At 35.4% G+C, this 144,179-nt stretch overlaps 1 protein-coding gene and 1 long non-coding RNA gene across 7 annotated transcripts; one reads left to right on the top strand and one right to left on the bottom strand.

Moving 5' to 3' along the window:
* The first annotated feature begins 73,765 nt into the window (after nucleotides 1-73,765).
* Nucleotides 73,766-138,289, top strand: LOC149534499 (uncharacterized). Of its 6 annotated transcripts, none has more exons than XM_089804646.1 (6): nucleotides 73,766-74,166; nucleotides 78,585-78,644; nucleotides 135,253-135,456; nucleotides 135,585-135,783; nucleotides 135,936-136,205; nucleotides 136,345-138,289. In XM_089804646.1, the coding sequence occupies exons 3-6, from the start codon at nucleotides 135,297-135,299 to the stop codon at nucleotides 138,107-138,109; spliced, it is 2,394 nt and encodes a 797-aa protein (XP_089660772.1). In that variant the 5' UTR covers nucleotides 73,766-74,166; nucleotides 78,585-78,644; nucleotides 135,253-135,296; the 3' UTR covers nucleotides 138,110-138,289. The 6 variants fall into 6 exon arrangements, with proteins under 6 accessions (XP_089660772.1, XP_089660774.1, XP_089660775.1 ...); XM_089804647.1 differs by lacking the exon at nucleotides 73,766-74,166 and adding an exon at nucleotides 74,930-75,240; XM_089804648.1 differs by lacking the exon at nucleotides 78,585-78,644.
* On the bottom strand, nucleotides 74,803-75,520 carry LOC149534500 (uncharacterized). The gene is made up of 2 exons (XR_016357037.1): nucleotides 75,330-75,520; nucleotides 74,803-75,099 (listed from the first exon to the last, which is right to left on the bottom strand). It is a non-coding gene; the product is annotated as an uncharacterized LOC149534500 (long non-coding RNA).
* Nucleotides 138,290-144,179: the final 5,890 nt, after the last annotated feature.

The raw sequence follows: 144,179 nt of genomic DNA, 5'->3' as shown, positions 1-144,179 counted from the left end.
ATTTTTTCATTCCTTCATACCTTCTTAAATAATCCTTTCACTCTTGCATTTACGGTCATGAATTTTCCAAACATGTTCTTTTCTCTTTGATTTATCTCCTTATTGTATTTTAATGGGGATAAGGATAGGATTTTATGAGGATTTATCATTTGGGTGCAAGTGATTCAAATAAAATATTATTAGTGTAGACACCCAAAAATTGGCAAAGACCTAAATCACGCAATTCTGATCAATCAATGCAAATTAAGGAGAAAAATTAGAAGAAACACAACAAACTTTCAAATCAAAAATCACATCAGGTCATTAATTATCTATCAAATTGACAAGACCTAAACCAATTTCAAAAGAGGAGAAAAACAATTCAAATTCATAAAATGAAATTCAAAAAGGGAGGAAGAAAAAGACAAAGTATTGAAAATAAATAAGACATTTATTAAATCAATAAAGTCATTTATCCTCACAAAAATGATGAAAATCTCCCTTTTTCATTTAAAAGAATTAGAAATATCCTCATTATCCTCAAAACCAAGTCTGTTGGACTCTTCCCCCTAGTCTCTTATGAGATATTTTCAATTTAACTTTCACCCACCAGTCAAAGGTGAAAAACCTGATTCCTACCCCAACCCCTTTCGAAATCCTATAAATAGTAGGGAAATTGAAAAGCCAAAGGACCCAAGTTTTAGGCATCTACACTATAGGCACATTTTGATTCATCATTTTAGCATTATCATTCTAGCAATTTCATAGCATTTTAGCATTGTTTTTATGTCATCTAGCATCATTTATTCTTGTTTAGCACATTGCATGTCCATTTTGATAGCATTCTAAGAGTTGTTTTCTACATACAATTTGTATTTTAGTCATAGATCTTGCATGCATTCTTGTAGATCTGCATTTTAAGCATACTCTCATTCTAAAACTATCACTAAGATGTTGGTCTAAGAGATTTCTTAGTAGTTGTAGTTAGGGAAACATGAGACACTTGTAGAGTTCACATTTTGACAATGATATCTTAGGTTTAGTCTAGTTCATTGTCAGTCTATCTGCATTCTACATTAAAGTTTCATAAATACACAATTACACCGTGTACAAATTGTTAGGATTAAACCACAGACAGAAATAACAATTACATGCAAATATAACCAATAAATAAAATAATAGATCACACAGAAAAGAACACAACGCACCAAGATTTAGCATGGTTCACCCAATCACTGGGCTATGTCCACCAAACAGCAAGTCCAATATTTTTATGATCTAGTGATTACAACTTGATTACAATCTGTAATCCCTTACAGCTCAATACCACCACAAGAACCAATTTTGTATCACACCTTATGAAACAATCCCTAACCCTAAGCCCTTTTATACAAGTATTTTAACTACTTTAGGGTTATAATTAATAATTACATGTCAGCCCAAAATCCTAATAAAATAGGGCCCAAAAACTCCAAAGAATTTATGAAGTATGTACAGTACTTTCCTAATCAGTCACCGCAATCTAACAATCTCCCACTTGGGGACTGATTAGGCTCCACACTAAACAACAATCTCCCACTTCAAGACTTATCTTATAGCTATGCCGCCACTCCATGAGGCTCCCACTAGATCAAACCACCCTGGACTCTGTTGTTCTTGTATTCATGTTCAGTCTAGAAGACCAACAGAAGCTGAAGAGGAGTGCAACTTCTCCCTTGTTACTACCTTGGTTAACATATCTATTGGATGTTCATTTGTATGTATCTTCTCTAGCTTTAACTGTCCATCCTCCAAAACTAACCAAATAAAATGGTACCGCAACTGTATGTGTTTGGTCTTTGAATGCAGAGCTAAATTCTTTACAAGATGAATGGAACTTTGGCTATCTATGAACAAATAATTCTCCTTTTGAGGATGTCACAATTCTTGCAAGAAGAACTAAATCCATATCATCTCCTTGGCTACCTCTGTAGTAGCTACATATTGTGCCTCTGTAGTGGATAAAGCATTAACCTTTTGTAACCTAGAAACCCAGCTCACGGCTACCCCACCAATAGTAAAGATGTAACCTGTAGTACTCCACTTGGTATCAATATCCCCTACCAAATCTAAGTCAACATAGCCCTATAAATCAGTAGTAGAGCCCCCAAAGTGTAGACACTTATTGGATGTTCCTCTCAAATATCTGAGAATCCATTTGCCTGCATTCCAATGCTCAATTTCTGGATGACTCATATACCTACTAACAACTCCCATTGCATGTGCAATATTTGGCCTAGTACATACCATAGCATACATCAAGCTTCTTACAGCTAAAGCATAGGGTACCTTGGACATATTATCCTCCTCTTCCTATGTCTTAGGAGACATCTCCTTAGTCAACTTCAAATGACCAGGTAAAGGTGTGCTGATAGCTATAGCATTCTCCATAGAGAAACGTTGCAACACCTTCTCTACATAATCAACCTAAGATAACGTCAATGTTCTATTCTTCCTATCTCTACAAATCTTCATACCAAGGATTTGTTTTGCTACCCCCAAATCCTTATAGAAAATGCATGTGCTAACTGGCATTTTGGCCCCTTAATGTGATCCATGTTAGACCCAGCTACAAGCATATCATCAACATATAAATATAAAATAATGTAGTTGTCATCATCCAACCTCTTAAAATAACCACAATAATATGAATGACACTTGATATAGCCATGCTCATGCATAAACCTGTCAAATTTTAGATACCATTGCCGAGGTGCTTGCTTCAAGCCATATAAACTTTTTTTCAATTTGCACACTAAGTTCTCCTTACCTTTGATCGCAAATCCCTATGGCTAAGCCATATATATCTCTTCATCCATATCACCATGAAGAAAGACTTTTTAACATCAAGCTTCTCTAAATGTAAATCTTCAGTAGCCACAAGACTTAAAACAGTATAGATAGAAGTCATCTTAACAACAGGAGAAAATATCTCATCAAAATCAATTCCTGTGCAAATCCTTTTACAACTAACCTGGCTTTAAATCTTTTCTTACCTCCTTCTTCTTCTTTTAACCTATAAACCCACTTATTCTGCAAAGCCTTTTTAGCTGCAGGCAACTTGCACAAATCCCATGTCTTATTCTTCAGTAAAGACGCCATTTCATCTTTCATTGCAGACTCCCACTGAATCTTAGTATCCACTTGCATAGCTTCATCATAACTTTCAGGTTCACTAGCATCAGTAAGTAAAATGGAATACAAAGAGGGAGAAAATCTTTCTAGAGGTCTAATTTGCCTGGTTGACCATCTAATATTCACTGGTGTGTGTGGTATTTTTTGTTTCAATTGTTGTACATCATGAGGAATGGTTGGAACATTAGCTTTTAGAATATCATTCAGCACTACATAATCATCTTCTTTCTTCTCATGTTGCTGCAACAGATCTTTGTACAACACTTTCTCATTAAATATGACATCCCTGCTTCTTACAATTTTATGATTTTCAAAATCCCAAATCCTATAACCAAACTCATTAATGCCATATCCAACAAATACACATTTCTTTGATTTAGCTTCTAGCTTGGTTCTATTTTCAGAATCTATGTGAGCAAATGCTTCACAACCGAAGGTTTTGAGAAATGAATAACTCACATTCTTACCAGTCCATGCTTCCTCTAGAATACCACAGCCCAAAGGAGTAGAGGGACCTCTATTAATCAAATATATAGTAGTATTAATATCCTTTACCAACATGTGTAAGGGAAACCCAGCATGCAACCTTCATTCTCCTTGCACGTTCCATTATAGTACTGTTCATGTGTTCAGCCACTCCATTTTCTTGTGGAGTCCTTGGAAATTTTTTTTATCTATGAATACCATTAGTGGAGCAATAATCTTCAAATTCATGACTACAATACTCACCACCATTATCAGATCTGAGACATTTTAATTTTTTACTAGTCTCATTTTCAACCAAGCATTTCCATTTCTTAAAAGTTTGAAATACATCAGATTTTCGTCTAAGGAAATAAACCCATACCTTTCTAGTTGTGTCATCAATAAATGTAACATAGTAATGAGTGCCTCCAAGGGAAGATACCTAAGCCAGTTCCCATACATCAGTATGCACAACCTCTAATTTTTCCTTTTTATTTTCGTTCTCAGTCTTTGCAAAACTCACTCTCTTTTGTTTTCCATAAACACAACTTTCATAGAAATCCATATTAACACATTTCATACCTAGTAAAACTTTCTTTGAATGAAGTAATTTCATACTTTCTCACTCATGTGCCCAAGTCTGTCGTGCCACAACATTGTATCAGAATCTACGGTAGCTATTTGTTCTCCCTGCTCAACTACAACAATTGTTCCTAAACATTCATTTTTCTCTGAAACAATTAAAGTAGAAGGAACAATATGACCTCTACAAAGATATAAGGTGCCTAATTTCACACCTTTTGCTACTACAAGGGAACCTTTTGAAACCTGCCAATTTTTATCATTAAAAGTAACTACACAACCCTCATCACCGAGTTGCCTTGCTGAAATTAAATTCCTACTTAGTCTTGGAACATGTCTTACCTCATGTAGTAGCCAATGATTTTCATTCTGCAACTTAATCTAAATTTTGCCCTTTCCAACAATCTAACAGGGTTCATTATCCCCCAAATAAACAAGCCCAAAATCCCCTTCGACATAATCAAAGAAATAACCTCTATGAGGTGTAGCATGAAATGAAGCACTGGAATCTAAAACCCATGAATCATCAACACTTTCTAAAGATAGAAGGAAAGCATCCTCTTCGAATTTGTTACTTACCACATTTTCCTCCTTGTCTCCATCTGATTTATCTCCTTCATTTGTCTTTCGATTCCATCAATCTTTCTTTTTGTGCCCTAGTTTCTCACAATACTAGCAGTCATTCGGTCCTCTCGATTGAGACCTCCTCCCCTTTGATTTTTCATGATTTATAGAATTACTTCCTCTCTTGGTCATTCTACCCTTGCTTTGTGCATTCAAAGCACTTCTTGATGTAGATCCACCTGAGGTTTTTCTACGAGTTTTCTCACTCAAAATAACACCGATCACATCATCATATTTTAGGGTACTAGATCTAAGAACAAAGTTACTCACAGTGATTACCAAGCCATTCCAGCTTTCAGGCAAAGAACACAAAGTCAAGAGAGCCCTAATTTCTGCTTCAAAATTGATACCCACAGAAGATAACTGACTAGTAATAATATTAAACTCATTTAAATGATCTGTAATAGATCCACCTTCTGCTATTTTCATATTAAATAAATGCTTCATGAGAAATACCTTGTTTGAAGCGAAGGGCTTTCCATATAGTGTCACTAGGGTTTTCATCAATTCTTCAGTCATCTTTTCTTTTTTAATATTAAATGCCACCGATGGTGCTAGGCATAATCGAATGCTTCCAAGTGTCTTTCTATCCAAAAGATCTTAGTCATCATTTGACATTGATCCTTGATTCTTGGCTTTGCCTTCCAACAGCTTCCATAAATCCTTCTGATATAGATAGTCTTCCATTTGCATCTTCCATAACTAGAAGTTCTGCCCATTAAACCTATCAACCCTTAGCTTGCCCTCATCTACTATTGCTCCCACTCAACCGTGAAACTTTCTTGCAAAGGATAATTAAAAATAATTAGGCTTTGATACCACTTGTTAGGATTAAACTACAAACACAAATAACAATTACATGCAAATATAATCAATAACAGAAAATAATAGATCACACAGAAAAGAACACAAGGAATCAAAATTTAACATGGTTCACCCAATCCCTGGGCTACGTCCACCAAACAACAAGTCCAATATTTTTATGATCCAATGGTTACAACCTTATTACAATCTGTAATCCCTTACAGCTCAATACTGCCGCAAGAAGCAATTTCGCATCACACCTTATGAAACAATCCCTCACCCTAAGCCCTTTTATACAAGTATTTTAACTGCTTTAGGGTTATAATTAATAATTACATGTCAGCCAAAAATCCTGATAAAATAAAGCCCAAAATTATTTTTTCGAACCCTAAAGAATTTATGAAGTATGTATAGTACTTTCCTGATCAGTCACCACAATCTAACAATCTCCCACTTGGGGACTGATCAAGCTCTACACTAAACAACACAAATTGGCACCTACCATGGGACTTGAGCTCAAAGCCTCTCTATTTTCAAATATTTCAGTATAATCTTTCAGTTTTTAGTATAGATTTGTGTTTCTTGTTATTTTCTTGTGTAGATCTAATCGATTACAGGTTCTACAATGTCTTGGAGGCTTTGTAATAACAAGAGTAACTCGTAAAGTCTTCCTCAAACACACAAGGGTTGGATCTAACTCTTTTGACACTCCTGAGCTCTGTTTTAATGCTTCAAGAGATATTCTAACACTTTTGAACTCTATTTTAATGCATTTAACCTTTCTAAAGTGCTTTTAAATAGTTTTATAACACATTTACATCTTTCTACAACACTTTTGAAGAGTTCTATGCATCTCATCATTTATGAAGCACATATAAAGTGTTTTACAATGCATTTGATTTTACTATAACACATTTAATAGATTAAATAGTGCATAGAAAGCTTTCTATAACACATATGAGTATTTCTGTAATGCATTTGGTAAAAATTATAGTTTCTTGAAACTAACTTCCAGATTCAAATATTGTTTGCTTACAGGTCCATTCTAAGTTAACAAAAAGCTTTCAAATTGTAGACATCCCATGATAGGAATGAAGACCCTCATAAATGTGCCTAGCCTTTGCTAGGTTTGAATTAGGTAAGTGGACCTTGGCTCTTGATGATTTAAAGTGTGGCATTTCTAAGTTCCAAGATCCAAGCATAGCTTAATAGAAATGTTCGATCTCACTGATCTGAAATAGAAGCAGGCCTATGCTCTCAACTCCTTCGAGTTGATCAGAATGCTTGACCTTCTATAAATATTGGTCATAGTTGAACGAGGAAAGAATCCACACATAGCCTAACTAGGAGCCCCTCTATCTCCAATAGTATAAGGGTTGGTGATTAAAAATATGTGTCTGTTGTATTTCAGAAGCCAAGATAGTAGGGATATGCTCTCACTCTCCTCAAGTGATCAAACTCCCAAACCTATTTGTGATTTCCATTTGCTTCATTCCACTAGGTAGGATTATCTAGCCATAGAAAGGCCACCTCCCAAGTTGCCTTAGCAGGGCCAATGAGAGGGATTGCCTCCCAATCTTGCATTCCCAATCAAATGTAAACCACCTGTGTCCGAAATATAACCTTCCTCTAGTAGTCCCATAAGGAATTATGCAAAACCTCCTTAGCATTGGTGGGAAGCTCTCTGTCACAAGAGAGGTAAATCCGAACATAGTTAGTTAAACACTAAAACCACTAGTCATTGGCTTTAGATAACCTTGTTAGGAAGCTCTTTCCTTTCATTTTCTAGGTGTGTTTGGTTTTATGTTTTACTTTGGTTTATATTGATATTTTACTTGAATGCATTAAATAAAAACTTAATAAGAAACACTAGTGTGGATCATTGTCCTTCCGAAAAATGCAACTTCAAACTGGCATGGAGAAACCAAGTCCAAAATGAGAAAATTGCTGAACAACCCTAAAGTAGCATATATACTACATAAAACTGCACTTTTAAATATTCTTGTAACACTTTTGATCTCTATTATAATGCATATTCCTATAAAATAGTGCATCTGAGCCTTTAAACAGTGCATTTGCCTAGCAAAATAATCCATCCGAATCAATGAACAATGCATATTACAATTAGAATAGTGCATCTGAACATTTAAAAAGTGCATATGATCAGTTAAACAATGCATTTGATCACTCTTGTGATGCATCTGAGCAAAAAAATAAAACAAAGGCCATCTACATGCATGATAATTACAAACAAATGACAAATTTGGATACCCTTTTCCTCACTGGTATTTAACAAGTCTGAGAGATTCCATAATTGACCGAAAAAATCTTTTTGAAACAAGCAAGGCTACAAACATCATTATCAACCCAACAGTTATCATTGCTTCATTTATACATCAAGCTAAAGATGTTCAGAGATACACATCCATCCCTTACCTAACTTTGCAAAAGTGAAACTCATCCTATCAACATTATCAAACACCTTGTCCAACCTAGTTTGTTACTCTAGATGAATTAGGGTCAACTGGAAACCCTCACATTTCAAAAATGCATAAGAGTTAAAGGAATCCAACTCATATTTCATGCCACCACATAAAAATAGTATAGAAACCAAACCAAAATGATTTCCTATACAAGTGAGTGCTAGAATAGTCAGCAGAACCATCAAACACTCAAAACCTCTAAACCTCCTTGAACCTACTTCGATAACAAATTGCTTATAGAATGCAATTATTCACAAATCACCCTTGTTCAATCAAAATTCAAAATCCTTAGCCACAATGGGTTCATCTAACATATGAGATGACAGGAGTATTGAAACTAAAATTGAAGATTTTAAACAAAATCTTGAACTTGTCGACATCATGGACAAGATACTTGAGAAACATAAAGAATGTTATTTATTAGCATTAGCACAACATGTGCAAAATTACCCTCTGATTTTGATGTGACCAACTTGAAATAAGACGAAGAAGAGTCACCCCTAGGTGTTGTCACGCAAAAATTACAAGACCTACAAATGGAAATGGGAAGAATGAAGAGAGGAAAAACACAACCCACAAAATTCAACCTCGAAAAGGTGTGTCCTCTCCCCTTTGATAAGAAAATTACCTTCACGCCTTTCCCACAAAATGTTCAAATACCAAAATACAATAAATATTTTGGTACATCAGATCCACAAGATCACCTCAGACAATTCTTTACCCTAAGTATGGAATTTGTCCATGATATGACATACCTAATGTGTTTGTTTCCTAGGAGCCTTAGAGGGAAAGCCATGGAGCGGTTCTCCAAACTACGCTCCAATATCAAAACCTTTGACTAATTGGCTTCCATGTTCATCTCCCAATATTCCTACAATATAAAAAGGGAAGTTATAATGATTGACTTATGCAACACAAAATAACTTCCCAATGAGTCATTCAAGACCTTCTTACAATGGTGGAGACACACGTTTGCCAGGTATCATAGAGACATAGCCAACAAAGAGAAGACTAACATGTTCATTTATAGTCTCTTCAAATCAATGAATAACTAGCTCCAACTCCAAGGGCCTAAAGATTTCAAAACTACCTTAAAAAATGCCACTAAGGCAGAAGAGACCTTACTAAATAATGACATTATTAAACTATCAAAATATGGTAAGGGATTTTTAAAGAACTCCAGGTAGACTCATAATTCCTCTGATCAGGCCACCATAAACAAAAGTCATGGTGGAGAAACAACAACAAGAACACTGTTAATGATGGGATGGTCAAAGTCAACCATGATAAACCTCAAACCCAATCCCATCTAAACCAATTGTATCCCATTGTCAACAACACCAACCCAAATGCACCTCGGCAATACAATGCCCATCCATTCTATCAATGTAATGCGAAAAATCCCCCAATGTCCAACCAACAAGTCTCTTACAATCAAGCTCCTCCTCCTTGCAGATGCCAATGTTTCAACATACACAAAGAGTATACTTCTATTAGGGTGTCTTACAAAAGTGTTTTGCAAACCCTCTTGGCTAGTGAACTCATTGTACTTCTTGAGGCCAAACCCTATGAACCCCAAGTCAAGCCAAAATGGTGGAATGACAAGCACATTTGTGCCTGCCATCAAAACATGGGGCACTTGACAAATAATTGTTTTGCCCTTAAGGGGGCAATACAAAATTTAATCAATGATGGGACCATCAAAGTAAACAACCTTAGCAATAATGAAGACCATACAACCTTCAAGAACCCCTTCATGAATCATGAAAATGGTGAATCCTCCAGAGCCAATTAGAACACGCCCTTTCATAATAAGGTCAATTACGCACATCATTATGGCAATACCATCGACATGATTTTTGGCTTTGATGACACTATAAATGTCATCATAGTCAAAGATAAAAACAAAAAACAATCCTCAAATGCCATTACCTGAGGCCAAGCCTCTAAATTATCTTACCAGGACCTGTGACAAATCTCAGTCATACAGTTGCAAATTCCTCCTTGCCCAAGTACAACCAGGTCAACCAATTACTTAAGACTCCAACCCATGTCTCCATTTTTGAACTATTACACATCTCCCCAAAGCATAAAGAAATACTCACCAAAGCCTTAGTGTCAAATGACCTGGATGTGAGTAGATTTTAGAACATGGTTAGCAATCTAGTTGCCCCTCACTGTGTATCTTTTTTAGCCCAAGATGACATGTCTATCATCTAGCCACAAAACTCTCCTTTGCATATTGAAGACTTTATCGATAGAAATAGAGTTAAGAGAGCATTGGTCGATGGTGGAGCAAGTCTCAATATTTGCACACTCAATTTAGTAAAATCCCTAAGATATATCGAGGATGTTGTTGACCCAAGAAAGAAAATCACCATCAAATCTTATGATGACGAAGAAAGATCCTCCAAAGGCATGGTTATTCTACCAATCAGGGTAGGACCAGTTGTGAAAGAAACTATTTGTCAAGTCTTAGATCTATAATTTACTTATAACATCCTATTAGGAAGACCATGAATTCATGACATGTAGGCCATTCCCTCCACTTATCATCAGTGTCTTAAATTTCCTTAAATGGGTCAAGAGGTGACTATACCCGAAGATCAACACTTTTCTCAGTATTGCAATTCCCTTGTCCCTCATAATAGGGAAGAATTGGGCACACTGACAGATGACATCAGCCAGTCCACATCTATAGACACTTCATGCTGTATTGGACAAAACAAAAACCACTAATGGTAAAGAGAAATTTTATTGTTCAAGTTCTTCCCTTCCTCCACCATCATCATCCAAAGACCCTAAATAGTCACACTATGAAGAAATGGATAGATTGATGAAAGAATTTGATAGAAAGTGTAAATTGCAATGCAAAGTGGTGGGCGAGTACTCAGTCTCCTTATTTGATCCCCTACTTTCTTTTAGATCTTATGGAAAACAGTCATCCACCACTAATCCCTATCACGCACATTTTATTAAAGCAATTGGAGCACCTCCAAGTTCGGTAGAAGAGATCAGTCAACAAAACATTGAGATATCCCCTCACCTACATGAAAAAGGTTTTGATCTAATGAAAAAGATGGGATATACAAGAGATGGTCCCATAGGAAAAGGGATAGGCATCGTTGAACCTCTAGTGGTACAATTCAGGTCCAACAAGTCCAAAATAGGGGTAGGGTATGGTGAACAAGACAAGACACAAACCTCTTCTAAAGTTCATCCTAATCATAGTGATTTCTCCTCTTCTAGCTTGGTGTGGGTACCTAAACAAAGGGATGGTAATAGACAACTAACATCATAAATGTAAATCTATCTCTCTTAGGTTCACATCCTATGGAAGAACCACCCATAAATACCTCTAATAATGAAGACAATGATGATTCCACTAAATGGGAATTTGAATCATTATCCAAGGAGTCTCTTCACAATAAAGAATGTGATATTGTTCACATACCCACATTTAATAGTTTGGCTACACAAGGAACAACCTCTAGTCTAGGACCCACTTCACTAAGAATCAAGGTAAAATAGAGTAGCTTAGAAGATGATGAACATGTTGAAGGGTTTCAATTTCAAATCCTATTTCTTGACCTTTTTTCCAATAGAAGTTGAAGATGACTACTACAAGCCTCTCGCAAGCTCTACTTTTCCTAATACTCTATATGAATTTCATGTCATAGATCTAACAGATACAATGTATGAGCCCTCCAATGAAATCATGTCTTTAAACCCCACTAAACCCTTTCCATATTATGAATCACTCTCCCTAGTCCATCCCGAACTCATTGACTGGGATACAACTGAGTCTCACCACATCCCTCATTTTTACACTAACCATGAAATCTTTATCTACCTTAATGTAGTTGAACCATCTCATCAAAAAAGAATAGAAGAAAGGTATGTAGTCAGGTCAGGTATCAATTACCTCAGTCACACTAGAACATGTCAAGCATTCCACAACCTTAATGATCACTACCAAGTTGTAGCTGTTCTTGAGAACAAAATAGAAAAAAATAGAAGTGACACATCCCAAGGTGAAAACCCAATTATGGAACCCATGGATGGGGCGATTGATACATTACCTGAACACTCCAAGGAAAGATCTTCTATCTTGATTGAACCAACAAAACCAATCAACATTGTCATAGAGCAAGAACCAAGGGTCATTTATTTGGCATAGTCCTTAAGCGTAGAGGAAAGGATGGCATTCATTCACTTCTTTGAAGAAAGACAGATAAACTTTGCATGGTCATACACAAACATGCCTAGCTTAGACTCAACTTTAATCCTCCATCATCTCAGCATTTTTCTAAAGGTCAACGAGTAAAACAAAATCTTAGAAAGATGCATCCCCATATAGCTCTACTAGTCAAAGCATAGTTAGAGAAGTTAATCAACACCAATTTCATCCAACCCTTGGCATATGCATCATGGATATCCAACATTGTTCCCATATCAAAGAAGAATGGTAGTATATGCATCTGCATTGATTTCCAAGATTTAAACAAAGCATGTCCCAAAGATGATTCCCCTCTTCCCAACATTGACACCATTGTATACCTGATAGCATGTCATTCCATGTTTTCACTTATGGACAAGTTTTCAAGGTATAATTAGATCAGGATAGCACTAGAAGATCAAGAGAAAACAACCTTTACTTGTGCTTGGGGCATTTTTTGTTGGAATGTGATGCCCTTTGGGCTAAAGAATGCTAGGGCTACCTATCAATAGGCCATGAACACTATCTTTCATGATATGATACACATCTTTATGGAAGATTATGTGGATGACATCCTCGCCAAATCCCATAGTCAAGAAGAACATCTCCTGATATTGGCCAAGATATTCACCAGCCTAGAAGCGTTCAAAGTGAGGCTCAATCCTAAGAAATGCACTTTTGGTGTCAAATCAAGTAAGCTTCTAGGATACATTTTCTCAGCAAAAGGGATAGAAGTTGACCCTAAAAAGGTACAAGCCATAATCAACATGCAACCTCTGAGGAACCTAAGTCAGTTATGCTCTCTTCAAGGTAGGCTTCAATTAGTTTGTTGTTTCATTTCTCAGTTGGTAGAAAAGTGTGTACCTTTCACCCATTTACTACATAAAGATGTAATTTTTTAGTGGGATGATCAATTTTAGAAGGCTTTTGACTTACTCAAAACCTACTTGATGAATCTACCCATGTTGGTACCTCTAGTATCACAAAAACCTTTGCTACTATACATTTCTCCAATGGATAAATCAATTAGAGACCTCCTAGCACAAAAAAATGACCAAGGAAAAGAATAGGCCCTCTATTACATCAGTCGTACCCTGGTCAACTATGAACTCAATTACTCTTTTACTGAAAAGGCTTGTTTAGCCAGAGTTTTTTCTTCCCAAAAGCTACATCATTATCTTCTAACAAACAAGGTCAAGCTCATCTCCAAAATTGATCCCTTCAAATATATTCTTGGCAAAACAACATTAATAGACAGATTAGCCAAATGGGTGATGATCCTAAGTGAGTTTGACATTGAGTATGTTGATAGGAAGGCAATAAAAGGACAAGCCTTTTCCAATCAATTGGTAGATGCACCTATAGAAAGTTCAAATCCTATCCTAGCTGATTTCCCAGATATGCTCATTATTCAAAGAGAGCCAGTAATGTGGAAATTATATTTCAATGGTTCCTACACACATCATGGATCAAGTGCAAGTATTTTGTTCATCACACCACTAGGTGTTACCATCCCTAAATCTTACAAATTACTTTTCCCCTACACCAAAAACATGGTAGAATATGAAGCTTTGGTCTTGGTCTCAAACTAGCTTTCGAGTGGAAACTAACAACACTAGAGGTTTATGGAGGCTCCCAGTTGATCATCAATCAAGTCACCGACACTTATCAAACCAAAGATGAAAAGTTATTGCCTTACAAACATATGGTTGACACACTCAAGGCATGTTTTTTTCATATTAATTTCGAACAAATTCCTATAGAGAAGATGCTATGGCCACCCTAGCCTCCTTGCTCTAGCTACTAGAGCAACATGAGTGGTATGAGTTCTTAGTAGAAGAGGTGGTTCAACCCATGTTTACTCAATCTGATTCCCTCATCATTTTCCACTTAGAAACTCCTGATTCATCATCACTTAACTCCATTATTATACCATTTTGTCTAACCTCTCACATAACCAAAAATGAAATTTCATTCAACAAACCTCACGTTACACTTTGATGGCTGATACGTTGTATAGGAAGGGTCTTGATGGTACTTTGTTTAGATGTCTTGGAAAGGATGAGTCTAGAGTGGCTCTATAGGAAGTCCATGTAGTGGGTTCACACTAGCAAAGAAGATTCTTAGGATGGGCTATTTTTGGCTAACCATGGAAAAGGATTCTATTGGCTATGTCAAAACTTGCAAAAAATGTCAAATCCATGGTAACCTTGTTCATGCACTAGCCTAAGAGCTCAACCCTTTGGCCACACCATGGCCTTTTTATTAGTGGGGCTTTGAATTAATTGAACCCATCCATCCACCTTCCTCCGGTGGACATAAATGGATTATCATTGCCATAAAATACTTGACCAAGTGGGTCGAAGCAGCACCACTTACTAACTCCACCGGAAAGAAAATCTCTTCCTTCATTCTAAACCATATCATTTGTCAGTTTGGCATACCCCATGTCATTATCATGAAAAATGCCTTGTACTTTAAAAATAAAATAATTGATGAATTATGTGAAAATTTTCACATTATACACCTCTCCTCATCAATTTATTATCCCCAAGGTAATGGCCAAGCAAAGGCAACCAACAAAACCATTATCAACATCCTCAAAAGAACCATCAATGGTATTGGTAGAGATTGACATTTATAGTTGAACCTTGCCCTCTAGGCCTATAGAATGAGTGTTAGGACACCTACAGGTGCGACACCCTTCTCCTTGGTTTATGGTTATGAAGCTATTCTTTCTTTAGAGGTTGAGATCCCATCCTTGAGAGTTACTCTTCGAGACGTCCTATCAGATGAAGATTACATAATGGCTCATCTAGAGTAGCTAGAGTTGTTAGAAGAACATCAACATGCAACACATGAACACCTCAAAGTGTATTAGAATAGATTATCAAGATATGACAACAAAAAGGTCAAACCTTGTGTTTTTCAGATTGGTGACCTAGTGCTCTGAGAAAATCCTAAAAACCAAGCGGCTAGGGAAAAGAAAGGAAAATGGGAGGCCAATTAGATTGGTCCTTACATTATCACAGAGTCCTTTGGGATTGGTACTTATAGAATTTTAGATTGTGATGGCATAGACCTAGTAGAACCCATCAATAGCATCCATCTCAAATGGTTTTATGTCTAGAACTTTGAGAAACACATCAAAAATACCAAAAAAAAATAAATTAAATTAAACTAAATTTGGTACAATACCACCTTTGGTTTGAAAAGGAGCGAGAGACAACACCTTTGGACTTCCCTAAACAACACAAGTCCTCCAATGCTGAAAAATAGTCAAGACAAGCCTCAAGCCGCATCCTTTGCGACAAATTTTGCTTGTTTGAGGCTCATCTAGCATAGTCAAGTTAATTTCATACATACCCAATTGAGAAACTCTTATGGGTTATACTTTAGTGGTTCTTTGGCATCAGATTTAGTTCACAACAACAGAGATAGTCATTATGACAATGACAAAGGGAAGAACAACGAACTGAGAGAAACAGGGAGTCAGATTATGTATTGAGATACCATAGACATGAATTGTAGGAAAATCAATGCACATATCAGCTATCCACCTTGACCAACAATCAATGATGTTTATTTTAGCCCTCATTCGACCCATTTGATGTCCCAAAACTCCTTTCAATTTCTCTGGAGTCCCAAATATAGCTATCCATGCCCACTTTTTCACCTTATTGCCTACTCTTGGTCTCCTTGCTTCTTTAGTGCCTCACATGGTCTTAGTTACCCCTGTATTCCAACAAATCTCACTCACATCCTCATTCCACTACCAACAATCCAAAAATTGCACAAAATTACCAAAAAAAATACAAAAATCATCTAAAATTATCAAAAAATTCATAAATTGCCAAAAATTACCAAAATAGTTCAAAAATCATTAAAAAAATCAGAAATTTCCCAAAGTTATCAAAAATAAATAAAAAATCATCTAAAATTATCACAAAAATTCAAAAATTGCCAAAATTTACCAAAATTTACCAAAAAATTTTTAGAAATTGTCCAAAATTATCAAAAAAAAATTCCAAAATTGTCAAAAATTGCTAAAAACATTCAAAAGAAGCTAATAATTCCCAAACATAGCCATGAAAGCCCAAAAAATAAAGAACACCTCAAAATTCCTGTCAAACGTGGGTCACTTTAGCTCAAATAGGCCATATAAAAGACCATCAAGAATTTGAATACAAAGTGCCTCAATGGTATTAAGAAGTAGCGTATTTATGTCCTAAAACATCTCGCTAGGCTTTGGAAAATCTAGCACAATGCGAATAATGCAAGAGGTGCCCCCTTTTCCTTCCTCTTGTCAAGAACAACAATTCCCAATGGATCATTAGTCTTATTTATGTACAATGACCATGATTAGTTTGGCACCCTTCAACAAATATATCAATGCTATCTCGAAAGCCTAGATATCTATTGGACTCTTTCATCCTCGCCTAACTAGGGGCACAAAATAAGTGTAAGTGTGAGAGCTTGGGCCCCCCTCTCTAGCGGCTTTTCAAGACCAAAATGCCTTTTCTAGGTCCCTCAAGCACCTTTTCTGGCCCAAATTCCTTTTTTAGGCCCCTCAAGTGCCTTTTTAGGCCCAAATGTCTTTTGCAAGCCCCTCAAGCACCTTTTTCAGGCCCCTCAAGTGCCTTTTTTTTTAGGCCCAAAACACCTTTTGTAGGACCCTCAAGTGCCTTTTTAGGCCCAAACACCTTTTTCAAGACCCCATTCCACCTTTTTCAAGGCCCAAGTGTCTTTTTTAGGCCCCCCAAACACCTTTTTGGGTCAAAGCGCCTTTTTCAAGGCCCCGTTTTGCCTTTTTCAAGGCCCAAGTGTCCTTTTTATGGGCCCCCAAATACCTTTTTTGGCCAAAGCATCCTTTTCAAGGCCCTATTTCACCTTCTCGAGGCTTAGGTGTCCCTTGTGGGCCCCCAAACTCCTTTTCATATACCTCGAGAGTGTATGCCTCGACACAGACCTAGAGAAACATCCGAACATTGGCCTTATAATCATCTGTAATGGCTATTAATATACACAAAATTATGCCTTACACATCATGGCTCCCCATATATTACATAAATATGTACTCATCTTTCATTAAGATCCCACACAGACATGCCCGCACACTAGCAAAGGTTACTTTTACTCTACAGATCATATTGTTCCCACTTTTACAAAGATTGGAACCTTTCCAACATTTGTCACAAAACACAAAAATATTCAAAAATCTATAAATCCCAAAAACATTCACATATTCTTCAAAATGCTAAAAAATCCAAATATATCGAAAACAAACATGACAATGCATTACAATCAACATTTGTTGTCCCTTGATTGCCACAACAACACGACACAAACTCTTATACTATTATGATGACAATGACAACATTACATTTAAATAGTGTTTGGTAGATTATTTATCCTAGCCTCCCTAGGGGAGGTGACAAGAAAGGGTGTCCAACCAATGGTGTTTCTTCTAACCCATCTCTAGAAGAAGAAGCCCCTAGTGTCAATCCTCTACATACCCACACCGCATCCATGGGAATTGGAAACCTCCCACTGCGTAATTGTGCATTTAGTAGCTATCTAATTCCCTATCCAAAAATTATGTCTCTTACTGATCCTCATTTGAGAATGCTTGATAATAACGTCCCATATAATAAGCAGCCTCCTAGTGTGCCTTCGTCATCTAGTGCATTTCCATGAACACATTCTTGGCCAACTTGTTACTCCCAATGCAGTGATCGCTTGTTGGGCCACATCCCACTCCTGCTGCATTTGATTAGTCACCATTTTCCAGTGCCCCACATTTTCTTTTTCCTCACCCAAACACTGCTATAATTGTCTCACCTTCCCCTCACTTAATGCTAACCAATCCTACAACTTCAACGACAGGGTGTTTGCTTTTGCAATCACCTCTCTAAATGACTTAAATTATGACTATAATAACACCAATTCATTCTGAGTGCTCTTTACACCCACTTGCACCATCTTCAGAGATTCCTACAACCTCTAAGCCCAAAACTACTCTACCTACATTCCCACATCATTTCCCTCTACCCATGAGTGCTCCACATATAGTTCCACTTCTAGTGATTGCACCTGTGCTCGCTCTGCATCCACTATCGCTTGCAGTCATCTTGCCTCCATTTGTGCTCCATCTTCCCACACCTTCTCCATTGATCCTAGCAAAAATGTGACCTCTTATTTTACATTCTCCACTCAGACTCTCTCTACAACTAACATTCTTCATAATTCCTCCACGTCTCGTGATGATTGATCTCTACCTCCCACCTCTAGCCATGGCTCCTCCACATTTACACCCCTCGCTTCCCCTTCTATTGACCCTTGTCCTAGTGTATTGAGGCTAATCAACCAACGCTTTCCATTTGTTACCTCACCCCCACCAATGCCTCCTACATCCTTTAGAGCTTCTCCCATAGACTTTTCAAGAGATTTCATCTCCCCTGCCTTCTCCTTTGCTCCTAACATACTATTCATTTTCCTAGGTGGACTAGTCTTCACCTACGTCATCAGCTCATCATCCAATACCACTTGTAATGCCTATTGCATTGCAGTCCTTGACAACAACATTAATGCTAACAAGGGTGTTTCTTCTACCCTAATCCCCACCTCTTCAGGTTGTGTTGACCCTCATTGTACATGACTTGCTTCACTTGGCTCTAGAATTAACACTTGTAGTTCTTACTGATCCACCAACTCCTTAGAGGTTTATTGAATGCGCTTTGCTCTTCACCCTTGCCTCATCTACCTTCCTTGGCTAGTGTCACCCTCCTACTATGACAAATCTAGTGAACCTGACATACTTTGATGTGCATGCTTCCTATAACTTTTCAATATATCTAATTGCCACATTCTACTCTTCACCTCACCTTGTTCCATTCCCATGCTAACCACTTACTTATAACCATCACTCACTTGAGACTTGTTCTTCACTAGTCCTACCACATGGTATCTGCTCTCTACATCACAGTGCACTAGTACAAGGTGCACTTGACCCTTGGCTCTGACACTCAGACACCCTAATTCCTATCGTGCACATCACTTGATAGAATCCACTGCTAGATCAATACTAACACATACCATTCTTTCTTATCCGCCTGGTACAATAGTTGCTCCTTGGTAGAACTAAACAAACTTGAAACTATTACACACAACTGGTCTGCAAATAATTGTTTTCTACACTATTATGTGCTTTTAGTGCCTTGATGATGTACTTGACTAGAGGTACTGAAATGAAGTCATGATATTTAATTGGTTTTTCACTATTTAACTCTAGTGATCCTTTGATTTTGTACATTATTGGTGTCCACTTGTAAGTACCTCCTCTCATTTGGAAATCCTTGTGTACCTCAACCAATTTTGTGTGCTATATTAGGTAAGGTCTTTTATCAGACATGTGACTATTTGCATGCCTATTTTTATTCTTTTGTGGCTATAGCTTCTATTTTCTAGTAGTTATCATATTTTCATGTACATTGTTCATCTTTGTTGGTACTTCTCAGTGTGACATAGTATTCATATCACTATATCACTATAGCTAAGCAAGTGGTCATTTTAATTAGTCACTTTTTATCACACACTCTATGATGACAATTAATTTGCATCTCTTTACAAAGTGATAGTTAGTTGCATTCATTTAGTTTGAATTTTCATCTTGGGTTCCTTGAAAATAGACAGTTGGCATATAAATCAGGATTGCACTAGACGATCTTCACAACATCATTTAGAAAATTCACAACTGGTTATCCAATAATAGGCAACAACATCAACATCAAGGTGAGCTTTTAGCACTCAACTATCATGGAATTTATCTCCTCACAATATTTCCACCAACATCACACTTCGTTGTTTCACATTTTCATTCCACTTATTGCATTATGTGGCTTTCGAATCTCAGATAATTCTAGTCACTATCAAATTTCACCACATCATCTACTACATTGCATGGCTTTCAAATCAAAAACCATCTCATTTCATCACACTTTCATTTCATCCCTTTTTCTTTCTTCCATCCTAACTCACCACATCACCTTTTATCACACTCCATCTCATTTCATTTCAACATATCATCTATTGCATTACATGGCTTTTGAATCTGAAATAATTTCATCTCTTCTCCATTTTCATTTATCACAAACTCATTTCCACAATTTTCATCACATCCCATTAAATTTCCTCACATATCCCAGTTCGTTTTGTTTTATTACATTCCACTTCCCCTATTTCACTCCATCCATGACTTGCATTCCATCTTTCTTCATCACATTAATTTCTCTCATAGATGTCATCTATTCATTTTGAGGCTCTTGAATCTCAAAATTTGGCATCCCATCACATACCTTTCAAATCTCAAACAATTGCATTTCCTTCCATTTTTTGCTTTCATTCACATTCCATTTGTCACATTACATTTTATCACATTTTATTTATCATTTCATATCACTACATCCCATCTTCACATTTTATTTTTATTCTCATTTTATCATGTTCCATTCCATGACACTTTGTCACATATTCATTCATTGACATTTTTATTTTTCATTTACACCTTCATTTCGTTTTACATTGCATAACATCACAAAAAAATTCATTTCATTACCTATCATTACATTAATTTTCATTCCATTACATTCAATACTATTTCATCATACCACATATCATATTTCCTCTCATCACCTCATATTAATTCCATTTTCTTGCCATTCATCACATTTCCAATTCACTTACCAATTTCATTTCATTTCATTACATGGCATCTTATAACATCACAAAATTTCACTTCATTACATATTATATCATTATGTCACATGTCATTTCATCACATTTCATTATTTCCATGTCATTTTATCTATTTTCATTCCATTTTATAACACTATTACAAAGTTCATACCATTATGATTCATCTGTTACAGTCCATTTTTCACGATTCATTTCATTACATTACATTATAATTCATTTTACTACATCACATTGCATCTCATATCATTGCATCTTGTTACATCACATTTCATTACAATTCATTTATTACCATCCATTATGTCTACTTTCATTACATCAAATTTTATTTTACCACATTTCATTTCATATCATTACATCATTATTGCCATGTCATTTATTTTAATCACATCACCTTTTGATTACATCATTATTGTCATGTCATTTGTTTTAATCATTATCCACATGTCATGCTACATTAATCATTCACACACACACACATCAACATCTACTACTACCATATCCATTAAATGAAACCATCACATGCATACATGAGTCCATGATATTACAAGTGCACACATCTAAACATCAATAAGCTCAGATATCTCATAAAGTAACCAAAAAAATGGGACAATACATCCATAGGCCAAAATCCACATGACTATAAGATAAACTACATCAACGAGAACATCCAATAGATCAAATAACATGAACATCAATAAATCACAACATCTATCCACATGAACATCCAAGGATCAATCAAGTACATCAGCATGAATATCAAATGAATATCAAAGAATAATAATACATCATGAGGAGTAAAGCCACAATACATAATGTACACTCATCCCTGTGTACGTGCTTGACCTGAAGATCCTTGCTCACTAGGGGCACTCATATCCTCTTAGGGTGCCTGCTTTGTTGCAGCTATTGTTGGTGCAACAAGTCCAACCATGATTGTTTGACTCGTCAACACCCCATCTATCCTTGGTGGCAGTGGTAGCGGTGGTGGCCTCAGTGTCATCATAGCTATAAATGCATGTAGGGTACTCATCAACTCACCCACTCGAGCCTCTATAGCACTCATCCTAGCCTCCAAATCAGTCGATCCCCCTAACCTCTCTAGTGGTGGTTGTGCATATGGTGGCACCTACTACTATACCTATGGTTGTGCCTCTGGTAACACCAAATGCAACCCCTGTAACTAGACATCCTGTAGATCTCTAATAGGTGCCTGTACCTATGGCCTCTATCACCAAACAAACTGAACATCCTTAGGAAACCTGGCCCTCACCTACTCTGCCCTACCCTACTCAACACCTCTATCCTACTGCCCAACTCCAACACCACCAACTATCCCTCCTCTCACCCTTGCACCACCATGGCCTTGGATCCCTCCAACCCTCCTTGCACCCACTAGTCTCTGTACCAGTCCTCATGCCACACCCCTTTGCAATAGTACCACAGCTACTCGATCTCACCTCCCCATGCTCTAACCACACCTCTCACTCTCCCTTTAGCCTACTATCTCTCGCTACCTCTCCCCAAACCACCCTCATCATCCTTATCCTCTCCCCCACTTGATGGCTCATCAATCCCAAGAATAGGCTCTGTAGGATCCATATATCTAGGAAAGGGGTGCTCCTAAAACCACCATGCATAGTCCCCCTCCATCCCTACATCTGCAACCCCATCTCGCAATGCCCATGGCTATGGTGTATCTATCATCTACAGAAAGGCCTCTAGGAAATCCTCATACTCCAAAGTTGGCCCCCACACTACTCTCTCTGACTACACCCAAGCATAATGTGCTGACCCTTGTAGCATGCCCTATCATTGTCCAAATTGTCTCACCACCTACCTGAAACAAAATTGTTCTATCATTGCAGGTACCCTAGCAAGAAAATACCTCAGACCAAAGAAATATACCATCTCATCATTGTTTTAAGCCCATGGCTCTATAAACCTATAAGGTCTCCACACAACCTGATCAATGTCGTCCAATATCTACAAAGAATACTCTGTCTTGGCCAAATGGGGCTACATGACCACACCAGAATAAGTATACATGTATGGCATACCTTGAGGCCACTGTCACATACACACTAGATGAATAATGGGAAAATTCTCCCTTGTCCATAGTTGTAACAAAATCACCCCCATTGATAACGACGAGGCTCCAAAATACACAACCTAATGTAAATCATGATATAAGTGGGCCAAAATGCAACTACCCCATGCAAATCTCTGTGGTTGATCAATCATATCCTATATCAATTGGCCCCATCCAACTAGATATCCTCACCCTCATTGGTCTAGAAACAAAAATCCTCTTATCAAACTAGCCAAAACTGTCAGCAATGTCTCATACTACAACATCTGAAACCATAATACACTATCATCCCCAAACAAGTCATGAAAAGCAGTGCCATCAATGGTCTAATCATAGTACACCAAATCCCCTGTTTTTGGGATCTAAAATATCTTATATACATCCTAGAGAGTCACTGTCATCTCCCCCATCGACAAATGAAAGGTGTTGTGGTCAGAGTGCCACCACTCGGCCACAACTATCAATAGCCCCTATTCACTCAGAACTGGGGCATCTGTAGCAAATAAGTAAACTAGCATCTATCAATCACATGCTGCTCCTTAACTGATAATCTGCTTGCTACTTCTAGAGGCCATGGATATAACCCCCATACCATGAGCTTTCACCCATGTACCTATTTTTTTCATCAAACAAAAAACAATGTTAGTTTTCATCCCAAGTGATCATCATGCATTAATCTACAATCTATATATAGCTACTCAGCTACTGGTTCTATCTTGGACTTGTCACTTATCCTTCTTTATCTTGAGTCGGACCTATTTGTTTTCCCTACTCTGTATCCTAAGTTGGGGCATCACTCTTTACCTATCTATCATCATACTGGTCCTACAACATCACTTCATGAATACCTGATTCCTAGTGTTTACTCATCATGATGGTCCTTGGCTGATACACCTAGAATCTAGCCTTTTGCATTATCTTACACTCAACTAAGGCCTTACACTTAGTTTTTGCTCTTCAATAATCATTTGCACTATTTCCTAGGACATACATGCTACCAAATCAATCAAATGCATTAAAAAAGGAAGATGCACTACTTTACCTTTCAAAAGCACTATTTCCTCCATCAAATGAGCTTAAATGTGGCTACGCACTATTATGATGCCTATATGTGCTATTCCACAGGGAAAAAGCACTATTAAAAACAAATGCATTGAAATATTACACATATGTGCTATAAGACTAATTGGATGTCCTAAATTGTACAAATGCGCTACTAAAACCACTAAATTTGCTATATTTTCCCTATATGTGTTGATTTGCCTAAAAACTAGGTTTTTTCAAGCACTATTCTGCCCCACGTATACGCTACAAAATTATTTGCATGCACTAAAATAAATTAGAAGTGCTAGAAGAAAAGCTAAATGCGGTAAAACATCTAAAAAGCCAATTTACCACAAAAAATCCATGTGAAATTCACCAAAAATCAAGGCAAAAATATAAAAAATTTAAACTGGAGGATCTCAATGACTTACTGGGGCACTGTAGTCCACTGGATGTTCATATCTATGACCCCTCTTGAATCTGTGCTCTCATAAAGGAACCACCATCCTCACTAGCTCAGAGCTCCCAAATGCCAAATGTCAAATGAGAGAGTGAAAATGACAAGGTTAAAAGGCCTTTTGACCTATTTAACCCTCTTTAGGGGCATTTATATCACTTTTCACCTTGTTGATCCAACATTGGAATCTTATACTCTCACTTTCACGAATGGAGTATTGCACTAAATCAAAGTGACCATCTTTATCTATCAATTATCCAACATTTTAGAAATAAAATTGGGACCTCCTTAATTTTTGCACTTTCAATTTTTTCCAATTTCATTTCTAAGGTGGTATTATATCCATATCAAACTAGGGCATCCAAATTGAGGCATTAAATTTTTTTGAAAATAAAAAAAAATGTTCTACCCTTGCCAAAATGCCAAACAACAAGTTAACCAAAACCAGGGTATCCAAGTAAAAACATCGCAACATCAATCAGCAAAATCAACGACAACCAAGACATAAAATCATCAAAGATCATAAATCAAGCCATCAACAATTAGACACTATGGCAACTGCAAAATGTCAAGACATCATTCAATCATCAAAATTTGACCTAAAATCAAAAAAATCAAGATAGTCTTTGAACTAATTTTCTTTGCATATTAGCTCAAAGAGGGGCATTTGTAGACACTAAAAAATTGGCAATTACCTAAATCATACAATTTTGATCAATCAATGCAAATTAAGGAGAAAATCAAAAGAAACACAATAGACTTTCAAATAAAAAATCACATTAGGTCATTAATTATCTATCAAATTGAGAAGACTTAGACCAACTTTAAAAGAGGAGAAAAATAATTCAAATTCATAAAATGAAATTCAAAAAGGAAGGAAGAAAAAGACAAAGTGTTGAAAATAAATAAGACATTTATTAAATCAATAAAGTCATTTATCCTCACAAAAATGAAAATCTTCCTTTTTCATTTAAAAGAATTAGAAATATCCTCATTTATCCTCAAAAGAAAGTCTATTGGGCTCTTTCCCTAGTATCTTATGAGATATTTTCAGTTTCACTTTCACCTACCAATCAAAGATGAAAAATTTGATTTTTACTCCAACCCCTTCTGAAATCCTATAAATAGGAGGAAAATCCAAGAGCTAAAGGACCCAAGTTTTAGGCATCTACACTATAGGCACATTCTAATTCATCATTTTAGCATTATCATTCTAGTAAGTTCATAGCATGTTAGCATTGTTATTATACCATTTAGCATCATTTATTACTTGTTTAGCTCATTGCATGTCCATTTTGATAGCATTCTAAGAGATTTTTTCTACATACAATCTGCATTTTAGTCATAGATCTTGCATGCATTTTTGTAGAACTACATTTTAAGCATACTCCCATTCTAAAATTGTCACTGAGATGCTGGTCTGAGATCTTTCTTAGTAGTTATAGTTAGGGAAACATGAGATGCTCATAGAGTTCACATCTTGACAATGATTTCTTGGGTTTAGTCTAGTTCATTGTCAATCTATCTGCATTCTACATTAAAGTTTCATGAATACGCAATTACACCATGTATAATTAGCATAATTGATGTTGTGATGACATGTGATGTTAGTAATGGCATGGTACAAATTTGATTGCATGATGATCATTTATTGTGTTGTAATGCCCCACCAAGGGATCCAAAATAATTAACCTAAAGTTTTACTAAGTTTGCCAAACATTTTTTTTTCAAATAAAGAATAGCATACACGTCAGACATAAAGTAGTGGAAGTAATAACATACAATCATATAAAAACAAACATAACATATTACATTCCTTAAGGAACCCAAGACATTGAATCACATTTAAATTTTAATTAATACTAAGTCTAACAAATACCACATCCACATAAAAGAATAATTATAAGTCCCAATCCATTTAAATAATTTACATTTGTTGTGAATGCCACTTAGAAATAAACTTTGGAATGCCCAATCATCCACTGTACATGTCACAGGGTATGAAAGGCTAAAAGAATGTACATTTATAAAAATAGACTATATCATCCCTCTTAGATCCATGAAAAAAAGTACAATACAATAAGTAAAATTATCCATCATAAATATATAACCATCCATCATAATACATAAGAATAGAATGAAAGGAAATGCAGACAAAGAACTCTAGCCACGACAACAACAAATGGATCTCAATGGTAAGAGTAAAAAGCACTACCACCCAACTGCGTGGTAACCCAAAAAGACCCACTTCCACCACACTAAGGACATAGTCTCAAGTCCCAAACAAGATATCAATCCAAAAATCAAAATTAATCTCTATGTCAAGGAAACCTTAAAAGTAATCTAACTCAAAGGTTCCAAGATAAATCGACATCTAGACCTAGCGGCACACAAAGACACGTAGGGAATCTACTATGTAAGCGGGCAAGTGTCATTGGATGAATAAAAGTTAGAGTTACCCTAGTAGTCTAACTTGACCCTGACCCCCTAGTGACTCTATGCAGCACTAGTATCCTTTCATACTGACAAGGCATACAAATGATGCATAGTTGCAACCAAGCATTCTCTATACTCCCATCCTAGTTTGTACTAGCACTCGAGGAATGGGAAAGAACATACAAAGACTCTTATTAGGTTCATTTTACTCTCATTTAGTGTAATTTTTTCACTTATAAAACAACTTACAATGGGTTACCCTGGTAGCCACTTAGGGCCTTGACCTTCATTACAAGCCACTTCCCAACATTACATATAGATAACCTACCCTAAGCTCATGAAATCACAAATCAAATAATCATAGTATATCACCTCAGTCCTATGCAAGTGACTGGAAAGTATCAAAGATAAATCACAATAACCCATCAGTTCTCTACAAGCAACTAGAAAGTATCCCAAAAATACTGATTGATGACTCAAAAAGGTTAAGTCAAGTATATCATAACATCCATCTCATTATCCCACAAGGACATTGAAAGAAATAACCAACAATATAATCAATCTCATCATAGAGCATACCAACACATTACCATGGTTGAGTTTAAAAGATCAAGATCAAATCAGCATAAAATCACAATCACAAAACTCTCAAGCCTCTAGTAGACATCCTAAAATTGGTCAACACTCTAGTCAACCCAAACCCAAAGCATAGACAACACACAAATAAAAGTGTAGTTTTGATAGTTTAGTTTGATTTTGAAAACACATGGTTGAGTTAATAGTAAGGTTTCAGTTTTCGTTCAATGTAAGTTTTTGAATAGCTATGATTTACAAATTAACCCTTACTATTTACCCCATTCTTATATTTGAATAATTGCATAGTTACTCTAATTTGATTTTAAGTTCATTATTCCAAATGACTTAAGGGTAATTATTTATTTAAAATATTAAAATAATATTCATTGATTTTAAATAAAATAATTTACAATTTCATTAAAAATCAGAATTATTAATAATAATTAAATAAAATTTTAAAACTTTATTGAACAACTTCCATTATTAATTAAACTTAATTAAATTAATTAATAATTATATAAAATAGTCATAATAATCTTTCATTAATTATTTATTAAAATAATATATATTAATAAAATTATTAAATAATTAAAATTTTTTAAAAAAATAATAAATAATTTTTAAAAATAAAAAAATTATATTAAAAAAAAACCACATATATAAAAATCGATGTGTTTTATAAAGGCTTGTCGGCCTTACCCTGCGGCAACAAGTTACACTGTTATTGTAGTCAGCAATATAACTGCTACTGCGAACATCAATGTACTTGTTGTTGTGACCTTAATAATGTTGACAACAAGTACACGAGGGGGGGATTTCCCCATCCCTTCCCTATATATATAATTTGTTTATTTTATTTTATAAAAATTTCATATAAATTTTTTTTAAAATAAAACCCTTCACTATTTTAATTTATTTTATTTTTATAACAGTTCTAACAATTCACTGATAGGGCAAATACAACCAATCAATCAAATTTTCAATTTTAAAATATCATTTTCAATTCTAAACCCTTCCCAGTTTAAATTCTAATTTGTAAAATTACTAAATGAGGATTCTAAGATATTTCAATCTTCATGTATACAAAACAATCAACATGCATACCAATAATTCACAATATTGAAATACTCATCACAAAGAATTTTAGAAAAACATTTCACAGTCACGAAGAAGATAGGAATAATAAATAACGTATTTAACTGTGCGAATCAAAATATAAGAATCTACTTGGATTCTGATGCTATAATCACAAAACATCCAAAAAAATTGTGAGATAAATTTCTTCTCTCAAAACCTTCTCTGAGGAAATTCCTTCTCCAAAATTCACGATCCCTCGAAAATGAACCTCAAATGTTGATAAGGAGTTCTCTCCTAAATTGGGGGCACTAATTGTGCGATCACCCGAGAGGACGCCTTGCTCACCACTCTTTAACTCTTTATTATCTTTCTTTTATGTTTTCATGCACATTTATTGAATATAAAATATCTTTATTTAAATTCACTTGACTTCTCTTTTAATTAATATATTAACTTTTAATCTCATGCATACTTTATGCAATCTTAAAACTTTTTAATAAATTAATATCTTTTCCATTCTTTAATTTATTTTTGAATCATTTAATTGAAAAAATATTTATTAACTTAATTAATAATAATATTTAGCATTTATTTAAAAATGATCTCCCAAATATATTATTATTAAATTAAATAGCTACTATTACACTTTAAAATTAAACTCATAATTTTATCTTTAAATTTAATTAATTTTTCAAATAATTAAATATAATTAAATATTAAAAGCATCATAATAGTTTTCCATTAAATTAATTCATGGAAATTCAGAAATGAAGCCAAATTTCAAGGCACTAATAGGATTCTTACTAGGTTTTTCTCACATGCTTTAAAATTGCTTCTCAGGTTTGTTGCATTACGAATCTGGAGCGAGATAAGCTACTAAGGTTCCTTAAAGACAGACATACTTCCATGTTTATATATGAAATGAAAGATGGCTTTGAATGGGCCAGCATTGTGGATAATAAAACTGCTTTTGACAAAGCTCTTGACAAGCTGATCAAAGACATCAGAGCTAACAATGCTCCTAGTTTTGATAAGTTGGATATGTATACCCAGATCTTGGAGAGAAAGAAGGTAGTATGGATGGAAGGCTCTCATGGGTGAACTACTTGGATCAAGAACCATGATGATATCTTACATTAGCTATTTCTTTGTCTTGTTGTATCTTTTTGTTTAGTCTTGCACCATTCTATGTAACTCTGTCATTTCTTTTGGACTCGTGGGCTAGCTATTTTGCAGCCCCCCCCCCCCCCCCCCCACTCTTGTTAATTTTGTATAAGATCTTTTGAACTCTTGATTTTTAATATTTAAAAAAAAAATTACCAAAGACTTATAGGACGAAATATGAAAACCCATTATAGAAAAACACATACAAGATCAAACTAAAGGGTTATAATCACAAATTTACATCATACGACACATCTAGAAGGTAATCAAATTAAGATACTTGTCCTAATTTTCTAAGACAAGGTTAGGATTTGGACTTAAGAATTTATCTCCCCTATCTTACCATTAAGATAATGCGATAGGGTACGCTCATCCTGGCAATTTAGGGAAGTCGATACCTGGTACCTGCAATCTATATAAAATCCAAACATGTACAAACACAAGTATACTAAACTAAAAAGGCAATGGCAAGAAGTGGTGCATCACGTAGATCCTAACTAGAAGTTGATTATGACTCTCTTCCTTAACCAAATCAGAAATGTCATACATAAAGAAAATATAAACGCACACCATACACATGCAGTATGGGGTAAGTATCCATAAGAAAACACGTATGATAATCAGTCTAACTAATCATCATCAATAATTGAAATCATTGTAATAATCATCATGCATACATGAAGTATAGAGTACCAAGTAGTCTCATCATAAAATCAATTGAATATAAAACAATATCTAATAATCTCAAAATAATGCTACTAATCATCAAGCATAAAATTGGCCTAAAAGAGTTTGACAATGATAACAAAATGTAAAATATGGGCAAGCACTACATGTGTTGTCATTGATCCCAACTATTGACCTAGTATTCCTAGTATGTTGTCTAGTATAAACATAAAGAGAAAATTGTTGCAGTCAATTGTTGATGCAGGAGCATCATGGGTTTTCTCGGTGACTACTTTAGAGTTTACAGAGGAATGCTCAGTAGTTACTTTGAAATGTTATTGGGTGTTCACCAAACATGCTCAGTCAATGTTTCTTGGTCATCTTTTCACAATTCTCAGTTTAAAGGTATGTGGCTTCACCAACAAACTCAGTGGTTGAATGGACTCGACAATCCTGGTGGTGCTTGGTCATCAAAGACACTTGACATACTTTGTGGCACTCGGTCACTGAGGGTACTCGGTGATGCTTATGGGAACTCAACATATACTTGGCATGCTTGGATCATATTGGTACTTGGCAGTGGTTGTGTGAGCCTAGATATGCTTGGTGGTTTTGCTGATACTCAAAAGTAGTTTTATGATGCTCAATCATGTCTTAGTTTCTATTTTGCCTAAGCTATCTATGATTGGTTTCTAGCTTGGGCCTACCTTGGCATTTAATTTGGTTTTATGTATTTAATTTCTATTGTAAGTTGACTTGTGGCTTAAATGTGCATTTAATGCAAGGGGTTATTTAATTTGTAACATACTAGTCCAACTTGTGGCTTAGCTGGGTATAAGTAGGGGGTCTTGTAGAGGCTTAACCCATAGTCATCCAACTTGGAGAAGTAGATGTGGAAAATGAGTGAAGTTTGAGAAGAGCTAGTAGCTGCAGCTTAGGAAATAAGGAGATTTCTTAGTGGCTTGTGAGCACAAGTTTATATTCTTCCTTGGAGATTTCTACCAGAGTATGAATCTACACTAGCTAGGGTTTGGGTTGGATCTTGAGGGATCTTCCAAAACTATTGTAGGATTTGAGCAAATATGAAAATCAAATCCACAAGCCCTTGAATCACCTACAAATAGAAAACATGTCACAAAGAAGAAAAAGACAAGAATAGGCAAGGGTTTGGTCTGAAAATAACAAAATTGTATTCTCAGATAAAATATAAATCCTTGTACAATATGATATATAAATACACTAGGAGAGCATGTTTATAAAGGCCTCTAGGAAGCTTCTAGAATGAGCTAGAAAGAGCTAGGATATAAGCATGACAACTAAGCATACGTCCACAAAAAGTGGATTATCCTCCATGTAGACAAGAGGATAAGTATGACAAGGTAGGTGCAAACTCCTGTGTTGTCAACACATAAAAGTATGCTAACTTTTAGGTATGAAACTAATAAATAATGCATTTATCCTAAGTAAACTTAAGTGTAAATAATAATAATTTACTCTAACACCCCCCCTTAAGTGCAACTTAGGGGAATGCACTTAAGCTCACAACAGCTATGATGAAATGCATAATGGGTCCCAACAACTAGGCCATGTTAGGTATCCAAGTACAATGCAAAGAAATGCAACCTCTAAAAATGGGGAAAGAGAGAAAACCACACGGGAAAAACCCTCCCCCAAAAAGAGGTAAGTACAAACATGCAAAAAAAACATGAAGGAAGGAAGGCCTCAACAAGACCCCCTAAGGACAACTTCTGTAATCCCAAGCATAAATTGAAAATGGCTCAAGAGACTCTCTCAAAACCATAAGTACAACCAACCCCCCGCCCCCCCCCCATGACAAGAGACAAGAAAGCCCCCCAAGAATAATGGAGCTCTTGTAGAAGTTATTGAACCAATGAAACTCCAATGTAGAAGAAACAAAGGCATAGAACAAGGAAACCCCTGAACAAAAGGTTAAAATGGAAGGCCAAACTGATGCTGAAAGGAGGAAACATGAGGATCCTGAATAGGAATCCCCAATGCAAGTGTGATGAAATTGTTATGAATGTTCTCTATAGAATCAACAACAAGTGGACCAAGAGGCTTGATGAATGGAGCTAGAGGATTAGGCAGAGCAGAAGAAGAATCATGTTGAAGAGAAAAGCCCTCAACTAGATGTGGTGTGGAAGTCAAAATAGGGATCTCAAGAACAATACAAAGGTTCAAGTATCTTGATTGCACCACATGATGATCCTGTGAAAGAGAATAGCCATGCTTCAATAATGGAGATGGTGGGAAAAAGTGTGATAGGGGGTAGAGATAGGTGGAAGAATCAATTGTGTTTGTAGCAATAAGGCCTCTTGTGGCACAATCCTGAATGAAGACTGAATCTGTAGTGAACTCAATTGTCTTCCTTGATCCACTGCATGTAATCTGAGAAATCAAGAGAAGGTTTGCAGATAGAGAGGGAACATACAATACATCATTGAAGGTGCCATCCTAAATGTGAACTAAACCTTTCCCATAGATTGGTAGGGCAGTGTTATTACCCATGAGAATATGAGGAATGGGAGAAGCCTCAAGAGTAGAGAAGACCCTTGTGAAGATGGCATATGGTGAGAAACACTTGCATTTGGTATCCAAGGGACTTGTGAAGGAGATGCAAAGGATACCTATAATGCATGACCCTTTCCAAGATTTGATGTAGATGTTGAAGATGTGGGAGAAGATAGAAAGGTAGACCCCTATGAGGTAGAAGAGGATGGAGAGGAAATAGTTCTCTTCTAAAGAAGAGCTTGCAAATCTACAATTTGTTTCTCATAGCAATCAAAGCTCTTCTGAAAAAAATGTGACTCATCATGAGGTCCCTTCTGACAATAGGAATAGGTAGGAGTCTTAGTCTTCTTTTTCTCCTTCTTCTTAAAAGAAGAGGATGGACCAGTAGAGTGCTAAGAGGAGGAATCAGATATCTACTTCAGCTTCTGCTCCTGTGTATCCTTGGTAAGCAATGCCTACGACTGTGAACCTAATAATGAATCCATCTGAATGATCTTGGACTATTCATGAGTTAACCTATCAAAGAATATATCAAAAGAGGGCATCTGATGTCTGTTAACCAAGGCATCCATCGTGGAGTAGAAAGTGGAAGAAAAGATCTGATATATTCCTCACAACTTTGAGAGTATCAAAAAGATACACTCATTATCTGTTTTGTTTTTTCCACATCCTTGTAAAATTGTATGCAGATATTTGAACTTCATCAAGAAGTCCTCAATGGTGGGGAAGCTAGTTGGTGACAAAGAAGTCAACTCTACATCAAGCTGTAATGCCCAAAATTTATTCACTGTGCTAAAACATTTGTAGAACTTGGTCCAAATAGCTCGAGGAGTGGTCAAACCATCCAAATGAAATAGTAGACTATCTAAGATGTTTAATACAATCAATCCCATAGATTCATCCATTTTGTTTCTGTGTTGAAGAACCTCAAATGGGAATTGCAGAATAGGTTGGTTCTCATCTAGACATGACCATAAGCTTCATGGCATGAAAAGCCTAGTCATTTGAGCTTTCCAGGTGTGATAGTTGTGTGGCATGAGCTAGGTCATAGAAGGATCCAACATTGAGAGAAGAAGATAGAAGCAGAATGTCTAGTCTGAAGTAAATTATAGAAAAAAAAAAATTACTCCGCCCAAAATACAAAAGAGATCAATTAACCCCCCCCCCGCCCTAGTGTATGATTTGTGCACTCTATACTTAGTGTGATTACAATTGCCAATTTTAGGGCCTATTTCTGAAATCAATATTTCTATCTACATAACCTATAATCTAATTGCAGATTTGGAAAGGAGACAAAAAAAATACACTTTCAAAAAAAAATGGAACTTGAATATGTATCCAGATGAGCCTATACTAAGGATTTAAAGTGGCAAAAAATGGGATTTGTAAGTTGCAGAAAAATTTAGGAATAGAGATCTCAAACTACCTACACTAATGTGTAGATCACAAAATTCTACCTCAAAACAAAAAAAAATTCTCGCAAAAAGGAGTCCATATGAGGGAGATATCATTGTTTGAAAATCATTGCTATAATTATTTTTCCTGAATCGCCACCATCGCACCTCCAAAAAATAAAGGAAAAAGCCCAAAAAAATGTTAGATCTATTATGTCAAACCCTCTTTCTCCTTTTTCTCCAAATACTTAACAAGCTACAATAAATCTGGCTCTGATACCATGTAGGATTTGAGCAAATATGCAAATCAATCCACAAGCCCTTGAATCACCTACACATAGAAAACCTATCATAGAGAAGAAAAAGACAAGAAGAGGCAAGGGTTTGGTCTGAAAATAAGAAAATTTTATTCTCAAATAAAATATAAATTGTTGTACAATATGATATCTAAATACACTAGGAGAGCCTGTTTATAAAGGCCTCTAGGAAGCTTCTAGAATGAGCTAGAAAGAACTAGGAGATAAGCATGAAAACTAAGCATACATCCACAAAAGGTGGATTATCCTCCACATAGACAAGAGGATAAGTATGACAAGGTAGGTACAAACTCCTATGTTGTCAACAAGTCAACACGTAAAAGTATGTTAACTCCTAGGTATGAAACTAATAAATAATGCATGTATCCTAAGTAAACTTAAGTAAAGTGTAAATAATAATAATTTACTCTAACAACAATTACTTTCTTTTTATTTGGCCATAACTGGGAAGGCCTTACATCCTGACACATTAAATGTAACAGTTATTTTATGAATAAAGTGGTGTGAATTGGTATCAGATCTTACATTGTTGTTTTGTTTCCATTGTGTATTTATTTGCCAAGGGGTAGGACATCTCCTTTGGGGGATTCTCCTACCTTGCACTACATCAATTTTAGTGGTTATGATTATTAAGAGAGCATTGTGGGTGTCTTTGAAACTCCATAATATGATTTCTATCATTGAAATGGAGAAGTGAATGATTGGGTGAATTTATAGTGCAACTTCTAGAATAGTTAGTGGCAAGCAATAAGTGACTTGATTGGTTTGTCAAATATATGATGAGTCAAGTTGAGCAATTACAGGATGATGTACACAAGACAATCAAGATCATACTATTATGGTTGTAACTCATTAGTATGTTCAGTAAAATATCACTTGATAGAATGGATAAGTTATTTGTGAAGAAGTGATAAAGATGATGAAAATGTTAAAAAGTATTGAGTTCTTCAATAATAGTTAGTAAATAGATGACCAATGACCAATGACCAATATTTAGGTTACAATGGATTAAAATGAGCTAGTCATGATTTGGTGATGTGGATGCATGATTTGAGTTGATGATCTAACATCACATTGTTTGATGACAAGGTATTCAAAAATATTTTAGAGTACAAGCAAGTGTTTAGTTAAAACATGTTTGAATTTTAGCATCTAAATTGGTTGGTACAATTGTGTAAACATGTTTTTTGGTTTAAGATTGGTCTTATGGAAGTTAGATCTAAGTAGACATTTGAAATATTTATTGATTTATATATATTAGCATATGCCAAACTATTTCTTATTGTTGATCATGGTCAAGGAGGTGTAGTGAAGGGTGAAAGGTGGGATCAAGCAAGAGAAGAGTTGAGTATGTTGTGAAGTTTATTTGAGCTTTACTGGATCTAATTAAGTATAGGTTGTTTTCTTTCACAAATAATTCTTTCTCTTGTTTTTTAACGATGGCAACTGTCAAAATCCCTTACGTAGATGGAGAAAATAGGTCCTTTGTTTTGAATCCTTTAATATCATGTCACCTTAATTAATGTTTAAATTACTTTAAGTAGGCTACTCCTAATAGGGTAAAGATCTAAACATGGCTAGAGATGAATCTCCTAATGATACCTAACAATGTCTTTGTGACTCCTAACAAGGTTTAGCTACCCAACAAGGCATACTTTAGAAGACTGCACAATTTGTGGGTACTAATCTCCACCATGATTTTCACCCAAGTTGGTTTTCCATGATACCAAAATATTTGTTTTAATATTGTGGATGTTCTTATGTATTGAATTCTTTTATGTGTTTCTATTAATTTTCTCTTGAGATAAAGGTTTAAAGGTTAAAAATTTGATACCTTACTAATTCAATCCCCCAGTAATCTAATCTCTTTTGACTAAAAATTGGTATTAGAGATCCAAATCTATGTTATGGTGAATCTTAACAAATGAAGAGAAAGATCCAAAAATAATGAGGAAGGAAGGTTCTAGTTCACATGGAAGAATCACCTAGTGTGGTGTAACAAGATGAAGCTTATCTTAAAGGTTTGGATGAGAAGCATTAGAATCATGTAACTTTACAAGTTGTATTATTTTTGTTGGAACCCTTAATGAAGACTAGTTAAAGGTACAACAGGAGTATACATCTACTATGGAGGCCATAAATAATACTCTTTCTAATACATCATACATCTTTATCCAAGATTTAGAGATTGTTCATGATATATAGTAGAAATTGAGGATGGTCTACGGTGGAGACTTACATATTCAGAAGGCCAAGGTAAATAGCTTGAAAGGGAAGTTTAATGAGATGAGGATGATATATAATGGAATCATTGAACAATATAGTCGAAGGATCAAAGATGTGGTTGCTTCAATTAAAGGTGCTAGTGAAACTTTTAAGGAAGAGGATATAATAAGTAAAATTCATAGAGATTACCTTAGTATGATATTAAGGTTTTAATTATTCAAGAAGTCAAATTTTTAGGTAGTGGTGCTATTACTTTTGATATATTTATAGGAAAATTGGTTAGTTTTAAGTTGATTAAATTTGAGAATAATATGCCTAAGATTGAAGCTACATTTAAGTCATTTGTGACTCTAGCTCCTAGAAGAAAAGGAAATGATATCTCAAGTATATCTCATGCTTATTTTTATAATGATTATGAATATATTTTGATTGAAGGAAAATAAGAAGATTAATTGAAAGTGTTTCTTTCTAGGAGGTTACCTAGGGGAAGTGCAAATACAAAGGTATGGTTTCATACAAAAAGATGGACATCTTACTTTTAGATGTACTAACAAGGTAAAGAAGGAAAAATAAAGAAGATCTAAAGAGAACTACAAGAAAGCATGCTACCTAGCCAAGGAAGGTATGATAAATGAGAATTATGATGGTCATTATGCATCTAATTATCTTAAAAGAGAGAAAAAAAATTAGAGGGAAATTTAATCCTAGAAGAGATAAGTATAGAAATTTCTTATATGGTAACGAGGATGAAGAATCAGATGAAAAAGATTAGAGTGAAAGTGATGATGAATTAGGATTTGTGGCTATCAAGGAAGATGATCTTGATAGAGAAATTAGAGAAGAGAGAGCTCTAGTTACCCAAGTTGAGAATAAATTTGACTAGATAATTGATAGTGGATGTTCACATCACATGACTAGTGATATGAACAAATCTATTAAGTTCAAAAATCATGATGGAGGTATTGTTAGATTTGGTAACAATGCATCTTGCAATTGTTAGAGTTGGTAACAATGCATCCTATCATATTACGAGAATTGTATCTATTACTCTTGATGGTAAAACTAACACTGGTGATGTTTACTTTGTTGATGGTTTGAAACATAATTCGCTAAGTGTTGGATAGTTGGTAGACAAGGAATATCTATTGCAATTCATAGAAAAGACTTGGGTTATCAAAGACAAAGATGGTAAGTTGATAGTAACTAGAACTAGATCCAAAGGTAATGTATTTTAGTTGAATCCTACTAAAATAACATGTTTTCTTACAAAGGTTGATAACAGTTGGTTATGGAATAGAAGGTTCTAATTATGAAAGTTAGCCACACATTTGTAGTAAGAGATCTGCCTAAGATTATTAAGCCTACTAATTTTATCTACAAGGAATGTATTTTGGATAAGCAGAGGAAGGTGTGTTTAACTAGCAAGAAGTTCTTTAGTACAGAGAAATTAGAGATTGTTCATATAGATCTAAGTGGTCCTACAAGAACCAGAGGATTGTATGGTGAAAGATACTTTATGATTTTTGTTGATGATTTCACTAGGATGATGTGGGTAGCATTTCTTAAAGAGAAGTTTGAAGCTTTTGAGAAATTCAAGATATTTAATAATAGAGTTGAAAATGAATCTGGTGTCAAGATTAAATGTTTAAGATTAGATAGAGGAGGAGAGTTCACCTCTAGAGAGTTCAACATGTTCTGTGGAGAGAATGGAATCAAAAGATAGTTATCTTTACCTCAAACACATGAAAAAAATGGGATCACTGAAAGAAGGAAAAATTCAGTAGCGAAAGCAATAAGAGTGATGTTATTTGAGAATGATGTCTTAAAGAGATTTTGGAGGGAAGTAATTAGAACTATAGTATATACTCTGAATAGAGTAGAGACCAAAAAAATGTATGAGCAAGACACCCTATGAGTTATGGTTTGGTCATTCACCATCAGTCAAATATTTCAGAATATTTGGAAGCAAGTGTTACATAAAGAGAGATGTTGATATTGGTAAGTTTGATCCTAGATGTGATGAAGGTATGTTTCTTAGTTACTCATTGAAAAGTAAAGCATATAGATATTTCAACTATAGAACTAAGACAATAGTTGAGTGTGCAAATGTAAGGATTGATGAAAAGTTTGGTACTAAAGAGAAGATGGTAGATTATAAATCTAATGAAGAAGAGGATAATTCTAGATTTGCTAGATAGAAAACTGAAGTTTCTTTTGAGACTAGTAGTGACCTACAAAATGATGTATCTGGTGAGCATAAAGAAGATTTGAGATGTGAACCTAGGGAAGAGATTGGAGTTGAGATGTCAACTCCTACTTCCAGTAGAAACATGACAAAGAATCACCCTCCAGAGTAGATAATTGGGACCAAGAATAAAGGTTTGATTACAAGGAACCAAATGAATGAGGAATTGTGCCTGATTTCTCAAGTGGAACCTAAGAGCACAGATGAGGCATGTAAGGATGATCACTGGATGCAAGATATTTAAGAATAACTAGATTAGGTTGTGAAGAATGAGACATAGGAATTAGTTCCTAGAGCTAAAGAGAAGAAAGCGATAGGAACCAAATGGGTATTTAGAAATAAGATGAATGAGCAAGGAGAAGTTGTGAGAAACAAGCCTAGACTTGTTTGCAAAGTTTGCTCTCAGCAAGAAGGCATAGATTTTGAAGAAACCTATGAACCCATGGCAAGAATGGAAGTAGTAAGGATGTTCTTGGCTTATGCAGCAAGCAAGAATTTCAAAGTTTATCAGATGGATGTCAAGTCATCTTTTCTAAATGGAGAAATTGAAGAAGTCTACATTGAGAGACCCGATGGATTCCATCTAATAGAAGATAAAGATTTCGTATGCAGACTAACGAAAGCACTATATGGTCTGATGTAAGTACCTAGAATCTAGTATGCAAGGTTGGTCATGTATTTATCTAAGCTTGGATTTATCAAAGGTACAATAGATGGTAATTTGTATTTAAGGAAAATTGATGATAGTTTATTTATCATTGTAATATTTTTCGGATCACATATTATTTGGAGGAAATGATAAAGATAGTGATAAGTTTGCCAAAGAGATGAAAAATGAATTTGAAATGAGCATGATAGAAGAAATGAAGTTTTTCCTAGGATTGTAGATTGCACAGAACAAAATGGGATATTTATTTCATAAACTAAGCATCTGAAAGATTTGTTTAAAATATTTGGTTTGGAAAGTTGCAAACCTGTTGGTAAACCCATGATAACTAGTCACAAGTTATTTGGTAAAGATGAGACACCTACAATTGAGCAGAAAAAGTATAGATCTATGATTGGAGGATTACAATATCTGACTCAAACCAAACTAGATAAATGTAGTTGGGATTGTAGCAAGATTTCAAGATAATCCAAAAGAGTATCATTATGCAGTAGTAAAGAGGATATTCAAATATTTGAAGGGTACATCTGATTATGAAATTTGGTATGATAGATCAAGTGATTTCACTTTGTGGGCATATACTGATGCAAATTGGGCGGGCAATATGGATGACAGAAAGAGCACCAATGGTGGATCATTCTTTCTTGGAGGAATATTGGTTTCTTGGTTAAGCAAGAAACATGATTTTATATTTTAGAGTACAGTTGAGGTAGAGTATGTTGTAGCAAAAAATAATCATAATCAAGTTATGTGAATGAAACAAATGCTAAAGGATATTGGGATTGAGTTTACAGAGCCTGTTATCATTTACTATGATAATACAAGTAGAGTAAGTATGTCTAAAAATCTGGTATTGCATTCTAAGATAAGGTACATATCCATAAAGTGTCATGTTTTGAGAGAGAGACCAACTGAAAAGAAAATAAAGCTCGAATATGTAAGTACTAAAGATCATATTGTAGATATATTTACAAAGCCTTTTCATAAAGATATTGTTGAGTACCTAAGAGGTATTCCAGGGGTTATGACCCTACTTACTTCAAAGTAGATGATGCATGGAATGCATTAGTCTAGTGGTATAGAGCACTATTGTTAGACTAGACTAAAGGCTAATACTTCTTGATGATTTGAATAGTTGATTAGCAATTGGAATGTAACAATTGGTATTGTGATTGAAACTTTTGACATTGACGTCAATGGGGGAAATAATGTACATAAGAAATCAGAAGAGAAGCATCTGTTGAGATGGTGATGGGCGAGAGTTATCTCTTTAGGGAGATTTAGAAAGATTCATGTAAGTGCATAGAAGAATATGTAAGTGCGCAAAAGGATATGTAAGTATGCAAATACATGAAAGATTAAAGTAAGTGTGCAGAAGAAAGTACAAGTGCACAAATGTAGCTAGAAAGTATTGGAAGTTGTTTACTATGAATAACTATTTATGATCCTAAAAGAAGTAGATGAACAATACAATGTTCCAGAGCATTTCAGATTTGATTAATGAAGAGGATTTGAGAAGATGAGAATAGTAGCAGCACTAGTAGAGTATAGTTTGGTATTCTTGGAACTTAGATGTTTTTCATCTATGTTTCCTCAATGTCAAAGGGGGAGATTGTTAGCATGAATGTTGATGATACTATATTGGGGGAGTATCCTAAGCATTGAAGAGTATTGATATGTTGCATTCATGACAATATTTGTCATTGATGTCAACATAGCAGTAATTTTCTTAAGAATAGAAGAATAACAATCAGTAATCTTAAGATGCATAGAAACTAAGGAAGTTTCAGATGATGTGTATTGGAGGACATTTTCTTGAGGTTTTCTTGATGATGTGATTGAAAGGACTAAATCTGATTTGATAGTGTATGGAAGTTACACTTGATTTACTAAAAGCAGTGCATAAATAGAACATTAGAAAATAGAGTTCTAATGATCTATCACTAGCTTTCATCTAAGATGTAATGAAGAGATGTGCGGTTACATAATGATAGAGGATAGTCATACAGTGATGCCAATGTGTGCACAAGACATGGTTTCACACATGTGACATTTTGTATAGACTGTGAGATGACAGTGTTGTTACAATTGTGAATTAATTAATTATCTTATTTTAATTAATTAGGAAAGCCTCAAGGCTGACTCAGTGAATTATTATGAAGATACGGTATAAAGGAAAGTTATTTTCCTCATTTGTAATGAGTCTTGATTTTAGAGGATCAAGTAGAATGTGAAGTATTAGTGCATAGTGAGAGAAGGAAAATAATTCTTGTTGATTGCATGTAAGCTATCCAAGGGATCATTGGATGGGTAGTATGAGATCTAGTTACAAGATTTGAAGGATTAGAAGTCTTGTTGATGGGAAAAAGATAGAGGAAGGAAATACATTTCAATTCTATTATTTTAAAAGGAATAATATAGAGATCATTTGGACAGTGAGTTCTTTGATCTTAACCTTGAAGCTATTTGGGCATTGGGTTCCGGCTCTCTTCCATAACTCCTTACAGGGTTGGCACAACTCCTAACAGGGTTCAAACCTCCTAATAAGGATTCAAAGTCTCCTAACAGGGACTCATATATACTGAATTTTGTAACAAACTTCTAATAGAGTCTATCCTCTAACAAGGAATATTTATGTTAGTACATCATCTTGTGCTTACCATCCCCACTAGGGTTTTCCCTCTAATCAAGGGTTTCCCTAGTTAACATATCTGGTGTTAATTATGTATGAGTATCTTGTTGTGGTTTCAATTAATATTACTCACATGGTTAAGTTTGTTTAAGGTTAATTTTTATGATGATTTTTGGATAACTAATTCACCCCACCGATCAGTTATATCTGTGGACTATATATTCTAACACCTTTGTTCTTCCTCTTCCTCTTACTACACATGTTCTTGCTATTTTGGTGGAGGCTTTTGTTCAATTTGTTGGACTTGAGAAGTTGGGTCAGCTTGGGGTTCTTTAGCTTCAGGCCCAACTTGTCACTATTCTGATTGAGGCTCTTGAACCTGAGCCATTTTCTACTTTCTGTTAGCCCCTATTTTCCTTTTGTCTCCCCTATCAGCTTCAAAGTACTCAACCTCTCACTCGTGTTGATGCTCCATTTTTTACCTCATTGTGGACTAAGATAGGAAGGTTGGTACTATAAATTTTGTACCTTCACCTTTAATAGGTCATGATGTGGCTTGAAGAGGAATAATCTAAGGAACTAGATCAAGTTTGAAAGGTTTCTTGATCCATTCCTTTGTTAATTGGACTATGTTGTGGGCTCTATTATTGATATCTATGTTCTTGTCCCTTCTAATCCTTGCATTCATTATAGGCCTGTCATAAATTTTGTCCCTATTATATAAGCAATCCAAGACATCTTCAAGATCATTTTCAACAGCCTTCAGCAAGATTTTGATCTTTAACACTTTCTCTGCTGGATATAGAGTTATCCTACAAAAATCCCTAATTCAAATATCATAGTCATTTATCACATTCATCCAGTAGTCCTTCAATGTATCTTCATGTAGGAACTGCTTTTCTTCTAGATACTAGACCATCCCTATGTTGTCAAAATAAGGGTGAGGGAAGTTTTACTCTTCTAGGGGATATTGATCCCATTCTAAATCCAAGGTCATGATATCTTGCTTCTATTTGACCTATAAAGCATCGATGGTGATTGGCTACACCCATGTCTTTTTATGTTGTTTCCTCACTTTGTCATATGTAGATGTGAGTTGTCTAGTGATCTCTAACAAAATGAGCCTATTTGATTGATATCTCGGGAGCTTCTTGGGCTTCTCCAAGGTACCAGCTACCCTTAGGTAGGTGAATATTTTGAATTGGGTGTAGTATGTGTTGATATCTTTGATCCTGGCCACTGCCTCTACTAACATCCTTTTCACATAATCACCCTCTATGAATTAGATGATAGCAAGTATAAAACTTTCATTCACCACCTTGTACTCTATGCTTTGCTCCAAGAATTTTGTCTTGAGTAGTTGAAGGTACACCACATAGGGCTAGACATTAGCATCTTGCATGCTTCCTCTTTTGTAAAGTCCTAGGTAGTCATTTGTTTTGGCCATCAATAAGTAAACCAAAATATGATGTCATATAGAAATTGGGGTTGGCCTTGATTGCTACCAACTACTCATCCAAGTTGTCACTTAGAATTGTGACCTAGTCCTTCAACATCTTTATTATCTTGATGGTTTCTATGAAGTGGTCCATCTGGGTTTTTAGGTGTTTTGACACTGATAGTCCCATAATCATGCTCAAAAGAAAAATGACATATCAAACATCATCTTTCATGTATCCTTGGGTCATGTCTACTTTTCCAACTCTATGACCCATTGGTCTTCTATCAATCAAGAATGACAATTGAATTATCTCTCAAGCTTCCTTCTCATTTTCTTGATACCATCTTTTTTTTCCTTGATTAGGTATTTATAAACATTGATCATCTCTAGGAAGGTTCAACACCTTATCAATGTTTTGAGTTTAAAGGTGTAATACTATCTCCCGTGTGATACTCTTGATAACCTTTTCTTTTGTCACATAGTTTTCTACAAGAGCCATGAGGAGTTTTGAAGATTATATGGAAGTAGGATGTGATGCCATATTTACTAGCCTTGATCTCATGAGTTTTGATACCATTGTAGATTGTTCTTTTGGCTTATTATAGATGGGGAGGAAGGCATTCCAATCAATGTGACCAAGCTTAGTATCTCTGATTCTAGAATGTCCATCTTGAATGTGATATTTTCTTAGTGTGCCCTGGTACTTGAAAACAACTAGCTTAGGAGCTATCTTTTCTGCAATTGAGGAGGATGATAATGCGATTCTATCCATACAAGAAAGTAGACATTAGTTTGAAAATCTAAAATTAAACCTTTTACAAACCCTAATAAATCAAAACCTAGCACAAAACCCTCCAAAATAGTCAAAAACCAATTTATTCCTCTAAAAATCCCTATAATGCACTAAATGGTCCCTAAATGACCATTTGAGCGTAATTCTACACTTGCACATGTGTGCACCTTGGGTGTGGTGTGTATATGTGCATGTGCGCAACTATACACTTATAGTGTGGCAAGTGAATAAGGGAATTAGCCTTAGTTTTTGATGCATAAACAAAGGGTGTGCACATGTGCACTTGATAGAGTGCACATGTGCAAATCCTATCAGCTCTAAGTTCTTTGGAAAGTATAAAAAGGTGCACACATGTGCACCTTTTCCTTAGTTTGTTTAGATGGTCTTAGGTGAGGAGGTTCATGCATGCACACCTTAATGAGGTGCACATGTGTGCACCTGTTGGTGTCTAACCTTATTTTTCTTTTTGATGCAGGAGTGGAGGGAGTGTAGGTGATGGGGTGTGAAGGTGCAAGAGCTAAGGTAGTGCAAAGAAGAATGAAGTGGAGAAGAGGGGGTCCAAGTTTATATAGACCCAGATTTGGGTGCACACATGTGCAAGTGCACATGTGTGTATCTCTGGATGGAGATGAGTGTGCACTTGTGCACAAGTGCACCTGCACACTTTTATAAGGTGTGTATGTGTGCTAGTACACTAGTGCACACTTTTGCACTAACAAACCCCTAAACTTGATTTTTTTACTAGACAGACACTTTAGAGTTTCCTAGTCAGAGAATAAGGGTTGACTTGGACCCTTAGAGGAGTCTAAAAATGACCAAGGCCCTAGACTAGGGGTCTAGAAGACAAAAATTTACTAGGGGGTCACCATTGGGCATGCATTGTGAAATTGCAATAAATAGTCCCAACAAAAGGGAAGAAATGAAAAAGGCATTTCTTCATCAACAAGCATTTTCTAATATTGTAAGAAAACTTGCAAAAAACAATATAACCGTTTCCACATAACCAATAATAGATCGAAAATAAATATGCAATTAAAATCCACATGCAAGAGATTAGACAACATACCCACAAAGATTTGTGAGACAAGATATACCTTAGGAAACCCTTGTTGAGGAAAAACCCTAGCCTCCAAAAGCATCCATCACCATGTATTATTCAACAAAAATACCATTGCAATACAACCATGAAAGCCTTCAAAGCCATAGCCACTATCGAGAAATCTATGTGAATAAGCATGAATATACACATCCCACGTCATACTTCCAACCTTCACAAATGTTCCCTTGGCTAACCTGTCAAGCCCTGTCCTGCTCAACTCTTTCCCTTTTTGCCTTCTTCTTCTCCTTGTCTCTACAACTACCCTTGTGACTGCTTATATAGTAGCAAGTCCCACAAAACCACCAAGTGGTATTACATAAACCATAAGCTAAAACCATGTGCTACCTAACCCATTGGCCCCACATTTAATATTGGAATTTTAATTTTTTCCCCAATATTAAATAATTACATGAAATATTATCACAATGTTACAATACAACTCATCAAGTATATCCCATGGGAATCTTTCCATGTTGCACACCCATCTAGATGCAAAATTACATAATAAAATTAAATTAATATAATATAACAATATTATGCAATGTGTGCAACACCTATTATCTCAACAAACATGTGTCAAATGAAAACTAAATCTTGAACACTTCAAACAACTTTAAAGCTCTTTGATAGTCAAGCTTTTAAAATCTTGAATCTTCAAGCTTAATGTGTGCATAGTGTATTCATTTCCTTTGACATTTAAAATTGTAGTCTATGATGACCTTCTAGCAACTCGGGAACAATCTTCCACTCCACCAGTCGATTCATCAAGAATTCTTGCCAAACTTGTGTATCAATCGATGTTTGACTAGATGAGAGAATCTATTCTCACGGCTCTTAAAGGTTTATCATTTTTCAGGTCTTGAGTAATCTCTTTTGAATGTGCTTCATGGAGCTTGCACTTTCCATTTGATTCTTCCATGAAGTAATTTGGAGTGCATATCCCCATTACCAGATTACCCTTTTCACACCTTTTGGAATATATCTTTCTTAACACCATCATTTCTTTATATTCTCTTTCTATACCCTAACCACACTTAGACTATGTGGACAAGGCATTGTCGTCATTTCTTGTATTCTTTCTTTAGGTTGATAACCTCTATGTTCCTCTTTTATGAAATTTATAAACTCTCATGCTAAATGGTGACCTTAACAATTCTTTGAAAAGACCTTTTTTCTTAATTGGCAAGTTTTGGACTATCCCTTACTGTCATCAACCTTGATTTGAAAACACTAGGATAGTTAATCTTTAAATTTGCAAAGTGCTGAGAACTATCAATCTATAATTCTGATTTCAAGGTTGAAAGTCCTCTACAATTGCAAGTAATGTATGTTCTTTAGTTGGTACAGGAAACAAAATAATCTGTATGTTTTGACAAAGAAATACCTCTTCCCAAAAGTCGAAACTAGAAAGAGTGATTTATGAAATGCATCAAGAATGAGTTTTGATTGCACCTAACCCCCGACTAACATGAAAAGACAACCATGACTTTTAAAGAAAATACACAAATGAAAGCAAACACACCTGTAGAAAAGTAAAACACACATGCAGAAAGTAAACACACAACTAAAAGAAAACACGTTTGCAAAAAAGTAAAACACACTTCCAGAAAGGAATTTTTTTATTTTAAATTTTCTCTTTTAGGGCTTGAAGTAATGTTTTAGGAATTGACCATTGGTGGGAAATGGGACCAATTCCCCTTGTAAGGAACTCAGCCTAAAAGTATTTTCTCCTAAAATCCCCACAATTTGATAAGGGCCAATCCACAAGCGTTGAAACTTAGTGTGATTGCCTGACTTTTCTTTTCCCTTGTCCCATAAGAGAACAAGGTTAGATATCCTAAAAGATTTAATTGTAGCCTACTTTTCGAATCATTTTTTGATGAAAACCTGATGTTTCACCATATGTTATAAAGTGAATGTCCTTTTCTCATCCAATTCCAAAAGATTCATTAATTTGATCTAAACCTTGTTAGCATATTCAACATACCCAATCATGACTTTCAAAATATGAATCTTAAGATTAAGTGGGAATACTAGCTCTTTTTCTTAGACAAGAAGATATGGGGATGTCCCGAAAGCATTTTTGATCTTGACTTGGTCTATCCACAATGTATATTTCAGTTGAGTGTGCTAGTCTTTTGGATTTTCCTTTAGTAAACACTTTATTATAGTGATCAATTTTTTATTTGTGGACTTAGCCATCTCATTCCCTTGGGGATAGTAATTTGAAGAGAACTTGTTTATAACATGATTTTCCAATGCCTACTAGGTAAGGAATATTGACGTAAAAGTTGATCCATTATTAGAAATAAGGGAGAACCTAGTAACAATATGTTCTTCTAAGAAATCACTAACCACTTTGACAGTGCAGTTTTTGAAAGTTTCAGCTTTCATCTAATGTGTGCAATAGTCAACAGCTGTAAGAATGAACATATGTCCTATTGATGATGGGGGGTTTATTGGACCAATAAAGTCCATCCCCCACTTATCAAAAGGGTGTACCTCAAACACTGGTTGTAGTGGCATAGCTGGATGTCTCTCTTTGTTAGCACTAGTCTAACAAATTTTGCAATAACATACATTTTCAATTGTATCCTTGAAGATTATAGGCCAAAAATAGCTCGACGTCAAAATCACATGGGCAGTAGCCTCTACTAATCCATGTCTCATGCCACACTTATCATATAACTATTCCAAAACTTCTTTTACTTCTTCAAGTCCCAAACACTTTACATAAATTCCCTCATAGTTTCTTTTATAAAGTTTTCTATCTTGTAGCATATATGATTCACATTTGATCTTGAGTCATCTGCACTAGGAAGTATTCATCTACTCGAGGTATTGATTTTGCAATAGATAGTAAACTATATCTTGATACTAAACATATGTGATTATTCCTTAATCAATGTCTACTTAAGAAACTATAATCTTTTGTTGATTTTCTGCACTGATTTCATCATAAAATTTGAATTTATCCTCATTCTAATCTCATTATCAGCTATCATCTTGGTCAATGCTTTTCCTCTCACCAACTCCATTAGTTAAATCTATGAATCAAACTCTTCTAATATTTCCATCCATTTCCTCATCTTTTGCCTAATTCATTTTGCATCAGCAATAAATTAACCACAATATCCAATACAATTGCAAATACCTTGCTCCTCAATATATAATAGTGGAATTTCTTGATTGCCTTTATCAAAGTGAAATACTATTTGTTGAGATTAGAAGAGTTCAACTCAACATTCTTTAGTGGTAAACTCATGAATGCGATGAGCCTCTCATCTTTTTTGTCTTTCTTTTGCATAAGAATCCCAACACATGAGTGTTCTGAAGAAAAGGAATAGATTTTGAATGGAAGCTCATAATCCAAACTCGCAAGTACTAGAGCTATGGAGATAACCACCTTAATATCCTCGAAGGATTTCTTAATTTTTGGAACCCATTCAATTTTTGCTCCCTTTTTGAGCAAGTCATTAAGGGGGGGTACTATCTCAACAAACTCGCCAATAAATTTATGCACTAAATTGATCTTCTTGAATAAGCACTTGAGTTCTTTTCAGCTATGGGGAGGTGATAACTTTAGAATGACTTCAATTCTCTCAGGATCAATGGAGATTCCTACTTCAAAGATAAAATGGCTTAGAAGATTTTCTTTTGTGACCCAAAATGAACACTTCTTAGGATTAAGTGATATGCCATACCTTTGACATCTATTGAATACCTATCTTAAATGAACAATATGAGTGCTCTAATCCTTTGAAAAGACAATTAAATTGTCCATGTAGATAACTATGAATTTGTTTATTATCTCTTTGAATTCTTCATCCATCACTCTTTGGAATGTAGCCCCTGAGTTGATAAACCCAAAGGGCATTCTTCTATATGCAAAGGTTCTCCATTTTGTTGTGAAAACAATCTTCAACCTATCTTCTTCATCTACCATCACCTGATTGTATCTTGAATATCCATCTAAAAAAGATATCATTTTTTATCTATTCACAGTTTGCAATACTTCATCAAGTGAAGGTAAAGGATAATTATCTTTTTTAGATTCTTAGTTTAAATTATGAAAATCCACACAAAGGCATATCTCTCTAGTGCTTTTCCTTACTAGAACCAAGTTGGCCAAAAACGTAGAATGTCAGATAGGAAAGATAACTTTAACATCTAGTAATTTCTTGACTTCCTTCATTATCATTGGTTCAATAATGGGATTGACCAATCTCTGCCTTTGACAAAAAGGATTGGCATCTAGTTTCAACGAAATGTCATGAGTGATGATTTCTGGGTCATAGATCTTGAGTTCTTCGTAACTCCAAGCTATGACATCTTTGTATTCTATAAGAAATTGAAGAATTCTTTCTCATTGCTAAGGGTTACATGCTTTTCCAATTCTTACCATCTTAGGATCTTTTGTACCTAGATTATATGAATCACACTCTTCAATCCTCTTTTCTTTGAAAGTTCTTTTGTTACGTGTAAATTCATCTCAATTAAAGATGTATTCCAACTCAACCATCCCCTTAGGGATAGTGTCTATTTTCAAATTGAGAATCTCATCCTCATCCTCTAATTCATCATCTTCAGGTTTATCATTGAGAGTATCATCAATATATTTTCCTTTGAAAAGACAATTGCACATAATAAATTCAAGAATGTGTCAGTCATCTTGATAACTTGGAAGTTTGTAACATTGTCCAAGATAGATGGGGCAAAAACCAATTCTACTAAAAATATTTTTAGTTTTGTTCTTTTCATGAGTTGTAATGTGTAGTTCCTCTCCCATTTGACTTTTGTAAGTCGTCCTGATGGATGCACCCTTGATGATATTTTGTTGTGATGGGATCATGATTGTGACCCTGAGTGGTCTACACCATTGAGGTGTTTGGATTTATGTTTCTTTATCAGTTGCTTTGATTATGCTTTTGACTGATCTTTGAGATTATGATGTGATTTTTGGTTCACTGAGGTTTGTGCCAGTGGTTACTAGGATCGATGTGGTATCATGAGGTTGTTCCATGATTACCCTAAGATATGTGCAGAGACTGCACTATGTACCATTACCATGCTACACTGGACTAGGTTCCTATAGCAGTGGTTAGTCATGTTTATGACTATGGTTGTTTATGTGTTTTAAATGCCTTTTTATTGTAGAGTAATCAATCTTTATTAAATGCATTAATGATTAGAAATGGATTGTCCATGTTGATTTATTTGGTTATGTGCTGCAGACATTTACCTTGTTATATTTCTGATCTGAAAGATATTTGTTACTCATGTTATGTTTAGATTTGAGAGGACCCGAGGGTCAAATGTTACTCTTTGATTCTAGTATCATAGATTTTAGACTACTATGTTGTTCAGTTAATCATATTGCATGATGATGCCATTTTGAGATGACAGTGTGTTTTATGATGATATCTGGTTATCTGGTATTTGGACATACCTCTGATTTTGTTATGTGATGGATTTAATGCTATGGTTATTTACTTCATTCATGCGTTGTTATGCCTTTTGCGAACGTGAGTGATGTAAATAGATTATTTTAATATAATTAAATAAATGGTTAAATTAGGTGATTTAATGCATTTATTGCTTTGGCTATGTTATTATATGCAATTGCACTTGATCGTGTTGTTTAGTGTGCAGGATTATATCCCTGGCAGTGGCACTTGGAGTTAGTGATTTAGCTGTTCATATTTTACCAATGTCGCCTTTGTATGGTCGACATATCCTTAATTAAATGTTTAATTTAAACCTTTCGGTGATTATCAAATCCGAACTCATTTGCATTATGTGATTAGACCAGTAAGCGTGTCTGTGCATTTAGAGTTTCACTTTGTCGCGAAAGTTGTTTAGGAGATTTATGTGTTTTTGGGTTTTCGGGCTTTTTAATTGATTTATTTTATATTTTTGGCAGCTTTGCCATAGATGAATTCCTATTTATAGGAATAGCCTATTTTCGTTTGGGTCGATGCGGGGTTTAACTGGATTGGCTGGTTAAATGCCCTAATCGGTTATTCACCTAAAAAGTGAATAAATATCCAAAAAGGAATTTAATTCCTCACTTCTCACTTTCAAATTGGAAAGTTGGAGAGTAAAACCCAAAATCCTCTTCATGAGGATTTACTGTTTTGTTCATTGTGGGAGCTACGGGCGTGAGATCGTCGCGAGGTTGGGCTCGTTGGATCCAGCTCGGGGAAACCTTGGATTGTCACGATCTTCAGCTACTTCTGCGAGATATTTATTTTATGGTTCAAATTCCCATTTTGCCCCTTTGGCTGTGAGGTAGGGCTTTCCCGTTTTATTGTTTCTGCTTCAGCTTTTGTTTTTGGTAGCCGTTTGTTTGGAGGCTGAGAACTAGAGTTCCCCTCCGTTTCTGTATGTTAGTTCTACCCGGTTGGGCGGGTATGAACATTTCCCTATTTTTTGGGAAGAGGGTTTGGAGTTTTGCACCGTTATGCTGGTCGTTTTTGCATACGATGTTCGATTCCATTTATTTTTGAATTTTTGGGGTTTTTGAACCCAAAGGCCAAATGGGTTTTAATTTTGTAATTTTTCAAAAAAATTTGGGGTTTTCACCTCGTTTTGCATGTCGCCCTGTTTTCTCGGGTTTTCTTGGCACATTGTGGTTCGTGGACCTGGATGATCCATTTGGATATCAGTTAGATCACTATTGCACTTTTATGTTGCATTGGGATGCGTGTTGCATCCGTACTCCCGACGTTGTGTTCGATTGAGTGATTTTACACCTGTTATGGTTTTTGTTGGACCTTTGCTTTTGTTTCGTGAACGCTAGGATTCGTGTAGAATCCATACTCTCGGATTGAGGCCGGTTGAGTGAGTTCACGATGTTTGGTCTTGTTACATCATTGAGATTCGTGTAGAATCCATACTCTCGGATTGAGGCCGATTGAGTGATTTTATGATGTATGGTTTTATTGGCTTTGGGATTTGTGTAGAATCCGTCCTTCCCATGTTGCTTTCAGTTGGGTGTTTTCTTTGCATTGTGTTCTCATTCCTGTCCTTGTGTTATGATCTTCGTGATGGTGATGCACCACACACGAGTACGTACGCGTACATTTGTTGGGTGACTTGCGAGGCCCGATCTTTCGTGGATTTGCCGAAAGTTATGATCATTGGGGTTGGGATGGGAGTATGCATGCCCACGGGCACTTTTCGTAGGATGAGCATGGGTAGGGTAGGGTAGCATATGGAGGGGGCTTCTATCTCGCAGTCTGGTGACCTTAGTCCCATAGGGTTGGCAGAGGAAGTTTTAAATAAGTGATAATTAAAGAAAATGTGTGACTGATAATAAAACTTAAGATAATAAAATGTGTGTGTGGGGCCCTCCGTTGAGGAGTTGAAACGCACGATCCGAGCTTGGGCTTGTCGATGCCAAGCGACTCTCCATGATGTCAGCCCCTACTTAGTAGCCTTTTGAGTGTCTGACCAGGACCTGTACTCCTTGCATTGTCTTAGGTTCTTGGTTGCAGCCATCATACTGTCTGGCGTGAGTGTTAGCCATGGATGTTGTGTTTTATGTGTGTTTGTGGTTGGATCATTATCTCCATCAGCATGGCGGGTGTGGACCTATGGGTGCCACGTGGTTGGCAGGCATAGCTACCTTTACCACTACTAGGGATCGGTGTACAGAGACGATCTTTTGTCCTAGTGCGACCGTTGCTGGATGTCTTCACTTGGTACTTCGGGTTCTGGAGTATGCTTTCTTGTTATCTATGCTTTCATTGGGATGCTTGTATATCCTGTTTAGATGATGTTAGTTTATTTGACGCATTCCCTTATTATGATGTTTAGCATATGATTAGATGCTGTGAATTATTTTATTAGCATATATGTTTCTTATTGTTGTTTAGCATGTGATAGGTGATGTTATCTACTGTAGGATTATCTTATGCTTTACTACTAGCATGTTAGATTTCCTTATGCTTATATTGTTGCATGTTTTAGTAGTGACATCCCTATTTCAACAGTACTGACGATCTGGTCAGTGGCTTGGGATGTTACGCGCGGGGGATGGCTAGGATCCACGATGGTCTTATGATACAATTGACGGTTGGGAGGAACCGCGCACTTATTTGGTTCTTTAGTTCTAAAATGTTGCTTTGGATCTCTATGATGTTTATTTTCAATGTGTTCTTTGCTGTTGTAGTTTAGATGGATAGATGTTCTCCTTTCTATGTTGTTCTTGCACTCGAGTGTTCATTCCTCGAGCCTTTGTGGATCCAGTACTCCCTGGTGTGGAGGTTCTTTGCTCTAATTTTGGTCCTTTTTGCTTCTGGGAGTGTTTTCATGTTTCTATGGGCGACATTTGTTCAGCATGGTGCGACACTTTAAAAAGTATTACACCCCCATGCAATCTATGTCGTACGACACTGTAAACTATTGCACGGCTTCTTGAGAAATGTCATACGACACTGGAAGAGTGTCGCATGCCTTCTTGAGAAATGTCGTACGATGCTGAAAAGTGTCGCATGCCTTCTTGAGAAATGTCATACGACACTGGAAGAGTGTCGCACGCCTTAAGGAGAAGTATCGCCCTCCCTTAGTAAAAAGTGTCGCACGGTTTTTGTGAAAAACCTACGCGTGCCATCAGCGGGCACTTTTCTTCGTGATCCGATCTTTTTGAGAGTGGTTTTGGATACCCTTTTGGGCATTCTTTGACCCTATGCTGTTGCATTTTGAATTCTGTTGGTTTCTCTTGAAATTGAATTTTCGTGTTTCCGTTTTAGTCTCTTGGGGTTTAAAATATATCGTTTAAGTATAAGTTGACGTATACTTAAGATATATTTTAATATATGCGACAAATCGTTTGAGATAGGTTTCAGACCTCTCGGAGATAAGTTATGGAATCTAGGAAATTTCAGGACTTCAGAAATCCAGACTTAGCCAATTTTAAGGGCTTCAGGATTTCAAGCTTAGCCAAATTTCGAGATTTTGCATTTTACCCCAGCTTGGTGTTTTTTTGATGAGTGGTCATTTCTTGTGCCCTCATCTTGTTGTGGTGGTTGTTGGCTTTTGTTTGGGTGTGTCAGTTGGGTAGTGGCATTCGGAGATTCGTTGGTTGTCGGGATTGTGTTGAAGTCTTCCATTGTGATCTTTGTGATCCCTGTATGATGTTGTCTTGTGCATTCATACTTGTAAAAAAAAAATATCTTGGCTTGATTTGAATCCTTGTTTCCAATGATCTCCGGGTGGGGCATTACATAATGCACTACCTGAAATTGCAAGGGCATCTACTACTATGTTTCTCCTTCTTGGGATGGACTTTATGTTCAAAGCATCAAAATCACCCATCAGATCCCACACTCTCTTCTGGTAAGAAAGTAGTCTTCTATTATTGCAAGAGTGGATTGATTTTACCTGTCTAGTCACCAACTGGGAGTCTCCTTCAATTATGAGAGCTTTGACTCCCTTCTCTAATGCAAAGGTAAGTACATGAATCGAGGCTTCATATTCTATAACATTGTTAGTACATCTAAACTATAATTGATATGTTTCAAAAAAAGACCTACCTTTTGGATTAATTAATTCAACACCTGCATTGGCTCCTACTTTGCATTTGAAGTTGTCAAACCTAAATGTCTGGATTGGATGTTCTTTTTGCTTTCTAAACTTTTGTTTATTCATTTGAAGCTTTTCTTTCACTTGAATTTTGAAGGTCTATTTCTTTGAGATCCACTGCAATCTTTCTTGTGGTGGGTTTGGCGATTTGAAATTGATTATCTTTGATATGGGGAGCATTTATTTCTCTTGTTGATGTTGAATCTCCCCAATCAATTCTATGGTTCTATCCACCCTTAGATGATGATGAATGAATACTAAGGTCCAACCCTAACCCTTCACAAAACATCTCCTCCTTTGGATTTTGATCATTCCTAGTGGAGGGGAAGGCAAAGCTCAACCATCTGAAGAGGTATCACTATATGATGTGTTGAGACCTTCAACTTCCCCTCCATCTTTTCCCATGGCTTCAAATATGTATGTGGAAATTGAATTTTTTGTGGGTACTTTAGTTTCTCTTTTTTTTCATTATCTAATTCAATACCTAAGTGACCACTTCTTGGCAATGTGAACATTCAAACTTTGAATGACTAACTTTGTGTAGTCTATAAAATCTAGGAAGGAGAAAAACATTTGGGTCTGCTTCTTCACCTAAGCATTGCAAGTTCGCCATGATGTTGTCTATGAATTGGGTCACAATCTCTTCTTTTGGGATGGGGATCATGGACTTTCCACTTTGATTAACTGATATTTTGGATGAAGTTGTTTCAAAAGCCATCACTTTGTAAGAGCCTAAATCAGACTATAGAAATGATACTTCATTTGGTGCATTGCATTCTATGATCATCATCTTCAATTTTTGCTCAATGCCTATCTTGATTTGATTATTCAACCCTTTCAAAGGTAACATGGTTGGGTAAAATCATTTGAGAACCATCCTCTTAAGAATTGTGTCCACTCTCTACTTAGTATCAATACGCACATTTCAGGATTTTCAACCACATGTATGTCTATGATGTCTTGAATTCAGGGGTCAATCGTTAATTGTATCCAAACATATTTGAACACCCTAAGAAATTTTACTTCCATTTTCTCTAGTTGTATCACTATTCTATTAGAGGGCTATGGGGTGACTCCCAACCTTTGTGCTATCAAAAGTGGTATGACATTATGAGTGTATGCCTAAAATTTGAGCACACATCTATGAGTCATTGTATCCAAGATTTCTCAAGAATGAGGCCTCAAATGGTGGCTCATAGCTCTCTATTCATGGAGTGCAAGGGTTTGTAACGAAGGCCCTCAATTTGACCTAGTTTGTGCCCATGAAAGTACACCATAAAATGAGAAATTCAAAGATCAAAATATGCATGCAAATGAAGATGCAAGCTAATCTAAATAATAACAATGCAAAGCAATGCAAGAAAAGAAATATAATCTATGAAAGGAAATAACAATGCAAGATTAGTCTGGATCTAAGCTAATATGAAAATGCAAGGATGGATCGTGATGATGGAAGCCATGAATGCATGAGAGAAGAAGACAAGAAGATAGAAATTCTCCACAAAATGCTTTAATGCTCAAACTCCTCCAACAATTGCTCTCCAAACCTGCACCATAACAATACCATAATTGTGGATTTCAAAAATGAGGAGAGGACTCTCCCTTATAAAGAAGAATGGAAGATTAAGATTAAGAGGCAATAAGATTTAATCAAGTGTGGAGAAAGAATGATCCGTGTGGAAAAAAATTCCACCAATGAGAAAAGAGGAGGAAAATTAAATGGAATCCCATTTAGAAATATGTGCATTTAAGTGTAGAAGAAAAAAGAATTTATTTAATTTTTATTAATTTTATTTCCTTTTTCAAGTGGGATTTTATTTAATTAAAAGGGAGGAAGTTCTTTTAATTAAATAGGAAATATTTAATTAAATCAAAAGAGGGGTTTTTCTCTTAGTTAATTAAAAGTGGATTAATTATTCAATTAAAAGAGAGGTTTTATTTTAATTAAATAAGACTTAGGATAAAATGATCAAACCTTGGAAAATGTTGAAATAATTGAATTAATTACAATTTGATCAAAGAAATTGATTTGAATTGATTTAATAAAATATTGCAAACCATTGATTCAAAAAATTTGATAAATTGAATAATGGGGGTCCATAGTCTAGGTGACCATTTTGGGGTGCATACATTTTTCCCTTTTTGACTAATGTGTGATCAATTTTAGAACACATTTAGTCAAAGAAAGAAATTGAAGTGTGAGATTGATTTGGGATCAAAAAATAACCCAGATGTTTGGTCGATTCGAGAACACAGCAAGACAAAGAATACAAATATATTTTGACTTTAAAAAGTTGATAAAATTGAATCAGGGAATGAAGTTGATAGGTACTGCCCCCTCATGATTGAAATTAAAATGAGATAGAAGAGAAATAACAAATTGAACAAAAGATAAAGTTCTTGATGTAAGATACAAGATATAAGAATCACCGAACCAAGGTAGATCATCAAGCACAAAATATTATGTCCCAAAGGTGAATTATAAGAAAAGTAGTGGGCTGAAAGTGAATGGAAGGTAGAAATTTGGAAGATATGGAAAGAAACAAAAAGAAAAAAAGAAAAGCTTCTGTAAAAAATAGAATGCCCCAAAATCAATCAACTGTTTAAGATAGAAATTTTGATTGAGATCATGAAAGAAGATAAGGAAATGAAGATCAAAACATGATCACAGTTGATTAAAAGTCCACAAGAAAGATGAAGGGAAAACCCTCCCAAATTCATAATGCAGCCTAAAAAATGCAAACTAACATGAAGTCTAATAATGTAAGCTACATGAAAATTCAAAGGTGTACTTGAAATAGAGCGATTGTAACATAGTATTTTATGTTCATCATTCATTAGAGAGTTCAAAAGAACTTATTTTCATCATTGGGCCATTGTTAACGGACATTGAAAAATCACAAAATCATCACTAATTACAAGTGCAACTATAAAGATATGAATGTGATTTGTATTAGATTGGAGTGTGGAAAGATTCTAACATAAGAATCAAATACATAAAGGTCAACATGACCTCGATATTAGCCTGCCCAATTTAATGTAGCAAAACCATGCTCGCATCAAGGCATAGATGTCGGGATGACCATATGAATGGTTGTGCAAAAGTAGTCAAGGATGATGCCTCAAATCTCCTAAGTGTTTCAAGGGGACAATAAGAGACACTCTAGAGTTTCAAGACCACACCCACAAGTAGAAAACAAATAAAAAATTTCCCCATGCCCCAATTCCTCTAGCTATGCATCCTGGAGAGACATATCAAACGAGGACACTCAACGAAAAATCAATAATAGTCAGCACACAAAGAAAAGATCATGACATAGGTCAAGCATTAAGTGTTTGTGTTTAAAAATTTAAGTGTGTTAACTAATATTGAGTTCCAAGAATAAGGATCAAATGCTTGCAAGCAGGTAAGATCACATGACAAAAATGGGTAAGACCAAACTGATAAGTGTTGAAGAACACTCGATGTTAGGGGATGCATTGAAAAATACAGTAGGGGTGGTGTTGAAAAACACCATTTGCAAGGTGTCCTAAAGACTAACATAGCCAAGAGACCAAAGCTAACACGGTTATGCCCCCTAGAAAAAGACCAATTCCATACTAAGGAAACAAGGACAAGGAATGATAGAGAAACACTAAGTATCAAGGACACATGCTAAGAAACAGGGTCACAAAGGCCTCAAGTAGCTCCCGTTTCTAGGTTTTCACCACTTGGATTATTATTATTATTATTTTATTTTTTGTAATATATAATTTTTTTTGGAGATACATTAAAGAACTTATTACTAAGATGATCATTTTTTAAGGGCATTTTCTAATTTTTAGAATTTTGACAATATATCATTTTTTTGGATTTTTGAAATATATCATTTTTTTGTATTTTTTTAGGATCAATAAATATGTATAAAGATTCCCCTAGATATAATGGGCATCATGGATAGAAATTATTTAGGTGCAAGACATTGATAACATCAAGGAGTTGCTCTCCCTCTATTGTAGACAGTAAATAGGCACCAAACCCAAAAGTTGTTGTAATAATGTAAGGTCTGTTAGAATTCCTTAGAATAACTGAGAGGGGGGTTGAATTAGTTATTCAAGGTCCAAATGCCCTAATAATACTTTTTTTGTACTTTTAATAAATCCATACACTTTTCATCCATCCAAACTCAAATCAACCATATTAATAAGTTACAGTAAATCAATATGCAAAAATAAAGCATTCAAGATCAACACATGACACAATGATTTATGTGGAAACCCAATTTGAGAAAAACCACTAGTAACATGCTACTTGATTCTCACTCTTCTAAAGTGATGCCCTATTAAAAGCCTGCTCTATTAAAGGCTTACAACACACTGTTAAATGTGACCTTGTTAGAGGATTTCACCAAATTGTTAGGAATGGGCCTGGTTAAAGGACTTTAGAATATTCACTTGGAATGTCACCCTGTTAAAGGATTTATCTCATGGCTATCAAACCAACCTAAGTCCATAGGATTTAAACTAACTATTACAATTGCTAGAAAGTAACAATAATGGCCTTTTGATCTAATATAACTTACAACATACTTTGATGATTTCATATCACACTTTCAGTTCAATCCTTATGCCTGGCTTCAATCACTTTAGCTCTGATTGCTTGTCTTCTTATCAAGCTTCGTCTCCTTGAGTCTTCTTACTCATCATACCAATGCATCCATATCTAGGGTCTTCTTATTGAAACAGAGTAACTATGCTCTCTCTCCTCCTTAGCACCTCCTTTAACATTTTATGCTTTCATGCTTGACCGCCTCACTCTCTCTTCTTCTTTTTTCTATGAACTTATGTCTCCTTAAATAGAAATGTGATTTTTGCCTTTGCTGCTCAATTCTCCTTCTCCAATTTTAGGGTTTCAAAATGTATTAGGTAGGATACAATGTATCTACCTCATATCTTGTTCTCATCTAGAAACTTCGTTAGTTGTATCCTTAAAACATTTTACATGGTGTTCTATGCCACCAGCTCATCATTTTTATCTTCCATTTAATTTATAAACATCTAGATAACAACCTTTTCGGCTTAGATCTGGCGAATCTTCGATTTTCAAAATAATGCAACAACTCAAAATTATTGTTTTTACTGGTGCTCGGCATCTCTGTGTTACTCGACACTATTGGTTTTACTGGTGCTCAGCATCTCTGTGTTACTCGGTACCTATATCTGCTCGGCACTTGAAGTTTACTCAGCACTTGATATCACTCGACAGTTGAAGTTTACTCGGCACTTGATATCACTCGGCACTTGAAGTTGATCTTGCTCGGCTTCAACTAGGAATCTGCTCGGCTCCTACTCTCTAATGAACTTTTAGTTAGGCTTTACAGATGTCTTAGCTAAAAACTTTACATCTTTTGATATGTTTCAGTGTGCCCATTCTCTCTGTCTTATAGTATGTCATCAACACACTTTTTCATCAATGGCTTAGCTGATCCTTGTACTTCATTACAACATCATAACTTCAACCTTTCTCTTGGTTTACTAGTTACATCTTATTGATTGCCACCTCCTTGTCAATCAACTAATTGATAGTATTTGGATCACTAAAGCAATTGTCATTCCTACAAATAGCAAGTTTGACATCAATGACAAAACAATGATTGAGAACATTCTTTACCATTTCCATATATCATTCGAACAACTTTCCTAATGATCTTTTCAATCATTTCCAACAAGGTCCAAGCTAATTAGGTTCAAATTTACCCTTTTGATCTCTATTCTATTGATTCTTAGGGATTTCATGTAGGACAAGATCTCCCACCTGGAATTCTCTAGGGTGAACCTTTTTGTTGAATGCTTTTGGCATGCGCTTTTAGACCCTCATATGGTCAAATGATGCTTGGTATTTCTTATCTAGATGTTCTAACTCTTGAAGTCTCATGTTGTGGTAGTCTTCATATCTAAGTAGACCTTTGAGGGAAACTCCAAGTGAAGGAATCTCAACCTCTAAAGGTAACACTACATCAGCAAAATATGTAAGGGCAAAAGGAGTAGCCCTAGTAGGAGTACAAATACTCATTCTATAGGCCCACAAAGCTGGATTTATTTGTAAGTGCCAATCTCTACCATTCTTATGAAATGTTCTATGTAAGGCTTTGAGAATGGTTTTATTTGATGCTTCTACTTGGCCATTTCCTTGCAGGAAGTAAAAGGAGGACCAATGTTGTTTTATCTTGAATTTTTTGCATTATCTTAAGCTAAATCAAGATTTCACAATCTATTTCTATTCTTCGAATTCCCATTAGTGCTATTTTAACCAGCACATGTGCTCCAGAATTCATTTGTGCTATCTTTTGGGATGTATGCACTAATAAACTAGATAAAAGCACTACAAAAGACATAGGTGCTATTAAAACACCTGAAAGCACTATTACATACTTTAGATGCGCTATTAAATGGGCAGGTGCTGCCAGCACATTAATATGCGCTATCTAACAAGGAATAAGCACTACAAAGTTTAAAAGCGCTACCCTAGGCCTCATATGTGCTACAAGATTCCTCAGATGCATCGAAATGCTCATATGTGCTATTAAAGAACATATATGCACTATTGTTTTACTCTATGCACTAATTTTCTTTTAAGCTAGGTTTTTGTATGCGCTAATTCGTCACACAAATGTGTTAAAATATTGTTCGAATGCACAACAATATTTCAAATGCACTAAACGAATATGTATTATAGTGCTAAAACATCTAAACTACCACATTTACAATAGAAATTTATGCAAAATTCAAAAGAACTCAGGTCCAAATTCAAAATTCTTAAAAATAGAGGATCTTGACGACTTACTGGGGCACTGTAGTTAGCTGGACACTCATACTTGCAGCCCCTTTTGAATCTATGCTCTCATAAAGGGACCAGCATCCTCGCTAGCTCAGAGCTGCAAATCAGTAAAAGAAAAAGAGGAGTGTGAAAATGACAAGGGTAAAGGTCTTTTGACCTACTTAACCCTCCTTAAGGGCATTTATATGACCTTTATGCCCTATTTATCCAACATTGGGACTTTTGGCTCACTCTCTTGAATTAGTTATTGTTTTAAACCAACTTGATCACCTTCATCCATCGACATTTCAGAAATCAAATTGGGATATTCCTATTTCACACATTCATTTATTTCCACTTTCATTTTTGAGGGGGTAGTATATCCATATCAAACTAGGGCATCAAAATTTTCTTTAAAATAAAAAATGTTCTACCCTAGCCAAAATTTTAAACATCAAATAAAACAAAACTAGGGTATCCAAGCAAAAACATCGCAACATCAATTAGCAAAATCAACGACAATCAGACATCAAATATTGATAATCAGACATCATATCAACCTTTAAACATCATCAATCAAATGTTCAATCATCATAATTTGACCTAAAATCAGAGAATAAAGACAGTCTTTGAACTAATATGCTTCACATATTAGCTCAAAGGGGGGTATTTGTAGACACCCAAAAATTGGCAAAGACCTAAACTAAAAAATTTTGATCAATCAACACAAATTAAGGAGGAAATCAGAGGAATAAAACAAACTTTCAAATCAAGGATCACATTAGGTCATTAATTGATCAAATCATCTGTCAAATCAATGAGACCTAAATCAACTTCAAAAAGAGGAGAAAAATAATTCAAAATCATAAAATGAAATTCAAAAAGGGAGAAGGGAAAAGACTAACTTTTGAAAATAAATAGAACATTTATTAAATCAATAAAGTCATTTATCCTCACAAAAGTGAAAATCCCTCTTTTACATTTTAAAGAATTGGAAAATTCCTCATTTTATCTTAAAACTAAGTCTTTTGAACTCTTCCTCCTAGTCCCTTATGAGATATTTTCAATCTCACCTCCATCCTCCAGTCAAAGGTAAAATCCTGATTCTTGCCCCAACCCCTTCCAAAATCCTATAAATAGGAGGGAAATTCAAGAGCTAAGGGACCCAAGTTTCTTAGGCATCTGCTCTATAGGCACATTTTGAGTTATCATCTTTTATCATTGTCATTATAGAAAGCTTATGTCATTTTGATAGCATTTTAGTTTTCTTTCCATGTTTCTTAGTGTCATTTTAGCACATGTTTGGCTCATTGCATATTCATTTAATAGCACTCTAGAGTTCTTACTCACATATAATTTGTATTCTAGTCATAGATTTTGCATGCATTATTGTAGATTTGCATTTTAAGCACACTCCCATTCTAGAACTGTCACTGAGATGCTGGTATGAGAGCATGCTTGGTAGTTGTAGTTAGGGAAACATGGGACATTTGTAGAGTTTACATTTTGACAATGATTTCTTTGGTTTAGTTTAATTCATTGTCATTTTATCTGCACTCTACTTTAAAGTTGCATTTGAATATATCATGTACAATAATCAATATTGAAAAATGATAAATCAGACATAAGAGAACACAAGACACTAAGATTTTACATGGTTCACCCAATCCATTGGCTACATACATAAACAACGAGTTCAATATTATTATTATCTAGTGATCACAACCTGATTACAATCTATAATCCGTTACAGCTCCATATCATCGCAAGAAGCAATTATTGCATCTCACCTTTTGAAATCCCTAACCCTAAGTCATTTTATAAAAGCATTTTTTGGCTTTAGCACTAAAATTAGTTACAACATGTTGGCCCAAAAATGTCGATAAAATAGCCCCAAAAAGATTTCTCAAGGGCTCAACCCCCAAACCCTTGTGTGGGGCCCAACTTGACCCCAAACCCCATCGAGCAATCATGGAGTACGTATAATACATCAGTCACCACAAACTAACAATATGTTCACATGTCCATGCAAAGTCAGCGTATTTTCAAGCTTATCTGTAAATCATAATACTATGATTAGTTGTGAGCCGAATTAAGAAATATCAAAATAAAACTAGATCTTTAAATTTCTAATTTGAATTCTATTATTTCACTACAATAACAATTATCACAATCTAATGATGATGTGGAGTCTGATACGGAGTCAAAGGAGGAGGAGGAGGAGGAGGAGACGGGGAAGGAAAGTGAGATGGAAGAAGATAAGGGGAGAGAAAATGACAAGGAGGTGGTGACCCCTATGGACCCCAAGGTTAACCCCAAGAAAAGAAAAGTGAACCAGGCCCTGCCCCAGGAACATCCCAGCGACCATGTTGATGTGCCCCCTAGCCCTACCCTGCCCAATTTGCCTCAAGAGGTTCCCATTTTGCCCCCGGAGGAGATGATTGAAATCATGGTTGAAAAAGGGGGGGAGGTAATCAGAAAGAACAAGAGGAGGCCCTAGAGGAACTTTTATGGGGACAAGGTCAGTTTGGGTATTGTTAGAGAACCTGCTAAAATCCAGGTGCTGGAGGACCTTGATAGAAGTACCCACTATGACAAGCTCATTGACCTGGCTCTTTTGGTTATCTCTGACAATGTGCGTGAAACTGGCTTCAACTTCTTGAACAATGCAAAGAACAGTCTGATTGACAACTTTCGTTCCATCAAGTGGCTTTTTTAGGAAATTGAGGCTCTGAAGGACATGAACAACTAGCCCAACAACTAGGGTATTGACAAGGACCAAGAAGCCAGAGGAAGTAATGACCAGGTGGGTAGCCAAGAGAAAGACAGCTCGTCAGGTCTCCAAAGACCATCAGGATGACAAACTCACCCAGCTTGAGCAGAAGGTCCAAAGGCTAGATTCTATCCACCAGATAATCACCAAATAGATAGTGGACACCCTTCACACCTTGAATGAGAATATTGTCAATTTGGGGGACTATTTGACTACAACTGGCCTTGATAGGGATGCGGAGTAGAACACAAAGCAAGGATTCAACCGGGATGAATTTCAGAAAGAGGCCAGTGATCAGGTAAATTAGGGGAACTAGATGAACACTCCTACCAAGATTCAGGAGGGCATGGGAAGTCAGAAGGAAAATGATGTTGCAGAAAGCCTGTAGGCCATGGACACGAATGACCACTAGCTTGTTCACTTGGCTTTTATTTTTTGTCTCTAGCCTTTGTTCTTTGGCTTCGGGCCTTATTTTGTATTTGGCCTTTTGTGGCAATTTTTTGTTTGTTTAGTATGTTTCATCTCGCTCTTTTTGTTGTAAAACTTTGGGTTTTAGAATCCCTGTAAAACCTGTTTTACCTAATCAAAAACAATTATCACAATTTACATAATTTTTATTTATTTATTCATACAAAAATAAAAATAAAACATCAACTCAACTTACTTATCTAGGGATACCATTACAATCATGTAGAGTCATATTAATCTGTTCTTACTATTTCCATATCTTCAGTTATCCGAATGAAATAATTTACATGCACAACTAAGCCATGTACAACAAAACAATCTTAAAATTGAGCAAATATAAATTTTTTTTTGATAAATGTAAATGTATCATATGTTGAAATAGCAAAGATATCTAATTCATACATCTATATCTACTAATCATATTGACTTAGGTCGACAAACATGCAACCAAGTAAAAAGAGTCATACAATGTCGATTAAGCATATTGAAATAAAGGAGTCTTAAAGTCAGTTGTGACATTCTGCCTTAAGCTTTGTATCTCCATAATGTTTGAATTCCATTTTATGTGAGATTTTTTTTTACCCTTTATTTTCTACAATTTATGTGGGGATTTGTAAGGGTTTTATATTTTATAATTGTTAAAAAGTACTTAGCCATGTCTCACTTTTCTTGCACAAAGGAACACAAGTTTTATATTTGAGAATCTTTAGAGTACTGAAATTGATATGCTAGGGGAGAGGACCCAGTACTCGTGCACCCTAACTTTGGACTTCTCAAAATCTATCGTAATGACAATAAAATTGGCTGAATTTTTAATGGCATCTTCTTTACCTAGTTAAGTACTTATAACTAAGGTTTGGACTTCTCATCAAGAAAATTAATATCAATTTTATAGATCATAGTAAAAGGTGTAGAAATTCTCATTTTTTGAATCCCCTATCTATCATAGTCAATTACCAGCCCTCATGGTTAATTTACCAAGTCTCAATACTTGTACATTTTGTCATGTTACATTTTAATATTTATCACTTATATGAACATATAATTTTTGTGCCTGCACACTATATCATTTATATTCAAATGACAATGTTGTACATTCAGTTGCCAACTAACTAATAATTTCACAAATAATATTATATCGTCAATTACTAAAAACTTAAAATTAATCATAAAAGGTATTTCATTAAATACATTTTACCCTAACCCTATATTATTTTTCCTAATGCTAAGTAATCATTTTCTACTTGCCACTCGTTGTTTCTCAGCAATGTCGTTGCCATTTGTCTGATGGAAACCCATCACTATGGCTACTCCTATGCTGGAAACCCATTACCACTGGCACTTGTCTAATGGAGAACCTTCCATTCATTTGATGATGGATATAGTTGAAATTTATGAGACAGATGCAAGCCTCCATGGATATAAGGAATGAGTGTCAAACAAAGGGTATGCATGGTAGCTCTACCAAAATTGTTACAGCATCCTATGTAAGTCTCTCTTCTGATTCATTATGTAATCCTGATCGAATGGGTAGTGGGTGCCAGTCTAGTATTTCACTATTCAAAGTGAAGTCTAATCACAATGTTGATTTTTTTCTGTAGTTATTGTCTCAAGGGGATGCTCACAATGAACGAACTTTGTTGTTCCATAGTCCATGGTCGCATTCAAAAGATTTATGGGTTTACAAAAAGGGTAGGGATCTATAGAACATAGATTCAATTTTGTGTAGAACCCATTTTTAATATAAACTTCAAACCATTTATCTGTTGATCTCATATGACCATGGCTTTTCAATGTGGATTTTACTATTAGGAAAGGAAGAGGGTTTTATGATTTATTTATTTTTAAAACAAAATTATGAAAGTTATCCATTTTTGTATATTAAATAAAAGGCTAAGGTCTTTTCAAAGCTCTATTTGATATATTTTTATTATTGTAGTTGTTTGATAATAGTCCTGCTATAGATGACTTTGAGCCCTCAATGGTAGCATGATCTTTGTTTTGCTAAAACACATTTTCCCTTCAAACAATGCCATAGATTTCCTTACAATTTTTGAGCACAGAGATATCTAAAATGTTAGCTTAGAGGTATCTAAAATTTTGTACTTACCAATCTTCTCTTTCATTGTTCTATTTCACAAGCAAATTCATTTTTTTCTAGATGTTGGAGATAACCCTAGTTGGAAGAAATTGCCAAATAGTTTTCTTTTGTAAAAGATGGTAAATTGGGGTTTAAGATTATTATACAAATTTCATTTTTGATTTGCATGCCTATTGACTACCTATATTTGTGACAAGAGCATAGGGATTCTTCAAATTATTATTGGAACCAGCTTTTGCAAATGTGTCTATGGACATAAATAAATCTAAGGGATTTGGAACATCTCGAGAAGGTAAGGTCTTTCTTAGACCTTACTGGGCAATGAACCATCTTTTTTTTTTTTTAAACCATTAATTTCTCTTTGAACTCCTAAATTCACATTATGTGGTTTTTTTACAATTTTATTTCTTGTGTGATTGAGAAGAAGTGGCATTTCTTTCTACACCTTGCAACTTTCTTTCTACAATATATCCATTTTATTATCCACGTAGATTATATGTTATATTGGAATTTTTTAATTTTCCCCTTATTAAATCGCATGTGTATTATAATTATAGATATATTCTTATGCATTACATGATGACCAATGTTATCAGTATTACAAAATGATAGCTTGTATGCATTGCAAAATAAGTATGGTCGTGATATTAGAAGTGTACTATAGAAGGACCAGTGATTACAATATTACAAAATGACTGTCTTGTTTGGAAAATAAGCATGGTTGTGTAGCTAGAAATTATATTTTCTACAGGTTGCACATTTTCATCAAAAGCAAGTATAACAATGTGCAGATTCATATAAGTCTGCACATTGAAATATTGACATTACAAAATGACCAACTTGTGGAAATTGGAAAATAAGCATGGTCTATGAAAATATACATAGTTGGAAATAGTGGTAACATCATTAGTTCACCATAATGACCAGCTTGTGGAAATTGGAAAATAAGCATGGTCTAAGAAAAGTCACATAGTTAGAAATAAAAGAAACATCATTAGTTCACCACAAAGCCATGGAATGGTTCTGATTCCTCTACAAGACTATCAATGTTATAGGATTGTTTGGGCCTAATGAGTCAACCTATGGGGTGATAGGACTTGTATGGCCAAATATGTTTTCATCTAACAGTCTAGAAAAATGGAGTTGTTTGCTTGGAGAGTGAGGGGGACTATGGCTATTAGTAGCTTGGATGTTGTGAAGGGCAGCATAGGTTGGGGTTAGAATGTTGTACATATCTCTCAGAATTTGGTGATGCTTAGGTAGGGGGGTTTTTGGAGTACTATGTTGGCTTGCCCTTCTTGAAATCAGCTCTGAATTGCTACCATGACCAAACTAGAGCTCATTAAGGTTATGGTATACAGGGGATATAGTGTTGAATATATCTCTTACAATTTGATGATGTTCAAGCAATGGTGTTAGTGGAGTACTCCCCTCCCCAATAGTAGTTTCAAGTCCCTTATTGACTTGCTTTTTTGATATCTTTAATCTGCAGTCCTATCTTTCTTTCCTTTTCAACTCTCTCTCCTTCTACTATTGCTCCTTTTCCTCTTTCTTCCTTTGTTTTATTATTTGTCTCCCAAGTTTTTGCTCATGTTTCCTCTTTCTCGACGCAATTTGTTTAATTTCTTTGCTTCTAATTGTCTTTTCTTCCTTTCCTTCAACTCTTGAAGTTCAACCTTCTTTTCTTCTTGTTGCTCTCACAAGATCATGTACTCATTAGATGTAAGTATCTGAGATTTCCTGCCCAATCTAAGAGTAGTATTATCAGAAGGAGTGCATCTCTTTGTAACCCTTTCAATTGGTAGTTTCAAGAATTTTCTTAATGATCCCTTACTGGATAAAAAATATTCATCTTCTATCTCAATAGCTGTAGATGTCTTCAATGCATCTAGATTTTGTTCAGCGTGACCATCTTCATCTTCATTTTGTTCCACATTTGGAGTTTCCCAATCTATTGCTTCAACATAATAATGAACCATTTCTGATTTTGACAGTGAAGGTGGATAAGGCATGCTTAGTGAAATGTCTTCATTTTCAAAATCAATATGTAGTCCCAAGTTCTTTGCTCCTTTAACCTAGGTAGGTGGATCAACTTGTGTTGGCAAACTCATTTCATCATGCAAGTCCTTTTCATATTGTGTCTAGCTAACATGTGTTGGTGAAATTATGTTTTCATTTGAATCATTTGTCTATTATTTTGTCATTTGTGTCAAACATTATTCAATAGCATCATCATCGTAACCAACTAACCTTAAGATGCTTGTAATTCTTGTAGCCTCATTTTCATCTTCTAAATTGAATGCATTACTTGGCTTCATGTCATTATAAAGAACATCCCTATCTAATGGCCAAATTCCAGTCCTTTAAAAACCAATTGTGATGTCGTTAGACACAAGGGCAAGTTTCAAAGCTTTGCTTGCAAGTTCTTCCAATTATGTTCTCCTTATCTCTATGTGTGGATGTTTGGCCATTCATTTTGACGTTTTAGATTTAAAATATACCTTGAATGGAGAAAAGACACTTACATCTAAAGGTTGCAATTTATGACTAGTGTGAGCAGGCAATGGAAGAAGATCTATGCCTAGAGATCTTGCGTCTTGAATTGTGGCTAAGGAAACATGGCTTCCATGCCCATCAAATATGAGAAGGTGTCTATTTTTAGGTGAAGCACCACCTGGAATAGATTTGGAAAAATGATGCAACCAGTTTAAGAATAGTTCCTTTGTCATCCAAGTATGTGGTTGTGTTGCCATGCAAGCTCCTGCTTTACAGTTAGCAATGTAATTTCTAAGATTTCTTTTTGCCTTGAAGAGATAAAATCTTGGCATGCTACGACCTTTTGCATTTATACAACACAATATTGTGATCCATTCTTGGCTTTTGGATAAGATATGGGGTACACTTCTACTACCCAACTTTGCAATCACTTGCATTCCACAATTTCTACCTACTTGCACCGTTGTTTCATCACAATTGCATATGTGTGTTGGTTCATAATGATAAGTATTATACAATGTCATCAAATTATCATAAACATCTGCTATAATAATTGGTCGTAGCATCACTGCTCTATCCCTATCTAAACCCTCTACAGTCCTTATTGTCAAATCTGGATGGCATTTGTGGAATCCTACCCACCTTGACCTACCTGATTAACCATTCTTGAATGGATTTGGTCTAGTTTGGTAGATGTGAGCCACATGTGACTTAAGTTGAATAACCTCCAATCCATGACCAAGCTGAGCTAAATCTTTACACCATTGAACAACCTCCAACTCTTCTTCCCATGACATAATTTTTGGTGATCCTTTTGTTTTTTTATTGTCAGCCCTACTAGCTAATAAGACAAGCTACTAGTAGGGATTCCCCACTTTTTGGTTGCTCCTCTTATAGAAAGGAATTATCTTCAATGTCTTGAATGACACCTTCCATCTCATCTTTTGTCCATTGATTGCCTTGGAGCCCTTTGTTTCTTTTATGTTGTTGACAAGATTTTTCAGCATCTTCATTGGTTGCCTTACTAGCAACAACATTATAGCTTGTGTTATCAGGAGTTGGTTTGGTTGCATGGCCACCATCATTAGAGTCAACAACATGAAATTAACACCATGAGGATAATGACTTCTTAATTTTCTGGTTGTTCTTTTGCTTCTTCTCTTTCCTATTATCATAATGCCTAAACAAAGAAACATAAAATATTAACATGTATAACATGAGGATATACAAGATGGAGATACATAAATGTCAAATTGTTTATGTGGGCATGTAGTAGATTTATTTCTTTATTTATCTTCAGCAGAAAGTTTAATAAAAATAAGGATTGTATGTATATGCATACATATGTATGTATACATATATATGTTGAAATAGAATGAGTCCACAATTTATGCTTGTTGGAACGGAATGAGACATCAATCTACTTCAAATAATATGTATAGAAAATGAAAACTAATCTTAGCTTAAAGAATCAGTCCAAAATTTCTACTTGCTAATTTATTTCTTTGTTTATCCTTAGAAGAAAGTTTAATGAAAAACTAAGATTGTATATATACATGTACATGTATATGTATACATACATATGTTGAAATAGAAGAATGAGCCATCTATCTACTTTAGAAAATATGTATAGAAAACCAAAACTAATTTTAGCTTAAAGAACCGGTCCAAAAATTATGCCTGCTGGAATGGATTGAGCCAACTATCTACTTCAAAAATATGTATAGAAAACCAAAACTAATATGAGCTTAAAGAAAATAAGTGTAGTTTATATATATATATATATATATATATATATATATATATGTTGAAATAGAATAATAGAATAATAGTAATCTTTTCTTAAAGGAAGCCATACAGAGGAATCAATCCAAAAATGTTGTCTACTAGACTAGAATCAGTCATTTATCTATTTGAAAACTAATCTTAGCTTAAGTTATTAGACAATGTTATTTAGTAATAAGATCATTGAGAAAAATTAAATTGTAAGGATTATTAAAAATTCATACATGTAGGGCATATGTTATATTATAGAGAACTACTACCTTTGATCCTAATACAAAATTGTAAAATTAAACTAGTATTGATTGTTTAGTAATTTGAAAAAGTGTATTATTATATTAGTACTATATAAATCAAAGATAAAATAACTTTCAAACTTAAATAACTCTTATATATAATTGTATGTGTGTGTGTGTGTGTGTACACACACACACCTGGATTTGGATGGTTAACTAGGCCCTTTGATATCCCAAGTAGCTAATATTCTATGGAGTCTCTCAACTGGACCCTCTGATATTTTAAGTAGATGATATTCTATGCAACCTCTATGATATTTTGTACTCACAAAGAATACAAAATGTTAACGTATAGGTTAAGCCCTCTAATATCTCGAGATCTCGTTGATATTTTGTGCTCACAAAGAAGTCTATGCCCAAATAGAATTTAATGCATTCTATGCAAAGAGAATTTAAATTGAAGTAGTATGAGCTTAGAGAGAATGTAAATGGATTAGTAAAAGAATTCTTTCACGGAATACCATATTAATAGATATTTTTTCCCTCCAACAATTTGAATTTGAATTTGACAATTTTATTTCATTTGTGGCTTTCCTTTCAACTTCTAAGCATTTTTAAAAGATTTTGTAATTTTGTTGATCTGTAGTGATCCGTGGCTATTAAAGTTTGTAATTTGATTGGCTGACAATGCAAATTGGTTGGTCTGTGGTGATACATGGCTATCAAAGTTTGTAATTGAATTGCTTGCCAATTGATTGTGCTCTTTCCAAGAGCATATTTTGAATTGTGTTGGCATTAATTGTTTGATTTCGATGGATTGGGGAGCTCAGACATATCAATATTTATGATTCAAGTACTCTAAGTTTGCTTGTCAAAGACTCAACTTTGCTTGCCAAAGACTCCAATTTCAACATTTGAGTTGAAAAACTATCAAAGATGGGATGAGTGACAAAAGAAAAGAGTAATTTATTTATATATGTAATGGCATTGGAAGTTGAACAACTGTACATTATTCATGGCTTATGAAGCAAGTAAAAAGTTGTTGTCTTGTCCATGAATTTAGACAACTATTTTGTAAAAGAGTACAATTCCAAATACAATATGTTATACACGTTTCTTATATTGTGTAAGGACTGATTTAAGTTTAAAAACCTTATATTTTATATCAATTTGTATGGAACATACAATGGTGGTTCCTTGTCCACAACTTGAATTGATTTTAGTAAATCAATGATATATATAATATTAAATTTTAATAATTTTCTAATAGTAATTATTGATTAAAAAAAACATATAAAAAATCAATATCTTACTCGATAGATTGTATTGATTCTACATTTAGCTCAAAAAAATCTTACTAACCCTCACAACAATTGATATGTGTTCAAGTTCTCAATTCTCTCCACTAGTCCAAGAAAAATATTATGGTGGAAATTTATGTGTCGCTTGTTTGTGGTTGTTTGGTTGCAGGTTCGAAACCGCCTACACAATCTCCTCTTCCCTCCAGATATCTTTTTACTTGAACGTTTTCCTCCTTACCGCGAGAAAAGCCACACTTTTTAACAATTATAAAATATAGAACCCTTGCAAATCCCCACATAAAGTCGGAGAAAAGAAAGTGAAAAAAAAATTCCCACATAAAATAGAATTCAAGCAATTATGAAGATACAAAACTTAACGCAGAAGAAAGGGATGAAATGTTGAAAGATGTCTGGATAATGGAGAGTGAAAAGGAGATTGTGTAGCGGGTTTAGAACCTGCAACCAAGAAACCACAAAGAAGCGGCACACAAGGTTCCACCATAATTATTTTCGTGGGGTAACACATCAATTTCATGTATAAATTCAAAGGCATCTGCGTCGTAGCCCGATGAACCAGAGCGATGGCCTTTCTCATGGAAAATTAACAGTAGATGAAGGATCGCTGGCAGCAAAACTTGATTTTTACGCTTTATTTTTGATGAAATATTGGAGCAATTGATGAAAAGGTACTTTTCTCTGCGATTAGTATTCTAGAAACTTTTGATTATTTCATCTGCTTAAGTTTTGTGGCATCCATAGTAATGTAAGGCTCGATTTGTTTGAAATAGCATTTGAAAAGTCATTTGTCGGCATTCTTCGGGATTATACTCCATTATATTTTTGCTTTTGTTTCTGAACCTGAGACATAACTCGGCCCCGATAAAGTTCTAGTTCTTTTAAATAGCATTTGAGAAAAAATGTGTTGAAATTTTCAGCATCATACTCAGTTCTTACATATTTTGTTTTGTTTCTGCCCAAAATTTGATCTGCCATTAACACCGATTATTCGATATTTGATCTGCCATTAACACTGATTATTTGATCCGTACAAAAAATTGTAGCATCCATAACAAATATCAAGATTTGTTTGTTTGATATAGCATTTGAAAATAAAATGTGTCGGCATTTTGAGTGATCGTACGTCATTACATATCATTATCTTTTTGCTTTGGTTCCTGAAGCTGACGCATAGCCATGAGAATGATCCGAAACTGTGCGCAGCTTTTTCTTTTAACAAATTTATCGTCTAGGTACTTCTCTTTTTCTTAGTGAAACTAGGGTAGAATAAACTTTATTTTTACACGTAATTGAAATTCCGTACGAATGAGATAAGTGCTGCTTTATTCTTCTGAAATAACTATTATTTTATTTTTCTCGGAGAATTTTTCGAAAAAGGCCGCCGAGGTTTCATTCCTAGAAAGCTGCAAAAAAATTCACATCACAGAAAACAGAGTACGGAAATAGAAGGAAATAGGCAGTTGGCTGAACTTTTAAAAGGAGAAAACAAAAGAAAAAGTAAATTTTGTGAACCGAGTTTCGAACCTGTGACCAAGGAACCGCATAGAAGCTGCTTATTGTTCCATTCAATCCACAATAAAATCTCCATCGTTATGCTAATTCTGTGCCAGGGCAACAATATCAAGTCTAAATTTAAAGTGAATCGTATGGTAGCCAAACGAGTCAAAGCATAATCATTTATCTCAGGTATTTGTGGAGCTAAAAATTAATGAATGAGCGCTGGCAGCAGATCTGGTAGTCCAGTTAAGTTTTGCTGATCTTTTTTTCCTACTTCTTAAAGGGTTTCTTACTTTTATTTGTGTTTTTAGAGAAAATTTAAAGTACTTTTTACCAGAACACGAAGCTAGTCTGAAAATTGCCCAGATCATGAAGCTAGTCTGAAAAATGCAGCGATTAACCTGTTTATTTCATCTGACAATCATATTAACCTGTTTATTTCATCTGACAATCATATCTTTCCCTTGAACATCGACCTTTGTTTGTTTGAACTTTGGAGTACTATCATTGGCCAAAAAAATGTCTTCGCTTTCGCCAATTACGCTTTACGTTTGTTTCTCAGCCTTGATAGAGTTTTATCCTCTCATTTTCTTTTGGACTACCGGCAAAATAGACTTAAATATCCCTTAAATATATTTTTAGTTTCTGCCAAGGTACAAAATTATTGCATTCATGGAATGCAATTTTTCAATTAGATTAATCAATCAAATCAAACAATTTAAAAGTTTATTTGGAACTTACAATGTCTATATCTATTTTTCATTTTTCCTTATTTTATAAATGACATTTTGGATTCATTCTATTCGTCCATACTATTTTTTGGTAGGGAGAAAAATATAATGACATAAATGATAGCTTTATCTTTTTTACAATTATCTTCGCCTCACTACCTAAGACATAAATGCATGTCTAGTAAATAATAACTAAATCATTTTTCTTACCAAAGATTGTAAATATATCTACTTAGGTTATTTTTAAATTTAAGTTTATTTAAAATCTTACTAAAAAAACTAATTATCATATCATTTAAAAATACATATACTTAATTTTTACTTCATAATGATTTAAAATTATTTTATTTTAATTTTAAAATTAAATTTTGTATTCTAATTTATACTTAAAATAATTAATAACAAAAGTATATTTTTAAGAATACAATGATTTGATAAATTTTTACTAAAATATTTATAAATTTTGTTACAAAAAAAATTAAATTTAGTTTTTAATGTTTTATATTTTCTATTTTAAATATATTTATTAGTTTTACATTGTCCCTTACTTTTGTCAATTGTAAATGCTAACTTTTTATACACTATGTTTAACTAGCTATTTTTTTCAATTTTGTTTTAATTTTTTTCACATTTAAAATCTATAAAACTAATGTTATTCTTCAAACATACTAACTCTTTTGTTAGTTTGGATCAAGTAGTCAACAATTTATATTTTAAAATTTAAAATTTATGTTTATATTGGAAAAGGTAGAAACAAATACTTCATTGATTTAACTAAATTTTAGAATTGTTATCTAAATATTTATTAAAATAACATAATCCTTAATTTTTTTTAAAAAAAAATTCTCTTCCAACTATCTCTATTTATTGTCCCTATAATAACATATCGTTCTCTCTCTTTTAAATCTCTTCATATCCTTCATTTCTATCTGTAAATCTATATTATCGTTATCTCTCTTTTCAAGCTGTCTTCATATATATAAATCTCCATCTTCCTTCTTTTCTAACTATTATGAGGAATATATATCTTTAACTCTCTCTTCAATGTGTCTTTAAAATACAAATAATAATGACTTCTTTTTTTTTGGATATACGTGGCTCAACAAAAGAATCACGCAGGCTCAAACAACTTTGTCATTGCTCCTTTGTCACTGCAATGTACTTCCATTGGTGTGGTCTTCTGAGCTTCTTAAAAGAACCTATAAATTTTAGTGGCCAACACTCAAACAACGTTGTGGCTAGCCTAGGGGCACGAAGTCCTCATCCATTTGGCTATTAACTAGAAATAGGATCACTACTCCATGTTCATCAATGCACATCTATTAGTTTTTTTCTTACTTTTCTAAAAAAAAAAATTCCATCTTATTTCTACTTTTTATTTTTTCAATCCACAACACTGCAACCATTATGCATTTGGCAGGAACTATGACACTTGCATCTCTTGTTTATTTTACCTAGTTGTGGTATTGGTGCTTATTAACTCTATCCACTCACAATAATATTATGAGCAAGGAGACTTTCACATACTAGGGAACTTTTACATTAGGTATAGTTCACTCTAACTATTAGATGATATAAGAGCAACAATGTAACATTATTTTGAAGTACCCTTCTAAACACATTTCTTATTATTTTGTTAAATTTTTTTTTTTTGACATTAAATAAAATTATACAATTGATTCAATATTTAATTACAAAATTTGTACAGTTGATTCAATATTTTTCTACAAGAAAATCTATCTAATTACTTATTTTTGTTTCCATTACATTAGTGATAATTGACTAATAGATTATTTACCAAGAGACTTTTAATAAGTAGGAGATAATTTCCATGGCAAGCCAAATTGTGATATTGCTATCAGGATTTAACTATGTGATTTTTGAGTCAAACTCATTGACCCATGTTTCATGAGTAGTAATTCAACATGAATCCATCTCTCATGAGAATAAATGGAACACTTAGCACTCATTGGATCTAGGTGATGCTCACAGGGGTGAAGCACCAGGACTTCCCGGGAGGTCACCCATCCCAGTACTACTCCAACTTGAGTGCACTTAACTATAGTTTCCTCCATAGTTAAACCCAAAGCTTGCAACCCCAGGGACTTCCCGGGAGGTCACCCATCCCAGTACTACTCTAGCCTGAGCGTGCTTAACTACAGTTTCCTCCATAGTTAAACCCAAAGCTCTTTGGGGTTGCAAGCTTTGGGTTTAACTATGGAGGAAATTTGTAGTTAAGCGCACTCAGGCTGGAGTAGTACTGGGATGGGTGACCTCCTGGGAAGTCTCAGTGCTTCACCCCTGTGAGCATCACCTAGATCCAATGAGTGCTAAGTGTTCTATTTATTCTCATGAGAGATGGATTCATGTTGAATTGCTACTCATGAAACATGGGTCAATGAGTTTGACTCAAAAATCACACAGTTAAATCTTGATAGCAATATCACAAAGAGACTTTTAATTTACAAAGTATATTCTTATTAAAGAAATTTTAGAATCCTACATCCAATGATGTGATATGCTTTTTCACTCCTCCCACCTATATTTTTAAAAACTAAATATAAGATTTTTGAATAATATAAAAAATATCTTTGTTTTTTAATTTATGATAAATAATACTTTTACTTTTTATTTATTTATGAAATTTACCATGATAGGCATGTAGCATATAATTAAAAAATGTTTTAATAATTCCATATTATTTCGATTTTAAATAAAATATTAATTCAATTAATATAAATTTAACATTTGTTTTTAAGATAAATTATTTTAATGATTTTAAAAATTTATTATTTAGCAATTAAATTTAGAATTTTTTAAAAAGAAATTTCTCTATAACATGTGTTTTTAATATGTAGGTAGGTGTATTGTTGAAGCTCTCTCGTGAATATATATTAAAGGATTAGTTCTAAGACAAGGTAAGAATGATATCATGTAATCTTTTGTTTAGAATTTTATCTAGATAATGATGATATTACTTTTAATTATTATTCACACATGATAATTGATATTTCAATAGTTTATATAGTATCATGATTAGAATATTTTCTTAGATTAAATTGATTTGGACAAATTTATTTGACACGGATCTTCATTCTTATGTTTACTATTTATATTATAATATTTGTTATGGTGGGTAGTGCATATATGGATTTTTTTTTAAAAATATGTATTTGTTTGATGTAATCTGATAGTAAAAAAAATTGTCTTTAGTAGGCGTTAGGTTGTGTTTCCTTCACGTCATAGCTTGTTGAAGTATAATTAAATGACATTGTTCCTCTTTAGCTTTGGCATCCTCCTAGGTTTTGTTTGACATTATGAGAAGTTTTTAATAGCCCAAGGCTATATTCCTTTGTAAATTTCTCTAAAAAATAAGTTGTGTGCACTACTTTGTCAATTTTCTACATCTCAACATATTCCTATATGATGAAATTTTAGAGAGGTTCTTCGATGGAGTTTTGTACTCCCAACCAAATAAGAATGCTCCCAACTTAAATGGATTCCTATGCAAGTCTTTTAAATTATTTAGTATAATGTGGTTGATAGCCTACATAGATTTTATTTGGAATCTTTCTATAAAATCTCTTTAGGAAACCTAATTAATAGAGGTAGTATTAAATGTTTATTGTTTATATCTCAATCTAGTGATCAAGAGGATATTTGTAATTTGTGGTTTATAATTAGTTTGGTATTTCCTACAACATTATTGCCCAATAAGATTGTCTTAATGTAAGGCTTATTCGTTTTTTAGTTAATCATTCTAACTACATTAGTTTCATAAGTAATATACATACTCAACAATATTATTGTTGTCCACGGAGGGATGTACTGGGTTTTACTTCCAAATAACCTACAACTTGTTTATCAAATTGTGAAGTGCATTACCAAACTAAATGTAATTTCATTCTTTCCATTCTTTCAGAATTGGCTTTTAGGCTCCGATTAATGAATTCTATTAAGGCGCTCTTTATAGATAGCCATATTTGTGTTTCTATTAGTGGTCATAAGGTTAATCCCCTTAAGTTTTTTTTTGTTGATAAAAGTGGAAAAGGCCACTAAAAAAAGATTTTATTATTAGTAGAAAGTTTAGATTGTCCTGGTTTAAGGGAGAATATTGGAAGGAAAGAACTAGGAGAGAAAAACCTTCGGCCATAGCTCTTGATCCAAATCTAGAATCTAATACTTTTATACACTAAAATAGCAAAAATATCACACCCCAAAATAATTTCACATATTACAACCACCCCAGCCAAAAAATAAGATAGATTCCCAAAATTGTAGCCTAAAAGATCGCTCAATACATGTTATCAAAATCCCAAAATATCCCAAGCAAAACAGGAAGAGGTATTCGCTTGAGGAGAAAAATGTTAATGATCATCAACTGTGGGATTACCATTGTAAGTAGCAAAAAGAAATTGCATCGCCCTACTCAAGGACTCCAAAATCTCTCTTCTAAACTCTTGTGTCTATAAGATTGAGTTCTCTTGTGACATACCTTATATAGGTGAAACTGGTCGTCGTTTTAACACTAGATCAGTGAGCATAAAGATGACATTAAGCATGAGAGGGTTCAAAAATGTGCCTCAGTGGAGCACCTCTTCTACTACACATCATATATGTTTGGAGCAAAGTAACGTGAATCGGAATCATATCGGAATCGGCACGGCTGAATCGAATCGTGAATCGAGGGTGAATCGCTGGTGAATCGGCGATGAATCGGCAAATTTGAAAAAAACCTTTTAAATGTAAAGATTTTAACAATTTAAGACTTATTTCATGCACCCTTTATTGAATATAACTTAAAAACACTATAACATCATCAAATAGAATCTAACATACATAAACATGAAACATAAAATCTATCACATACGTAACTATGTTATCATGATGTACTAAAATGTAAATTGTATGCTAGCTGAAGTAAATAAAAATCAAATGATCATAATGATTCAAATCATAGAATCAGTAAGATGAAATCATGAAGATCTATAAGATTGTAAGACATCAAATCATAAATGTATGTATAAATCTAAGATGAAGATCCATGAAAGTTTGAAACATATGTCTATCAGTATCAGTGATTCAATATCACTATCAATATCTATACAGTGTAAACAAAATATTAAAACAAGGCTCTAGCTCAAGCCTCATCATCCTCATCATCATCCTCTAGCGCTGCTGCAGCCCCAACCTCAGCCTCTGAGTATCCAGTTTTCCTATGAGAAAGGCGTGTAAGCTAGGTCCTAGAGGACCGCCGAGCCATGTCCCTTGCATGGGCAATGGGCTCATGAATAACGTTGCTAGGGCCTGCGTCTGTGCGTGTGCGTGTGCGTCTACCAATGCCTGAACGTGCTCTAGCTGCCTCCTTTGCCCTGGCCACAGCCTCAGCCTCTACATCCACCTGGTCAACCCACGCGCGGTCTTCCTCAATGAAGACTGGGTCCACGGTCTCTGTGATCCACTATGATTCTGGATCAATCTCCTCCAGAATGATCGGAGAGGAGTCAGCACACCAAAATCTGTCTGATCCTAAGACGAAGGTTGTAATGAACAAAGACAAGATCATTCAACCTTTGCACTATCAACCTGTTTGTCCTCTTCAAGTGGATGTGCTCGAACATGGACCAATTGCACTCACATCCAGAAGCGCTGCTTGGCTGACTCAGAATGCGGATGGCAATTTTTTGAAGGTTTGGGGTTGTGGCCCCAAACATTTGCCACCATCTATCTGAAATAAGGAAAAAACAAAAACAATTAGTCTCATTTATAAATTACAACTCTAAAATTAATGCATTATATAATCAACTTTAAGTTTAGAATCTAGATTCATGAACATTGAATTTATTATTTAATTTTTACCTGGCTGTAGTGTTGTCCGAGCATTTATGGCCATCCTGCCAGAGAAAAGTGGCCCCTCCTTATTGTTGAACTGGTCTAGCTCAACAATCGCAGTAGTGCTATTTTCATCGCTACTCAATCTCTAAATCACTGTGTATAAGCCAGTGAGAACCTCCGCATCTGCCTTGAACTCAGGATGGAAACGAAATGCCAGATTCAGATAGTAAGTTGCTGCGTGGATGGGTCGATGGAACTGATTCTGCCATCTCCTATCGATGATGTCCCAAATAGGGCCATACCTCTCCTGCACTCTTGCATATTGGGCTCTGATGGCCTCCTTGGCCCTATCCATGCCCTCATTAATGTAGCCCATAGAGGGCTTCTCCCCATCAGCACTTCGTCGCAAAGCTACAAGGGGCTCAGTGACCTACATATAAAGTAAAACAAAAAAATTGAGTCAAAACTTAAATATAAAATAATATAACTTAAAGTAAAAGAAAACTACTAAATGTTAAATTACAATAAATTTACCTTAAGGATTTCTCTAGCAGGTTTCCAAAAACCATCCTCATCAAATATGCAATCCGCCACATCTAACCCTACAATGGTCGTAGCATAGGAAGAGCAAATCCACTCCTGCCCAACAAACATGCTCCTCAATCCATCCCTTGATGTCAACAAGGACTTCAAGGTGATGAAATTCGAGGCAAACCTCGTGATACCTAGGCGAGCTAACTCTTTCCCTTTTGTGTACTTCCTCATTGTGCTAAGGACAAATGCATGATTATAAATGAATTTGCATATGTTTTTTGCCCTTTCCACACATGACTTGACAAACTCAAGTTTGCCAATTTCCTCCAACATGAGGTCAATGCAGTGTGCCGCAGAAGGGGACCAAAATATGGTGGGGTGCCTCTCCATCAAAAGTTTACTTACAACAATTTTAAGTCAATTAGAAACTCAAATTTCAAAATTCAAATAAATTTATTTTCAAAACTTGCAAAGTTAAAAGTTTACCTGCTGCAACATAATTTGTTGCATTATCCGTCACCACCTGGATCACATTTTGTTCCCCCACCTCTGCTATAACTTCCTCAATAGCCTCACATAAATATGCGGCATTTTTCACATGTGCGGAAGCATCAATGGATTTTATGAACATGGTATGTCCTACAAGTAACAAAACAACGAATTATAATATTAAATGGATCATTAACGAATTAGCATTCAAAAAATCAAAATTTACAATGTATGTAGGAAAGTAGAATGATCAATCACCTCCACAGGATACAAGAAAATTGAGGAGTGCTCTATTCCTCCTATCGGTCCAACCATCAGTCATGATGGTGCAACCCTTTGCAATCCATTCCTTTCGATTCTCCTCGAGGTCAACCCTCATGTCCTCTACCATCTCATCCAAGAGGTATCCGCTCAACTCAGCCTCAGTTGGGGCTTTAAACCCCGGACCACAAATAACAACTGCATCTATCATATTCTGCCAATAAGGAGCCCTGTCACAAATAAAAGTTTAGATGTCAAAGACTCAAATTATAAAACAAGTAGATATAATTAAAGTTTTACTTTTATTTTTAATTTTAACTTTAAAGAAAACAAAGAAAGGATCAATTACCTGGCTGCAATAAATGGAATGTTGCAAAAGTACAAAAATTTGCATATCTCCTTTCTGGCAGCATCGTGAATCTCCTTGTTCAAATCCATGCCCTCAAGTGTGGGTTGGGAACCAGGAGTAGTGCGGGGCACAAAGTAACTATCCATTCTATTTTTCTGCACTCTAGGCTGCAATAGGTTGGTGTGGGACTCTGTTTCAGTATGTGATCGACTAGCACTAGCACTAGCACGAGCAGAAGAACTAGGATAAAAAGGAGGCCTAGAAGAACCCTCTCCAACACAACCTACGGATGCGGAAGCTAATGCAGATGTGGATGCGGCTGCGGATGCGGGAACATGGGAGCCAATACCCCTTAACCCTTCAACTTGCATTTTCCTATTTGCTTTGTCTTTTTCAATTTTTTCTAATGCCATTAAGCAAGTGCGTTTTGCCTCAGGAGTTTGGTGAGTGCAAACTGTAACATCGTGTCTAGGTATAGCAGCAATGTGGAATTTCAATCTATAAATACCCATGGAAGTTATTTTTTCTTTACAAAACATGCATTTTGTTTGATATTTGGTTCTTCCAGGAAACTCTTCATTATATTTCCAACATTCATCTTTTTTACCCATTGGAATTTGTGAAAAACGAGAGCAAAGGCTGCTGCAATAAATTTTTTTATGTAAAATATCAAAGTTTGAAGCTAATAAAAATTAGAAAACAACAAACCCTAGCTTGCAACTTAGTAAAAATAAAGAACATTCAAGATTTACACTAAAATTCTTGAAAACTATAGAAATTTAACAAAAAATGCATAATACACTAAAAATATAACAAAAAATGCATAATACACTAACATGCAAGAAAAAAAAGCACTTACCTCTTGCAAATGAGTTGAGGAGTGTTGATATTGGCTCCTTAATGCTCCCAAAGCAATTGATGGGCTTCCGAAATAGCTTGCTGATCTCTTTGGTGCTCCTCCTCCTTGCCGGTTGGAAACCTATGGCTTTTCTTTTCTCTTCTTCTCTCTCACTTTTCCTCTCTTCTACTCATGCTTAACAAATAGAAGGCCCTTTAGAGTTATAACAAAGAGAATAGGTCAAAAACAAAGTGAAAAAAACAAGTGATTTTTAAAAAAAATTCAACTTCCCTTTTTACATGCTGTAGGCGATTCATGGCCAATTTTTTAAGGCGATTTTGGCGATTTTTACATGAATTGCCTGAATCGGCGATTCATGCGATTCATGGCCCAGAAATTGGCAATACCAATTCACGATGCAAAAAAAAGTCCGGCATGAATCTGGTCGCAGAATCGCCGATTCAGGTGATTCTCGTTACTATGGTTTGGAGGATGCCAGGATGCCAAAATCTTATCCAAGGAGGACAATTATTTGAAGAGGAAGCTGAAAGAGGCCATTATTATTGGCTACCATGATAATGATACATGGTCCATTAACCATTCTTGGTACCCCCTGCTAGGTACACTTGATAGCCTCCATCTTAGTATGCTTGACAAACCTCATCGTCCTTGATGCTCTCTTTGTTCTCTTCGTTTTCTCTCTTCAATATTGTGTAGTTGTGTTCTTTTTTTGCCCCTGTCTCCCCTCTCCTCCCCCGCTCTCTCAAGCTTCCCCACTTTGTCATCATTTCTCTAGTTTGTTTATTGTAGTCATTGTCAATGGCTATTTTATTTTCTCTTTCTTTGTGTACTTGGTTGCATTCTCTCTCTCTCTCTCTCTCTCACACACACACACACACACACACACACACACACGCACGCACACATGCGCGCGCGTGCACACTCACACTCACACCTACACAAACATAATAAACATGCATAAGTGTCATGCCTTGTACTAGTTTATTAGGAGGCTATGCATAGTACTTGGACTGGTGTGGTTTAGGTCTTATTTTATTGTGGATTAAGGTAAAAATAGGTTTTCTAGGAACCCAAATCCCAAAAGTTCAAAAAACAAAGATATACACGAGGAGGTCCAACATTACAACTATGCTGGTGTACTATAAAGCATTTCAAAAGACCGACATCCTAAAGCCAAAACCTAGCTGAAAACCACTAACCAACACATAAATCAAGCCAATAAAAGTTAAAAAAACCAAAAAATTATACACAGAGCCAGAGCTAGGCCAACTCCTTCAGGATCTTGGCCACTTGGATTTCAACTACCTTTGAATTGCTCTCTATTGTCTTCGCAACTACTGTCACCTTTTTATTTAGCTCTCCTCTTGTACTTTTACCAAGTCCAGCTACAATGTCCACATGTTGACCTTTATTCTCTCCAGTCAAGTCCACCCTAAGCCAATGCCCTCTACTTCCACTTTGACTTTGCTAGTGATGAGTTTCTAGACCAAATCTTGGATTTTGGTATCACTGTCTCCAATAACCTTCTTTGACTCTTGAATTTGCCTCGGGGTACCATCTTCCAATTTTTTCCTTGTGTCCACCTCTTGCTACAAATTTGTGACTGTTTTACCCACTGCCTCCTTAATGACTTTAATCTCAGTGATGACGTAGTTGTCAAAGGAAATGGAGGCCTCCACTTTATCCTTCACCCTGCCAATGCTTTCAAGAACACCTTGGATAGAAATAGAAGGGATGTAATTCTTCCCCTTAACAGTATTGTTTATAGGGTCATCTTCAGAATCATACACCAAGTACCCAACAATGTCCTTAATTAGAGAATTTGCTATCTCAATATTCTTTTTAGGTCTTATTTTGTTTATTTGTAGTTCATCTTTTTTTTTTTGACCTCTTTTAGTTCATTTTGCTTTTATTATTTTTATTGGTTTGTTGAATTTTTTTTCGTCTTCTATCTAGTTCTACATGCATATAAACCTATATATACTTAGAACTATGTACATTTAGATTGTTTTTGTGATTTTCTTTTCATTTATTTCCTTTGTCTTTCATTTATAGATTTGTGTGTATTTGGTACAGACACACACACACACACATGCTTAGTTATTACCTTTTAGGTTTTATTTTAATTTATTTTAAATTTTGTTTGAGTATTCTATTGACTTTGTCTATTATTTATTTTTTGGGTCTTCTTGCAATTAGATCATCTTACAATTGTAATGTTGTCATTGATGTCAAACCTTGTTGGTGAGACAATTTTCCATCTGATTTGAGTGTCATATCTATTTGATTTATGAAGAGGATTGGAGAAGTTTTTCATAACAATAGAACCTAGAGGAAAGGTTGAATTATGAAGAGAAAAATACAAATGAACATTTGATTAGTTAGACTTTGACAAGATAAAGTGATTGTTTAATTAGACCAAAAGAGAAGAAGACGATTATATTGATGCGCTAAAGAAGTGATCAAAGATAGACCAAATGCATAGGCTTGACTGAGCAACATAGCAAAAGATTAAGGAACGTATAATACATGTTGAGTGATGCTAGTGTCGATCGAGCCCCAGTATGTTCCGACCATAAATAAATTTGATCAAGTATCAATATTGACCAAGTGACAATATATGCGCTGAACAAGAAATCTAGGTCGATCGAGCCCTAGTATGTTCCGACCATAAATAAATTTGACCAAGTATCAGTATTGAGCAAGTGACAATATATGTGTTGAATAAGAAATCTTGTAGCAATCGAGTAATCCAATATTGACCAAGTGTTAGAACATAGTGATTGCCAAGGGACAACATTTTAATAGTTTATGAGAAATTGCAATTTCCAGCTGACATAGTTGATTTCTTGGGATATGTAAAGCATGTTGAAGATAAGGATGGATGACTTAGAACATTCAAATAAAGGAAAAATGGGTTTGCACGTCTCTATGCAAGAATTCAAGGAGAAGTTTCTAGAATAGAAAAAATAGATGAAATATTGGAAGGATTTGATGAATCTGACCTAAACATAAGATCTACGGTGATGATTAAGCGGAAAAAGATCAGATTTACCTATTTAAGGAGGTAAAAGGGAACTTTCTATATGGGTTGAAGGTTAGAGCAGTTGTTGATGTTATTGATTGGTGAACTTATGTAGAAGGCTGAGAAGAGTTGAGAAGAGGTAAAGAGTGATTTCTTAAAGGTCTCCAAATGAATAAGAGATTGATTTGAACAATGGAGGAGGCTAGTGAATGAATCAGTATTTGTGCTAAACTAAGATTTGTAATTGTGAAGTGAGTTATATTTGTCAGAGAAAAACCTGATGTTACTTTCTAACCATTGTATCAGTTTGAAATCCTTTAATCAAGGTGACATTCTAATGGAATGTTCTAAAGTCCTCTAACAAGGCCACTCCTAATAGGGTGATTAAATCCTTTAACAAGGTCACATTTAACAGTCTATTTTGTAACCTTTAATATGATTGGATCCTAACAGAGTTCACTTCAGAAGAGTGAAAAGATTGGTGACATGTTGCTGGTGGTTTTCTCAAATTGGGTTTCCACATTAATTCATAGTGTTAAACTTGTGTGGATGTTATATGTAATGATTTATTGTGGATATTTACCTTCTGCAAGTCTGTTATATTTAGAACAATGGATTGCTAGTTGATATTATTGAAAGTATACTATAGAGATTGAGTTAATGAATGATGAGATCTGAAGTTTTTTAATTATTTGTTTGTTCAATTGGTACATTTGGACCTTGGTTAATGGATTCCCCCCCCCCTAGTTATTCTAAACATTCGAATAATTGGTATCAAAGTGTTGGCGTGGTATCAGAGTTCATTGGTGCTTATAGTGAAAAGTTTGGATGTACTTGAAGTTAAAGATCATGATGTACAAAAAGGAGGTGCCAAGGTTAAACAAAGAGAACTTCTCTGTATGGAAAAGTTTAATGAGGCTGCATCTAGTAGGAATTGGTGAAGGTGCAATACATTCTGTGGACGATGCATATGTAGAGATAACAAGAGTTCCTTTGACAACCCAACAATTGAAAGAGAAACAAGAAAATAATCAAGTTATGTTGGAGATTGCAATTGTCCTACGCTATGCCAAGTTTGATGACATTAAAAATTGCAAAATTGCTAAATAAATATGGGACACGTTGAGGAACAACTATGGAGGAGACAAGAATGTCCTGAAAGAAAAATCAAAAAGCTTAAGAGGTAAGTTTGATGAAATGAGAATGGTAGAAGGTGAGAATATAGTCCAGTACTGTGCAAGAATCAAAGAGGTTTTAAATGCTATAAGAGGAGCAGATGGAAATATTGACGATGAAACTATGATTGGTAAGGTATTGAGAACTCTACTTCCTATTTATTCTATTAGGATTTCTGCAATACAAGAATTGATATGTGCTCTAGGTAATGACCTAATTCTTAAAGGTGTGATTGGTAGACTTGATACTTTTGAGATGTCAAATTTTGATTTCTTCACTCTACCACTGTGGAATTTGTTTTTAAATCACAATTGGGTCTTAGTAAGAAAGGAAAAAGAAAATATGTGAAAAGTGATAGTGATACTTCTGAATATGAACTTGATGAGCTTGAATCACTAATAGCCAAAAGACTTCCAAGAGGCAGAGGGAAATACAAAGGTAAACTTCCTATAATCTATTTTTCATGTAAAAAAATGGTCATCTTGCTGCAAGATGTCCTGAGAAAGAAGATAACGGTAAAAGAAATGAAAGCAAGTACAAAGGAAGAAGAGAACACTAAGACAATAGGAGAAACAAGAACTACAAAGATAAAGGTAAGAAATGTTGTTACATTGATAAAGAAGAAATTGATAATGAATATGATAGTAATGATGAAGAAGTAGTCTATGTTTCTATGAAAGAAGATTCCAATGAAGATGAGAAAACTCCATTAATCTCTTATGTGAACAAAAGTGATAGATGGATAGTTGATAGCGGTTGTCCAAATCACATGACTAGTGATAGAAGTAAATTTGAGAATATTGGTTCATACAAGCGTAGCTGTGTTAAATTTGGAAGTGATGTACCTTGTCTTGTGAAAGGTAAATGATCAATACAATTGACTAACAAGATCAAATGTGACAATGTTTATTGGGTTAAAGGTCTTAATTATAATTTGTTGAGTGTTTCACAGTTGAACAAATTAGGTTGCAGAGTTTAATTCCATCACATGAAGGAAAAGATATTTGATGTTGATGGTGAACTGATTTGAAGTGGTGACCAAACAAGAGGTAACTTGTTCTCTCTAGATTTATTTGATGAGATATGTTTGTTTGCACAATATAAAGATATTTGGTTATGGCACAAGAGATTATTTCATGTAAATTTTGACAATTTGGTTAGCATTAGTAAGATGAAAAGAGTGAGAGGTTTGCCAAAATTGAAAAAACTCGTCAAAGCTATGTGTAAACAATGTCAATTGGAAAAAATGACAGTCTAGTTTTAAGAGAAATACATATTCATCTAATGATAGTTTAAAATTGGTTCATACTGACCTTTGTGGACCTATTGGTGTTCAAAGCTATTGTGGAGACAAATATTTCATTTTATTTGTTGATGAGTACTCTAGAGTGATGGCTATGATGTTTCATAAAGAAAAATCTGATGTTTTTCAGTTATTTAAGTGGTATTTGGCCAGTATAACGCTCTACCAAGCGATCCAAAAGAATTAACCTAAAGTTTTACTAAGTTTGCCAAATATTTTTTTTTTTAAAACAAGAAATAATAACATACACATCAAACATAAAGTAGTGGAAGCAATAACATACAATCATCTATAAGCATACATAAAAAGTTACATTCCTTAAGGATCCCGTGACGTTGAATCACATTTAAATTTAATTAATACTAAGTCTAACATATACCACATCCATATGAAAGAATAATTAAAAGTCCAATGTCCATTAAAATAATATACATTTTTTCCGAATGCCACTTGGCAATAAAATTCAGAATGCTCAATCATCCATTGTACATGTCATAGGGTATGCAAGGGTAAAAGAATATACATTTATAAAAATAGAATTACATTATCCTTCTCGGATCTATGATACAAAGTACAATACAATAAAAAAAAACATCCATCATAAAAGACATAAAGATAGAATAAAAGGAAATGCAGATAAGGAAACTCCAGCCACGGTATCAACGGACGGATCTCAATGGTAAGAGTAAAAAGCACTACCACTCGACTGCATGGTAACCCAAAAAAGCCCACTCCCACCGTGCTAAGGAGATAGTCTCAAGTTTCAAACAGGATATCACTCCAAATATCAAAAGTACTCTCTAAGTCCAGGAAGTCCTAAAAGTAATCTAACTCAAAGGGTCCAAGATAAATCGACATCTAAATCCAGAGGCACATAAATACACGTAGGAAACCTACTATGTAAGTAGGCAAGTGTCATTGCATGAATCACGCTAGAGTTACCTTGGCAATCTCTCAGGACCTTGACCCCCTAGTGATACCTATGCGGCCACTAGTATTCTCTCGTATTGACAAGACATACTACGGATGCAAGGTCACAACCAAGCATTCTCTCTACTCCCATCCTAGTCTATACTAGCACTGGAGGCATGGGCGAGAACATACAAAGACTCTTATTAGGTTCATTTTACTCTCATTTAGTGTAGTGTTTTCACTTATTAAACAACTTACAATGGGTTATCTTGGGAACCACTTAGGGCTCTGACCTCCATTCCAAGCCACTTCCTGACTTTACATATAGATAACTTACCCTAGGCTCATAAAAATCACAAATCAAAAAATCATATAAAATCACCTTAGTCCTATACAAGTGACTGGAAAGCATGAAAAGATAATTCACAATAACACATCAGTTCTCTATGAGCAACTGGAAAACATCCCAAAAATAACTGATTAAAGACTCAAAATGGTTAAGTCAAATATGTGATAACATGAAACCACCAAGAACAAATCATACAAACACCTTAGCTTCACACAAGAACACTGGAAAGCGATACCGAGCAATAAATACAAACTCATCATAGAGCATACCAAACACATTACCATGGTTGGGTTTAAAAAGATCAAGATCAATTCTTCATAACATCACAATCACATAACTCCCTAGCCTCTGGTAGACATCCTAAATTGGTCAACACTCTAGTCAACCCAAACCCAAAATATAGACAACACACAGAAAATAGAGTGTGGGTTTCATAGTTTGGTTTGATTTTAAAAAACATATAGTTGAGTTAAATGTGAAGTTTCAGTTTCCAATTGATGTAAGTTTCAAGTAGATAAAATTCATAGTATTACCCTTACAATTTAACCCATTCATTTATTCAAATAAATTATAGAATTACCCCATTATATTTAAAGTCAATTTCTTAAAAATAATCAAGGGTAATTATTTATTTAATTAAATTGTTAAAATAATTCCCATAGATAAAATTAATTACAATTTTATTTAAAAAAATAAAGATTATTAGTAATTAAATAAATCTCCTTTTTCTATTAATTAACTTTCATTCAAAAAAATAAAAAATAAAATCTAATTAAATTAATTATTAAAAAATATATATATATATAATAATTATATATATTAATTAATTATTAAAATTAAAACATTTAATAAATTTTATTAAAAATAATAATAAATTACACTTTAAAACTTAATTTAAACTAAATTTAATAAAACTAAATACCAGTTTAATAATTTGATGCTTAAGCAAGCTGTCGGCCTTTTTAAAAGGCAACCACCTACTGTCGTAGGGTGGGTGCGACCACAGTGATTTGTACCACTACTGTTGTAGTACCCTGTGATCAACAGGGTACCCCGCATTTAAGCAGTGAAGAAAAGAGAAAGGGGGGTGGTGGCCCCCGTTCACCCATAATAATTTTTTTTTAATTAAATTTTTAATTTTATTTTTATATTAAAAACAAAACCATGCACCCCCGCCCCCCCCCACCATTCAAATTAAAATTAAAATATATATATATATATATATATTATAAACAATTGCCATTATAGTCTAATAGGAGAAAAAAGCAAACAACCATTCCATTTTCCAATCTATAATTTCTATTCCCAAATTCAGAATCCTTTCGGATTAAATCTCCATATGTAAAATTACTAAAAACAGAATTCTAAGAGATTCTAATCTCCACGAATAAAAAAGATGCGTACCCAAAATCCCCAAATTACAATATTCGTCACAAACAAAATCAGATAAGCAGATCACAATCACAAAGAAGATAGGAAAAGAAGTAGCATAATTAACTGTGTGAATCATCACAAGAATCTACCTGGACTCTGATGCTAATTGCTACATCCAAAAAGATTTGTCAGAGAAATTTTTCCTCTCCAAAACTTTTTTCTTTTGAAAATTCCCCTTCCAAAATTCGCGGTCTTTCGAAAATGAACCCTCAATTGGTGATAAGGAGTTCTCTCCTAAAATCAGGGCACTAATTGTGTGATTGCCTAAGAGAACTCTCTGCTCACTAATCTTAACTCCTCATTAACTTTTCTTAATCTTTTCCTTATCTTTTCTTTTATCTTATCCATTCACGTTTATTAAATTATAAAATCGCTTTATTTAATTTTCACTAGACTTCTTTTTATTAAATTTTAATTTCATGCACACATTATGTAATTAAAAACTTTTATTGAATTAATATCTTTTCACTTTTAATTTATTTTTGAAACGTTAAATGATAAAATATTTATTAACTTAAATAATAATAGTATTTAGCATTTATTTTAAAATAAACTCTAAATATATTTTATTAAATTAAATAAATATTATCATGTTCTAAATTTAAACTTATAACTTTTATCTTCAAATTTAATTTTTTTATTTAATTAATTTTCCAATTAATTAAATATAATTAAATATTAAAAATGTCATAATAAATTTCCATTAAATTAAATCATTTAATTTGACTTAATGAATAGAAAAATCACTAAGGACTCATAAAACAAAATACGAAAATCCATGATACAAAAATACATACAAGATCAAACTAAAGGGTTATAATCACGAATCAATGTCATACGACGCATTTGAAAGGTGAACAACTTAGATACATGTCCTAATTCTAAGACAAATGGCTTAAAGGTTTAAGATTTGGATTTAAGAATTTATCTCCCCTCTCTTACCATTGAGATGATGCGATAGGGTATGCTTATCTTAGCAATTTAGGGAAGTTGATACCCGGTACCTGAAATCTGCATAAGATCCACGCATGTACAAACACAATATTCTAAACTAAACAGACAATGGCAAGAAGTGGTGCATCATGTAGATCCTGACTTGCAGGTTACTACGACTTTCTTCCTTAACCACATTAGAAATGCCATACATAAAGAAAACATACACGCACACCATACACATGCAGTATGGGGTAAGTATTCATAAGAAGACACATAATAATCCATCTAACTAATCATCATCAATTACTAAAATCACTGAATAATCATTATTCATACATGAAATATAGAGTACCAAGTAATCTCATCATATAATCAATTGAACGTAAAACAATATTTGATAATCTCAAAAGAATACTACTAATAATCAAGCATAAAACTAGCCTAAAAAAGTTCGGCAATGATAATAGAAATGCAAACTAGGGGCAGGCACTACAACCAAAGTTGAAAAGGGGACAGGAAAGCGTCTGAAATACTTGAGATCTGATAGAGGTGGTGAATTCATTTCCAATGAATTTAACTTATTCTGCAATGACATGGGAATCAAAAGACAGATGTCAGCACCTAGGACCCCTCGTCAAAATGTGATAGTTGAAAGGAGAAACAAATCAATCATGGATTGTACTAGAACACTGATGAATCTATAAGTACAGTTGTTTATACTTTGAATAGAGTGCAAGTCAAGAAAGATACAAATTTTACACCTTTTGAATTATGGTATGGGTATGCACCTTATGTGAAATATTTTAAAGTTTTTGGAAGCAAATGCTATATGTTGAAGGAATATAGAAATGGAAAACTTGATGCTAACGTTGATGAAGCTATATTCTTAGGATATTCCACGAAGAGAAAAGCTTATAATTGTTTGAACTCTAACACTAACAAAGTTGTGGAAAATGTAAATATGAAAGTTGATGAATATGCAGAAAAGAATGAAGTTGAATGTAAGACAAAACTTGAAGACTACAATACATTCATAAATTTGAATGATGGTATTTGGTGCACCTGACCTAAGAAAGAGAACAAAGCTACAATTCAACAACAAACTGAGAATGTTGAGCTGCAACAACTAGTTGTCGAGCAATAGCTAAATAAATCTGTGTCACAGACAAAAGGAACCAACCATCAGAAATTCAATGCCAAGAAAGCATAACATGTACTAGAACGAGAGAGAGAGAGAGAGAGAGAGAGAGAGAGAGAGAGAGAGAGAACTTGAAATCATTTTTCAAGATGAACCCGTAGAAGAACAAAGAAGAAAAGAACATGTACTAGTAAAATATGTGAGAAGACATCATGTACTTGATAAAATCATTGGAGATAAAGAATCTAGTGTTATGAAAAGAAAGAATTAGAACTGAAACTTGTTTACTTAGTGAGTTTGAGCCTAAATCAGTGAAATATGCTTTGGAGAATAAGAATTGGATACAAGCAATAAATGAAGAAATTGAGCAGATAGAGAAGAATAAAATATGGACATTTGTATCTAGACCTAAAGTTAAAAATGTTATTGAGAAAAAGTGAATATTCAGGAACAAGTTGAATGAAAAAGGTGAAGTCACAAGGAACAAAGCTACACTAGTATGCAAATGATATGAACAATAAGAAAGAATTGACTATGGGGAGACATTTTCCCCTGTTGCAAGACTTGAAGGAATTATAACACTACTTACATATTCTTCTTATAAAGGATTTAAGGTATAACAAATGGATGTCAAATCTACATTTTTGAATGGGATACTTGAAGAAGAAGTGTACATAGAACAACCTAAAGGATTTGTTGATGTTGGCAAGTAGAATATGGTGTGCAAGTTGCACAAGGATTTATATGGTTTGAAGCAAGCTCCTAGAGCATGGTATGAAAGACTATACAAATATTTGGTGAGGATTGGTTTTGCAAGAACTAATGATAACAATAATCTATACTTGAAAATTGGTAAGAATATAAACATGTTGTTGTCTAAAATTTTTGTTGATGGTATCATATTTAGAGGCAAGGAAACATTATGCAAATCATTTGCTAATGAAATGAAGAAGGAATTCAAAATCTCTATGTTTAGTGAGATCAAATTATTTGTTGGATTGCAAGTGTATCAAATGAAGCAAGGCATCTTCATTAGTCAATCTAAATACATCAAGGAGATTTTGAAAACTTTTGGAATGAAAGATTCAAGACTAGTTAGTACCCTTATGTCCACTGGACATAAGTTATCTAAGAATGATGATTCTACTAATGTGAACCAGATATTGTATAGATCAGTGATTAGAAAACTACAATATGTTATTTATAGAAGACCTAATATTGCATTAGTAGTTGGGATAGTTGAAAGATTCTCTGCAAGTCCTAAGGAGAATTACATATGGTAGTGAAAAGGATATTGAGATATCTAAAAGGAACCGGAGACTATGGATAAGAAGAATGATAAGTTTAAACTGAAGGTGTTTACTGACTCCAATTGGGAAAGAAATATTGATGACAAAAAAAACACAAGTGGAGACACATCCTTTCTAGGAAATAGACTAATTTCATGGACAAGCAAGAAGTAGAACTGCATTTCTCAATCAATAGTTGAAGCTGAATATGTGGCAGCAGCAACAAATTGTTCAATATCACATGTATCAAACAATTGTTGAAAGGTATGAAGGAAGAAATCATTGATCGAGTTGTTATCTATTTTGACAACACTAATGTTATTAACATATCAAAGAATCTTGTAATGCACACAAAGACTAAGCATATTGCTATCAATTATCATTACTTGAGAGAGCTAGTTCAAGACAAAGAGGTGAAGTTGGAATATATAAACACTAAGGAGAAAATAGTTTATATATTCACTAAATCTTTACCTAAAGATGCTCATGAATATCTAAGAGTTAAATTAGGGGGAATTCCCCCAAATAAGGCTACTTAAGCTGCAATGGTGCTCTGAATCAAATATGTTAATCGAGCCAATGTACAAGTTGATGTAGATAGTCCTACTTTAGGAGTTTCCTAAGGTAGTAATGTGGAAGAAGGATAGAATGATGTATTAGTCATCTTTAGATGATAGAGGATGAATCCTGAACTAACTTGAAAATATCTACCTAGTCAAGATGCATGAGATAAAAATTGTACTTGGCATTATTGTCAAAGAGGAAGATATTGATAAAAGTTGCCATAAGACAGCCATAGCAAGTGAAAGAGGGAGATATTGATAAACAATGATAAAAGAGAGTTTGATTAAGGAAAATGGAGTTCATGGAATAAGAGTTGTTGCATGGATGAGAATTAGAATGAAACTAATAATATTAATCAAGATCTTATACTGTACATAGAGGGAGTTTTCTTGATTCAATACAAGTTTTGGATTGCATGATAACTAGAGGTGTTGCCATTAATGTTGACCTTATGGCCAAATTAGTTCTCAATTAGTGCCAAAACACTTTGTCATTTGGCTGGTTACATTGTCACTGAGCACCATCGAGTAAACCTTATAGATAGTGTCAAGAAAGCATAGAGTGTTAACCAAGCAGAGCAGCTAGCCATGTTAACCGAGCAAAGAAAATAGTAGTGTTGACCAAGTTGCAATAGTAATCGAGTTGTTGCAGTGTCAACTGAGCTCTTCAATGTTTGCCTAGTCATCAGTGTTAACTGAGTTCACGCCTACTCCTAAGTGATCAATGTGTACTATGCACCAGTGTCAATCAAGTGTTAGAGATTGCTGAGTTCAATACATTGTCGAGTATCAGTATATGACCCAAGTGGACTTTTGAATCTGAGTGTCAGCACTAAGTCGACTAGGTGAAGCTTGTTTAATATATATTGTAGCCGACTTCAAAAGGTAATTATTTGGATTGGTATAAACATAAAATATCTTGTCATATTCAAGTATGAATAAAATGTATGGGGCATAAGTAGAAATTCAAATTAAGAGTTTGAAGGCTACAAGGAGTATAAAGAAAGTAGAATCTCATCCATCACATTAAGGTGATCTCTACATCAAATGAATCTCATTAACAAACCAAGTTGTAGAGCAAACATCATCAACTAGTTCATCCTAATAGGTGCATCAGTTAAATCCCCTAACAAGGTGGACTTAACAGTCTTATGCACAATCTCCTAACTGAGTACATACTTCATTGTATTGTATAAATCCTTTTACAAGGTGCACTTAAAAATCCTTATTGCTCTTAAAAGGGCAGATCATTAGAAGTGATCATTGTAAGCCTTAACAGGCCAACTTCATACTGCATTACTAAAGCTTGTGGGTATCATCCCCACCCCAGGTTTAATTTCTATTTGGAAGGTTTCTTGGTTACCAAATATTGTGTCAACTATTATGAATGTTTTATTGCTTTTAGTATTTCATGCATGCAATTAGATTAGATTAGTTTATGAAGGATTAATTGGTAAATTGAAGTTAAAGTTTTATTGGTTCCTGATTCACTCCCCCCCCCCCCCAACCACTCAGTCACCTAGCCTTCTCTACATTTCTAATAATTGGTATCAAAGAATTTGGTTCTCATATCAAAAGTTTAGTAGCTTGAGAAAAGATCAGAGGCAATGGAAGTTTACAAACTAGAAAAGCTATTGAAAATGAAAAGTTGGATCTGCAGATGGCCATTGATCAATTTGAGAAACTGAAAGAGCAACTCTCTAAATCCTTGCAAAGAAGGAAAGAACTAGTAGCACAAATGAATGACAATCTCTACATAGAAGAAAGAATTGAACACATTTGTCAAGACATAAATTCAGATGAAGTTGATGCAACAATTAAAGATTTACTTGAAAAAAATCTCTCTACATGAAGAAGTCAGAAAAATGAAAAGAGAACAAGAAATTTAGTGAGTCAAAATGTGTGAAGACATGGAACAAAAGGACATAGCAAAAGAAGAGAAAATATTGCTAATTGGAAAGATAGAAGAAAAGGATAATGAAATTCAACACTATCTCTTCAGCAAGAAGATTTGATAAATCAACTCAATTGAGCAAATCAAGAGCTCATCAACATGAGGACAACAAATGCAAGATCGTAGAGTGATCTCAGCATATAAAGGTAAACCAATGAAAGGGTAATGAAATCTCAAGAAAGCATGAATCAATTGGACAAGCAAACTCAATTCATACACAAAGGCAAAGCTAGATTAGGCTATATAGATGAAGGCGAATCATCATAGCAAGGAGCTCAGAAGAACAAAAGGCCTATGTGTAATCATTGTGGAAAGACAAGGCATACATCAAACAAGTGTTGGGGTAATGGTAAATCAAAATTTAGTGGAAAATATTATAGTTGTAACAAGAAAGGTCATAGAGAAAGTGAATGCATAGAAAAAACCAAGTTTGAAGGAAAATGTATCAAATGCAACAAAGAAGGGCACAAATCTTCAGAATGTGAAACCAAGAAATGGAATCCAATAGAACAAATTGTGAAAGCTATCTTTGTTTGGGATTATAACACATGGTATAGATGTCACTTTTGTGGTGAGCATGGACACATTAGAGAAAATTGCATAAGAACTCACATGAGGAAAAGAGATCCTACAAAGAGATGTTGTGTATGCAAAGAACTTGGTCATCTAACCAAGAACTGTATGAATAGAGCTATAGTTAAAGATGAAAAGAAAGAAAAGTTTGAAAATATCAAAAATCAAATGAGATAGGGACGGGTAAAGAAATCTCAAGAGAATGCAAGTCAAAGTCATGAGAGTGTTGACACCTAAGTCAATGAATTGGGTGATTAAACCATTTCAAGCTAATTATCCATGGAGATCACTAGAACTATAATTCAAAGAAACATCTTATATCAGTTCCAGTCAGCAAGCAAGAAGATCCAAATCAACATTTTAGATGCATTGGGATCACCGAGTTGAATGTCAATTTGAATCAATATCTCAGACCTTACCGAGCGAATTCAGGTTGTACGACCTAATTTAGTTAGTTCTAACCAATATTTGCCAAGTTCGGAGACCTAACCAAGCATCAATGTAGATGGCATTTACCAATTTTAAGACCTGAGTTGAAGACTAAAGGTATTAGCCGAGCATGTCACATCTATTGAGTTAAACAAATTTATCATCGAGTTGTCCATCATATGATGCATTTATGGAAACTTAAAGGAAAATTTTGAATAAAAGGAAGAGTCAAATGATTTCATTCATCACCATGAATTTAAGAGCGAACAAAGTAGAGCAACCTTGAGCCTCCAAGCAATTCAGAGTGAATTCATCAAGGATTATCCTTCCATCATCGAGCATTATTGCATCCTCATCAAGCAGCCAGGTTAAGAAGGGGTCTAAGATGTTAATAAGGAATGTTGTGCATGCAGACTTGAAGTTCAAGATTTTTCCTACGATTATTGAGGAATTGGACCCATTCGGTGCACACTCACAAATTCCACCGAAGGTACTGTTAATTCATGATATCAGATCTTTTTATCACTCTTCAATTCAAGATTTAGGAACACTAGAGCTGAATCAAGCATATGAGGAGTTGTATGTGGGCAAAAACCTCAAACTCGAGCACAAACACCTAGAAGTGAAGGGTTTAGCCCATATTTTGCATCTGCCAACGAATTTTCAAATCAAGTGGATTAGGTTCATCCTGAGCTATGATTCATGATATGCAATTCTGACTCAATCAACCCATCAAGATCACAAAGAAAAGAATTCATAGGGTTACTAGATTTCCCATGCTTGATTAATCCAAGATGACCAAAACCCTAGGTCGGGTTAAGCTAGCAAAGAAGACTTGCCAAGTGGGATGACAAAGGAATGAAGCTAAATGGTGTCACTGACATGGAAATTAAGTTTGGTATTCATGTGATTGCACATAAGATATGCAGCTCGAGTCGACCAAACAGTGTTGCATGTGAAGTTGTGGACATGGATTTCAAGGTAGTCTAGAACAATCTTTTGTTTGACCTTGTCAAGTTGCAGCTAAACTAATTGAGCAAAAACATGGAAAGCACTCGGGCATCAGAAAAAAATCCATCTAAGTTTGGTTCACTTCTAGTCTTCTTATTCATTTATGTTCAAAAAATTTTTCCTTCCAAGGGCAATGTAGTATGGAAGGACAGATCCATTCTGTATTGTATTAATGAATTCATAACTAAAATGGGAGACAACTTTAAGGGCATCATGGATGGATATATTCAGGCAATCAAATCTGGAGTTGCATGAGTAAGACCTCTTGGCTATGAGGTAAATACTGATGATACTAAGGACATCATTGAGGCTCTTGTCAATGAGCCTGTGGACCTAAAAGTACCTTATTTTGGAACCTACGAAGAAGCTAAAACCAAGATCTCACTCGAGATCAAGATTCCTCAAATTCTAAAGAGAGGAAGGAAGAAGGTAGATAAGATTGAGAAGGAGAATATGAAATCTGGTTCCCCTCATCTACTCATAGAAGGTAAGGGTGATGACATCGTAGAGGAAGGAGAGGAACATGATGAAGAAGAAGCAGTGGAACATGAAGAAGAAGAACCACCTAAGAAAAAGGGAAAATCTGCATCAAGGAGAATTACAAGGTCAACTCCTGCTTTTACCACCAAAAAACCCACCAGATCAAGAAAGAAGCTCAAACTTGAAGATGAAGAAGAAGAGTTAACATATATATCATTTAAAAGGTCTACTCTAACCTTTGAAGTGATGTCCAAGAGTAAATCAGAAACCTAGAAGCCTCTAAAATACAGTACCTAAGGGAGGCAAGCAAGTTAGTGGTTCTCCCAAATGAAGCCTTTGATTAAGAGATGATGATTTCCTTTTAGGGGATCAAAGTCTTGGAATAGGACAAGGTGGGATCAATAAGCTAACTCGGTGATGAACATGTCTTGTGCGTTTGGGTAAGGTGACAAGGTAGAGGAGTATGATCTTCCCCTTGAGGCAAATTAGAAACTTGGAAACTAGTCCGAGTCAACCTTTAGAGGGCTTGCTAGAGCGATCCAACCTCCGAGAACAACCCAAGTGAGCACACTCCTTTCACCAATGATTCCAACTCACTATAATAAAGAAACTTTGTAGAGTGAAAGACTCCAAAGCCATGTTAATTTCTTCCTCTTGGTTCTTGATATCATATATCAAAAGGAGGCTCTGTCTGTTGCACTAGTCGGTGCCAACCCCAGTCTTGCTAGTCAAGTGTGTACACTTTTAGATGATAGTATGGGATATTGGCATTAACTTCACTTGTAAAGCCACTAGGGGTTAATATGAATGGAAGTCAAGTAAAAACCTCTTAGTTAGTTGCTACTCGGTTCACCTCTCAAAGGGGGCATAATCTTTGTGCAAGGAGGGGGAAGAATCTCTCCTGTAGATACTCACCATAGGCATGTACCTAGGTGTTGGAAGGTGGTATATGCGCTTGACCCCTGCCACAAGGATGTTCATTCAGCGTATATGTTATTGAGCCCTTGGAATACACCAACAACATGGGTGCCCTCTAGTGGGGTGATACGGTTGTGTGAGGTGCACGCATGCACATAAGTTGTGGGACAAAGGTTTTGCCTTCTCTACCATTTTTTGGTTATAGGGATAAAGCGTGCTTGTTTTTGAGTCTTTTAACTTGTCCAAACCTATCAAACAAACAAAAGGTCAAGACTACCCCGTCCCTCCAAGTTTCTTTGCCCTCAATTGGATTGTTTGCTACTTCTGCTTGATTTTCGTGTTTATTTGAAAACAAACTGTCTTTGTGAAACCAAAATATTGTTCAACAACTTGAAAATCATCTTGCTACATGTCTGAAATCTATCAAAACAATGAACAATCTATCCATAATTGTCTAAAACTTGGAAAATCTCTTCAAAATTCTGTCACAGTTGTCATTCTGGTTCACATTTTTGTGCCCAATTTTGCAAAATTTCACGCGAGAACCTTTTTAGTCAGCACTTCTTCACGTGGCTTTATCCAAGTCCTCGCGCGGTCCTTTGCAAATCTTCGTGTGAGATCTTGCCAATACTACCTTTTTATGCCAAAATCCTATCCTTTGTCAAAAAATCAACTTCTTGCGCGGCTCTGTGCAAGTCCTCGCACAAGAAAACTGGTCCAAAATTGTTATTTTGAATCTTTGTATCCTTTTTTGAGTTTCCTCGCATGGTTCCTTGAGAACCTTCGTGCGGGATCTTGTCCTGAAACTGTCAAACTATTCTACCAGAGCTATCTATGCTCTAAGTCTGGTCTGTACCTACAACGTCATACCAGTTTTCTATTTGTAAATAGTGTCAGACAGCAACTTCTTGCTTAGCTAACAACTTTTGATCTATAAATGGACTAGTCTCATTGCTCATTGATCTTGTCTTTGTCCCCTTGTGTTTATCATACTTCATGTCACAATAGTCATAATCTTTGGCTTTCTAGCCATTACTTAGACAACTCGCACCTTAGTATACAACACTCTTATCTTGCTCTTTTGAAACTATGTTCTACTGTGGTCCTTGTCTAGGCTTTCGCTTTTTGTCCTTGTCTATGACTGTGGCAACAAAAAGGGAAAACATGTTTTATCCTTCCAAATTTAGATGAGCTAGAGCTAGAGGTCATAATCGTGGTAGAGGTCACCGTTCAGCTCATACACGGTGTGTGTCCAATTCATCTAGTGAGGACTTTTCATGATCTCCTTCACTTGTCTGATCTCCTTATGTTCAAAGATCATTTTCTATAAACTTACAACAAACTAGGAACCCCTTGTATCAAGAGGATCTTGAAACTAGCAAAGGTTATAGTGTCCAAACAACACAGATGAATTCTTATTCAGACAACCTTTTCTACCAACATACACTGAAACTTATCACATCCCTAAAATGGCTGATCAAGAACCAGAACATGGAGAACATAGTAGAGACCAAGATCAACACAGGACTGAAAGACATAGGGAACCTTTTACTGATGGGAATGGGGAAGAAGTAGAAGTACTCTCGGAGCATATCGAAAAATTTCATAATGACAAAAACTTCCAAAAAGTCATGGAAATCTTGGTTAACGCAGAGAAAGAGAAATACTTTTTCAAACTTTCTCAAGAGGGGGCCAAGCTACCTCGTCACTTTAATGTTGAAGCTATCATTACACCTAAAGAGGAAACTAAAACATCTAAATTGCAAAAACAATTGAAGATCATGCAAGACCAACTAGCCTAAATGATGCGTGATAAAGACAAAACTATAAAAACATACACTCGAGATGCTTTTTGTCCATTTCCTTTTGACAAGAGTATAGACATGCCTCCTTTTCCAAGAAGAGTTGAGTTACCTAAGTACGATAAATACTTTAGCACTATGCATCCCCAAGATCATTTGTGGGAATTCGGTGCCTTGCCTATGGAATTTATGCATAATCAGACATATCTCATGCATTTGTTTCCAAGAAGTCTAGGTGGTTAGGCTATGAAGTGGTTTTCACGCTTGCCTACGGGCATCAAAACATTTGATGAGATTGCAAACCTATTTGTCCAACAGTACTCTCACAACATACAACACCCAGTTAACATTTGAGACTTGTGTAAGCTTAAACAGAGAATTGGGGAACCTTTCCTCACATTCCTTCAGAGATGGAGACAACTTTACACCAAATACTCACATAGAATCCTTGAAACGAAAAAAACTTGACATCTTTACGGATAATCTTTTACTTGATTTTGGGTATAAATTTCAACTTCAAGGTCCACGCACCTTCAAAGATATGGTCACACAAGCTATTTGGATAGAGGAATTCATGGTCAAAAAGGGTGAGTTAAGCTTTCAAAAGGACACTAAACAAGGATCCACCTCAAATAAGGACAAACCCAAATATGTGAACAAAAATCGAGAGGTTGTGCATGATGGAGTTATTGACAACATTACTCCGAAACCTGCTAAGGTAGCTTTCAATCTTACAGACAATCTCAAAGCATCCAAGAGTGTCGAAAAACCTCCTTTTGACAACAAGATGTTCAGAAAAAACCAAAGAGCTCATCTTGGGTTACATGTCCAAAATGAGTATTTACATCTCTTAGTGAACCTTTGGACGTGGTCTACAAAACCTTGCTACAAAAAAAGCTCATTTCTTCAATGGATAACTCTCGTCCTTATGATCCACAACCATGACCATCATGGTGGAACGAAACTGCATTTTGCAAATATCACCAAAATAATGGTCACAAAACCAGCAACTGTATCAACTTGTGTCGCAGAATCTAAGACCTAATTGACGATAGTGAAATCGTTGTGGATGGACATAACAAGAATGCAGATCACAAGGCTTTCAAGGAGCCATTCCCATCTTATGCAGAAGGAGAAAATTCAAAATAGAAACCTCATAACAAGATCAACTATACATACTCTAATGATGATGATGAGATAGTCCACATGATTGAACCCATGGATGCTGAGTATTGTGACGTTATTACCATCAAGGGCGAACAAGACAAAACTAAACCTAAGACACCATTTGTCTTAAGGGGCCCTGCTTCTAATATGTCTGACAACGAACCATCACAATCTTGTGCCAATGCTATTACGCGCTCCCGCGCTAAGTTGGTACTCAAAGGCCTTGCACCTTCTGCTCCTAAGCTAGAACAAGACAAAGACAAACCTCTTGTTGGTCTATCTAGCAAAGGAACAAAACTTGCAACAACTTCTACAACTACTAGCTACAGTATCCTTGATCAGTTACAATGAACAAATGCTCAAATCATGATGTTTGAATTGCTCAAAATTTTGCCTGCTCATAGGCAAATTCTCGAAAAACCCCTCACTGAGGTAAATGTCCCTCAAGATCTTGATCTTGAGAGGTTCCAATCTATGGTAGGTCATCTGACCTCACCTTATTATATGTCCTTCTCTGAGGAGGACAACAATTCATTGAGTCATCGACATAATAAACCTCTACATATTGAGGTCATGATACACCAAAAACATGTCCATCATGTGTCCGTCGATAATGGAGCTGGTTTAAACATTGTCTCTGGTGCTATGCTCAAACAATTAGACTATTCTGAAGTGTCCATTGATCCCTGTCGTAAGATAACTATCAAATATTGAGCAAAAATCTTTAGGTCTTGTGGTGTTGCCTCTTCGCGTTGATCCTGTAGAAAGGGATGTCACTTTTCAGGTCCTTGACATTCCCTTGGCTTACAATATTTTGCTAGGAAGACCATGGATACATGAGATGCGAGCTGTGCCTTCCACTTAACATCAATAGGTAAAATTTCTATTTCATGGCTCTGAAGTCACCATACTTGCAAGTACTAGCTATACCTGTAACATGCTAAAATTTGCTGAAAATTTTGTACCTGCTAATAGGGAATCTAAAGACCATCAGGATAATAAGCTGAAGCAAATAGAGTAGTCACTCAAGCTAAAAGAAATTGGAATGGGTGAATATCATATAGAACCAGTTCTATCTTTGACCTCTATTCTTGAGTCTCCTCGTCATTATGGGAGACCATCTAAAGTGAAGAGACCATTTGTGTTAACACCTCAAACTAAACATGATGGTACCTTTTTCAAAGCTACTATATCTCGAGGAGAAAGCTAAAAACAGAGCTATTGCTACATGTATCTACAAAGAGGAAACTCTAGTTGACCTCATAGAACAATCTCATGAAATTACTCCTAAGAAGTATGGTCCCGGTCTTAGACTAAACACTTTGGCTACAAGGGGACTGGTCATATTGGATGCAACAAAAATGATCTAATTAATCTTGTCAAAGCGATAGCTAGAAGGAATTGAGATACATCTAGTCTAGGCTTCAAGAAGGTTCCCTTTCATCTAGGGATTAAAAAATTTATACTAGAACCTAAGAATTCATTAGAAAATGAGTCACAAGCCGAGTCCAATGACAATGAAGATAACACTAATGACGAGGATCCTTATCCTTATCCAATTCCTGATGATCTTGCTAAATTCTTTGCAGAACTAGATGATTTTGTACCACATGTCGGTACCATGGATGGCGATAGTGATTCTTCTAATGACACTGCTGATTCTCCTCGTATTCAACAAGAACAAGAAGAATCTAGTCATGCTCTATACATTTAGTACCTTTACAAAAATCTAGAGGATGAAGGAGAGTTTGTCCCTATCACTGTTGGGGAATTCTACAGTCTGTCTCCATATAGCATAGATTCTCGAGAATATGAATTCCACTCTCTTAGAAGCAACTACAGACAAAGCTATAGATCAAGTTCATGTCTATGAAAACCTCCTCGAAGTAGGTGAATCATCTAGGGTTAGGTTGGATGAGTCCTATCCAAGTAGTGTCCTCAAGTCTTCGGTTAATGACGTTAGTGATCAAAGGAATTCGAACACGCTTGTGGACGAAGCTGCTCTAGGTCTCAAATTGCTTGTCGAAGCATTTAATGATTATACTTTGAACTTAATCAAACCCATCACATCTCTTCCACTCACCTATCCCGAGCTCATAGACTAGAATTCCAAAGCATCTAGTGAAGTCCCTACATTCTAGAATGACTATGCTCTTGCTTGCTACTTAAATGTTGTCAAACCGATAACGTCTTCCACCAGTGAACAAAGTGTCAACATAATTGAAGCTGACATCAAATATCTCAGTCATAAAATAAAAAAGAAAAGAAATAGGTTTGATGGTGAAAACCACATTGTGGCAGTGTCCAAACCTAGAATAGTAAAAATAAAAGACATATCCAAGGGTGAAAACCTCTTTGAGGTGCCTATGGATGAGATATTTGATGCACTTCCTAGTCATTTTTAGGAAAGATCATCAGTGCTAATAGAACCAACACAACCGATCAACATGAGAATAGAGGAACAACCTCACATGATACATCTTGCACAGTCACTATCTCTAGAAGAAAAAGAGGAATTCATTTTTTTCTTCCAAGAGAAAAAGATAAACTTCATGTGGACATACTTAGACAAGCCACAGTTAGATCCCGATCTCATAATGCATCACTTATCTATTGCACCAAGGGTTAAACCAGTCAAACAAAAACTTAGGAAAATGAATCCTCATGTTGCATTACTGGTCAAAGCTGAATTGGAAGAGCTTCTTAAAGCTGGTTTCATACGTGCTATTGATTATGGTGAATGGATATCAAACATTGTTCCAGTCTTCAAGCACGACAAATCTATCAGAGTCTGTACGGATTTTTGAGATGAACTTGGCATATCCGAAGGATGATTTTCCACTCCCTAACATTGATATGATAGTGGACATGACAGAAGGATATGAAATATACTCACTCATGGATGGATTTTCTAGTTATAATTAGATCAAAATTGTACCAGAAGATTAGAAAAAGATTGCCTTCACTTGTGCATGGAGAACTTTTTGTTGGAACATGATGTCATTTGGCTTGAAAAATATTGGTGCTACATATTAGAGAGAAGTTACTATAATTTTTCACAACATGATGCATAAAACAATGGAAAACTATGTGGATGATACTTTGGTTAAGAGCGCAAAATGCAACACTCACCTTCAAGATTTGGGACCTATCTTGGATTGCGTGGATAAATTTAGTTCGAGACTTAATCCAAAGAAATGTGCATTTGGTGTAACATATGGGAAATTGCTTGGTTACATTGTTTTTGCAAAAGGAATCAAGGTTGATCCCGAGAAAGTTGAAGAAATCATAGATATGCCTCCACCTCGTAATCTCAATCAGATGAGGGGCTTACAAGGAAGACTTTAATCCATTCGTAGATTCATCTCATACCTGGCGGATAGGTCATAACCTTTTACTGAGACTCTACATAATGGTGTGAAATATAATTGGAGCCAAGATTGCAAACAAAGTACACAGATAATGTAGTACCTTGCTCATACACTGATCTTGATGCCTCCTATTCACGAAAAGCCTCTTATTTTGTACATCTTAGTAACAAAAACATCTATGGGTATCTTGCTTGCTCAAGAAGACAATGATAATAAGGAAAGATCTATTTACTATTTAAGTCGCACACTAATCTCCTACAAAATGAATTACAGTATCATCGAGAAGGCTTGCCTAGTAGTCATCTTCACTTCCCAAAAGTTGAGACACTACTTGCTTTCTCACACTACATGACTAGTTGTTAAAATTGATCCATTGAAATACTTACTCAGCAAGACAGCTCTAACAGGGAGGTTGGCTAAGTGGGTCATGATCTTAAGCGAATTTGATATTCAGTATGTTGAATAAAAGGCTATCAAAGGACAAGCAATCCATGATCAGTTAGCAGAAGCACTAATGCAAAGTCTTCTTCCACTACACATTGACTTTCCTAATGAATCAATTCTAATGCTTACACACCAAACTTGGGGGATGTTCTTCGACGGTTCCTTCACACATCAGGGTTCTTGTGTTGGGCCATTGTTCATAACACCTCAGAGGTATTCACTACCTAAGGCATACAAGATTTTGTTTCCTTGTACAAATAATATTTCTGAATATGAAACTATCATTAATGGCATGAAGATCACAGTTGAATGGAGAGTAGACCAATTGAACATTTTTGGAGATTCCCAACTCATAATTAACTAGGTCAATGATGTATATTAGACAAAGGATGAGAAATTGATCCCCTATAAACACATGGTGGATGACACGAAGAAATACTTTGCTCATATCACTTTTCAACAAGTTCCTTGGGCAAACAACAAAGCAGCTGATGCCATGGCTACTCTTGCTTCTATGTTACAGATGCCAAATAATGATCTTCAACACGAGTTCTTGGTGGAAACGTTATGCTACCCGACCTATAACTCCCCTGAATCTCAGAGGATCTATTCTATTGTAGGACATGACTAATCCCACAATTACCATATATACTCCTATCTGCATGACCAAACAATTTCAGATGGTCTAACCTGGAATGAAAAACATCACCTTATTTGCAATGCTTCACAATATGTTATTATTACCGATGATTTGTTTAGGAGAGGTCTCGGCAGAACACTCCTTAGGTGTTTAGAACTTGATGAATCCAAATGCGCATTAATCAATTTCCATGAGGGTATTTGGGGATCTCACTCTAACGGCTTAACACTAGCTCGTAAACTTATTAGAGTTGGTTACTATTGGCCGAATATGGAGTAAGAGGCAATAAAATATACCAAGTCTTGTAAACAATGCCAGCTCCATGAGAATTTTATTCACGCTCTAGCTAGAGAGCTAATTCCATCTATTACATTGTGGCCATTCCAACAATGAGCCTTTGATCTTGTGGGTCAGATTCACCCGTCTTCTTCAAATGGACACAAGTTCATTATTACAGCTACAGACTACTTCACAAAGGGTAGAGGCAGTCCCTCTCTCTATAGCTAATGGCAAAATTGTAGCTTTTTTCATCATGAATTACACCTTATGCAGGTATGGTGTACCTTCCTCCATTATTACTAACAATGGAGGATAATTTAAAAACAAGGACCTTAATGAGTTGTCCAAAAATTTTTGAATCATGCAACATTGGTCTTCTATCTATTACCCTTGGGGTAATGGTCAAGCAGAGGCATCCAACAAGTCAATCCTTAAGATCTTACATCGCACAGTTAACAAATCTGGAAGGGACTAGCACCTCCAGATTAATCCAGCTTTATGGGCTTATAGAAAAAGTATCAGAACTCGAACGGGTACAACGTCGTTTGCATTAGTATATGGAGTGGATGTTGTGCTTCCAATTGAGTTTGAGATTCCTACTTTGAGAATCTCTATGAAAGGCCTCATTACTAATGATGACAATAGAATATCTCGGCTTCAAGGGCTAGAATTGTTAGATGAACATTGACAAGTGGCTATGATCATTTTCTAGCTTATGAGCAACACATGTCTAGAAGTTATAATAAGAAGGTTAAACAACACGACTTCCATTTGGGTGATCTCGTTTTGAGAGAAAACCCTAAGAATCAGTAACAACAGGTACAAAAAGGGAAGTTTGAACCCAACTGGCTTGGTCCTTACAGAGTCACTACAGTGTTCAGATTTGGTGCTTACCAACTTTCTACAGCCGAGGGAGAGGTGCTCAAGGAGCCTATCAACACTCTCTGTTTGACAAGGTTCTACAATTGGTTTGGTTTCCAGAGCTCTCTATATATACTTAAATGTCCTGAAAAAAGTTTGAAAATTGCAAAAAGTCCTGAAAAAATCATTATCTTGGTGAAAACCTAGCTATAGCCATCTTGGTAATACCAAAAATATTTGAAAAATCAAAAAATAAAAAAAAAATAAAAAAAGGAAAATACAAAACAATTGAAAAAACAAAAAAGTGTCATTGATGAAAACCTAGAAAACATGCATCATGGTAGCAAAACAACGTGAAAACTAGGTAAATAGGTGCCTCATGTTTCAAATGCTATATCTCACAGTACGTGTTCTGGCTTCTTGTACAGTTGCTTTCCTACTTTGGTTTCTTTCTTTTGCTCATGTATCCATGGATTGAATCTTGTCATAACTCGGGGGCAATACCTTACAGTGTCACTTTGAGATTCCTCTCATGAAACTTCTTTTGCAACAGTCACCAGTTTCTCTAACAGCATCTGCCTACTGTCACTAGTGTCACTTTGAGATTCCTCTCACGGAAGGTCTCTTTCATGACTATCACTAGTTGTTCTAACTGTATTTTCCTACTATCGCTAGTGTCACTTTGAGATTCCTCTCACAAAAGGTCTCTTTCATGACAGTTACGAGTTGTTCTATGTTCTAACTATGTATGTATACTATTGTCACCTTACTCAAGAGACTTCTTTCATACAAAGTTCTGAACATTGACACTTGACATCAATCCTACAACATAAAAATTGAACTCAAAACAATAAATTTGTTTGGGATATGTTGAGCTTTTCTGTGTTTGTTTTGATTTTACTTTATCATGTCTCTTTGACTTGATAATATCTCTTTCGACTAGATAAGCGAAGACTGGGGGCATGATATTTTCTTTGCTTTCTGTTTGTGCTTTGGTTCCAATGATCTGAAGAATCCATATAAAGAGGGGTGTCCACTATAAGAGCCTCCATCTCATATTAGATGGTTGTGTGTACCTCGACTCCTTTTATATGGATAAATTAGTACGATTGGTTCTTCTTCTTGCTTGTTGGAGTGAACTCTTTATGCTACAGTAAATACTGATACTCATCCTGCTAAGTGAATGTACGGATCATTGTGAGTATACTTAGCACACTTTTGTCTTAGGTTACGAACGCAAGGGTCATTGCGGACAAAATACTTACTGATTACTTAGCATAAGAAGGATCTCTCATGTGATTGGTATGTCTGCACACAAGGAACATTTTGGTCATCCTAGTGTTTATGCTTTGATGCTTATGTTAACTTGCTACATTAAAATAGACAAATGTTCAAGTCATTCTGGCTTCTTGTGCCTCAAATGCTTACATTTAATCCCGACAAAACTAGAACATGTGTCATATTCGTATTTCTATGATTGCAATGTTAGTGGGAGTTGTATGACATTTGGGATTCAGCTAAATGCTCAGTGATGATAATTGTTGATGTTTGGTAACCAAACCTAAGGTTCAATCTAGTCTAAGGTTGCATTGCATAATTACATGGCTCAATTGCAGATCTATTTGCATCCTTTGTGATGAGGGATTGTTGGATTTTTCAAAATATCATGCTTCTCCATGATAGCACAAGTGTTTAGTTCTTTGGTTCATCCTCTCGATCTTCATGGAATGCCTATCAATATCAACAAAAATGGAACATTACATGAGATGTTAGTTTGCTCACATTTTGCATTACATACATACTATCATGATTAATCTCATCTACACTACATTCATACATTATATCAAATTTTCATCCATGCATCACATCATATTTGTATTCATAATCATAGTATAAAACATCTCATGTACAACAAGTTAAAAAGACAGAAAGTGATATATGCGAAGGTACTCGAATCAAAATCTTGTATATATATCAAAAGTGTACATCTATGCAAATTGGATGCTACTCAAGCACCATCAATCTCAAAAATGATACAAAACGGTACTGGCACACCAATCGATACATAGCCAGACCAAAATCGGGGCAAAATGAATCTAACTCTCTCATTACCCCTCACCTCCCACTGGTGGTAGAGGAGGCATATCAGGTCTCGTTGTAGGCCGTGCTCCCCTTGACTCTCAGGCATATCAAGAAAATTGAGGCACCTGCTCAACCTTGTCTGGAAAAACTGCCATGTATGCCACAAAATAGTAAGTTGTCCTGGCTGATTGCAGCTGGATCTCATCTTGCTGCTACTCAGAACTCCTATCTGCTAGCTCTAACTACTCTTGTAGCCCACGAATCTCACGCTCTCGATCCGCAATCGGAGAGTCTTTCACAACCACTTGTATCTATAGCTCTCCTAGCTACCACTGCACAGTCTATATCCACTCTCTAGAACTCCTTAGGGCCTCCTGGGTCTGTGCTAAGGCATCTTCGCCCTGGTTCCCTACGGAAGGTTGGTCCTGCATCTCCTCATCTCCCTGCTCAGCTGGTTGCTTGGCCAGGCGCTGCTCCTCCGTGTGAGGTCTCTGCATCTCACCTTCGATGGGTCCTAGAGATCCCATCTCCCCTCGTGGTCTCCTCTGCCCTGCCCCACTCCCACCAATACTTGGGTCTATCTCATTTGCTAAGGAAAAATATGCACCTAGCGTGTCTTGTGTCTCACTCCCTCCTACTGGGGTTGCTGTGGTGGTGCTTGGGGTTCCTGTACTAGCTAGATCGATACGGCCATCCCCATTGGATTTGTGAACTTAGGGAAAGGATGACTCACAAAGTAAGCCTGATATGTGGGAGTTGTCCCTCCATCCACTATTGTCGCCAGATAGTCCCACTGGACAACCATATGGTGTGTACATCGATCATCGATCATCTTGGGTCTAATCTTAGTGACCGACCCCGATCTACATCTATCACCGACTATGTATATGAATAGTACTCTTGTGAAATATCCTATGGACGACCGTATTGTCGCCACATGCAGGTCAAGGGAAACCTCTCAATGATTGATATCGAATGACCAATCAATGGTTGGGAGGCAAATATGTAACCGATCTCTACCTGTGCATCATCCCAAACCTCTATCTCTCTCCATGGTCTCCAAACTATGGCCACTAGATCATCCAACCGTGCCCTCCACTGCTTAGTCTTCCCTAGAGCTCTCTAGGTCAGCTAGCCTCTATATCTACAAATATACGGCTCCATAGGTTGTCGCTCATTAGAAAAAATGGGTCTGGTAACTAGCAGGTGCTCCCATGCCCATATTTGAAGAACATAGACCCCAACGGCCATGCTCTTCCTCTCATGATAGACAATCTTGTGCATCTCGTGGAACCCCATCCATATCTCTTTGGGGTCTCGAACATCATCTAGAGCATCCAGCCTCATTCGCACTCTAGCCCATGCTAGCCTCTGTCAAGCATCAAGAAACAACTAATGAATATAGCCAATACTGACGACAGCCTGTGAGTGGGCCCATATGTCAGCACTAGCTCCTCCTAGCTGATGGTTTTGCCCATGATGAGGTCCTCCTAGAAAATGGCCCTCAGTGCATCTATCTTGATTTATGGTACTGTGTCATATACCACCCATGGTCCATGAAATGGGATCCTCAATATCCTTTGGTGTGATCATCTCCCCATGTGGAAAATGGAATGTGTTTGTCTCTGAATGGAAACACTTTACTGGTGCTGTCAAAAGGCCATGATTCACCAACACTGGTGGAATTCGGCAAAGATACAACAATTTGAGCCTGTCAATATGTGCCATGTTGGCATCATTGAGCTGTCGTAATAGAGCTTTGTAAGGCGCATAATGGGATCAAAATCGAATATCAGGAAATGTAATCTGCACAAACAAAAACAACACACAAATGATTAGTCTTTGCTAAATGAAAAAGATGAAAGAAAGTGGAAAATTACAACGCAAAATCAAATTTCAAATGCTAAAACTTGCATTTACACCAAAATTCTACATGAAGATTCATGTCCTCGCATGAGATTGTGCATCTTTGTGCAAGGATACACTTTCCCACGTGAAGAGCAATTAGCCTAGAAGTGAAAAATGCACAAAATTTAGGATTTCTTGCGCGACACATGGGTATCTCCCACGCGAGAAAACCCACTACACTAGGCGAAGAAGTACATGCTTCGTACTTCATGCGAGAAGAGATTAGGCCTATGTGAGGAAAGACATCCTCATGCAAGAATTGACAACAAACTATGAAAAATGCCTAAAAAATGACCTAAAACATCTCAAAATGCGTGCCAAATAAAATGCAAAGCAAGGTTATTGACTACTCACTAGATGTCCATACTCTGTCAACCGATTGTGTTGTCGGGAAAGCTTGAATCAATGTCTCTGCATGGGGACCACCATTTTCACCTCAGAGCTCTCTTCTTCACAAAAGACAAAAGTGCAAATGAATTGAAAATGAGACATTGGGCCCTTATATAGGTTTTGACCTAATTTTTCAAAGTGTTCCAATTGGCATGAAAATCACCTCCCTAGCTAATTTGGCTGCTCTGAATCTGTTTTTGGGATCACATTCAAAATCTGACACATCTAGATAGCTCAAAATTACATTTTAAAATTGTGGAATTGATGCGATAGAACGCTTGTGTAGTCCGTCTTTCTGATATTTGGTGCATTTTGGAATCTTTTCAAATCACAATTTCTTCAAATTTTCCAAAATTTCTAGAAAAAGTTAACTCAACTCTGGTAAAATTGTGGTCAAACTTGGTCTTCTAGACCTCGAAATCACTTTATATCACCTCCAAATTTTCTTTTGATCATTATGATCTCTTCTATATTTTTTTGAATATGATATTTCTTCAGTATTTCTTCATATATTGCTCTACATCATATTTTTGGTGTGTCATCTTTTGATTTCGCTCTCGAGGGGGCAAGATGATTACATCATTGAATCTTTCAAAACCAGTTTTAACTCAATCTGAATCTTCATTGCTTAGGACATCTCATCACTCAGGGCATCTTGCTCCCTTTTCTCTGGCATCTTTGTCATCTATCTCATCTTTTGACCAGTTGATCAATCTTATAGCAGTTCTTATCAGAGTTCGATGAATAGGTATCGGGATAGTCTAAATCCCGATTTCTGAGGATCAAGCCTCGTTCTGGGGATGATTCTACAACTCATGATTGGATTTTGTTATCTTTTATGGACCAGTATTTAGGTGTCCTATCTGGAATCTAGGGGATTAAGCTCTATTCTAGAGATAATTCCAAATTCTTGGTAAGGATTAAGCTTTGTTCTGGAGATAATTTTAACTTTTGCTGAGAATTAAGCCTTGTTCTGGGGATAATTCTAGGCTTTTACTTCCAATCACTATTCAATGGATAGGTATTGGGATAGTCTAAATCTTGACTCCTAAGAATTGAGTCTCGTTCTGGGAAGAATTCTATGAAATTTGACAATCTTTGGTCTATCAACTTCGGTATCTAGGTGTTCTATCTAGATTTCCTAAGGTTAAGCTTTGTTTTGGAGATGATCTTTAAAAGCTTATCAATCTTGGTATCTAGGTGTTCTATCTAGATTCCCTAAGGTTGAGCTCCATTTTGGAGATGATCTTTAAAATCTTATCATCTCAGTATCTAGGCATTCTATCTAGATTCCCTAAGGTTAAGCTTCATTCAAGAGATGATCTTTAAAAGCTTATCATCTCAATATCTAGGTGTTCTATCTAGATTCCCTAAGGTTAAGCTCCGTTCTAGAGATGATCTTTAAAAGACTATCATCTTGGTATCTAGGCGTTCTATCTAGATTCCCTAAGGTTAAGCTTCGTTCTAGAGATAACTTTTAAAAGCTTACTGATTAGTCTCTATATCATCAATTTCAGAGCCAATCTCTTTCTTGATCTAGGTATCATATTTTTTATTTCTTTGAATTGAATGTGCTGCTCACACATTCATTCAAAGAGGGGCAAATGTAATACCCCAAAATTGGCACATTGCCATGTTCACCAATTCTAGTACATTTAATCACTCATAAGTCCTATCTTACTAGGCAATTTTGATTCTGATTGTCTCTACTTGACCTAAGTGTCAAATGCAGAAAAACCCTAATCTGCATTAATCACTCTTTATTTAATTCCTAAGTATTGACTGAAATTAGCTACATAAACCTATTAATTAAATTAAATTAAATTATAAGTGTTCATACTTTAATTAAATTAAAATTACCTCTTTAGCTAATGTACAAATGAATTAAATATATTTGATTTAATAAGATATCTCCTCTTAAATTATTGAATTTAATTGTTCAATTAATTAAAGTTTATCCATTTATGAGGTCATATTCTATTTTATTAAATTAAATATTCTCTCCAAATCTTCTCTTTAGTTCAAAAATGGAAACTCTGGGTGAACTAAATCAGAAAAGGAATTAAATCAGTTAACTCCCTTTTCATAAGAAATTTTTTATTATGACCGAGTCTCATCTTCAATCTTGATTGTCCATTCTGATTAATCTCAACCATCGATTGACTTTGGGGTTCTATTTAAGAAGCCTTCAATTCCTCATTACAGAGGTGGAATTGAATTTGCATCAAACTTATGTTGGAATACTTACTCATCTTGCTCACATTTTCATAGCTTTTATTTCTTGCGTTATAATATCATCTAGATTTTAAAAATGCATTCATTTAGTATAGTATGCTCTTTTATTTCTTAGCTTAATTGCATTTCATCTAGTATAATTTGCATTCTCATTTTGCTATAAATCCTTCATACTAGAGCTCTGGTTGCCAACTTCTCATTCTAAGAGCAAAGACAAAATCCTTCTAGTTAGAAGGCAACAGGTCGAATTGTTGGATTATTAGATAAATAATCTCATATTCATTATGGGATGATCTTTCAGATAATGACCATGTTGAAGTGTGTGTGAGGATTTGAGGCCCACATTTCACATATACATGACTATTTATTTGTTTTCTCTGTGTCAACTTTATGTTTCCTTTGATGTCTTCATTGCTCGGTGCTGGTGCTAGGGTCCTGCACTTCTTACCGACATGTCCAACTTTGTGACAATTAAAGAAAACTAAGCTTCCATTTAACCATTTTTTGTAGTTGCCTCTAAAATGTGTCTTGATGCAATTTTATGGAATGTGACGATATTCTCCACAATAATGAAAATTATACCATGTGTTATAATCCCAATTGTAAGAATTACTTTGCTAAGGTGCATGTGCTTGCTTCTTATATATCTAGTTGGATCTGCATTCTTGAGATCTCTGTCCATATTTGTGAAAGTTGTAGCAGTGACTTTCAGAACTAGGTGCAATAGGTATATCTCTTGTCTTTGACATGCATTCATGTTTTTGGTGTCCTTGTTTCTTGCAATTAGAACAATTATCAGTAAACTTTGGTTTAGGATTTTGTATACCAATCTTACTTCTGCAAATGTGTGTTGTGTGTCCAAGTTTTCCACAATGATAGCATGTAGGTTTGCTTTTTTGTTTTGCATTTCTTTGCTCTCCACTCTTGGATGATTCCCCTTCTTTAGTAGATGAATAGTGCTTGACATGTCCTAGTCCAGAGGTGTCTCTAGGTGTTCTTGGTGATCTCATCAGTTCTTGAAAGTATCTTATATCTTCACTTGGTTTATTCATCCTTTCCAATAGTTCTTTCTTAGATTTTAACTCATTCCTTAGTTGGTCACTTTGTGATCTCAGGTTTACAATCTCTATGTCCTTTTTGTTTAGAACTTTATTGGCAAGTAGCAATTGATTCATCATATCTAGCTAATTGTTTTTAAGTTTCTACACATCAGATGACCTCTCTTCAAGTTTGGTAGCCATTTGTCCCTTGTCTTCTTCAGCCATGACTTTTTCTTCTTCAACTTTCTTTTTTTTTCACACACTTCACATAGTTTTACTAATTGGATTTCATGGTCTCTCTTCAATCCTTTAAAATCTTCATTCAGAATGATATTCTTCTCCAATAGGTCTGCTAATGTTGTATTGCTTTTACTGGAATTCCCACTTTTAAACAATCCTTCCGTGTCTACTTCTTAGTAGAGTGTATCATTTTGTTGAATGGTCATATCTTTCATTTTTTTTAAGGACTTCCTTAATTCCTCACTTTCTATTTCAAGTTGTTGCAATATGATATGGATGTCAATCATTTGATTCTCAATAGCCTTTCCCAATTTGTAAGCCTCCATCTCCAAGATTTGAACTTTCAAGTTGTTAGACTTCTTTTAAGAGAACTTCTCTCTGATGCCAGTTGTTAAAGTTGATGAAAGATCAACCCCACAACTCCTAAGAATCATCTACATGCAAACATATGTCATAGAAAGAGAGAAGCAAAAGGTAAGGAGGCTGGAATTCCCAAATCCACAAATGAGATATTCTTGATGAGCAAAAAGAAAGACTGCTATAATCAAAAGTGAATGAATGCATTACAAAGAGATCAATCCTTATAAAAGGAGATCAAAACCCCAACAGGTAAAACCTAGGTTGCATGATAATAATTAATAAAATAATTAATTATTATATGCCCAAAGTTTAGCTTAACTAGAGATAATAAGTGACTTAATAATTAAATCAATATGATTTAATTAATAAGGAAAAATTTTATTTTTCTCACACCCCCTTAAGATAAACTTAGGGAGTAGCTAAAAACCTAGAAACTGCTATTGAAAGTAAATTTGGGTCCCAGCAACAAGGCCTGATGAGGTACTCAAACACAACCAAATCTTTGAAAAGAGAAGAATTAGAGAAAACCACATGGGAAAAACCCTACTCCAAAAAGAGATGGAAATAATGTTGAAAAGAACTAGTGAACGACTGAAGAAGCCTCCAAAGTAGGGAATGTTTGTGAATATAGGAACAAAAGATGCTCATGAAGAACACTACTGAAGCATGAAGCTGCAAATACTGCTAAACTGTTGATCTGAAGAACCTCCACCAGGTAGAGAAGACTAAGTCTAAAGAGCTGATCAATCGAAGATGGAAGGTATCTTCATGGCCTCCAAAAATAGGAATGAAATAATGTTCATATGGTAAATAATCCATCTCAACAAAATGCATAGGTATCCAGCCACTGCAATTGCTTAGTACATAAGATCAAATACTGAATGCATAGCTCACTCCATTGAACGAAGAAAGCAATAGGACCAACATAACCCCCCTATAATGATGAGAGTTAAGACGTGGACACTGAAAATAAATGCAATATCTCCTGCAGAATGAAGAACCAGGAATATCAAGAGTGCAAAAGAAGTACAAATACCTACAATGGCATGTATCATCAACATGATTTCGTGGAAGGAACACTCACTTGAAAAAGAAAGATGACAAATATGGCCAACATGAAACCCCCCAAGGCACTTTATAATGTAGTGTGTGTACAACAAAACACAAAGATGTGCAAGATTCCAAAATGTATTAGAGTGACACTTTATCTCAGTGCGTTTACAAAAATACTACAAATTGGATGTCAACAACAATCAAAAGAGGCACAAGGCTGATACAAGAGATAGTACAACCCGTGAAAAATTTTCTGAAGCAACAAAAGTGATCCCTAGACCTAAAACAACCAAGATATCCACTAGAGTGCAAAAAGGAAAAAGATTGAATGGGATGTGCCTGGAGCAGAATTTGGAAAATAGAATGTCTAAAGATGTCTCCTAGAGTGTAAACTAGAACCTTTGACTTTGATTGCATAAACTAGAAACCAAATAATTTCAAAAGTCCATATAAACTGCACCATCAAGATAGGCTTGAATTAGCTTTCCGACAATATCTTGTTTGCAAAAAACGGAGTCCAGATGAGCAAGTTACGACCAAAAAACCATAAGTAGGTAAAAAATGTACTAGAAGGGAAAAACATTGGCTTGGGAAGCATTCCTAATAGTACTAGAAAGAATCTTGGGATTCGTACTAAAAACCCTAATTTTCATACCAAAAATTTAGGGTGACACTATCTCAATGCATTTGCAAAAATACTACAAAAGGATGTCAACAACAATCAAAAGAGATACTAGGCTGATACAAGAGATAGTACAACCCATGAAAAATCTTCTAAAGCAACAAAAGTGATCCCCAGACCTGAAACATCCAAGATATCTACCAGAGTGCAAAAATGAAAAAAGACTGAATGGGATGTGCTAGAGCAAAATCTGGAAAATAGAATGTCTCAAGGTGTCTCTTTTAGTGCAAACTATAACCTTTGACTTTGATTGCATAAACTAGTAACCAAACAACTTCAAAAGTCCAAATAAACTGCACCATCAAGACGGGCTTGAATCAGCTTTTCAAGGATATCTTATTTGCAAAAAATGGAGTCTAGATGAGCAAGTTACAACCAAAAAACCATAAGTAGGTCAAAAATGCAATGGAAGGGAAAAACATTTCCTTGGGAAACACACCCAATAGTACTAGAAAGCCCCTTGGGATTCGTACTTAAAATCCCAATTTTCATACCAAAAATCTTGATTTGCATACCAAAAAATATCAAGGTGCATGCAAAAATCTTGATTTGCGTGTCAAAAAATCTTAACTTGTGTGCCGAAAAATCTCAATTTCCATGCCAAAATTGTCAATTTTTAAGAAAACAACATCGATTCCCATTCCCAAAAAACCTCAAATTTTGAGACAAAAAATATTGATTTCCATACCAAAAACTACAAAATCGTTACCTCGGAAAATATGCCCAATCTAGGAGCAATATTGTTTTTGCCTCAAATTCCAACTGTGTCCAAATTGGACAAATTTTATATAAAAATAAGGGTTTTTGGGCACTCTAATCTCAACGGTAAGGTCTTTTTGGGCTCATAGTGCACCGAAAAAAGGTGACCTGCCATATCTAGTACAAAATAACTCTAAAAAATGAAACCCTCAGAAAGAAAAAACATAGATCTAAGAGCCAAGCCAAACCTCTCATAAATAGAAAAGGGGCATGAAGATTTGGAGCTCTGATACCATATTGAGTTGATAAAATATCAACCCCATAGCTCCCAAGAATCACCTGCATGAAAACACCTATCATAGAAAGAGAGAAGCAAAAGCTATGGAGGTTGGAATTTCTATATCCACAAATGAGACATTATCGATGAACAAAAAGAGAGATTGCTATAATCAAAAGTGAATGAATTTATTACAAAGAGATTGATCCTTATAAAAGGAGATCAAAACATCAATAGGTAAAACCTAGGTTGCATGATAATAATTAAAAAAAGAAATAATTATTATGTTCCCAAAGTTTAGCGTAAGTAAACTAGAGATAGTAAGTGACTTAATAATTAAATCAATATAATTAAATTAATAAGGAAAATCTTTATTACTCTTAATAGTTCCCAATTTGTAAGTCTCCATCTCCAAGATTTGAACTCTCAATTTTTTAGATTTTTTCTAAGAGAACTTAGCTCTGATATCAATTGTTGGAAGTCTTATAGGGAAGCAAGATACTGAGGGGGAGGGGATGGCATGAATCAGGATTTATAAAACTTTTAACTCTTTGAAACAAAACAACATATTAATTGCGTTCACTCCTAACTCATCTCATTTCTTAGATCCTATACCATGTAATCATATATTCTAAAAGAGATTTAGCTATGCATCACATCCATTAACATGAAAAGTAAATGTAAAAACACAACATAAAGATTTTGGTTACATAGGAACCCTCCAAGGTGAAGGTAAAATTGGCATGGGGATGACACTCACAAATCTTCACTATTGCAACAATAAAGTTGGTCTATTAGGACTACAATTTTGATCACTTCTGATGATCTACCCTATGACGGGTCTACTCTGTTAAAATCTTTACAAGACTTTTAAGTCTACCTTGATTAAAGGATTTAAACTTACAATGAAGTAAGCACTTTGTTAGGAGATTTAACTAGGTTTGTTAAAACCACTCTGTGAAGAGATTTTCCCTAATACACTGATTAGAATGTCTTAGTACCTAATCCTTCAATTAACACTTTCTACTAGATTTTCAGATATGTTTGAATTGTTCTCCTTATCCTATTTTCTCTATTATGCCTTGCACTATTAGGTTTCTATGTTTGATCTCTGTCTCTAATTATCAAACTTTTCATTCCTTGCTCTGTCCTTAACCTTCTCGCACATGCACAATCATCCTCTATAAATGTAGGGCTTGGTCTCTTCTTAAATAGACAACAGATGAAGGTTCTAATCAAGATCAACGATCCATAATTCTCCCTTTTGTTTCTTAGTCCTAATTTTTTGATTGGTTACCTTGCCTTCTTAGGTATTGACGTCCTCTAACAAAATGTGTAATTATCTACTTAATTGTCTCTAGAATCTATAAATATCACATAGAAGTCGGTCAAAATGATTTACATAAGTGTTTGTGTCATTACAAACTCATATACCAAAACTAGTTTACTTGGCACTTGAATATGCGGATGCTCAATCATAACTAATAGTCATGATGTTCCTTGGCTTCTATATGCTCAAGAATTACTGACTCACTTGGCATAAATATCTTCACATTTCTTATCCTTTAATTGGCATATATTGTAACTCAGTCTATACTGGGTTGCTCGACAACCTTAGACTTGCGCAACATGTAATGAAAATATAAACAATTCCATGTAATGACCGACCAACATTGTATGAAAATATAAACAAATCCATGTGATGACCAACCAACACTACCTAGAAAATGACTAAGTGTTGGAAACTAATAGGCAACAAGGCTTAGAGATTAGTAGTTCCCACCCTTGATTTAGATTTGGAAGTTGTTTTAATTTCTGTAAAGGGGATATATTATTCCTCCTCAAAGTCTATATCTTTCCTTTTTCCTTCTTACCCATTTTCACCTTAGTCTGATAGGTTTTAATAACTTCAAAGGAAGGCTCAACATCTTCCTCCCCATAATCTTTGTTATCCTCCTCTTCAATTTCATTATTATCTCCCCCACACTGGTATCATCATCTTTTGACATGATGATAGGATTTGAGGGAACAAGAAGGGCTTTATAGTTGTCAAAAATCAAAACCAACAAAGCCTTGTGAAGAACGAGAATTTTCATAGGGTTCTTACCGTTCTCTTTAAATCTATATTTAAGGGAATACCATAAGGAAAAAGGAAGGGAAACCCTCTTTTTGTGATAAAAATGATTCAACAAAATGAAATGATGTCTGATTGCTCTTGTAAAATAAGCATCAAGAGTTAAATAATTCATTATAGCCTTGAGCACTTGGTTCCATATTAGCTTAATCTTGAATAGGTTGAAGTAGCCGATTTTATTCTCCTTATTCTCTAATTTCTCCTACTCTTCCTTTGCTTTTGAAACCTCTAGATAGATAGGTATGAACATTTCCAATCTTGATAAAACTTCAAACCTTCTGTTGAAAGGCTAATAACATCATCTATCACATTCTCCTCAATCGACACCTTCCTTCCAAATATAACAATGTTATAATCTTTCTAACCCATATCAAATGTTGTTTAATTTTTTGATCCTAGTTGTGGAGTCACTCCAAGTTGTTAGGAAAATAGAAGAGAAAATACATAGAGAAAGAGAGAAGATAGCATATAAAGAACATACAACAACAGTAGGGGAAAAAAATCACATAATACCAAAAATTCACTTACTAGAAAATAGGTAAACTTTTATTGATCAATCAACAACACTCTACAACTTCATCTTTCATTAAATTGCATTAACCACCTACAAATAATACATTGAATGTATAAAATACAAGACTAATAGAAACAGGGCGCCAAAACCCAATTTGAAATTCCAAATTGGGTGCCAACATTTGGAAACTTCATAAAGTCAAATTTTGCAATAAATGTTTTAACTACTCATTGGCAATTCTTATGCACGTGATTAACATGATATGTTATTATCTCGCAAGGGGTGTTAACCTGTAGCCTATGAAATAGAAAAGTAGACATAACATGGAAGTTAGCTGCAAAACTCTAATGTTTACTACTTTATTTACTTCACAGATATAAGATTCTCATACTTGAAGAAAATGAAGTAGGATTAACAAAACAATAATAAAATAATCACCCTAGGCCTACTAAAATTCTGCACACCTCATGCTTTTCTCTTGGTAATATTTTAGTGAGCATGTCAAAATGAATCTTATCTGAATGAATATTTTCTGAGTGTAATTTCCCTTCCTCTAGAACCTGCTCAATGTGCTTGGCTCATGAATGGAATGCTGGATAGTTTGCCAAATGGATGATACTTGTCAGAATACAACACATATTTTTCTTGTTTTACTCCCAACTCTCCAAGAAATTTTTTTATTCACAACATCTCTTTGCAAACTTATGTTGCAACTACATGTTTAACCTCCATTGTTGAAAGTTAGATTTTCTGCATTCTAGACACCTAAGATAATGTAGCATATGCAAAAGTGTATACATAACAAGTGGTAGACTTTTTGATGTCCACATCTCCAGCCGTATCAGTGTCTATGTAACCTTTAATCACAACATCATTATTACCAAAACATAAATAATAATGGTTGGTACCCTTAAGATACCTAAAGATCCACTTTATTGCTTCCCAATGTTCTTTGCCTAGGTTTGCAAGGATTCTTCTCACAACTCCCACTGAATGTGCAATATCTAGTTGAGTACTTACCATGGCGTACATCAAACTTCTGACAGTTGAAGCATAAGGAACTTTACTCATTTCAATCTTTTCCTCGTTATTACTGGGACATGAATCTTTACGCAATTTGAAGTGGGATGCAAGGGGTACACAAATTGGCTTGGCATCCTTCATATTGAACTTGTGAAGAACCTTCTTAATATATTTTTCTTGTGACAACCTTATCCTCTTCTTCTCTTTATCACTCATAACTTTCATGCCCACTATATGTTGTGTTGGCCACAAATCTTTCATTGCAAATCATTTAATCAACTCCTTCAACTAGTGAATCATCTTCTTATCATGTCCAACAAATAACATATCATCCACATACAAAAGTAATATACTGTATTTATTGATCATCCCTCTTCATATAAACACAATGATCAGATTCTAACCTTATAAAATCATTGTCCAACATGAATGAATTAAATTTCTTATACCATTGGCGAGCTGTTTATTTCAGCCCATAGAGGCTCTTCTTCAGCCTGCGAACCAATTTTTTTAACTTTTTCCTTTGAATCCTTCTGGCTGCTCCATATAAATCTCTTCCTCCAATTCACCATGAAGAAAGTTTGTCTTTACATAGATATATTTTCACATTCTAAATCTAGAGCAGAAGCAAGGCCAAGAATAAGTTTAATGGATGACATTTAAACAAGAAGTTATAAAATTTTAGTAAAATCTATACCTTCTTTTTGAGCAAATCCTTTCACCACTAACTTGCTTTACATATCTTTTATTTTTCCCATCACCATCATGCTTGATCTTGTATACCCATTTATTTTGTAGATCTCTTCTTCCTTTCAGAAGTTTAACCAACTCCCAAGTTTTTTTTTTCAGCAAAGAATCCATCTCTTCCTCCATTGCTTTCTTCCATTCTTTACTATGTTCATCTTCCCAAGCTTCTTTAAAATTAGCAGGTTCACCTCATTAGTTACAAATATATAGTCTGAGAGCATAAATATACTTTTGTGAAGGCGATGCTTAGCCGATCTTCGAACCAATTTTTGTTTTGGTTGATTTTCTTGCAAGGGTTCTTGCAAGACTTCTTGGTTTTGTCCCTCATTCTCCTCTTGTTGTCCATAATACTCTTGATTTTGTTGCCCAATATCTTGCAATGTTGGGATATTCTCTTGTTGTTCTTCAATCCTATTAACAACTTTCTTTACCTCCAAATTTCCTATAGTCTATTGTGTTGTGGATTTCTCAAGTTAGGATTTCTATGCCCTAGTCGTTGTCCCTCTAGTTCTTGCTAGTGTTTGGCTCTAATGTCATGAGCTGGGAGCTTCCCCTGTTGTACCTTTTGTGCCGTGTCATGCCTATGTCGTGCCTACCATGAATCTAACCTCCTCTCTCCTTTTGAATTAGATCCGTGAGCTGGAGTGAGCCAGCGCAGAGCCATGATGCAGAGTCGACTTTTGTTGAGATAGTTTATTTCTATCTTTTTTGTCGTTGTGTTATAGTCGTTGCCTTAGATGTTGTGATGCAGAGCTGTTGTAGTCTTGGTGTGAGTTGTGAGTGATTGTTAAAACATTCATTGTTATACAAATTCTGTAGGTTTTTTCTCGTTACACTAGACACCATTGCAGAGCCGTTCCTTCTCTTTGTAGTGTTGTACTGTGTTGGGGTCTTCTTCGTTGGTGTTTCCTGCCCGTCTGCTACCATACCCTAGTTGTCCGTCATTGGTCCCTAACTCAGAGGGATAGAGAACCATTGGTGAGCTGGTGTCTATGGGTTGTTTGCAAACTATTTGACAGATTGCCAGTTGAAAGTTGTGTAACAACAACATCCAATAGAGGGCACATTTCTTGGACGAGTGCAAATTTATCCATCTACTATGGATCCCTAATCCAACCCAGTCACATTCCACCAAATAGTTGCTCACTTGACAAAAATGGAGACTGATCATAAGGCCCTGCAAGACGCAGCTCTTTCATCATCCTCGCTCTCTCTTCATCTCAGTGATAGGTTGATTAAGGTTGAAGTTGAGAATCAATCTCTCTAGGGTATTGCGCAGTCCCTATGTGAGACACTTTTAGAAACACTGACTGATTTGAAGAGTCAAATGGACTGTCATATGCAAAAGAACCTGGATGTACCTACAAAGCTAAGTACAACTAATATGGATATTTCTCAACTCAAACTAAAAATGATTAATTTTCAATTGTTTGATATCAACCAAGGAAGCAATAGTCTAAACTTGACAACAAACAATGCTCCTTGAAAATTGAAATAAAATAACAGTTGAAATCATGGGCATCTATTTGTAAAAATCCCATCTCCACTTCCACTTCTCTCCTTGGAGTGTAAAAGCTGGTCCAAACTAAGATAGTAGATGAAAGGGTTAGGCGCACCCATGAGCTCAACTTGCGAGTTCATGGTATCCCTCTTTCTTCTTCTTCTTCTTCTTCTTCAAAGCCTCTTGCGATGGGTTACTCTTTCCTCAAGGAGAAATTAGATATCACTGACATCACACTAGAATGTGCTTGGGTTGGGCATTATAGCACCCTCTTTATACAGTTCCTCTCACTTGCTGACCGCCTTCAAGTTATTAGGGCAAAGAGGAAGATTTTCCCTCTCTCTGCTAAGAGTTATCTTGATGAGGGTCTTACTAGATCACAAGTGATAGAACTTAAGCAGGCTCAAGTTCTTGTTATGGCTGCCCGACAGGAGGGTAAGTGGGTAGTGATCAGAAACCTCAAGGCGGTGATTCGAGACACTTTTCCTGCAGGTTGGGAGTCAAGGTCGGCCTCTAAGGCTAACTGACATGCATAGTTTGTATAGCTTCGCCACACACATATCCTCTCTCTCTCTCTCTCTCTCTCTCTCTCTCTCTCTCTTCTTTGTCTATTGCTTGGCTTTGTTCTTGTTCTTTCACGATTACCATTTAGTGTTCTTTTATCGGCACCGTTTGGTGTTCCCTCTTGTGCCATCTTATTGGTTGTAAGCTTCTAGTCCCATAGACCCGCGTCGTGGTCTCTCATTGGACATTAATATATTTATCTTATCTTGTCTAACAATCTAATGTTTGATTGAATACCATATTTGATAACCAAATTCACCATCCACATATCCTAAGAAAATGTATTTCATAGACTTATCATCTAAAATAGTTTTTCTCTCTTTGGGAATATGCACAAATGCTTCACATCCAACATAAATCAAATGTGAAAACTTCTTGAAGAACGCCACCATAGTAGGAGGTTGATTTATGAGGTAACAGGTTGTCCTTTATGCTTTTTCTCAAAAGTGTTTTCCCAATCCAAAGTTTGACAACATACTCCTCACCTTCTCCAAGATAGTTAATGCAGGAACATCTTGGGGTAGTTGACAATCCTAAATCTTGGAGTGTTTTTGACCTTGGATTTGGTGGACTTGGTGGAAAGATGGTGATGGCCAATCACCGTTGGGGAGTTCTTGGTTGTAGTTTTTCCCAAGGAGTTCCATGAGTGAAGGAACTTGGCAATGCTTGAGGTGCTCAGTTGATTATCTTCTCAATGTAACTTGCACAATGAGTTGCATATGGGAGCTTGGTAGGTGTGCTTGCTTGATGATGCTTGGCTTGCTCTATGGCTTGGCTCACAAAATGATGTTCTTGGGAGGTTTGATTGGCCCACTTTGTGCATTTAATACACGTATCATGTGATCGTGGCATAGACTGATTTTTGGATGTGGATGGACCTATTTATGGTCTTGGTTATTTATCCTATGTGCATTTAATGATTGTTGTAAGCCGACTACAAAATTAGTTTATTTGGGTTCTAGATGATTCTATTTGTAATAGGCCGACTTGTGGTTGTACAAGCATAAAACGATGGTTTGGGTAGTGTTTAGATAGGGAGCGGGAAGGTAGAAAAGATTCAAGAAGGAATCTGGTGTTGTAATTTGTGAGCGGAGCTAGTGGTTGAGTGTGAGCTTGGAAACAAGGAGATTTCTTGGTGACTTGTGAGCACAAGTTTGGATCTTGCTTGGAGTTTCTACCCTTTTTTTGAATTGTTACATATTTGTCCTATTTAGGATTGGGTTGGATCTTGTCAGGTCTTGCATAACTATTACTTGCTTTATATTTGGCTATAATCGGGAAGGCCTTACAACCCAACACATTACATGTAATCAATTGTTTATGAACAAAAGAATTGAGTTTGGTATCAGATCTTGTGTTTTGTGTTGTGTTTCCGCTATGTGTTTGTTTATTGGGGGTTTGGACATCTCCTTTGGAGATTCCTTGGGTTTTACATTGCATCAAGTGGTAAAGGGACAAGGTTGACTTGGTAGGTGATAGTTGGAGCATGGTTGCAAAGAGTTTGTGTGATTTGGTTTGCAGATCTGTATTCCTAAACTTGTGGAATTATTGGCTGGTTGTAGAATTTGAAACATAAGGATATGTCTGTAAAAGGGTTATACTGGGGATTTTTACATGTTAACAATTTGGTCTGGATATAGAGAACTTTCTAAAGAAAAGGTGGCTAGGTATGTTAATGGCCTGAGATTCAATATTCAAAATGATATTGGTATGTTGAAGCTTGATTTGATTAAAGATGCTTATCAAGATGCTCTGAAGGTAGAAGATAAGTTGAAGAGAAGACATTGAGTTAATTCCCAAGGGAAGGAGAAACATGATCACTCGATGAAGGATAAATAGATTGCCGAGGATGAACCAAAACCTATTGAGTATAGGAGAAGAATAGGTAGAGGTGGATTTAAGGGTACTTGTTTATGCTGTGGAGAAGGTCAGAGATGTTTTGAATGTTCTCAAAAGGTTGGTGACAGAAGTACTATTGTGGTGAATGAGGTGGACCACTCGGTGAATGAACCCGAGCAGGATGAGGATAACTTGCTAGTTCGGTGAGTGTTGCTTGGTAAGAAGGTGTTGGAACCTTGTCAAAGAAGGAAATTATTCAAGACTTGATGCAAGTTTGGGGTTAGTTGTTGGAATATAATTGTGGATAGTGGTAGTACTGATAACCTAGTTTTCGAGGAGATGGTTCAGAAAATTAGTTTGAAAAGAGTGAGACATCCTTGTCCTTATAGGATTGGTTGTTTGTAAGGTGAATATGCTTTGGAAGTGAGGGAGCCGTGTCTTGTTAATTTTTGGATTTAGTATGTTGATCAAGTATTGTGTGATATTTTGGACATGAGTAGTTGTCAAATATTACTTGGTAGACCTTGGCAATATGATTGCAGGGCAGTGCATGATTTTGTAAAGAATGTATTTACTGTTGATAAAAGGGTAGCAAGAAGTTTTCACCAATTCTTTTGCAACATGTAGAGCTCGGTAGGAGAAACCTAAGTTTTGGTAGGCGAGTTGAGTTTAAATATTCTTAAAGGGTTTGAGATCAATGTGAAAAAAAAAAATGGAACACCGAGGAAGAATGTGAAGGAGGAGAGTAAACAATTATTTGTTGCAAGAAGGGATTTGTAGAAGTGGAACAAAGGAAGGAGTGTACAAGTTGATAACTTGGAAGACATGTATGCGAAGAATCAATTTGGGGTTTATGTGTTGAATCTTAGAAGATGTTCTTCCAACTTCTAAGAACATCTTTTTGCATCTCAGGTGTCTGATGCGGAAGCATCCTGTGTAGTTGAAAATCCTACATGTTGGAGTGCTTTTGAATTTAGAGTTGGTGGACTTGGTGGAAAGATGGCAATGCTCAGTCACTATTGGGGAGTTCTTGGTTGTAGTTTTTCCCCAGGAGCTTGGTGACTGAAGGGAATGGGTAATGCTTGAGGTACTTGGTTGATTATTTTCTTGGTGGAACCTACACTTGGTGATGCTTGTGGGAGCCTAGTGGATGTGCTTGCTAGGCGATGCCTAGCTTTCTCGATTATTGCTGCTAATGCTCGATGGCTTGGCTCACTGAATGATGTTTTTGGGAGGTTTGATTGGCTGACCTGGTGCATTTAATACACGTAGCATGAGCATCGTGATGTGGATCAATCTTGGGATGGGTGTGGACCTATTTGGGGTTACTTGGTTATTTATCCTATGCGTATTTAATGATTGTTGTAAGTCGACTATGGCATATTTAGTTTTTTGGGGTTCTAGACAATTCTAGTTGTAAAAGGCCAACTTGTGGCTATACAAGTATTAAAGGAGGGTTTGGATAGTGTTTTTATAGAGACCGAGAAGGTAGAAAATATTTAGGAAGAAATTTGGTGCTGCAAATTTGTGAGCGGAACTAGTGGTTGAGTGTGAGCTTCGAAATAAGGAGATTGCATGGTGGCTTGCGCATACAAGTTTAGATCTTGCTTTGAGTTTCTACCAAATTGTTGAGTTGTTACAAATATGGGCTAGCTTGGATTGGGTTGGATCTTGTGAGGTCTTGCAGAACGATTACTTGCTTTGTATTTGGCCATAATTGGGAAGGCCTTACAACCCAACACATTGTATGTAATTAGTTGTGTATGAATAAAAGAATTGAGTTTGGTATCAGATCGTGTATCTTGTGTTGTGTTTCTGCTATGTGTTTGTTTGTTGGGGGCTTGGACATCTCCTTTGGGGATTCCCTAGGCCTTCCACTGCATCAATAGCATGTTTCATTCTTCCTATAGTCCCATTTTGTTGAGTAAGCAGCACTGTTTTCTCATGCTTTCTGCCAAAGCTATTACAATACTCCTTGAATTCATTAGAACAACATTCTTCACCATTGTGTGTTCTTAAACACTTAAACAATTTATTATTCTCTCTTTGAATAGCAACATGAAACTTTTGAAATATCTTGAATACCTCATCTTTTTTTTTTTCTTTCATAGTGTAAGCCCAAACCTTCCTAGATGCACCATCTATGAATGTGACATAGTATAAGGCACCACCTAATGATCTAATATTAACTAGCCCAGATACATCAAAATTTATAAATTCTAACAAATTTGTTTTCTTCTCATGACGGCCTCTAAGAAATGAAACCCTTCATTGCCTAGCATAAAATAATGCTCACAAAGATCGAGGTTATAAGAGTTTAAACTTGACAACAAATTCTTTCCCATGAGGATTTTTAGTCCCTTCTCACTCATATGACCCAAGCGCTTATGCCACAAATCTGTGGGAATTTCTTCTTTCCCCTAAATAACATCTGATTTTTGTGCTATTGCACTTATAGTGTTCCTATCTTGGATCATTTGGCCACAAGAAATGCCCCTTTACTAATTTTCTAGCCACTTTTTCCAAAACTTGTGGAGTAGCCTTCAACATCCAAACGTCTCATAGAGATTAAACTCATTTGTATCTCTTGAATGTGCCTCACCTGTCTCAGCAAAATATTTTTTCCATCCCTTAGCTTGATTGGACATCTCCCACTCACACAATATTACAAAGATGATTGTCTCCCAAATGCACTCTACCATGGTTACTAGAATTATACACAATAAAGTTGTCCTTATCTGGGGTTACATGATGAGATACTCCACAATCAAGAATACAATCAATGCTACAACTAGAGGTATAAACACACATCTTCCATTGAAACAGCAAACAAAACCTCATTATTAAACTACAAATGTTATCTCACCTTCATTTGTGTCGATTGATTTGTTATTTGCATTGACCAATTTTTTATCCTTTTTCTCTCGCTTTAAAATTTGACATTCCCACAATGATAACATGTCAGCTTGTCCTTTCTTGATTTTGATTTGCCTTGTCACCTTGAACACCCTTGATGGATTCTTGCAATTTTCCTACCATGGTCAGTTGTAGACAATGCTTCTCCTCCTTGACTTTATGTGATAGATTTTTTTCTCAGCTCCTCATCCATTAAGTTGCTACAAACATCATCAAACTTCAACATTCCTATTGTTTCAAAAGTGTTGATGGCTACAATCAAATTCTCCCGATTGTCTGAAATGGAGCGCATTAGTAGGATGGCCTGAATCTCATCATCCAAAACAATTTTAACAATGACAAGTTGGTTGGTGATTATATTGAACTCATTTGAGTTCTCTGCAATTGAAGTGCCCTCCTTCATATTGAGGTTGTATGATTTCTTCATCAAGAAAACCTTATTTGTAGCTATGCTTTTCTCATACAAATCATGTAAATTTTTTCACAACTTGTCTATTGTATTCTCTTGAGCAACATTAAAATACACATTCTTGGCTAGGTATTGATGGTTGATAAAGCCTTTCTATCCAACTTCTTCCAATCTTCATCTGTCATTATTGAGGGTTTCTTTGACACTCCTTCAATCGGTAAATATTGATCCTTCAAAATCAGTATGTCATCCATTTGGGATTTCCATAGGGCAAAGTTAGCCCAGTTACCTCTCCATATTACTGACTATTGCTAACTCCATTGCACTGAAATAAAACACTTTAACAAACTCTCCACAAGTTTCTTTATACTTAACATCTTTTTAGCAACACTTCACTCTTGCTTGCTCTACCTCTACAGAACAGACATGACCAATTCAATCTGTCTTTGTAGGACGCAAAGATGACTTGTTCACCTCAATCATTCAATCTTCCTTCAGTCAAACCCAACCTCCTGCTCTCCTCACTTTGCTTGCAACAAATTTCTCACAACTGCAGACCCTTGGCTTTCCCAAATCTCTAAGCCTTCAGCTCTAATACCAATTGGTAAGAAAATAGAAGAGAAAATAAACAGAGCAAGAGTGAAAATAGAGCATATAAAAAAAATACAACAACAATAGGGAACAAACAACGATCATAGAATACAAAAAACCCATTTACTAGAAAACTAGTTAACTTTTATTAATTAATCAACAAAAATAGCCTACAACTTCAGCTTTTATTACATTTCATTAACCACCTACAAAATGATACATTGAATGTATAAAATACAAGACTAATAGAAAAGGGTGCCAAAAACCAATTTGAAAGTCCAAACTAGGTGCCCACATCTAGAAACTTCATAAAGTCAAATTTTGCAATAAATGTTTCAACTACTTGTGGACAATTCTTACACACGCGATTAACACGACGTGTCCCTGTTTCACAAGGTCTGTTAACATGTAGCCTAAGAAATAGTGAAGCAAGCATAGCATGCAAGTTAACCACATATTTCTAATGTTTACTACATTTATTTGACACATATAACACAAGTAAGGTGTAAGACCACCATCCTTAAAAATATTCCATACTTTGTATTTAGTCTTGAGATTTTCACAATCAATAGGTTCAACTCTCCTTTTATCTCCTCTCATATTTACCCAGGAGCTCTGAAACATACCCAAATCGCAGACATAGTAGTCGAAGCAAAATTTCAAAGACAAGGTAAGAAACACCCAGAGTGGCAATTTACTTGTATTATGTCTATAAGTGTTGTACACATAAGCAGCAACTTCAACAATAACACACTGCAAAGTAATGATGTCACATTTCTTTTCAAATTTAACCTCCATTTAAGGTAAAGCCACTTCCCGCTATCATCATCCTATCACGAAGTAAGAGCGTGCTGATCTCTGTCTCCAACATGTCCTGACCCTTCCATGTGGATAGGCACTTACTCCCAACTCCCTTAATTGGCAAAACAATCGGCAATACAGTTTCCCCAATGAGAGATATGAGAGCAATAGCACATTTAAAATGAAGAAATTACATCTTTTGATTTTTTTATCCAATTCTCAATTGTTCAAGATGGCTCCAGCTTATCTTGAGATATTTTATAATTTTGCTAGAGTGTCATCGACCCAAACCCCTGATAGGCCCCTATGGCTTCGACTAGGTGATTAGTCAAAATTAGAAGAAAAATATGTTTATGTAATTTATAATTGTATTTCTTTACCATATAGAAAACCCAAAGATATCTCCAAAGTTTATAATATTTAATGAACTGTTTTATGATTTTTCTTTTAAAGTTAAAGAATTTTATAGTTACCTATAATAATTATCTATTTTTGTTTAATAACAAAAGAAAATCAAAAAACATTATCATACTAAAATATTTTTTTAATAAATTATTACGTTAAATTTATATTCTATCCTGTTTATTATCTTTATAATACAAGTAGTCAAAATTTTATTTATTTTTAATTATTTTATTGCACACCCCCTTGATAATTCCTTGGTTCTAACATTATGGACATTATGTCTCAGGAAGTTACGCTTTAATACAATAATTTACTCCCATTTTTATAATATAGATTTTTGGATTTAATCCCAAATAGAATCCTAAATACATCTGCACAGGGGCTGTTCTGTTTGCCAAACAACAGACCATATGCAATACCAAAAAAAAGAGCAAACTAAGACAGGGCTGGAAGCAAATTTCAAGTTTCTTTAATCATAAAATGATATAATATATATACACAATATGCCAAACTCAAATTATACTGAGATAACTAACTAAGCATCTACAGCCATGAAGTAGGCAAGTCATACACTTTGATACAATAATTGCATCTTTCATTACATCTTGAGTAGATTTGAGGGTGCTTGGATGCATAATCGAATGTCAGGAGTGTGGTTTGAGCTATTAAAACTCGTTCATGGTTCACCTATTGATTTCAGATATTTCTCCCTTGACACATCTTTTATTTTGGCAGAAACTAGTAGCTTGGACATTTGTGGGTTCTCCCATTATTTATAAATGGATTTCAGACTACACGATCAGGAGAGAAGGATTAAACATTATTCCAACTTGCATCAGATTTTATTAGTTGGGGAAGGGGACTTTTCATTTTCTTTAGCTTTGGCCAGTGCATTTGGTTCTGCAGACAACATGGTTGCCACCTCTCTCGACAGCAGAAGTCTGAAATTTTCCCTCCAAGCTCTCCTTCAGTTGCCTCTTTTCCTTCAACTATTTCTACTTCAATAATCTATGTTTCGTGTTTGGTAGTATTCTACTTGTGTACTTACATGTCTCTCAACAATGCAGAGAGGATCACAAGTTCGTATGGGTCAGGCCAAAATAACCTTCATCATTTGGAGCAGCGTGGAGCAAAAATATTGCACGGTGTTGATGTATCAACAATGAATAAGCTTGAGATTATGAGGCAGAGGTTGTTCGATAGAATTGTCTACAATTTCCCTCACGCAGGTTTCTTTGGGAAAGAAGAGGATCACAAACAAATCAGGTAAGTTCCTTCAATTTAAAACTCCTTCCTAGTGCAATGAAATTTATCAATATGCAATAAAAAATAAAAGATTTCCACTGATTATGTCCTTTAACATGTAGCCACTTTCAATTCACAAGTTTTATAATTGTTGAACTCTGTTTGTTGAACAGGCAGCATCGTCGTTTGTTGAAGATGTTCTTCAAAAATGGAATGAGCTTGCTTAACAAAAAGGGAGAAATCCACGTTACCCACAAAGAAAAACATCCATATGACAAGTGGAACCTGGTGGAGCAAGCAGAAGAATGTGGGCTGGTTTTAAAAGAATCTGTTTACTTTAACAAAGCAGATTACCCTGGTTACACTAATCGAAGAGGAGCTGGACCCGACATTGGCAAGTCTTTCTTCTTGGGAGAGTGTAAGACTTACATGTTCATCCCAAGGTAAAATTATCAGCGAGTTTAGCTCACTGTTTTTTGGTTTGCACGCATTTGCCAATGTTTTTTTAATTTTTCGAACTTCTATACTGAAACTCTCCTTTGGCATTTCCAGCATTAATGACCAATTGAATTCTGTGTGTAGGGAATTCATGACCACGGCTAATACTTTGGCCAAACTTTCTTCACAATGTCATCCAAAGAGCCTCGAAGCAGCTATTTTGGAGCTTGAAACTGAAAGGAAAAACAGAGAGGCAGCTGAAACAGCAAAAGCAAATTTGGAGTTTTCATTTAATGAGATGAAGACAGTTAAAGATGAGGCATTAAAGGAAAGAGATGCATTTAGAGTGCAAAGAGATAAAGCATTGCAAGAAAACGCAAAGATCACCAAACAATTAGCTCAAGCTTTAAGATTGAAAGAAGATGCGACTAAGCAAAACGATGTGACTGTTTTGGAGCTTGAACTTGAAAGGAAAGCCAGAAAGGATGCTGAATCTGCAAGAGAAAATATGGAGGGTTTACTCAACCACAGAAAGGCAGCTGAAACAGCAAAAGCAAATTTGGAGTTTTCATTTAATGAGATGAAGACAGTTAAAGATAAGGCATTAAAGGAAAGAGATGTATTTAGAATGCAAAAAGATGAAGCATTGCAAGAAAACGCAAAGATCACCAAACAATTAGCTCAAGCTTTAAGATTGAAAGAAGATGCGACTAAGCAAAACGATGTGACTGTTTTGGAGCTTGAACTTGAAAGGAAAGCCAGAAAGGATGCTGAATCTGCAAGAGAAAATATGGAGGGTTTACTCAACCACAGAAAGGCAGCTGAAACAGCAAAAGCAAATTTGGAGTTTTCATTTAATGAGATGAAGACAGTTAAAGATAAGGCATTAAAGGAAAGAGATGCATTTAGAATGCAAAATGATGAAGCGTTGCAAGAAAACGCAAAGATCACCAAACAATTAGCTCAAGCTTTAAGATTGAAAGAAGATGCGACTAAGCAAAACGATGTGACTGTTTTGGAGCTTGAACTTGAAAGGAAAGCCAGAAAGGATGCTGAATCTGCACGAGAAAATATGGAGGGTTTACTCAACCACAGAAAGGCAGCTGAAACAGCAAAAGCAAAATTGGAGTTTTCGTTTAATGAGATGAAGACAGTCTTTAAGGCATTAAAGGAAAGAGATGCATTTAGAATGCAAAAAGATGAAGCATTGCAAGAAAACGCAAAGATCACCAAACAATTAGCTCAAGCTTTAAGATTGAAAGAAAATGCGACTAAGCAAAACGATGTGACTGTTTTGGAGCTTGAACTTGAAAGGAAAGCCAGAAAGGATGCTGAATCTGCAAGAGAAAATATGGAGGGTTTACTCAACCACAGAAAGGGAACTGAAACAGCAAAAGCAAAATTGGAGTTTTCGTTTAATGAGATGAAGACAGTCTTTAAGGCATTAAAGGAAAGAGATGCATTTCGAATGCAAAAAGATGAAGCATTGCAAGAAAACGCAAAGGTCACCAAACAATTAGCTCAAGCTTTAAGACTGAAAGAAGATGCGACTAAGCAAAACGATGTGACTGTTTTGGAGCTTGAACTTGAAAGGAAAGCCAGAAAGGATGCTGAATCTGCAAGAGAAAATATGGAGGGTTTACTCAACCACTACAAAGCGTCGGTATATTATTTGGAACTCAAGAAAACAAATCAACTAGAGAGACAGAAAGATGAAGCTCTTCATCAAAAAGAAGCCGCCTGCAGGGAACAAGAGAAGATTGCCAAACAGCCAGATGAGGCCATGAGATTAAAGGAGGAAGCAACTAATGAAAAAGAAAGGATTTTGAGCGAACCCAATGGTCTTGCCAATCAGATGGAAAATATCACTTGGTGGAATATCTTTGCATCTTGTCTCTTTCGTCGTTAAAATGATTTCTTTAATGTACATATAGTTTGGAATACTGAATTTGACTATTTAACACTTTTAACTTAGAAATCAGATCTTAATGTGATGTATAAATCACACACGTTTGTTTATGTATCTCCTATTTAATAAGTTGAACATTTTATGTTACTTCTCCAATGATACAAATCTCCTATTTAATAAGTTGAGCATTTTATGTTACTTCTCCAGTGATACAATCTCAGCTTAAGATGAAATCATCCCTCCGGGAAGTGTAATTTTCAATTTTTCTTACAACAGTGAATGCAAATATAGCCCTTAAAGTGCCGCCAAACCATGGAATCCCCTAATTTTTCATTTAGAATTTCACATAACGTCTTACAGCTATAGGAAACTTAATCTCTGCATTGAAAAAAAAAAACTTGTGTTGACCACAAAAATCTACTTAACTGTAGAACCCCGATATTTTTAGATCTAATTTCTATCTAAGTTTATATTTATTGTGCAGCAGCAGCTGTAGTGAGAATAGTTTTGATTTTCTCCCTACTGAGAAACAACTTACCTGTCCTATTGTTATTAGTCGACACCAACATGATGCCCAAAACGAAATATTGATTCACATTTAATATTTCGTCTAAAAGGCTAAAAATCTTGCATTAAGTGGGATTTCAGATTCATGATGATGGTCCTGCTTTTCTTCTTAAGTTGGGTAAGCTTTGTTCATCTTCTCCTTTCTGAATTCCAACTCATCTTTTCAGTAATAATTTGTTTAATGGACTTACGGAATCCAAAATCATGTCAAAATAATTGTTCCTTTTTCCCTTAGTTAGACATTGCATAGTTTTAGTTTTTCATTGAATTGTTTTAGTGATGATGAAAATGGATTTTATAGGGCGTTGAATGCCAAAGTAATGGCGTCCCCGAGAACGATATCCAAGCTCTGTAATGGCGCTAGGGTTGTATGTATACTGTAATAGACAAGAGTAATCATTCAGTAATGCATTAACAAGTTGCTTTCTTCTATATATTTTTTCATTCTCACTTGATGGATGATTGTCTGTTCCATTGTCTCGGCTAGGGAATTTGATCTAGCTTGTTGAATATGGCATACCTAGCATCACTGGATGTGTGATTTTCTTTTCTTTTTTTTTTTGAGAAGAGGGGTAAAAATTTATTAAGATAGAAAGGAATGCAACAAGGAGAGCTCAACAAGGAGCTCGATCCTGAGCAACAAGATCATCAAATTCTTGCACCATCTCAAAGGACAGTTGCCTCCTATCCCTAATATTCCAACCCGGATCATGACTAGAAGCCCATTTGGCTAAACAATCAGCAGTTCTGTTCCATTCACGAGGAATATACGTGAACTTAATGAACTGAAAAGAGGTAGAGAAGAGAATAATCTGCTTAAGAACAGTGGCCAGCTGCCAACTAACATCCTCAAGCTCTTGCGAAGAAAACATGTTCACCACCACCTGAGAATCAGACTCACAGATAATCTTACTCCATCCCCGTAAGGAACACTGTTCCACAACATATAAAATACCCTGAGCTTCCACGAGATTGTTAGTATAATCACCCTTATGAACTGAGAAGAAAAATTTAACATTCTTAGAACTACAACGAGCCACTCCGCCAATACCAACAGGGCCAGGATTCCCACGGGAAGAACCATCAGTGTTAATTTTCAGAACTCCACAGGGAGGAGGAGTCCAATGCCCATCCCAGTTAACCCGACCCTTCCTCTGATGGTGAAGCTGCCTGGACATAGAAGGAAACCTATGAGCTGCAGCCCCATCCTGAAGATAAAAATTGAGGCGATTACAGATAGCAAGATCAACCGGATCCATACCCCCATCAAGCTCACACTTCACATGAATAGTTTCCTGAAGAGAATGTGATATTTTCTACTAAAGATGCAAAACACCAAGCCGAACATCTTGGAATATGCGACGATTCCTCTCCAACCAGATATGCCAAAGCATGAAAGATGGGCCAGCAATCCAAGCAGCATGGAGAGAAGAAGGCTTGGAGGGAGCACTACCCAAGTGGGCCCATAACTCAGGCAAAGAGGAAGCATGCCAACAAGAGCAACCCCAAGCACTCCACCAAAGGTGCCATATCTGAGTAGAATAGGAGCAATGGAAGAACAGATGGGAGACAGACTCCTCTCCATTACCACACAAAACACAATAAGAGGGGCCCTGAAATCCACGTTTACAAAGATTATCCCAGGTAAGACAATGGTTGTGAGCCACTAGCCACATGAAAAAAATGCACTTGGACCAAGAAACTTTATTCCAAACTTGCTTCCACCAAGGGACCTTAGCATCCCCAAATAATTGTCTAGTTATCTCCTAATACCCAACAGAGACATGATATTTACCAGACAAGGTACCGCCCCAAGCCAAAACATCTGGACCAAGCAAAGAAGAACACTCTCTAGAGGCCAGAATTTGAGAAAGCTCCTGACGATCCATGTCTGTACCTCCAGGAGGCCAATCAGAAGAATGCTTCCATCTGTAACCAACAACAGGTCCCAATTGATAAGGAGTCTTCTAATGAGCCACTTTATCCCATCCAGCGGCAAGAAAAGAGTCACAAAGACGCTGAAGATGAGGGTACATAGATAAAATGGAAGGGAATCCATCCCAAGCATCAAACCAAAACAAAGCCGGAGAACCTCCTTTACATATCCAGAACAGACCCCTCTTCACCAACATCACACCTGTCTTCAAAGTATGCCAAACCATTGAGCCACGACCTTCAAGAGGAAGTGCAGAAACAGAGCAAGGATCAACACCATGAAAATATTTATGAGTGATAATACGAGCCCAAAGTTGATGTTGTCCAGAGCACCATCACCAATAAAGTTTAGCAGCCAAAGCTTGACTACTCAAGAGAGCAAATCGAAGACCAAGACCACCCTCCTTTTTAGGCCTACAAATAGTTGCCCAATTAACCAAGCTTCATTTAGTACTACGCAAATTACCACTCCAAAGGAATTGTCGAGAAAGAGCATCAAACTCCTTGAGAAAGTAAATAGGTGCAGCCTGAACCATGACTCTATAAGTAGGAAGAGCTTGGATAACAGCTTGAAGAAGAGTAACCCGGGCAGCAGTAGAAAGCCATCTATGAGTCCAATGATTTACCTTATCCTGAAGCTTGGTAATCAAATTTTGCCAGAAGAGACGTGGCTGTCTGGAAACAGCAATAGGAATGCCAAGATAAGTCAAAGGAAGTGACCCAATCTGAAACCGTAGGATACCAACAATCCTGTGCTGAATAGAATTAGGAGTGTTAAAAAAGTAAATGGAAGATTTGTGCTCATTAACTTTCTGGCCTGAAGTTGCCAAATAAACATCCAAAGCATGTCGAAAGGCTTCAGCTTCCTTGATCCTAGCAAGACTGGCAAGAGCAGAATCATCAACAAATTGAAGATGGGAAAGAGAAGGTAAGCCATTACCCCATCGCCAGCCTTGAATAGAATTCTGGGACACCTGATGCTTAATGAATCTGCCCAAGCCTTCAGCCATGATGATGAATAGATATGGGGAGAGAGGGTCACCCTGGCGGAGGCCTCTAGAAGCACCAAATAATTGAGAAGGTTGACCGTTAATAAGAACAAAAAAAGAGGCAGAAGTAACACAACTCATAGTCCAACTCACCCAGTCAGAGCTAAATCCAAAAGAAAGAAGAATACTCTTTAGGAAGCTCCATTTAACTCTATCGTAGGCCTTAGCCATATCCAGCTTAACAAACATTGCTCTCTCCCTTGAAGTAGCCATAGAGTGAATAGCCTCAGTAGCAATAACCACCCCATCCAAAATTTGTCTGCCAACAACAAAACCACCTTGTTCTTCTGAGATAATAATGGGAAGCCACCTTTTCATTCTCTCAGCAATCAACTTAGTAATAACTTTGTAAACCACATTACATAAGGCAAATGTGTGATTTTTTGAATTATAATTATTCAACATATTTTTTGTGGTTTGATTTTGGTTCTGGAATGGAAAACTATTGTTCTGGTCCTTGAATGGATTGTTGATGTTCATTTCTCAGAATTCATCTTCCATAACATATTTAGACTTCACAACTTTTTTTCATTCCCATAATTTATTAGTTTTAGTTTTCCATGACATGGAATTTTTGCAAGACTTCTATGTTTAACAAGTGATTGATTGATGTTTCAGCAGGCCAATCACAATTCAACATTTTGAATATTGGTTTAAATATTTCTTTCAATTTATTATTGCATTAATCAAAGGTGCACATTTTTTAAGAGTGATTTTTATCGAATATTTTGTTGGCACTCTGATTTTTAGTTTTCAGTTTTATCAGAATTTTGAAGATTTAATTATGTGGAGTCATCTACTTATAACTAAGATTTAAGATTTAAAGTTATGGACTCTTCAATTGATCTGTCTACCATTCTTGGGTCACAAGTTCATTTTGACTTTTATGTGTGCATGCCAATTTATGTTTTATTGTATATCTAATTTAAATTATAATTTTATGTTTTTTCTAAAATCTCATGAAACTCTATATTATATTTTATTAAATGACCCTTGATTACATTTTCAAATTTTTAGATTTAGATTTGAAATTAATTATTTTATTTTTTAATTTAAGATACTTCACCCCTTGTCAATATTGAAAGTGAGGTGTATGTTCAAGATGATTACTAATTATAAAACTTTATATATTTTTAATTTGGTCGTAGAAGTTTAATTAGATTCGTTTTAAGAAAAAAAACAATTATTTTTGGAGAGTTTGTTTCATTTAAAGTGTGGATGGAAATTATACGTGAAGAAATGTTAGTTGGAAGTGTGTGATTCAATTAAAAAAGAAATGCAATAGATTATAGAGGGTTTAAAAGATATGTTTTTACTTTTAAATTTAAATTTATTTTCATTTATTGCTTTTCTTGTTTGATTTTTTTTTTTTTTGAGTTGTCTTATTGTATTTTTAATGTATATTTGTTTCTGATATGAATAATGTGTGTGTCACTTACATATATGTGCTCTCTCTCCCCTCTCTCACCCCACCTTTACCCTCTTCTCTTCCCCCTCTATGTATCTCTCCCTCCTTTTTTCATATATATATATATATATATATATATATATATATATATATATATATATATATATATATATATATATATATATATATAAGTACCAACTATAAGAGAAGGTTGTCCAACACTTAGCCTAGTTTGGGTGAGAAGTGACGTGCTATTTGAGTTTTATGGTCAAAAGAAAACATAGTTGTGCTCACAATATGTGATAAAAAGGTTGCATAAATTTACAATGGTATATACAATGGAGTGATCCTAACTTAAAAAAATTTCTTTATAAGCGAGACAACAATCTAATGAAGGGTGCAACATACAAAAACTACATATTTTGAAGAAATCTAGGTGATTTTATTTTTTCTTTAGGACGTTAAGAGGGAAGGAGAGAGGAAGAGAAAGATCTCAAATATGAACCTATTTCTAATGGAGCAAGGAGCCTAATCATCTTGTTTGTTTGGAGGTTTGGTTTAAGACATGTTTGGATCCCTCATTTCTCTGCATTCTACACCTCAATCCTTTCTTAGGATCAAAATTCCTGTTAGAAAACTTAAAAGGCAAAATTCCAAGTTTTTCTTCCAATTATGGTGGAGAAATTGGGCAGGACAGGTTTAATGACATAGCTTCCTAAAGAGTTTTGTCTACTAAAAGATCCCCAATTTGGTTTGATTGTTGTCAAAAGTGTGAGGAGAAATTTTGCAATTTTAGGGGTATAATGTTTGATAGATTCAAAAATAGAAGCCATGGTTTAGGAAGGAGATCTGGATGACGACAAATATTTGAATGAGCACAACTCTTGCAATTTCATCGTTCCACTAAGCCTTTCTTTAATGGAAGTCACCGAGAAATGGTTGCAAATAGCCCTTGCCAAGGAATTTGAAGAGATGCTGGAATATTTGTAATTACATTTATCCTAAATATTATATTTATATTCACTTTGTTTCACTACATTTTATGGTATTTTAATGGCGCCACAATATCTATATGTGAAATGTCTCTAGAACTAATTTTGTTTCCATAGCA

This window comes from Cupressus sempervirens, chromosome 10, assembly GCF_028749045.1.
Source record: "Cupressus sempervirens isolate cs-2001-9-10 chromosome 10, ASM2874904v1, whole genome shotgun sequence".
Classification (NCBI taxonomy): domain Eukaryota; kingdom Viridiplantae; phylum Streptophyta; class Pinopsida; order Cupressales; family Cupressaceae; genus Cupressus; species Cupressus sempervirens.
This window is presented reverse-complemented; position numbering and strand designations above follow the sequence as displayed.

Bases quoted from the DNA above. Each gene is read 5' to 3' on its own strand.
- LOC149534499 (XM_089804648.1), top strand. From the start codon at position 135,297: ATGGATTTCAGACTACACGATCAGGAGAGAAGGATTAAACATTATTCC. The intron at 135,784-135,935 runs GTAAGTTCCTTC...TTTGTTGAACAG, and splicing joins GAGGATCACAAACAAATCAG to GCAGCATCGTCGTTTGTTGA. The intron at 136,206-136,344 runs GTAAAATTATCA...TTCTGTGTGTAG, and splicing joins ACTTACATGTTCATCCCAAG to GGAATTCATGACCACGGCTA.